General features: G+C 35.5%; 4 protein-coding genes across 4 annotated transcripts in view; all 4 read left to right on the top strand.

The window, feature by feature from the left end:
* Nucleotides 1-32,242, top strand: part of LOC132144290 (deoxynucleoside triphosphate triphosphohydrolase SAMHD1-like) — a 54,155-nt gene extending 21,913 nt beyond the window's left edge. The window contains exons 10-15 of the mRNA XM_059555069.1: nt 4,817-4,908; nt 5,022-5,113; nt 29,192-29,343; nt 29,529-29,609; nt 30,617-30,721; nt 32,186-32,242. Coding sequence (XP_059411052.1) covers nt 4,817-4,908; nt 5,022-5,113; nt 29,192-29,343; nt 29,529-29,609; nt 30,617-30,721; nt 32,186-32,242 — 579 coding nt within the window. The remainder of the gene's footprint in view (nt 1-4,816; nt 4,909-5,021; nt 5,114-29,191; nt 29,344-29,528; nt 29,610-30,616; nt 30,722-32,185) is intronic.
* Nucleotides 32,243-41,240: 8,998 nt separating this feature from the next.
* Nucleotides 41,241-42,131, top strand: LOC132144170 (deoxynucleoside triphosphate triphosphohydrolase SAMHD1-like). Its single transcript, XM_059554933.1, has 4 exons — nt 41,241-41,308; nt 41,394-41,498; nt 41,594-41,762; nt 41,865-42,131. The coding sequence occupies exons 1-4, from the start codon at nt 41,264-41,266 to the stop codon at nt 41,879-41,881; spliced, it is 336 nt and encodes a 111-aa protein (XP_059410916.1). The 5' UTR covers nt 41,241-41,263; the 3' UTR covers nt 41,882-42,131.
* A 10,491-nt stretch (nt 42,132-52,622) lies between these two features.
* Nucleotides 52,623-73,790, top strand: LOC132144289 (deoxynucleoside triphosphate triphosphohydrolase SAMHD1-like). The gene is made up of 14 exons (XM_059555068.1): nt 52,623-52,695; nt 55,599-55,759; nt 55,986-56,101; nt 56,573-56,644; nt 56,831-56,862; nt 56,955-57,098; nt 57,179-57,279; nt 57,715-57,823; nt 64,300-64,391; nt 64,553-64,665; nt 64,855-64,991; nt 65,076-65,168; nt 65,239-65,343; nt 73,525-73,790. Exons 1-14 carry the CDS (start codon nt 52,690-52,692, stop codon nt 73,687-73,689), a joined length of 1,446 nt encoding a protein of 481 aa, XP_059411051.1. The 5' UTR covers nt 52,623-52,689; the 3' UTR covers nt 73,690-73,790.
* Nucleotides 73,791-89,936: 16,146 nt separating this feature from the next.
* LOC132144288 (deoxynucleoside triphosphate triphosphohydrolase SAMHD1-like) lies at nt 89,937-124,152 on the top strand. Its single transcript, XM_059555066.1, has 17 exons — nt 89,937-89,942; nt 91,857-92,017; nt 92,105-92,220; nt 94,699-94,755; nt 96,584-96,597; nt 98,882-99,034; nt 99,103-99,203; nt 99,349-99,457; nt 113,125-113,216; nt 113,338-113,441; nt 113,617-113,756; nt 117,809-117,880; nt 118,919-118,981; nt 119,425-119,547; nt 119,834-120,002; nt 120,192-120,289; nt 123,988-124,152. The coding sequence occupies exons 1-17, from the start codon at nt 89,937-89,939 to the stop codon at nt 124,150-124,152; spliced, it is 1,743 nt and encodes a 580-aa protein (XP_059411049.1).
* The last annotated feature ends 20,027 nt before the right edge of the window (nt 124,153-144,179 follow it).

Genomic DNA, 144,179 nt, shown 5'->3' with positions numbered 1-144,179 from the left:
ATACTTGGTCTCAACAATTTGTATGGATGGACACGCAAAACTGATCACAGTCCTGAAGACTGCTGTGACCTGATTGCTCTCTTTCCGCCCCTGTCTCTAGCCCCAGTTAACCATTTTGAGAGTGCCTTTTCTATGTCTTTCTGGTTCACAGTCTTGGTCACTGGGTTCTTCTTCAGTCCACCTATAAAAACAAAGTTTACACATTTAATCATATAAAATGTCCAGCTTCAAACTTGGCTTACATTTTATTTTACAGTGTAGGTGTACTTATCACTACTTAGTAATGTTAATTAACAACATTTTACTTACTACAGAAGTATTAATTTCTACAATAATCCCCCCCCCCAAAAAAAAAAAAAAATTCAAAGCCTTTGAATGGTATTGCGTATAATGTTCCAAAAGCTTTTTATTTCAGATAAATTCTGATCTTTGAATCTTTATACTCATCAAAGAATCCTGAAAAAAGTATTTATCTATTTTAAATACTGATAATAATAATATTAAATGTTTCTTGAGCAGCAAATCAGCATATTAGAATGATTTCTGAAGGATCGTGTGAAAGTGAAACTAAAGAAAATTCAGCTTTTGATTTCAGCTTTGATTTCACAAATTTCACACCAGGCTGCAACCGTGTGTAGCGTGAACTCTTTAATCCATTAATACACCGCATACTCACTGCAAACAGAGTAATGTAAACCTGGCATTATGATTGTTATTGACACTTGGATGTTTTACCGAATGGTTCAATGTTATATTGAGAACTGTAGTATCTGTAAGTTTGTATTGTGAAAAATTAGTAATTAAACATTAAAAACACATTTACCACACTGTAAAACCCGACAAGTTAACTTAACTCAAACCGTTTGAGTAAACCGATTGCCTTGACTGTAACACCCGACAAGTAAACTTAACTCAAACGGTTTGAGTAAACAGATATCCTTAAGTTATGTTAACTCAAACCGTTTGAGGAAACCGATTGCCTTAAACCGTTTAAGTTGAAAAAACTAACAGTTATGAGTACTCTGAACTTAATTCAGTTGAGTTCACTGAAAGAAGATGTACATTGCAATTAAGTAATTAAGTGATTAACTAAGTGCTGATTGAGCATTAGTGATGAACAGCTGCTGTTAACAAACAGAATCACTGAAGAAAAGAGAAACACAAGAACTACTACACCAGCTCCACTTATTAATACACTGTAAAAAGTGTTTCTCTATATTTATTCAGTAAAATTGTGTCAAAAATTTACGAGCAATATTATTAATTAAATTTAACATCTTTTAATTAAGTAGAAATAATCATTCAAAATTAGTAGAATAACATGAAAAAATTAAGTAAAATTTACATAAAAATATTGATTTCATTGAACAAAAAAAGCCAATGTTATTTGTTTTTGCATCATCATTTGGTCTGAGTTGGGTGTGTCTTATCAATGGCATGTGTCCTGTGGTTGTACAATATAAGTTTAGGTGTTTCCAGCATTATCAGAGAACTTCTTAGAAACTCCTCTGATCAAAACCTTGTTAAAAAAGGAAATTGTTTTCACTTAGGCACACAGACATCAAGAATCAGCCTGAGAACCTCAACTATGGTGACCATCAAAACGCATGTTACACTTCATTCTGGGAGCAACCAATCAAAACTCATTTATGGCTCCCATCATGCTTTGCGGCATGAATAAATTATGAGCAACAGTTCTATAGTAGTTTGTTGTGTGATTCTTACAGTTCGTCTGAATATGCTGATTGTCACCATTCTTGAGATTCATATGCTGGTTCTTGATGTCACTGTCTGCCAAAAGAAAGTCCCCCTCTCTCTGTTTTAAACAGAATCCTTAAACTCTAGATTACACTGAAAATTCCATTTTTTTTGTTGAATCTCAGGGCTTCTATAATGAATGTTATTTTATCTCAGAGATCAGACTCTGAATGAATTCAGATATTCAGGTAAAACAAAGATTATGTAATAGCATAACCAACACTACCTGATCATTTTTATTCTTAGTTTGTCTAGCTGTTACAACTGAGTTACAACAGCAATACAAAATGTAAAATTAAAACATCAAGGGTCAAGAGTACAACTAAAGCAAACACTGACTACTATAATGGTAACCAATAATTTACCCTTTGATTCTGTTTGTGAACTTTAGGTGTCTTCAATAACTCTGTTTTGGGGGCCTTAAGACACAGCCTTTTGAACATGATGCCTGTATCATATTTATGTAAGCAACAAAAATGTGAATTTGTAAAAAGGCTGATGTCATGTGCATGCATATAATGTTTCATGATCGCCAACTACTGGCCTGGCATGCATACCATAGTATTCTTTAGCATAGTGTTTTTTGTTTTTTTGTCCAATGAAATCAATATTTTTGAGTAAATTTTACTTAATTTTTTCATGTTATTCTACTTATTTTTAATGATTATTTCTACTTAATTAAAATGTGTTAAATTTAATTAATAATATTGCTTGTAAATTTTTGACACAATTTTACTGAATAAATATAGAGAAACACTTTTTACAGTGTAACCAGGCTGACTTTATTTCTGTCAGACGTCTACAGAAGATCTTATTGAGAATGAACTAAGGTTTAGATGTTGATTTATTGTTTCATTTGAAGTAACCATGTTAGAGATCAGTGTTTGCTTTAGTTGAGTTCTTGACCCTTGACTTGAGAATCACCTGGCTGAAGTTTGCAGATTGAGGTGGGGCTGCACCTGGGGCAATATTGCATGTGCAGCCCCGCCCGATACCTACTATGATTGGTCCAATTGTGTTTCATAGACTTACATGATAGGTGAGTGTAGTAGTTGGTGTAGGACGGAAAATGCTGTTTAAAAAGTTAAAAACGCTGTACAGTTTTATAAAGCTTTCATAATGCACAAAAGAAGAAAAAAAAACATTTGCCTTTAACTCGCCATGTCCCTGAAATGATTGTTTTGTTAAATTAGGCTGATCTTTAGGCTAACATACGAATATAGCAAATTAATTGGATTGGTTATCCACAGTAAGACGATCAGGTCGTCAGATAGAAGAATGAATTATGAATTAAATAATTTTAGAAAATTTCATTATTTCATATCATCAGAGTATGAGAAAGGAAAATGAAAGGGGTGTATCATTACTGTTTTAATTTATATAGCATGACAAGACAATTATTGTTACATATAATTATCCGTCATGCAGTTGATAAATGACACTGCAATAGTCTAATGTGTCTGCCAATTCAATTTTTATGAAACTTTTAATTTTCTTTACTACATGGCAAAACATAGACTTTTCTCCCCTTTTATTTCAGGAAAATATGCTGCTCCTCGTTATTTGAAAGTGAAGAAATCGATAAACTTTTATTTCTATCGGCCAGTGATGATTCTGAAAGGACATACCTGTAAACGGTTGCTATAGTAACGAACACAATTTCATGATCATGTGCTCTTATCTTAGTCTCACAGCCACTGTCAAAAATTGAGAAAAACTTTATAAAGTATCATCTATTTATATTAAATTGGTATCTTCTCCGATATACATTTTGTGACCATTGAGCTGATTCTTTTCAATCACCTGCAATGATTCGGGACATTTTACGTTTAATGTGGCTTAATGCATTAAAACAGTGTTTTTAAAGACGAAACTCAGTAAACATTTTTAATAACACATTGTATTTACAGACAAGCAGGTTATGGGTGGAAATTAAACACTTTGTGTTCGTATTCTCTGCTCATATCAGCTTGTCTGTGAATAGAATGCTTTATTATTCATTTGTTTACTGAGTTTGGTCTTTTTAAAACACTGTTTTAATGCATAAAGCCATGTACTTTCACGTTAAGCATGCTTTTAGAATGTCCCAATTATTCATTTGTGAATTAATCTGGTCAAGAAGAGTAAACTTGTAGCAGCTAACATCTCTTATCATCGCCTCAATCTGCAGGCTGCAGCCAGGTGTACTTGCTTGACTTTTGTCTCCGTTTATTTTTCTCTGATTGTTGTAACCATGTGTTTATGAGACATGTTTGTTATAACTCAAAATCATAGAGAGAATGTTATCAGATATTGGTTGTTATACAGCATTTTGTTGATGACAATCATGAATTATGGAGTTGTTCAGAGTCAAAAAAAAATCTGACTAAACATAGGTTCTATAATTAGTTCGGAAGACTGCAATGAAAAACATTCAAAGAGACAGTGGTTCTATCATAATCAGTCAAAATGACTTTACAATTATCTTGTGCATATACATCTGTTTTCTATACCAGAAATTAGTCACACACAGACATCAATAATCAGCATATGAACCTCAACAATGGTGACCCTAAAAAAAAAACATGCTTTAATGCATGCTGGGAGCCATGGATGAGTTTTGTACTACAATAGTAACAAGCATGCATTGCAGCATCTTTATATTAACTGATTATCACAGAACCACTGGCTCTTAGAATCACTTTAGCTATAATCAATCCAACTAATTACACAACCCTTGTTTCATCAGAGATTAGACTCCAAGCAGTTCAATAATTGATGATTATCTTCACCAATACATGATATAACAACTAACACCTAGGTACAGGTTAGGAAAAAAAATGTTTGCCTGAAAACGCTATAAGTAGCCTTGGATAAAAGCAGTCTTTGTGTTTTTGTGTAACACTTGATGATACTTTTTCTGGGCTTTTGATTTAGAATAACCAATTTAATCATTATATAAAATTTTACAATAAAACTTATTGTCATTAATGTTTTATTCTTTTCAAATTCTTATCAACATTTTATTTGAACACTTTTTATGAAAGTTCTAGTCCCTGCCTCTCTGTTTCTCTCACAGGTGGCAGATAACATTTATGGCATGTTTCACACCAGATACACTCTTCATCGTCAGGCTCTTCAGCACAAGATCGGCTACATCATTGACGTCAAGTGGGTTTTGTGTGAAAGAGAACATTTATTATATTATATTCAATCTTCTGTGCGCATTATTACATTTCCCCAGATTTTACTGCATTTTGCATGTGTTTTTCTTTGTAAATTAGGATTAAGGATGCTCTGGTACAAGCTAATGACAGTGTATACTGCAAGATCTCAGATGCCATAGATGACATGCTAGAGTACACCAAACTCACAGGTCAGAGAAAGCATGGGTACAGATCAAGATAAATTATTATTTAAATGATTCATACTTTTGTTTTAAATTGCCGGTTAATATTAATGTCATATAATGCTGGGTCTATATACATGTTATGATTTTTTTTTGCTGAAAGGTAAAATTCAATGAGCCATTTCCCCTCTCTTTTAACAGATCACATCTTCGATCGGATCCTGAACCAGTCAGAGTCAAATCCAGATCTGGCTGAAGCCCGAAGCATTCTGCAGGACGTTGTCAACAGACGGCTGCCAAAGTTTGTGGGAGAGGCTCGACTGAATGAAGATAAATTAAAGGTACCCTACTGGCCCAATAAAACAGATTTACTTTGTGCAAAAGTTGATAAAAAAAACTATAAAATTAAATTAAATGCAAGCAGTTAATGTGTTACAACTGACCCCTTGGTGGGGACAATTGTAACAGTGTTTGGGGGCAATTGTAGCAAAGAAAAAAACTCATATTATCTCAAATTAAAATGCCAGGCATCATTTGCATTCAAAAAGCAGAAGTCTAATTCTATTTTTGCAGAAGACTAGGTGACTATTCTAGTGGTAACCATAATAGATTTTGATCATTTAAATATATATTATACTCAAATACATTAATCAGCTGATGAGTCAAGAACTGTCTTTAACCAAACTTTAATGACATTTTACAAGATAGACATATTAACAGAATAACCTAATGAGATCCTGTGGAGATAATATCCATACTTTTTTGTTGTTGTAGTTTTTTTTATTTTTTATTTTAAGATTAAAATGCAACAGTGTTTAATGTTTAACACTAATCATTTTAAAATGTAGTTTTACATTTAAATATGTTTATATTCTAACAGAATAGTATTTCAACACAGACAAACAAGGTACTCAGTTTGCAGCCATGAGAAAATCTCATATACTAGCTTGCCACACTTACATTAGTATACTAATTAGTATATTAGTATAGTTTGTTCATGTTATTTTAATTTTTTATATATATAAATAACCTAGAGATAAAATGTACATTTAAATTCACAGTCATCTTTAAAATAAATAAATAAATATATATATATATATATATATATATATATATATATATATATATATATATATATATATATATATATATATATATATATTACAATGCATAATTGTATTTGTAATAAATGTCATAACGTATCTTACTGGGTAACTCTTTTTCCTTAAAGGAAAAGCTGACAAAGCATTGGGAGGAAAAGGTCAATAACCCTAATCTGGATCCTGAGGACAAAATATTTTGTGTAAGGAATTTAAACAGAATTGTGTAGTTAAGTCAAATTAATATGTGTAAATATGCGATTTCTTACAAGTCATTCACTTTAATGGCGTGTCACTGACACTGTGGAGTGATGATCACTGAAGACTTATAGATTCATGTCAGTTTATTGGCATATGACACACCACACATATAACTGAAGCACATAGTGTTCGTTTGTGCATCATAAAATTAACATTTAATTACAATTTTGTAGTTGGAGCTCCCTGAATGGTGTTTTTATATTATTTAAAGATCATTAAATATCATTCAAATATGTTTGAATTTTTAAAATTGTCTATAGTATTTCATGTATGATTGATATTGTAATTCTTGTTAGAAAAAAATGCTGAAGTGCTTGAAAGACCATCCTGAGGAAGCCTTCAAGAACGCAGTGTATCAGGTACTGATCTCTCTTAGCTCAGAAATGAATGAGACTGAAAGATTAGTTTGATTTAAATGACCGTAAAATTTACTTTATGTTTATATGTGTAATTCATTATTAGTTAAAATATATATTTTTATGTCGTGTCCAGACCGTTTGAGTTGCTTGATATATTATTATTGAATATATATTATAAGAAATGTTATTGAAGTTAAAAAGCCTCAAATATCCTATGATTAATTTATATTACTTTAAGTGTGCTTGCATAAGATTGACTGCTTTTAAACAATTTAGAAAATACTGCTGCTCAGTTTGGGAGATCAGTCTGATGAAGCCTTCAAGATTAAGGTAGTCAATCAATTTCTCATTTGTCTCAGACATTTATGGTTCAAAATAGTCATTTCAATTACACATTTCTTAAGCAATTGTTGGTTATTCAATTATCTACTATCCATACTTGAATAAACAAATGACATTTACTTTAGCTGTAAATTGCTATTTTGTTTTATATTAAGATGTCTTTTTATTTGATATTCACACGCATAATGTGGCAGTTTTTTTTTCAGATTAATATTTAGTTTTTTTACTCATTTCATATTTATTGTGGTATTTGCAAATGACTGATCCTTAATTTCTTTAGGAAATACAAAATGACAGCTTGAAAGCCCAGCCTGTTAAAGCCTTCAAGATTCAAGTGTATAAGGTACTCTTTTTCGTATAGCACATACATTTTATTTGTTCAGGATTCACAGATGAATAGAAAGCTCAAAACAATAGCATTTATTTGAAACATAAATTATTTGTAACATTATAAATGTTTTTACTTTCACTTTTGATCAATTTAATGCTAATGAATGCTTAATAAATGTATTAATTTAAAAATATATCTTGCTGACCTCATACTTTTGAACCCGAGTGTACATTTTCCTTCTCAATGTTTTCTTTCTTTTTTTTTCTCTTTTTTTTTTTTTTGCTTTTCATGTATTGTGATAGAAATTACTGAAGGATCTCTGGGTTAATATGCTGTTGGGAAAAAAACTGAAGGCAACAGACTTTGAAATTTATGTATGTTTAAACAGTTATTATTATTATTTTAAATGTCAGTTTTGTACTGCTCATCTTTTTACAGTTTGTATCTGTCCTGTCTGAAAACGCTTCTCATTCAGGTTCTTGAGATGGGTTTTGGTGAAGTGGGCAAAGAGCCTATTGCTAATGTTCATTTCTACAGCAAGAGTGACCTGAAAACAGCTTTCAAGATGAAGAAGTACCAGGTGAGAAATCTGACTCATCTCCAATATTATCATAATAAACTACAACTAGTATTCATGATTATGATTCTCTTGAGCATTAGATTGTCTGCTTAATTAAGTTGATAGCTAGATACACTGTAAAACCCGACAAGTAAACTTAACTCAAACGGTTTGAGTAAACAGATATCCTTTAAAACCTGACAAGTTATGTTAACTCAAACCGTTTGAGGAAACCGATTGCCTTAAACCGTTTAAGTTGAAAAAAACTCACAGTTATGAGTACTCTGAACTTAATTCAGTTGAGTTCACTGAAAGAAGATATACATTGCAATTAAGTAATTAAGTGATTAATTGAGTGATAATTGAGTTTAGTGATGAACACCTGCTGTTAACAAACAGAATCACTGAAGAAAAGAGAGAAAGGAAATACAGCTGACTTCAGACACAGCCTCACTCAAACCTGACAAGTTATGTTAACTCAAACCGTTTGAGGAAACCGATTGCCTTAAACCATTTAAGTTGAAAAAACTAACAGTTATGAGTACTCTGAACTTAATTCAGTTGAGTTCACTGAAAGAAGATGTACATTGCAATTAAGTAATTAAGTGATTAACTAAGTGCTGATTGTTAATTAGTGATGAACAGCTGCTGTTAACAAACAGAATCACTGAAGAAAAGAGAAACACAAGAACTACTACAACTGACTTCAGACACAGCCTTAGATGAAATCAACTGAAATAAAATACATAAAATCTCTCAAGATCTGATTAAACAACCCCACAAACAGCATAACCAGCTCCACTTATTAATAACCAGACTGACTTTATTTCTGTCAGACGTCTACAGAAGATCTTATTGAGAATGAACTAAGGTTTAGATGTTGATTTATTGTTTCATTTGAAGTAAACATGTTAGAGATCAGTGTTTGCTTTAGTTGGGCTCTTGACCCTTGATTTCTGTCTTTGTGTTGTCTCTGGCTGTTATAACCGTGTGTTTCTAAAACACATTTGTTGTAACTCAAAAGCCCAGAAGAAATACCTTCAGGTGTTAACCTGTACCAACGTGTAGGTTGTTATACTTTACATAGGTGATGATAATTATTCATTATTATTCACAATCATTGATACGTACGGAGTCTAATCTCTGATGAAATAGTTGTTGTGTAATTCATAGACGTGGTTCTAGTAAAAATGACACTAAGAATATAAAAATGACTTTCTAAACATTTTGTAGACATAATTTTTTCTTCTATGCCAGTAGATGATCAAACACAGAGATTAATAATCAGAACATGAACCTCTACAATGGTGATGGAAAAAAACATGCTGCAATGCATGCTGGGTAATATTGAAGTACAGAACTCATCCATGGCTCCCAGCATGCTCTGCAGCATTTTTTTTTATGGTCACCATTGTTGAGGTTCATATTCTGATTATTGATGTCTTTGTGTGACTGTTTGACATTATAGGAGACCACACCAATTGAAAATTTGTTCAGATTAATTGATTATCACAGAACCACTTGCTCTTTGAATCACTATTACTATAATCAATCAAATTACACAACACCTATTTCATCAGAGATTAGACTCTGTACTGTTCAATAATTGATGATTATCATCACCAATATAAAGTATAACAACCTACACCTAGGTACAGGTTAACACCTGATGGCATTTCTTCTGGGCTTTTGAATTATAACAAATGTGTTTTAGAAACACACGGTTATAACAGCCAGAGAAAAGACTAAGACAGATATCAAGGGTCAAGAACCCAACTAAAGCAAACACTGATCTCTAACATGGTTACTTCAAATGAAACAAATCAACATCTAAAACTTAGTTCAATATCAATAAGATCTTCTGTAGACGTCTGACAGAAATAAAGTCAGTCTGGTTATTTATAAGTGCAGCTGGTGATGCTGTTTGTGGGGTTGTTTAATCAGATCTTGAGAGATTTAATGCATTTTATTTCAGTTGATTTCATCTAAGGCTGTGTCTGAAGTCAGTTGTAGTAGTTCTTGTGTTTCTCTTTTCTTCAGTGATTCTGTTTGTTAACAGCAGCTGTTCATCACTTATTCTCAATCAGCACTTAGTAAATCACATAATTACTTGAATGCAAAGTTTTAAAACTTACATGGTTTAAATCAAGGCAATCTGTTTACTCAAACGGTTTGAGTTAAGTTTACTTGTCGGGTTTTACAGTGAAGATAGATAGATAGATAGATAGATAGATATATAGATATATAGATAGATAGATAGATGGATGGATGGATGGATGGATGGATGGATGGATGGATGGATGGATGGATGGATGGATGGATGGATAGATAGATAGATAGATAGATAGATATATAGATAGATAGATACCAGAGTTCATCTCTGGGTAAGTGAAAGCATGATTCCTGGTTTGAGAAAGAATGCTTAACAGGTTGAGTTTAGATTATCTTTTCCTTGCAGGTGTCCAGCCTCAAACCAGAGAAGTTTCACGAATTTCTTGTGAGGGTCTATTATGATCCTGAGGATCAGAAGCATCAGAAGAAGGTCCAGCAGAAAGCTCAGAAGTACTTTCATGAGTGGTGCAAAGACAATGAAAACACATTCATTGATTTCGGGCATGATGCAGGTAATTTAGGAAATTTTGCTGCTACAGTCATGGCCAGTTGGCACCCTTGGTAAATGTGATCAAAGGTGGATGTGAAAATTAATCTGTGTTGTTAATCCTTTTGTTCCTTTATTTGAAAAATCTAACCTTTCATTGGATAATAAGAATTTAAAATGGGGGGAAATATCTTTATGAAATGTTTTTTTTTTTTCAGCCCTCTCGCGGCTGTAGATGGTAATGTTTTCTCTTGGTTTATGTCAAATTAATTTTGATAAATAAGTCACACCTGACTTTTAGTCGCAGGACCAGCCAAACTATGAAAAAAAAGTGTGACTTTTACGGTACTCATTGGACTCGTTACGATACTCGTTGGACACGATTTTTGCCCCCCTCCCCCCCCCCTCCCCTAGAAATTCTTATGAGTAAAATATCTCTGAAGTATATGCCCATGCATGTTCACAATTTTGAGCACTCCAGCGTGATTATAAACATGAATTTATCCAGCCATTGCTACCTGTTTCACAAAATATAAAGAGGAGGGAAAACAAAGCCCAAATTCTCTTAATCATCCATCACAATGAGAAAAACCAAAGAATATATTTCTGATGTGCAGCAAAATATAATTGAGTTTCACAAATTGGTGAAGTGGCTTTAAGAAAAGAGCTAGAGCAGTGAAAATCCCTATTTCCACCATCAGGGCAATAATTAAGAATTTCCAATCACCATAAAATGTTACAAAACTGCCTGGAAGAGGATTAAGAAGCTGGGAATCTGAAGGGTCTGGAGTGATTCTGGATGAAGGAATGGTCTCCGATCTCTTGTCAGATGTTCTCTTTTTTTGTCTGTCACTATTGTTATAGTTTCCCAGATAATACTGATCATTAGTATTATTATTAGTATTGTTGTTGTTGTTGTTGTTGTTTTGTTACTATTGTTATATGCCTTTTCATAGGTGAAGAAGATGATGTTGATGAAGAAGAGGAGTATGAGGAAACTTCTACAAGCAAGGTAACAAATAAAAATGAAACTACCCAGCTAGATTTTTTTTGTTCTAAAAATGTACTAAGAACATTACCATGGATTGTTCTAGCAATGTTTTTAGCAGGTAGTTTTACTTTTGTTCTCATAATGTTCTCTCAAAAGATAGGATAACGTTCTCTAAAAACATTCCACAAATGTTTATTAATAACATTATTAGAACATTATCCCCTTACATTCTTATTAAGATTTTAGCAGATGCCTTGGCTTGTTTAAAAGTAATAGTTTGGTTTGATGTCACCATAATGGTGGTAAGTGTTGGCTTTATTTGTGCAATTTGACACTTGATTTGTAAGTGTTGTTCTTTAGCTGCTGTAATCTTTATTATGGCAAAAACAGTAAGAGAACATGAAGTTAGGCGACACTGATTACTTGTTAATGATTAATACATAGTCACATATGTGGTCTGGATACCTGTTGTCACCCAATCTAATCTATGGTACTAGTTACATACTGTTTGTACTACAAAAGGAAAGTTCTAATATCAGCAAGTAACCAACATCACCTGTGTTTCAAATCACACCCTACACCCTCATTCAGTATTACCTACATGAGTTTACTAATACAGTCAACCTGACAGAGAGAATGAACACTAATGAGTGAATTCAGACACTGATGAACAGCTGCTGTTAACTAGCAGTATCACTGAAGAAAAAAGAAACAAGACACACACAAGAACTACAACTGACTTCAGCCACAGCCTCAGATGAAAATAGCTGTTTCTCTTTGCAATAATTTACTAGACTGACTTCAACTGTTGTGATAATAGCAACTAAATAGTAATTAGATGTAGAAATATGACTGAATCACATTTTCTTTCTTTTAATATTATTAATATTGAACAATAACAAAAAGAGCATAAGTATAGTTTGCTTTGAAATATTGCTTGCTTCAGTATCTGCAACACTCAAAGAGAGAGATGAACAATCAGCATATGAATCTCAACAATGGTGACAATCAAAAGGGTCAGTATGCAATTAATGAAGTGAAGTGACATTCAGCCAAGTATGGTGACCCATACTCAGAATTTGTGCTCTGCATTTAACCCATCCGAAATGCACACACACAGAGCAGTGAACACACACACACACTGTGAGCACACACCCGGAGCAGTGGGCAGCCATTTATGCTGCAGCGCCCGGGGAGCAGTTGGGGGTTCGATGCCTTGCTCAAGGGCACCTAAGTCGTGGTATTGAAGGTGGAGAGAGAACTGTACATGCACTCCCCCCACCCACAATTCCTGCCGGCCCGGGACTCGAACTCACAACCTTTCGATTGGGAGTCCGACTCTCTAACCATTAGGCCACGACTTCCCTGCTGGGTACCAGCACAGGATAAAACTCATCCATGACTCCCAGCATGCATTGCGGCATGAATAAATTATGGCGCTGAATTGTTCACTTATTTTCTTGAATTCTTATGTGCTTATAATTTTGCTTTTGTATTAAGTTTTAGTAGCATGTTTTGCGATGTTCAGAACTGATCTATTTATTTTGTGGATTGTCACCATTGTTGTGATTCATACGCTGATTCTTGATATTGTCTATTGTGCAACCAGTGAAATTAAGCTGATGGTAGTGCCGTAACATCTCTACATTTTTCATTTTTTACTTTAGAGCAGAATGTTTAAACATTAAAGCATTAATAAAACATTTATATGTCTGACCTCATACTGCGTTTGTGAATTGTGACAAGCAACTGTGATACAGCTGTTTTAGAGATGAAAGAAAACCCTGCAGCCTTGATGAAGTTACTGTAGACATTCCATGGCAGGGTATCTGGAAGCTTTAGAAAGTAGATGCTAATACATTTTTTCGGAATTTACATTTACATTTTGCAGCATTTGTTTGTTTGTTTATAAGAAAACATGAGTGGGTGAGAGGGTCAGTCTGTTATTGTAAATAGTCTTTGCTGTGATTCATGCCACTAATCCTCAGATTCTCCTCATTTCCAGTTTAAACTTATTGTCAGGTTTTTTTTACAACGCTGTTGCACAGAAAGTATAATTTTGAAAAATACAAATGATATAACTTTTTTCACATCTCAACAATACATTTATGCTGTGCATTTTTTCGGGATGTTTGGTACTTTTGTTACATATTGTCCATATAATACCTCAACTACACTATCAGTGATCATATGAAACATTACAGTTTTCTTCAAAAAAATCTTCAGTGATTATCTAAATTAAGTATACGTAAGTTGTTCCAGGATATTGATCAAGGTGTGAATGGCAAAATGCTGCTGGTTGGAAAACAAAAGATTTAACTACAGTTTTAGCACTGAAGTGTTTTGATTATATCACTGTAAAACCCGACAAGTAACTTAACTCAAACCATTTGAGTAAACAGATTGCCTTAAACCATTTAAGTAATCTGAACTTAATTCAGTTGAGTTCACTGAAAGAAGATTTACTTTGCAATTAAATAATGAAGTGATTAATTGAGTGATAATTGAGCTTTAGTGATGAACACATGTTAACAAACAGAATAAACAACACAAGAACTACTACAACTGACTTCAGACACAGCCTTAGATGAAATCAACTGAAATAAAATACATGAAATCTCTCAAGATCTGATTAAACAACCCAACAAACAGCATCACCAGCTCCACTTATTAATAACCAGACTGACTTTATTTCTGTCAGACGTCTACAGAAGATCTTATTGAGAATGAACTAAGGTTTAGATGTTGATTTATTGTTTCATTTGAAGTAACCATGTTAGAGATCAGTGTTTGCTTTAGTTGTGCTCTTGATCCTTGACTTCAGTCTTTGTGTTTTCTCTGGTTGTTATAACCATGTGTTTCTAAAACATGTTTGTTAAAACTCAAAATTAATTAAAAAATGTATACCTAATTTAAAAATCTAATTTATCAGGTTTTTAAGGATATCTGTTTACTCAAACGGTTTGAGTTAGGTTTATTTGTTGGGTTTTACAGCTGACTTCAGACACAGCCTCACTAAAACCTGACAAGTTATGTTAACTCAAACCGTTTGAGTAAAGCGATCCTTTAAACCATTTAAGTATTAAAACTAACAGTTATGAGTACTCTGAACTTAAATCAGTTGAGTTCAGAAAAATAAGCTATAAATTGCAATTAAGTAATTAAGTGATTAGATTAGTGATAATTGTGAATTAGTGATGAACAGCTGCTGTTAACAAACAGAATCACAGAAGAAAAGAGAAACACAAGAACAGAGCGCAGGGCCTCTCAGAATTTGCTCACTGGCAAACCGTTGACCCCTTAGCACTGGCCCCTGCACAGGCAGCACTGTTTTATTGAAAATAATCAAGTTTAAAGTCACTATTATTTAATATTTAATGTTTTGCTGGCTGATATAACATTTGCCAGCAAAAGTTGTGAGAAGACAAACTGATCAGATGGTAATGGTAAAGGGCCAGTGCATGTTTGTTTGCACTCAATTTATATGTGATTTATAATCATCTGCACTATTGATAGATTCACCAGAGATTCAGGGCTCTGAAGGACAGAGCTCAGACTCACACTTTGCTTGTAAATGTCAAGGAGCTATTTCTGACTTATTTCTATTTCTGTTTCACTTTTATGATTCATTTGTTGACTGACAAAGATTAAAAACAGATCGAATCAGAGCAACAAATAAACAATATATAAATAAGAAAGAAAGGGCAAATGTGTTTATTTTTGTTAAGTCAGGAGAGAAGGCTGTGAAAAACACAATAGGGTTTTTTTGTGTGCCTTTTAAATCACAATCTCTGGGCTGTAAAAGTGATGGTGAAATTGTTTCCTTTGTCATCTCACGCTGGTTTGTCCTCTGCTAGAAACTGACAGTTATAATGAACAATGAATACACATTTTATCAGTCAGTTATATGTCTGCTGTAGGCCTTGATTCAAATATGTTAGGGTAATAAACTCTATGAACTAGGGCAATGCATTTAATGAACTGACATTTGCCTTTTTTCTGTCGTGCAGATCTTCAACGACCCCATTCATGGTCAGATTGAGCTGCATCCCCTGCTGGTGAAGATCATTGACACTCCTCAGTTTCAGAGACTTAGACACATCAAACAGCTGGGAGGAACATATCTGGTGTATCCTGGAGCCACTCACACTCGCTTCGAACACTCACTGGGGTAAAGTAAAAAAAAAAAAAATAAATAAAAATGTTTGAATGTATATGCAGTATACAAAATAAGTTTTTAGTGCTTTTGTAAACTCTGCTGGTGTGTGGACCTCATCAGACTTGTTGTAGATGATCAATAATACAATAACTGCAGTAAAACTATACATTTTCCTGTACAAGTTAGTGAAACATCCTGACTTAATTCACCTTTAGCTTTTGGAGTCAGCATGCTTTGCACATTGCCTGAAAGTAGTTATGCCATACTATACAGTACAGCTAGTGTATATTTTAATATTGTGCCTTTGCATTTATAGCATAAGTCATTTTCTGTGACACTGAGTCCTAAATATTAGTAGTGGGATCTGTGAAAACACTCATAACACAGATGGACGCTGTTTCAGACGCAATGTCCAGACCCTTTCCTCCATAAAGCTAAAAACACTTTGCAAACAAACATTATCAAACTGCTGATCGTGAAGAGGAAAGGCATATAACTCCCAATTCATATTCATAAACAATGCTTCTGAAAAACAGTAGCTGTAGGATAAGGACAAGCGTTGAAGAAACATCATGAGATGATGTCTTCGTGAAAAAACATAAACATATTCTAACATCTTTGAAAACATTCTCATGAGCTACAGACTGTAATGCTGCTCAATGACACACAGAAAGATGGTGTGCTCAAGTCTTTACAGAAAACGTATGCTATTATAACGATCAACAAGATTAGTATTATGGGGCATACACGCCAAACGCAGGGCATTGCGTCTCTAGACTCGCACGAGGAAGCGTCAAATCCATAGTCTGATCACATCATTGCATTGACTTTGTATGTGATCTTACGTAACTCACGTTTGATATGTATTTAGTTGTAAACCTTCCGTTACTCGGGTCTAATACAATATAATAAAATTATGACATCAAACACAACATTTATAAAACTTTACCTCATCTGTTAAATCCATGATTTATCTTTCCTTCTGATTGATGGCCGTCAGCTGTTGGGTAGAAGACAACAAATCCCATCATTCCATTCTTAGCGTCATCAAACCACGCAATTGTTATTGTTTTGGTAGTGCGCCCTCTAGTGGCAGGTTCTACAACCTGTACCTTTAACAACAGATGCCCTTCTATAATACTCGATCATCACTCAATTACTAAACAAATTATCTTTATTAACTTTAACACTGCTTCAGTGTTACCTTTTTAACACTCTGAGTGTGGATTATATAAACACTGGGAGTGTTAATTTAACACTGGGCATTTGACTGTGTAACATGTTTGCAGTTGTTAAAGTGCTCTTTTTACCCGTGACCCTTTAAAATTACTTATTTTTATTGTATAAGTCATCCGGTTGATTCAAATGTTTGAAACATGATTAGAATAATCTCATAATTCTTGAGTTACTGAAAGCTTAATCTAATTTACCACATTTTGGAATCAGTGAGTCAATTGGTCAAATGATGTAAAAATGATTTATTCTGTTTTGTTTAAAATGATGACTTTTCTGTGTGAAGGATGGCACATTTAGCAGGATCTCTGCTCAAAGTTCTGAGAGAGAAACAAGACCAGTACATCGACAAGATAGAGAGGGATATTAAAAAGCTTGGAGAGAAACAGGAGGAGCTCAAAGAGAAAAAGGAGGAGCTCAAAAAAAAAAAGGAGGAGCTCAAAGAAAAAAAGGAGGAGCTCATTAATGAAAAAGACATGCTATGTGTTCAGATTGCTGCTCTGTGCTATAATTTAGGTGAGTGATAGCAATGCATATGCACAGTTGAGCAGTATAAAAATAATTATTTTGTCTGTAAAGTTCTTTTTTGTTGTTTAATGAAGTACTTATAAAGATATAAACATGTGAGTAAAAATATTTACAATGAATGTTCACAAGAATGATTTCATTCATGCAATTGTTTTAATTGTTTTTGCTAAAAAAGGAGAATGATTTAGTGATTTTTATGATTTAGCAATAAGATGATGTGATGAGATAATGTTCACATAAATTTACCTAAATCTGACCCTGTTTTAAATTTATCTCCGAACACTATGTGGACATGGATACTGCATACTTTACAACCCTTTAATGTCTGACAATAGATGTGATTCTTGTGTTTAATTAAAGGAAGACAGTATGGAATATACTTCACTGTAAAAAAATAAAAAAATAAATGTTATTTTACAGAAAATAACCTTTTTTCAGGTTGTTTTCTTATATTTCGAATTGCAGTCAAAACTCTGTAAAATTATCTTATTTTAAGTATTATGACGTTAATGACAAATTACAGTTATTCACATTTTATATACAGAAAAAAAACTACTGTATTATACAGTATGTTTTCTGTTTTCTTAAATTACAAACTAATGTAGGTAAAATTACAAAAATAATCTCTTAATACATCAAAACCGTTGACTAGCAGCAACAGCTACCAAACAAAAAACATAAAAAAAACTCCTTATTTAAATAAGCTGAAAAGACTGAAAATAATTTTTTAATTTTCACAGGGTGCCAAATAATAACCTTAAAATTAAAGTAAAACCTCCTTATTTAAACAAGCTGACAACAGCGTTATTTTACATGCATTTCCTAAATTATTATAATCAAACATCTTCACTGTAAAATTAACTAATTATTAAATTAAACGTCACATGACTGGCAGCAACAGAACATGAAACACTAACAGATCTCTCTAGCATCTTAACTTAAAAACCAGTCTGACTTTATTTGTTCCATACAAAACTTCTTATTGAGATTAGTTAGTTTAGATGGATGTATTATTGAAAATAATCAAGCTTGAAGTCATAATTGTGGAGATAAACATTTTCTTTAGTTGGGCTTCTGACCCTTGAATTTATAATCTGTGTTTTTTTCTGATTGCTGTAACTGTGTTTCTAAAGCACATTTCTCATAGCAAACATTGCTAAAGAAAAAAATGAATTTAGCATGATCTGCCATTAGACATTTCTGATGAAGTTAGTGAATCAGGTCACTACACGATGACAAAATCATCATTTGTACATATACAATTTCATCTGAAGTTCAATCTGAAGCAGCCAGAGAAAAAATAAAGCAAACACGTATCCCCCTTCAAACTTTATTAATTTTTATAAAACATCCACATCTAAACCTCTGTTAACTCTCAATAAGAAGTTTTGTATGAAAGAAATCATGTCAGACTGGTTTGTAATAAGTGAAGATGCTGAGATCTAGAGAAATCTGTTAGTGTGCAATGTTCTGTTGGGATTTAAAGGGTTAGTTCACCCCAAAAAATGAAAATGATGTCAGTAATTACTCACCCTCATGTCGTTCCAAACCTGTAAGACTTTCGTTCATCTTCAGAACACAGTTTAAGACATTTGTGAGGAAATCGGAGAGCTATCTGACTCTCTATAGTCAACGGAACTGAAATGTTCCAAGTTCCATAAACATAGTACTGTAAATACATCAGTAAATTAGTCCATGTGACAACAGTGACTCAACATCAGTTTTGCGATGTTACGATACTTTTTTTTGAGCAAAGAAAACAAAAATAACATAATTTACTTAACCCTTATGTTATGAAGTTATGTCTTCTTCCCTTTTATGGAGTATTACAATGTATATGTATGCTTTTTGAAAAAAAAATTTTTTTAAGCATTATTTATTTTAATGGTAAACGTTTGGCACCCTCCCAAGCATTTCCCTGTTTAATTTTTTTATGTTTTTACAGTGCTGAGTAACATATGAACCATGAGTTGATCAGTATATTTTATGTCTTTATCTTTAAGGTCATGGTCCATTCTCTCATCTGTTTGACAAATTCACCCGTAAAGCCTTGCCTGGTAAGAGTCTGAGCCTCTCTCTCGACTGATGCCAATGTTTGTGGTCGGTTAATTATTTAACAGTGCTATTTGGAGCTAATATTTATATTAATGTTTTTCACTTTTTTCTCTAGCACCATGTACATATTTAGCTGCATATTTACCTTTACATGAAGAATCTGAAATTGTAATTTTATTTAGTTTTGAATTATCACGTTGTCTTCTTTCCGTTGATGACTTTTTTTGACATTCGAAGAAGGTTGAAATCAAAGTCACCGATAGCCTTTCTTGTTTACATATACTGCATACTTACATAATTATATTCATGTTTAATATTTAGAAGTATGTTGAAGTAATTGGACAGCAGGAATAGTTGTTAGTTTGATTAGTTTTTTTGATGTTTAACATCTGGTGCAGGTGCCAATGGAAATGACCAACAACCAGGTCCATCAGAAGAGAAGACACAGAAAGAAAAAGAACAGAAAGAAAGAGCCTCAGGTATTCCCTGCATGGTAGAATTTGGGGGGACTTTTTTTTTTTTTTTGCTTTTAGTGAAGGTTGTGTTTAGGGTAAGGTTTTAGAGGACAGAAAATACAGTTTGTACTGTATATAAATAATTATGTCTATGGAAAATGCCCATAAAACAGGGACACCTAATGTGTGTGTGTGTGTGTGTGTGTGTGTGTGTGTGTGTGTGTAGAAAAAAACTCTATCATTAATGTAATGTTTGTCACTTCAGTTGCATTTTATATCAGTTCTTGTGAGATCTCAGATAACCATGTCATGTTTAATAAGCCCTGTTTGTTCTCTTTTTAGATGAAAAGTGGAAGGTAAGCACCATGACTCTTCTGTCCAAATATACACGTATTACAAGTAGCATTTTAAACTCTGTGTATTGTATTATGCTTAAATAAATGTGCTATTTACTTATTGCGATGTACTCAGTCATCTGACACAAATACATTATAATACTATATAAAAAAGAAAAAGAAAAGAAATGTGATTTCCGAAACAACACTGTATGAAAAGGAGCTTAAAAAAACAAGAGAGTTTACAGCAAGGCTAGAGAAAACAAGCTGCACTAATTAGGTTTAGTGATTAATGTTTAATGAATAATTTTGGTGAACGGAGTAGACCTTTTGGAGCTTAAATTGCTCAAGCTGTATGAGAGAATTTAATTGGCTAAACAAACTTACTAAACACAGTTCCTTACTGAATATATAAGCCATGCAATCACACATGAACAGTCCATGTAGGTGAATGATAAATTAAAAAAACATGGTTTGATATGCTTTCTTGTTTACAAGACAGCCAAAGACATGCTTATCCTAATAGCACTTATCAGTAGCAATCTAGATAGAATCAGTAAAAAAACCTTAAGCTCTACCTTGAACATCCGATCAACAGAATTCCAAATATTGTCCTTTTTTTAACCAATAAATGGGCTTTTCTCACATTAACTGGATAACCTTGGGTCATTCTTAACCTGCATACACAGCAAAATCCCCAGTGTTAATTTAACACTCTGAGTGTGGACTCATATAAACTCTGAAGCAGTGTTAAAAGTAACACTGAAGCAGAGTTGAAGTTAATGAGATAATTAAGAATTAATTGAGTTATGATTGACCATTATTGAAGACACCTGATGTTAACAAGCAAAATCACCAAATGAGAAAATCACAATTTGTGTGTCACCATTATAGTGGTCAGTGTTTGCTTTAGTTGGGATCTTGGTAATCTTGGTAAAATTAGTGTGTCAAGCCAAGAGCAAAAATCATTGGGTGGTGATAATTATGTTTTAATGTAATCATTGATTGACCTTATTCACTGAACTCATTTACAGTCTCTTCTCTAAGATTATCGGTCTTTATTGATTGTAACAGCTTTGATTCCACAATGAAAGAGTCTGTATTTTCTATACATTTTTAGGCATTTCTTGCAAGCGATTCTGATTTTTTTATTATTAAAGAGTTTTAATTTTAGGCACACACAGATAAAAATAATCAACGTATGAATCTCAACAACAGTGACAAACAGCATATTCGGATAAACAGATCTACTCTGAACATCACAAAACAAGATACAAAAAATTCACATAAAAACAGCAAAAATAAAATATAGTTAGAATAAAAAGTTACAAAGACAATTCAGCTCATAATTTATTCATGCCGCAATGCATGATGGGAGTTTTTATTGGCTACAACATGCTTTTTTGATGGTCACCATTGTTGTGATGCTCACACTGATTCTTGATGTCTGTGTGTCTAAACTAAATATTTTTCTCTTTATGTAGAACTAACTTTTAAAAACATGTCATATTATGGCTAAAATGCTAGATCACTTTTTTATCCACCTAATTTATGTACACAGTAAAGAAACCTGAACTCAGGCATTCAGGTCACTCCATAACAATTTGTCCAAACCACAGTCAATACCATAATCTTGCCTTTGCTCTGGTCTGTCTGTACGAATTCTAAAGTAAATAACTAAAGGGTCAAGATCCCAACTAAAGCAAACACTGACCACTATAATGGTGACACACAAATTGTGATTTTCTCGGTTGGTGATTCTGCTTGTTAACATCAGGTGTCTTCAATAATGGTCAATCATAACTCAGTTAACTTCTTCATTATCTCATTAACTTCAACTCTGCTTCAGTGTTACTTTTAACACTGCTTCAGTGTTTATATGTGTCCACACTCAGAGTGTTAAATTAACACTGGGGATTTTGCTGTGTATATGTGGAGTCAGTGTCATGATGAAATTATGCGATGTTTCTGTGACTGTCCAAATCATGTAAATACAAGGCACACAATTGGTTGTCTGTTGCTAAAAATGTAGCTGTAACATTGGTTTACACTGCACAAGTTTGATGCTGCAATGTGGGTGTAACTTCCTAATTACGGGAAGAAGGTGGCGGGAACCAGCGGACAATCAAATTATATTTTAATAATCAAAATAAACACAAAACAGTGCAACAGCGCCTCGCGGACGACTGTCGCGCACAAATAAAAACCAAAACACAAACTAAAATCCAGGCCTGCTCCTCTCTCGTCCGTCACTGTCGTCACTCCGGTTTTATATCCCTCCATCTCCTCCGTGGGACTCGAGACCGGTGGGTCAAGCAGGTGTTGGCCATTTCCAATCACTCCACCAGCCTCACTCTGGTTCCCATGGCTCTCGGCCCCGCCTCACTCGCCGCAGTGGGGTTAAAACCACAAACGCAGTGCTAAACTTTAGCACAACATTAAATTCTGTGGAAACTGACAAGGAAAGAAATACAGGCCACTTATAAATTGCAAATAACTTCATGAGAAACACTGACTGTTAAATAAAATATTTTAAACAGTATTTACATTTTTTATAAATGTAATTTATAAATATATGCAAATGTATTTACAATAATTATATTCTCTCTCTTTCTCTAGCTGGCCTCAATGTGTATATTTCTGGACATAGTAAGGAGTAAAGGACTTAACACAGAGCTGACAAAGCAGGATCTCACCTTTATTCAGAAATTAATTGAGGGGGATTATGATAAAGTTCCAAAGGTAAAATCCTGTAAACTTCAATATCAAACAAGTTATGCAGAGTTTAAGATGAATTTTAAATATTTTCGAATTATTCTTTATTAGAACAAGTCTTTCCTGTGTGAGGTTGTGGCGAATCATTTGAATGGCATTGACGTGCGAAGATGGGACTATTTTGCACGGTAAATAACATTTTTGAGATTTTTTTTTTATGGACAAAAAAAAGAAAAAAGAAATCTAACTGACCAACAAAAAGTCAAACTTATGTCAAAAACTTGGCATGACGTTGATTTGATATAAAGTGAACATCAAACATAATGGCCTATATATATATATATATAATTTCAGTGTGAGATTAACTTCCTAGTTTGACCCAATTACCACTGGAAGAGATTCCTGTCCAAACTGACCTTAAAATAATTTTACAGCATCGTAATCAAGTCTTTACTAATTTAAAAATTTTTGTTATTCTATTTTATGTCAAATTGATATCAAGGTGCGTGCTGGGTGGTTGATAGTCTGATTTACATTTTGATTCTTATTTTCATAATATATTCATATTATTTGTATAATGAATATAATCTAATGATTTGGTAAGCATTATATAAATTTTGTTAATGATTTATGGAGATTTATTAGAAATACTTAACTTTAATTTAGTCTACTTTAAAATAGGTAATTATTGTATATGCAGATTTCCTTTTTTACTTTTCAATATTAGTATACAAATTTCTCACTGTAAATAAATACAATAACATATATATATATATATATATATATATATATATATATATATATATATATATATATATATATATATATATATATATACAGTACAGACCAAAAGTTTGGAAACATTACTATTTTTAATGTTTCTGAAAGAAGTTTCTTCTGCTCATCAAGCCTGCATTTATTTGATCAAAAATACAGAAAAAACAGTAATATTGTGAAATGTTATTACAACTTAAAATAATAGTTTTCTATTTGAATATACTTAAAAAAATATTCTAATAATATATTTTCTTTACTATCACTTTTTATCAATTTAACACATCCTTGCTGAATAAAAGTATTGATTTTATTTAAGAAAAAGAAAGGAAAAAAAAAATTACTGACCCCAAATTACTGACCAGTAGTGTATATTGATATTACAAAATATTTATATTTAAAAAACATATCTTTTTTATTTATTTATTTTTTTTACTTTTTATTCATCAAAGTATCCAAAAAAGTATAACATGTTCTGAAAAAAATATTAAGCAGCAGAACTGTTTCCAACTTTGATAATGAATCATCATATTAGAATGATTTCTAAAGGATCATGTGATAATGATCCTAAAAATTCAGCTTTGCATCACAGAAATAAATGATAATTTAAAGTATAATAAATTTAAAAATAATTATTTTAAATTGTAATAATATATCACAATATTACATTTTTTTCTGTATTTTTGATCAAATAAATGCAGGCTTGATGAGCAGAAGAAACTTCTTTCAAAAAAATTAAAAATAGTTATGTTTTTCACTTTGTTTTCATTTTATTTTAAATTGTAGCTAAAACTCTATAAAATGACCTCTGAATTCATTTTAGGTGTTATTAAATAAACAATAAATCTTTATACAGAAAAACTACTGTATTTTTTACAGTATTTTTTTACTTTTTCTAAATGACAAGCACATATATGTAAAATTACAAAAATAACATTTAAACCTTTAGATGATAAAATGAACAAATGACTAGCAGCAACAACTACACTGTAAAACCCGACAAGTTAACTTAACTCAAACCGTTTGAGTAAACAGATTGCCTTGATTTAAATCATGTAAGTTTTAAAACTTTGCATTCAAGTAATTAAGTGATTAGCTAAGTGCTGATTGTGAATTAGTGATGAACAGCTGCTGTTAACAAACAGAATCACCGAAGAAAAGAGAAACACAAGAACTACTACAACTGACTTCAGACACAGCCTTAGATGAAATCAACTGAAATAAAATACATGAAATCTCTCAAGATCTGATTAAACAACCCCACAAACAGCATCACCAGGTCCACTTATTAATAACCAGACTGACTTTATTTCTGTCAGACGTCTACAGAAGATCTTATTGAGAATGAACTAAGGTTTAGATGTTGATTTATTGTTTCATTTGAAGTAACCATGTTAGAGATCAGTGTTTGCTTTAGTTGGGCTCTTGACCCGTGACTTCAGTCTTTGTGTTTTCTCTGGCTGTTATAACTGTGTGTTTCTAAAACACATTTGTTGTAATCCAAAAGCCCAGAAGAAATATCATCAGGTGTTAACCTGTACCTAGGTGTAGGTTGTTTACTTAATTACTTAATTGCAATGTATATTCTTTCAGTGAACTCAACTGAATTAAGTTCAGAGTACTCATAACTGTTAGTTTTTTCAACTTAAACGGTTTAAGGTAATCGGTTTCCTCAAACGGTTTGAGTTAACATAACTTGTCAGGTTTGAGTGAGGCTGTGTCTGAAGTCAGCTGTATTTCCTTTCTCTCTTTTCTTCAGTGATTCTGTTTGTTAACAGCAGCTGTTCATCACTAAACTCAATTATCACTCAGTTAATCACTTAATCACTTAATTGCAATGTATATCTTCTTTCAGTGAACTCAACTGAATTAAGTTCAGAGTACTTATAACTGTTAGTTTTTTCAACTTAAATGGTTTAAGGCAATCGGTTTCCTCAAACGGTTTGAGTTAACATAGCTTAAGGATATCTGTTTACTCAAACCGTTTGAGTTAAGATTAATTGTCGGGTTTTAAAGTCAAGGCAATCAGTTCACTCAAACGATTTGAGTTAAGTTAACTTGTCGGGTTTTACAGTGTACCAAACAAAACCATAAAATTAAAATGAAACCTCCTTATTTAAATAAGCTGACAACACTTATTCTACATGTATTTCCTGAATTTTTATGATCGAACACCGTCGACACCTTCATTGCTCTTGCAAATTCAGGGTCTCACCAGCAATCCTGAAGACTTTCTATTCAGGTGCCATAGAAAGTGTATTCACTCTCAGTGTATCTTAATGTGGTATGGGAACGGCTCCAGTCAAGACTGCAAAGTCCTGACTGGAGACTTTACAGTTTTTACAGTTTTTCTACATAAATGAACCAAACTGAGAGACTCAGGAGGAGTTTCTTCCCCCAGGCCATCAGGCTCCTAAACTCAAAACCAGCCTCTTAACATCCATTAGTCTCCACTTAATATTATACTTAATCAGTAATATCATCATCATTCTACTTGGTTAAATATGCTCTGTATAATTGTGTATGTGACAAATAAAAATCTTGAAACTTAAATCTAGGTTGTGCGCTTCAGTCCAGAAGAAGACCAAGAAACATTGATGTTATGCTGCATGTCGCTTTCTTTAAAGGCTGTGACTGTTGCTGATAAAGTAATAGTTATTAGTTTTTGCCTGTGTGCTTTTGTTAGCTGATGGTTAACAGCAAAAAAAAAAAAAAAAAAAAAAAAAGACAAATTGTTTCGAAATAAGAATCCAGACAATACCTGTAAGTAATGTAATACCTGTAAATTAATTTTACAGTTTTTGTTTGGCAGCTGCTTCAGTGACCATTTAAATAAAAAAATAATAATTAATAAATAATAATAAATAAATATTTAAATAAATAACAATTGAGAGCGAAAATGCAAATGTTGTCCTCTCGTGTATCCACCAGTGATATCCGACGTTTTCAACTAACCCGCCAGCAACTCGGACCGCAAAAAAAGTACCCGACCCGCTTCCTCACCCGCATTTTTTAAAAGTAGTACATGCGTCACCCCTTTATATTAATTTTATTACTTAAATAGGCTATAGCCTACAGGAAAATAAGCGTTATGACTGCTCGCACAAAGCTTACCACAAAGAATCGGTAATGATTATGAATGTGTCTGAATTAGCAAGGAGACATTAATTGTTTAGTAATAAACTGGTGTTTTCTGTGTCGCTGCTAAGATGAAGTTGACCATGCGGACTCGCCATGAACGCCAGAGAGAAATGCACATTTCATATGGATTACAACATCAGAGAGTAGCCTATTTATTGAATATTTGATTTGAATATTTTTGTTTAAAAGTAGATATGAATGTGTGTGATGTACGGCACGATAAATGCTCGTCACTTCTGCTTCCGAAACTTGGTCAGCCTGTGGGTTATTTGGTTTATTGAAAACGATTGCACTGATTTGCATGTTTCTTGATTATGTGTTTTTTTTTCTGTGGTACTCACATGCACCATGTCACTTCATGTAGTATTCTCCACCAGAAAAACTGCTTTTGCATAAAATGCAAAAAACTCTCTCTGCTTAGCCATCTACAGGTATTAACCAACAGTATGTTGTGGTCCAATCGCTATTACAAATGCATCTTCTCTTTTTCGTGGCCATGGCTGCTTAACCTGACCATGCAGCATGCGCGCTCTCCAATTTGAGATTGTTGACAACGTTGAGGACGCATTCATGCGCCAGTAAGTTTGATGACGTACGACTCAGCCTATCGACTAGCGCTTTTATTGCTCTCCTCTGAACTATTGGACATAAGTTTACAGTACGGCTATTAAAGTATCCATATATTTATTAGCTAGGCTCGAATTAAAAAGCGGGACAGATGCTCAATTTGCATGAGGCGGGACAAAGGGTAAAATTGCTGTACAGTACAACAAAGCGGTACAGGTGGTCACTCTATTCGCACCAGTTATTCAGCCAATAAAGTGTAGGCAAATGTATTTCAAAATTGTGTCTAGTACTATATAAATTACAAAGGTTTAATTGGCATCTTTATTTCAAATGACCCGATCGACCGCGACCCAAATATCATAAAAAATTTTTTTGGATGACTCGTAACCGCAGGCACCCGCTCATTTCAGATCAACCCGCGCATCACTGATATCCACCATCACATCTATAGCGTCATTAAATCTGATTTACATGGATTACTGTAGGTCTCCTCCTGGTGGCCACCATGATCGGATCACATGAGCAGTCTGGTATTAATAACCCTTTATGTTTGGACACTTTCACTTGTGGAACAAATGAACCATGACTGGATAAAACATTTCTATAATAGTAAAATATAATTGTGAAAATTGTCACTCATGTTTGATGCCGCATGCTATTAGGTGTCAGTATAAAGTCAGAGATCAGTCGTATCAGTCAACAGTACTGTACTGACTCATGTTCTCTCTTTCAGGGACTGTTATTATCTCGGCATCCCAAACAGCTTTGACCATCAGCGTCTGCTGAAATCTGCTCGAGTCTGTAAAGTCGAAGGGTCGAATCACATCTGCTTCAGAGACAAGGTACATGATACACAAGATCCCTCGTCAACCAGTGCTTATTCCATGGCTGATTGTTTTCAGTCTGTTTGAAAGCACTGCAAGTCTCACATGCATATAAAACAACAAAACGCTGACTTTAGTTGCTCTGTGCACTATGACAGTCACCCAGTCTTTAGTCATCTTACAAGTTTCCACTTCAGCTAAATTTAAGAGTGATATTTATGAATGAAAATCGAAACCCTTTATATTTCAATATCTGCAACTTAATGTAAGTTATCATGTAAAACCATTTAATGTTTTCCATTGAATTTTTGTGTCATTCTTTCTCTCACAGGTGGCAGATAATATTTATGACATGTTTCACACCCGCTACACTCTGTATCAGCAGGCCTACCAGCACAAGATCGGCAACATCATCGAAGACAAGTACATTTTTATTGTATTATTATTATTATTATTATTATTATTATTATTATTATTCAGTTAAAAACTTCTTTATAATGCATTCTTTTTTTTTATTTGTTCATTAGAATCATAAAAGCTCTCTTAGAAGCTAAAGACCCGCTTGAGATCTCATCAATTTCAGAAGATGATTTCAAGCAGAAGATCGAAAATATCGAAAAAAGCTCGCAAAAACGCAAAATGAAGACACATGAAGATGAAAAGACTGCAAAGTTCATTAAACTGACAGGTAAGTTGTAAACATGGAAGAACTTTAAAAATTCTACTTCTTGTCATTTGACCAGAAGAGTTTCCTTTAAATTGTTCTCATTCTATCAGATCACATCTTTGAGGAGATCTTGTACTCAAGTGATGTCAGGCTGAAAGATGCCCGAAAAGAGCTTGAGGATGTTGTGATGCGACGCCTGCCAAAGTGTGTGGGAGAGACTCGACTACAAGAAACTGAAAAGAAAGATGAAGAGTCCTTCAAGGTAGAAGAAATTATAGAAAATACAATGTTTTATTTAACTGCCATCTTCAACTTAGATTTTTTCAAACATTGTGGAGGGCACTGAATTTACAATGTTAAATACACAGTGACATACACAGATAATAACACACACTCATATAGATCATTTGTTTTCATTTGCTTGAACTGAAATCCACATTTCTACAGGCTGAGTGGCAAACAGCGGTGGCCGAGTGGAACAAACTTCACCCAGATCTGGTCTTGTATCAGAAGGATTTCAGCACTGAAGTATGCTGTGTTCAAAACAACATTACTACAGTCTTTATATTTTTATTAGTGCTGTCAATCAATACAAATAAATCAATAAACAAATTTCACATTTTTTATTACATTAATCGCAAACCCAAAATGAAAAGGTATCTGCTCAAGAGTCTTTCTGACTAGATACATAATCAACCTATGTTCAAAAAGCTGACACTTCAAAGTTTACTGTTCAAGAATCAGAATTACTTAGACTGTTATTATAATAAAGATATATGAGCTCAAACACAAAAACAAAAATAAAAATATTAAAAACATATTTTTTAAATGTATAAAAAAGATGTTGATACAGGATATGAGTTTAGAAACACAATACAGCTAAAGCCACAAGTCTACCAAAGCTTCAATTGAAATTTCATAATCTAATCTGTAAAACTGTGAATTTTATGAAATATTTTCTAAGGCCATGTCATGTGTGTTTTTAGAGAAGGCAAATCTGATTGATTTATGGTCCTTGTTATCTAAACTCTCATGTAAAGCTCTGCTGTGTGCTGTCTCTATATGTTCGGCTCTAAATACTCCCCCATTCATGATTCTATTGTTTTCATGAAACGAGTCTTTCACACCTCCTTCAGGTATGACACATTATCCACATTATTCTTTTATCATTATTCTTTATTCTTTTTGGTAACTTTATGACTTAACTGACCCCAAAATTGCATGCACATAGGTTATTTTTCAGTTTGATATTAAATGATAAATGCTACAGCGTCTGAAACATCTCCGGTTTGATGTGATCCTAAAGACGTTCTGTGACTGAATAAAAAAAAAGAAAGAGAGAGAGACAGACAGATGCAGCAGTTATGAGTGGAGTGACCTTTCTAGATCCGCCCTGGGTTAATTACATTAAATATTTTTATACTGAAAAAAAAATGCCTACGTTAATGCGTTAATTTTGACAGCATTAAAAAAATTTTTGCACTTTTTTTTATCAACTGTTTAGTAACTGTAACATTGTAAATCTCCTCTCACAGGTGATTAAACTGGATTATAATAAGAAGGCTGAAAACCCTATCAACAGTGTCTATTTCTACAGAAAGAAGCAGCAGAATAAAGGCCGCAAGATTAGGAAATATGAGGTACTCCTACCACTGTGCTGAACTTTCCACTTCAAAAATGATCAACATTTTAGAAAAAACTTTTTGTAGAATTAGTAATTATTTGAGGGCCGCTATTATCAAAGATGATTGACAGTTACACAGCAAAATCCCCAGTGTTAATTTAACACTCTGAGTGTGGACACATATAAACACTAAAGCAGTGTTAAACGTAACACTGAAGCAGAGTTGAGGTTAATGAGATAATTAAGAAGGTAATTGAGTCATGATTGACCAATATTGAAGACACCTAATGTTAACAAGCAGAATCACCAAACGAGAAAAATCGCAATTTGTGTGTCACCATTATAGTGTTCAGTGTTTGCTTTAGTTGGGATCTTGGCTTGTGACGTTTTAAATTTAAAGTTTGTGTGTCAAGCCAAGAGTTAAAATCATTGGGTGTTGATGATTATGTTTTAATGTAATCGTTGCTTGATCTTAATCACTGAACTAATTTACAGTCTCTTTTCTAAGATTATTGATTGTAACAGCTTTGATTCCAAAATGAAAGAGTTTGTATTTTCTATACATTTTGTAAGCATCTCTTGCAAGTGATTCTGATTTTTTTTTTATTTATTAAAGAGTTTTAATTTTAGGCACACACAGATAACAAAAAGCAGCGTATGAATCTCAACAACGGTGACAAACAGCATATTCAGATAAACAGATCTACTCTGAACATCACAAAACTAGATACAAAAAAAAATCACATAAAACAGCAAAAATAAAATATAGTTAGAATAAAAAGTTAAAAAGACAGTTCAGCTCATAATTTTTTCATGCCGCAATGTATGATGGGAGCCATGGATGAGTTTTTATTGGCTACAACATGCTTTTTTGATGGTCACCATTGTTGTGATGCTCAGGATGATTCTTGATGTCTGTGTGTCTAAACTAAATATTTTTTTCATTGTGTAGAACTAACTTTTTTTTAAAAATGTTATATTATGGCAAAAATGCTGGATTACTTTTTTTTCCACATAATTTATGTACACAGTAAAGAAACCTGAACTCAGGCATTCAGGTCACTGCATGACAATTACCCAAACCACAATCAACACCACATGATTGCCTTTGCTCTGGTCTGTCTGTATGTTATAACTCAGTTACCACAGCCACACAACATCTAGAGTTAATAACTGAAGGGTCAAGATCCCAACTAAAGCAAACACTGACCACTATAATGGTGACACACAAATTGTGATTTTTCTCAGTTGGTGATTCTGCTTGTTAACATCAGGTGTCTTCAATAATGGTCAATTATAACTCAATTAACTTCTTAATTATCTCATTAACCTCAACTCTGCTTCAGTGTTACTTTTAACACTGCTTCAGTGTTTATATGTGTCCACACTCAGAGTGTTAAATTAACACTGTGTACCTTTTTATTTTGCTGTGTACCTCACTGTGTGGATTGATGATATGATCATGGTTCTGTTGTGGCAGGCAGAGAGAGCAAACCCCCTGGCAGTAGACAGAACAGAATCAACACCAATGTATTGAAGATATCATTAATGTTATTAGCATCAATTTTAATATAACAACACATGTCTGTGGATGGATCAGGGTAATTAGCTTCTGAGCAAAATAAGCATGCTATGATAGTGTATTCCTAAAGGAATCATGGATCAGATGAGTCTGCTGATACAAGTTTGCTGATTGTGATCTGCATAAACCAACTGTATGCTTGATTTTATTACAACACTTAATGAAGTGATTGCTCAAGCAATAAATAGCAGCTTGCATTCACAGTCAGTTTTTCCATTACACAGCTGCTTGTGAGCTAACAGTTGGCCTAATCTGTCAGACTGTAGGAAAATTATATCTTAAGTGAAACAGCAGCTTGTTTTGTTTATTATATATTTTTCAAAACTGTAAAAAAATTATAAATAAATAACTATTTGTTAGTCAATATTAATTTGTTCCAAAAGTCATTGATAATAGTGAGGTTAAAGGAATAGTTTTCCCAAAAATGAAAATTCTGTCATTAATTACTCACTCTCATGTTGTTTCAAACCCATCTTAAAGCTCTCGGATTTCATCAAAATATCTTAATTTGTGATTTGAAGATGAACAAAGGTCTTACAGGTTTGAAAAGACATGAGGTTGAGTAATCAATGACAGAATTTTCATTTTTGGGTGAACAATCTCTTTAAGTGAGTGGTATTCAAATGGTCATATAACAACTTTTATTTCAATAGTCACAAAAAAAGACATCAGGGAAACTTACTTTGGGTAAAAAGCAAGTTTTCTAGATCTGTAATGACTGATCAACAAGTTGATTTCACTTGTATCTCAGGTATCCAGTCTGCTGCCGAAGAAGTTTAGTGAACATGTTGGTCGAGTTTCCTACACAAAAAACTCTGATGAGGAGGAGAAGGACGCTAAGGAATGCTTTATATGGTGGCGCCTTGGCAAGGTGATTGTTTATGGTTTGTTTGTCATTCCTGCAGATCTGACACACACAGACACAGTGTGTAAGCCACACAAAAAACAGTATAATGAGCACATAAGCTGTGTTTTCATATATAATGCCAGTTTAACATTAAGTGACAATCTTGTTCTCTTTGACTCATTGGAGAGAAAGGTGCTTAATCACAAGTGATATATAAAATGTGCGCATAATTTTTTTTTTTTTTTTCTTGTAACTTTGGATGGAAACCCGGCTATACACAGCAAAATCTCCAGTGTTAATTTTAGTTTTTTTTTTTTTCATTTTTTAATTTGAGTTAATTTTTTAATTTTCTGCTCGTTAACATCAGTTGTCTTCAATAATGCTCAATCATAATTCAATTAACTTCTTAATTATCTCATTAACTTCAACTCTGCTTCAGTGTTACTTTTAACACTGCTTCAGTGTTTATATGTGTCAACACTCAGAGTGTTAAATTAACACTGGGGATTTTGCTGTGTAGTCAAGGTGTTTTGATGTTGTCTCAAAACAGCACAATTACCTGGATTAAAAAAAAAAAAACTCACCCTCTCTCTTCTCTCTCTTTTTCTTCAAGTGTGTAATTGAGCTATACGACCAGAATGAGTTTAAGGGTACCAAGTGTGTGGTCACAGGGAACAGTTCATCATTGGACCGCTGCAGTATAACAGAGGTTCGCTCCTGTAAGGTGATCCGAGGCATCTGGAAGCTCTGGAAGGGTCGTGGCTACAATGGAGATGATTACCTACTGAAGGAGGGACAGTATCCCAATCTTAAGGCATTAAGCGATAGCATATCCACTGCTTCTGCTCCTGCTCCTGCTCCCACTCCCGCTCCCGTTCCTGATCCTGCTTGGTGTCTTGAATGTCTGCCATTTACGATCCAACTCTATGAAAAGGAGAATTTTGAAGGCCCAATCTTTGAAACAACAGTTGACCTTCATTCATTGGACATTCCTGGTATAAAGGAGGTCCGCTCCTGTAAGGTGCTGAGTGGTCTCTGGGATCTCTATGAGGGTCCTGGCTATGCTGAACCCCGTTACCAACTGAAGGTGGGGGAGTATCCCAATCCTGGGTCGTGGGGCAATGGCAACACTGCTCCTGCTCTGTCTGTGAAACGTCTGACATCTTATAAGATCAAGCTTTTTGAAAATGAAGATTTTGAAGAGCCAATGCATGAGACAACAGTTGACCATCATTCATTTCACGGCTGTGGTATAAATGAGGTCCGCTCCTGTAAGGTGCTCAGAGGTCTCTGGGATCTCTATGAGGGTCCTGAATATGCTGAACCCTGTCACCAACTGATGGAGGGGGAAGAGTATCCCAATCCTGGGTCATGGGGCAATGACAACACTGCTCCTGCTCGGTCTGTGAAACGTGTGACAGAGTAAATTCTATAACTGCATCCATCTTTTGCTCTCATTCATCTTTAAAGTAGGACTGTCCATTTAAATCATTAATTTGATGTTTAATTACAATTTCTAAACAAAAAGTCTAATCAGTGATTTACTCTGCTCTCAAAAAATTGTAATATGTTTTACTTTATCTTAATTGTTTTCTCTGCAAATGGCAATATATACTCTGAATTGGGAATAACTTTAATTACGTATCCTGTCATGATAGCATGTCATGCAATTAATTTGATTTCACAGATGCTTTTATCCAAAGTGTATAGAAAAGGAGTAACGCCAGGATTGAATGCTTACAACTGATTGACAGCTACTGAAGCCACATGTGCCTAAATGAGATTATTTTGTGAATAAAGCGTGTGGTAGATGCTGCTGAAAAAGAGCAGTGCAATGAAATATCAGTGATGAGTAAATCAGTTTAAAGAAACAGCTATTAAACTATAGTGGGGAAGATTTTACCTTGATTTTACTTCTTCACGAATGCAGTAGACTGATATTTGGGGCTAATAGCTGATTTATGTTAGTGTTTGAGCAGCTTTCTATATGCATGTTGTTATTATTATTATTATATTCACAATGTGGTGCTGGATGTTGGGTGAACAGATACTAGTTAACAGAAGATAATGGTGAAGGGTTGTGTTATATTAGGACAGGTTTGTTTGGTGATGGATAAATATAGGTAACCGGTGGACCATTTATTTTTTGGTAATTTACTGTATCTGTGTGTGTAGAGTAGAGATCTGGGTACAGTTCTTGCGAGATATTTTGGGGAGTTGTTAATTTTTAGAGATTGAATTTGATATGGAATCAGTCATTTTCTACATCTAATCTTTAATCTTTTAGGATGCAGGAGTTTAGTTATATCTTTTTTGTGTGATTAATGGGAAAACAGGTTATTGGGGGAAAATGTAATGTTTTTCAGTTTGTTATTCTCAAAAACTGACAAAAATAAACTGTAATGCATCAACAACAATGGTGGAGAATTTATTTATTTCTTGTCTAATAAATGTTTGTTTTATTTTATTTTATAACTAATTAATCTGTTTTGATACACTAATTAGAGAGTTTCTAAAGACTAATAAAACCAGCTGGACAGATTTGAACAAAAATCAAAATAAGATAGTGAGAACCAAAATGTGCTGAATATATTTTATTTGTTTTTAATGCACACAGCTGTCATATTTTTACAATATTGCAGCATTTTGATCATATATGAAAATAGAAATTGCTCAAAATAACAGTGGTTTACGCACAAAACAGTCTCAGTAAGTTAATACAGTAGTCGACATTTGAAGTGGATCAAAAAAGTTCATCAAAATTGTCCTAAGACAAGAACACATTTTGATTTAAGAACAACTTTGATGAAAGCTTTTGACCCACTTCAGATGTTGACTATATAGTATATATAGTGTAGATTTTGTACATTCTCCTGATTTTTAAACTATTGTTGGTACAAATGTCCAAAATGTTTACAGTCTGCAGCTTGTTGAGACTGTTTGCCAGTTGATGAATCTGAAAAAGATGATGAAGAAGAACATAAATCTGTGGAGGTAAAAATGGAAGTGTGCAAACTGTTCTGTGTTTTGGCAGGGTTTTGCTCTTTGTGACAAATAGCTTGATGTAAGCTAAATAAAGTAAATGAATAAAAGCTGGAGGATGATTTGTTACTTGTCATTTGAAGGCTATATTGAGATTAAAAATAATACTACTAATAAAATATTTGAATCGGTCTGGATCAATTTGAATATACCTTAATAACCTTTTTATTCTTTTACATCTAAAACGCTTTGTTATTCTTTTACTGATCTGGTCAGTGTTTTACTCTTTTAATTTGTATTGTTGTGCTGGCAGTTACCCAGAAGGTCTTAACTTCTATCTGTGTATTGATAGTTGTGTTGATAAAGCATGTCCTGTTTAAGATCTTGATGTGTGACATTATCATTTATTGAATGTTATGTATAGATATAATGATATAATAAGATGTATGGATAGATTTGGGAACAGTATCTTTACAGGTTTATTTGATGAGGTCATTTCCAGATCCGGTCCCAGCACATTGACAGAGGTCTACAGCTCCTCCTGCAGGAAACATGACGAAACTACACCTTCTGAAGAATCTGTGAAGTGAAAATGAGAACAGAAGCTCACGTGAATAAACTCACTGATGACTGGTAGTATTGGTAGTATTTTCTCCTTTACTTTGTCCTGTATTCTCCAGATTCCAGGTTAAACTCCAGAAAGTGGTTGATATTGTTCTTGACATTAACCTTGCTATGACCGTAGTGGATATGTTGTTCACAACATCCTCTAAAACACCCACTCACCCATCTCAGAGGAACGAAAGTCAAAAACTCCCTTCCCTAGAAACCAGACGACTTATCTACATCTCATCCCCACCCAGGAGTCATACTTGGTCTCAGTTCACTAAACTGTTCTGTCTGTTTTTAGAAATAAATCAAAGGCTAGATAGATAGACAGATTTTTTCTAGATAAGTACGAACAGGAAACCCTTCTTAGAGTACAGCACTTTGTTGAATTCTCGAATGTGAACAGCATCTGTGTGAGTGAAATGGTGGAAGTGAACTTAGTTGCCTTCCAGTACATGATAATGTGTTGTTCTTTTCTAATTGGCAAAAATGAATGAGCAAAAATATATAATGTAGTTGCATGTGAAATTGTCATAAACAGGGCCGGGTGCAGGTTGTACCAGTGGGACCTGTTTGAAGTTGTTTAATTTGTATGTTTGTTCTATTGATTTACTTGTGCTATTTACACAATGTTTAAGTTTTTTCAAGTTTGTAGGTGTCCAGGTACAGAAACTGAATAATCAAATGTAAGATAGCACTGCATAGTCTTCACTGTAAAAATGATATATACAGTCAAAACAGAATTTAATCAGACATCTTCAACATTTCTCACATTATCACAGTTTATTTACTATAGTTTAGAAAATGGTAATAAAATATGACAAGAACTCAGAGTTAAACTGTGTCAGAACAAATTCATCTTGATAATGTCAGATAACTTTGATAGAAAGGTATGTAATAGACACAGTCAACCAAAAATGACAAAATGAATACTTTGTCGACCAATTACTAAGCAATGTTTAGTTCAGTCTGTGGTGTAAAAACGTCGCATTAGCAAGTAAAGAAAAAACACTAGAGCCAAACATGCTCAGGTCAAAGTTTCTGAATAATGTATGGCCCCAATTTTATTTTATTAATTTTTTCAATTTTACTAGTAGTCCACTGTATGAAGAATTTTTGGGTATAACATGTTACAGTTTACTTCATTTTGCTATACTAACTTACATAAATGAACTATAGTGTGGATATCTAGAAGTCTCCCATCTGGATGACAGCACATTTCTATGCATTTCATGTAAATATCAGCTAGAGTGAAGTTATCATATATGATCAGTGTGTGTTTGAGAACTCATCACGTCATGGTTTGATTGATGGCATAGACTCAAGGACCCGGACTGACATGTCTGCAATTTCATTCTCAGTCTAAGTATCTCAAATTTAAGTTATTTGTAATTTGTTTCGTTTACATTGTGTACGTTAGACATAAAAATGCTTTAAGAAGCAAATTTTTTTAGACATTTGACAATACACAAAGATGACAATACAGACATATTTAGATGTTGGCTGGAATATATTCAAATGTTCTGTAAGATCACGGACAGTATAAAAGTGTTCACACATACAGTGATACAAGAGTACAAGCGAAGGGAATGTAGTGATGTGTCTTCAATCTTCTTATTCTTAACAGCATAGAAGCATCTGTCAGTTTACTGCCAAATAGTTTGCTACATAATTTATTGAAATTGTTTAAATTATGTTTTTATTACAATTTATTTTTATTATTTTTTTATCCTGTGAAGCTGCTATTAAAATAAATGAACCTGACAATGCTGCACAAAGTATATCATATTTATGCTGACTTGAGAAAGCAACCATACTGATATTCTATTTAAGATTATTATTATTATTTTGAGACTAAAATTTGTAAATGTATTTCTTCCTAGAGTTTTCAAGCTATAACATCCTAAATAATCTCAGATCTCCAAACCAGTCTGACTTCAGCCTAGAATTGACTACATGATTTTTACCCGTTTTCTATCGATTTTCTCTCTGGAGAAGTCGACGCTAGTTGCCAAAAGTCAGATCCAGTCTGCAGATCTGAGTTGACAGATTTCATAGAAAACGGAGTAGTTTATGATGGTCACAGACTACATTTTTTTAGCTTCAGACTTTAAGTCCATCCAGTTTGAGGAGATCAAACATGTTTGATATTTAAAGATGATTTTAGAACACATATTGATTTAATTTGTCAAGCGTCTCCTAGCAACAAACCACACCTTTCTGCATCAGTTGGTTGTGATCGGAGGGACTTTAAAACACAAGACATCATACATTTACCAAAACTGTGAACAGTCATGAAGGAAAAACTGGTAATCACACAAAAAACTGAGGATCACACACTACCAGACTTTAAAATCTCTTCAGATTTTGTCCTGTGGGTTATCCCAGCCTTTATTGTGCTATATCATTTCTAACCGATTAAACTTACATTCAAAACCAAATACTATAGATATACAAAAGCCATTCACATATCACTTATTAATAGGGAAAACTGCAAAGTGCAATATAACAGATTATTTCCCACCTTCTAAAGGAAAGACCTTCTCGCTGTTATTTTCAGATGTTTTATTGCTTATGAGTTATTGTCTATTAATAAAGCGAAGCCATTACAAATGGTGATGCGTTAAAACTTTATTAAATGAAGAGTCTCTGAGTAATTCAAATACATATAGGTATAACATATTCTTCTGTAACTGAATATAACTATTCAGCCTAAAGAGGCTCGTCCCAGCTGAGCAGTTGTGTTGTTGAGGAGGAATCCAGATCCTGTGGCCATTTAACTGAGTCTCAAAGGTAAGAGCAATTGTTTACAACTGTTATGGGGACATAATATAAGGATTTACCACGACTAACAAATACAACAAAACAAAAGACTCATGTTTATGATTGGTCTAGCCTGGAAAATAAGTTTTTAAATGGTATTTGAGCATAAGGAACAACATTTATAAGGCAGTTCATTTCAGATTTTGTTGCTGATATATGTAATTTAATTGTGAGCTCAGCAACCAGTTTTTCAGATTTGCCCCAGTTATTGATTATTTATGCTGCACTGTAAAACCCGACAAGTTAACTTAACTCAAACCGTTTGAGTAAACAGATTGCCTTGATTTAAATCATGTAAGTTTTGAAACTTTGCATTCAAGTAATTAAGTGATTAACTAAGTGCTGATTGTGAATTAGTGATGAACAGCTGCTGTTAACAAACAGAATCACTGAAGAAAAGAGAAACACAAGAACTACTACAACTGACTTCAGACACAGCCTTAGATGAAATCAACTGAAATAAAATACATGAAATCTCTCAAGATCTGATTAAACAACCCCACAAACAGCATCACCAGCTCCACTTATTAATAACCAGACTGACTTTATTTCTGTCAGACGTCTACAGAAGATCTTATTGAGAATGAACTAAGGTTTAGATGTTGATTTATTGTTTCATTTGAAGTAACCATGTTAGAGATCAGTGTTTGCTTTAGTTGAGCTCTTGACCCTTGATTTCTATTTTAGTCTTTTCTCTGGCTGTTATAACCGTGTGTTTCTAAAACACATTTGTTGTAATTCAAAAGTAAAGTAATTGGTTTGACCAATTACTGGCATAGAAGAAAAATATATGTGTACAAAATGTTTATAAAGTCATTTTTATATTAACTGATTATCACAGAACCACTGGCTCTTAGTGTCACTTTTTACTAGAACCACTTCTACAAATTACACTACACCTACTTCATCAAAGATTAGACTCTGTACGGCTCAATAGTTGTGAACAATAATGAATAATTATCATCACCAATATAGAGTATAACAACCTACACCTAGGTACAGGTTAACAACTGATGACTTTTCTTCTGGGCTTTTGAGTTACAACAAATGTGTTTTAGAAACACACGGTTATAACAGCCAGAGAAAAGACTTAGACGGAAATCAAGGGTCAAGAGCCCAACTAAAGCAAACACTGATCTCTAACATGGTTACTTCAAATGAAACAATAAATCAACATCTAAACCTTCATTCTCAATAAGATCTTCTGTAGACGTCTGACAGAAATAAAGTCAGTCTGGTTATTAATAAGTGGAGCTGGTGATGCTGTTTGTGGGGTTGTTTAATCAGATCTTGAGAGATTTCATGTATTTTATTTCAGTTGATTTCATCTAAGGCTGTGTCTGAAGTCAGTTGTAGTAGTTCTCGTGTTTCTCTTTTCTTCAGTGATTCTGTTTGTTAACAGCAGCTGTTCATCACTACTTTACAATTATCACTTTAATTGTTACTTTAATTACAAAGGTTTAAAACTTACGTGGTTTAAATCAAGGCAATCTGTTTACTCAAACGATTTGAGTTAAGTTACTTGTCGGGTTGTACAGTGTTGATAAAGAATCTACATAATTTACTTTAAACATTTTGCTTTTTATTTTATCTTTTATAAATTAATTTAGCATACTTTATCTTTTCCTTTGTGTTAATATTATGATGTTTAAAATCAACGTGTATTTTTCAATGTGTAAATTTCTTAGAATCATGTGAGGGACAGCTGGAGAAACATGTGCAGGAACAACAACTTGAATGCACAGCACTTCCAAATTTATGTATGTATTAAAAAATGTGTGTAAAAAAAAAAAAAAAAATTCTGCATTTCTTCTTCCTCATCGTTTAAATTGGCTTCTCTTTCAGTTTCTTGAAATGGGTTTTGGGAAAGGAGGAGGAAACCTCCTTGACAATGTCTATTTCTACAACAAGAGGGACAGGAACACAGCATCCAGGATTCAGTCGTATCAGGTACACGTTCATCTGTATGAGCAGCTTTATCACACAGTTTTCATCTCATGATGAGAGATCGTAAATGGATTGTGCTTTTACTCTTCTCCCTGCAGGTGTCCAGTCTGAAGCCAGTGAAGTTTCATGAGAAGCTTGTGAGAGTTTACTGTACAGACATGGATCAGAGGGTTCAGAGGAAAGCCGAGCGACACTTCCATAAATGGTGCACAGACAATAGAGACACCTTCATTGAGTTCGGCCCTGTTTTAGATGATGATGACTCAGGTAACACCTATTGTGCTAACAAGCTAATATAATTATTGGTGCATTCATATTCTCTAGTTTGTGTATTTTAATTCTCATTTTAAACTACTTGTTATATTGCAGGAGAAGGAGCACATTGAACCATCAATACATGCTGAAAACAGAACATAAGAGCCATTTGATATTTTATCTGCTCTTAAAAGCATATAGATCATGTAAGTCTAAACAAAATATCTAGTGCATGTATTTATTTGATTTACATAACATTAAGACAATATTAAAGTAAAGTGAAATTGTGAAGTAGCAGCTTTCTCTCTCTCTCTCTCTCTCGCTATATATCTTGGGTTTTTTAATGGGTTTTATCATTTACAGTTATCATCATTACAATGTGTGTAATCAAATAATAATATGAAAATATAATTGTAAAAGTTTTACAAACTTTATATCAGTTTCAAAGCAAGAAACAAATATATGTATCTTTTTAAAATGTGGACCTTCATTGAGACATTAAAAATTTTAGATGGTTTAGATTGCATCATTAATAAAACTTACATTTTATTCTAACCCTGTGTTATATTATCTGTTTTTCTCTTAATTGGGTTATATATTTTTTTCTTGTCTTGCACCTTATAATGCATTGTACAATCTCATGAACTGTAACCAGTTAAAACATAAAAACACTTATCAATTAATTGCTACACTATGCATTTTAAATGAGTTTATAATTATTTATGACAACGTATAATGTATTACAATGTACATTATGAATAATTATAAAGTTTTATAACTATTATAACTTTAATAACTCTTGATAATGCATATATAATGGCTTTAAGTGTTGCCAAAACATTAATACAATTAATAACTTTACCTTTTTATTTGACTAAATAATTGTTCAAATTTTACTATAACAAATAACATAGAGTACTTTTAAGTCCAATGATTTATTTTTTCTTGTTCTTGCGTTTGTTTTGATTGTCATATGCTTGTTAGACCACTGTGTGGCAGTAGTGTTTTCTTCCCCTCTATTTTCTTCTCCCAAGCAGGGGACATCCCAATCTCAGGAAAAATATATCATCTTACATGTTTAATGTTGAATATTCAGTTAACAGTTGTGTACCTGTAAATGCATATGCTTATACATGTTTGAAATAAAATGCATTTACAAAATGTGTTCAATGATGCAGGCAAGTGTTTATTTTCTTAAAATACCATTTTAACCAACTAGCAGTTGCCAAGGGGTAATCAGTCTTACTTTTCTACAAATTAAACCAATCTACCTTTCATAACTGAATTAAAGAAGTAAAAAACGTTGGGTTGTTTTTTTAACCTAACCGTTGGGTTACACATATTGGGTCAATGTGTTGGGTTATATTAAAATTTGTTGGGTCATTTTTTTTTTCGTTGTTGGGTTATTTTTAGTTATATCCCAACTGTTGGGTTCAATATGTTTCCCGCTTCACTCCGGTTCAAATTTTAACGGTCCAGGCAGCCTGCATGATTATGAAAGGTAAGTAACTGTTAATATAATCGTATGAAGTATGTTACTGTTATAGCATTAAGTAATGTGTCTGACATGTTAATTATTATTTTTTTATACATTAAAAAAGTTTATATTCCCTTTAGTGCGTTTGTTTCCCCCAGAGAATCACTGAACACTGTACAAAAAGTACTGTAGAATTTACAGGATTTTACTGGCAAAAAAGTTGCCAATAAAATCCTGTAAACATGATGTTAACTGCTGTAAAATGGATTACAGGAAATTACTGCAAAGCAAATTACAGTTAATTGCTGTACACTGTAAAAAAAAAAAGTAGTAGTAAAAAAAGAGCAGTGTTCATCATTTACGCTGCGCCCAGGGACCAGCTGGGGGTTCGGTGCCTTGCTCAAGGACACTTAAGCACTTTTTTTTTATTATTGAAAGTTTGTGTCCAAAGCACAAGGACATGTGTCTTGTATATTAACTTCTTTACTCAATGCATTTTACACTGAACTCAACACATGGTACATAATGCATGTTAAATAAATCCAGTGTTATAATTATACCTTCATACGTTAGCAGTCTTGTGGCATGAAGTCACATGTATTTAACATTTTTTTTTTAAAGGAACTATTACGTGAAAATTACTATATTGCGTAATTTAACATCAACCTAATCCACTGGGCAAAGTTACATCTTTTTATGTTTTTGCAGACGTTGAAAAGACGTCCTCTGAGGAGACAGAATGTTTTTATGATGTCTTTTTTTAAAATGTTTTTTATGTCTTCTGTAAGTTTGATATAGACGTTCACAGATCCTCCTTACAAGGTTCTGTGACTTTATTTCTGTCAGACATCTAAAGAAGCTCTTATTGAGAATTAACAGAGGTTTAAATGTTGATATTTGATTCATTTGAAGTCACCATTGTGGTGGACAGTGTTTGGTTTAGTTGGGATCTTGGTCCAGTTGCTTCTTGTGTCAGCTTGTCTCTTGCTGCTATAACGTGTATAAAAACACTGTTTTTGTGGTGAAGAAAGATAAAATTTTAAAAACATATGGTCTTTTACTTATTTAGACTATTTGAGTAATATAAAGTCGTGGCCTAGTGGTTAGAGAGTTTGACTCTTAACCCTAGGGTTGTGGGTTTGAAACCCGGGCCGGCAATAACACGACTGAGGTGTCCTTGGGCACCGCGGCATAAATGAAGAACAATGCTCTTTTTTACTTTTTTTTTTTTACATAGTGTACAGCAATTAACTGTGATTTGCTTTGCAGTAATTTCCTGTAATCCATTTTACATAAATTAACATAATTTTTACAGGATTTTATTGGCGACTCTTTTGCCAGTAAAATCCTGTAAATTGTACAGTACATTTTTTACAGTGAATGCTATTCCAGTTTGTTCGCCAGCATTAATACATTAAAAGATTAGCTGCAAAACTTTTCAGACAAGTATTACTTAAAATTAATAAAAATGTCTGGTGAAATGTGAAAGTTTGACGAAATCATTAGAATTAAGCTAGAAAAGCCGCACGGATCATTTATCGGATCGGACCAGTGAAAGAAGCTGCTCGAGCTGAGCTCACACAGTCATGCGACAGACAGCAGACTCCTTGAGAATCGTTTGAAAGAACCTGCAATTTCCTTTAAAAAAGTTCAAAACCCAGACGAAAGAAAAGCGCGGTCGTGAGGCAATCTGCTCTTTCTGCAGAAATTTATACCTGTGCCCCAAATTTACATAACGTTACTCCTACAACCAACCTTTAAGAGGGGAGCGTAAAACAGAAGCCATATTCTACTTAGCACACCAGCACTAATTAATTATACAGTAAAAGTGTTTTAATGGTTTATTCATATTGAATATTGTTATGCATCTATCAGTTGTTGTTTTTTTTTTACTTATGCTTTCTCTGTACTTTTGTCATTTAAAGGCCTCAGTGCAGAAATTGTCTTTAAAACCCTTCCTGCCATCTGCACCATACCACACAAATGGAAAAATGGTGTGCACATCATACACTGAAATGAAGCGGTCCTTCATTGACATTCAACCTGTAAGTAAAAGCAACACTTAAAATTACAGTGCCGTGTGTAGTCAAGTCACCTTTATTTATTTTGTATAAGACACATTTTTGGGTGAATTATCACTTCAACCAATTTAAATTCGCTATAGCTTTTAACTCATTTAAATTCACTCATTTGTAAAGTGAGTGTATCAATGAAATATCATCACAATGCATGCTAACGGAACTTTTCGTTTTATTCTTTTAAGGTTGGCACTAATAAGTGCTGCACTTGAATCATGAGACAAGCCAGAATCCACATGTCCTGGTGCTTGGTGACAGGGAAAACTCCTCCCAAGATTTGATTATTTTAAACAGGGAGGCGATGGAACAGAAGCTGATACTATAAGCAGTCGATCTGTGTTTCAAACTTTTCTTTTTATATGACATTTACTACCTAAAGCCCTCTGCTCCCATTTGAGAGTTTTTGTAACACACAGTCTTTAATAGTTTCTTCTGCACACTGTCTCCTCCTTAAAAACTTTGTATTTAGTAATCAGTAAAAAAACTTTTTTATTTTGGTGATCATCAGTAGGTCCAGCAGCTGGTATATTTTTTATTATTAATACTTGATTTTATGATTATTTTTTGTTTTATTGTTATATGTTATGTTCATTTTATTTCATTTATTTAATCCATCCAAGTGCACACACACAGCAGTGAGAAGTGAACACACACCCAGAGCAGTGAGCAGCTATAGATCCAGCACCCAGGGAGCAACTGGGGGTTCAGTGCCTTGCTCAAGAGTATTGAGAGTGGGAGAATGTCAGTTGTATTTTTACACATTCTTGTACATTTAAATAAAATATTTTAAAATATATTTGTAAATGTGTTATTTGCATATTAAAATAAGCAGTTTCAAAATATGGTTTTATTAAGTCATTTTTAATAAAAATACTGATGTTAATTAATATAAATAATTAACTCAACTGTTGGGTAACTTTTAACCCAACAGGATTTTAACCCAGTGGGTTGGGTTGAAATAACCCACAGATGGGAAGGTGCTATACCAACCCATAGTTGGATTATAGGTTGGGTTATTTTTAACCCAATTTTTTTTAGTGTGCAGTCTTGAAGAAAAACATTTTCGCCAATATATGTCAGTTTATGTTTACTTTTAAACATAAACATTTCAAGCAGAATGTTCAGTTATGTGTTATATGTATTAGTATAGTCTCTTATTTCCTCTACTTTCACTTTCGTTTTTAGCTCGGTTCATGAGGACACTCTCGCTCCCTCTAGCGGCGCAGAGTAGCAGCACACTCTCCTCTGACACACTTAAGCTGTGCTGTTACACATTTTATATCTGCCTACACACATTTCCAAAACATTGCCTCTTCTTATATATCAAAAGTTCACTCACAAATCAAAGAGCTGCACACACACAATGCAAAATTGCATCTCGTCCAAAATGAATCCCTGCATTTAAAATATTACAAACTTATCTCAGAAGCAAACATCTGTGAAGACCTTTGCCGTAATATTAAAAAAAAAGAAGTTTTTGTTGTTGTTGTTTCTTTTTTTCAACTGCTTACTCACAAATTCTTTACGTGTCACACAGTTTCTGAAAGCTGACACTCAAACAGCAGAAGCACACAAGTCACTAAGTAATGCAAATAGTTACTTTTTTAGGGAGTAACTCATTATTCTAATGTACTACTTTTAAAAGTAAGTTTTCCCAACACAGCTGAAAACACATGACTGAAAATTACATTTAACATGGGAACTAGATATCAGAACCGTTTCATGTGGTTTAATAAGGAAAATAAAAGTTAATGCTGATATTCAGCACTCTGTTTCATGACAAACATTTACTACTCTTCTTTAACAGCATTCATTTACTCCTCTAACTCTCATAAACAATCAACTAACAATGACTGGATTGATGAACTCTCTGAACAAATCCTTCCACAAACAGAGACGGTCCGTATACTCAGTAAATATGAGATCACATGTGTTTTGTTAAGCTTTGCTGTACAATGTAAATCAAATATTTTCCTACCCATAAGAATAAACAGTGTTTCCATTGAAAACACATTGTGCTATTAGGCTTACAAAAGAAAAGCAAAAACATAAACCTGAATGGACATATGTAAGAGTTATAGAAGACAAAAAGAACAAACTACAGCTGAGATAACAGACATATGTCATATACAATGACATTATTAGAAATCAGTGGATATAACAACAAAATATTTAGATCTTTGTATTGCAGTGTATGTTTGAACCAAATAAAATTGCAGTGACTTCTGTCTGATTTGATAGATATTTATATAAGTATACATATCTTATAAGTACTATTTATGAAGAAAATATACTGCAATTTTTACATAGTGTAAGTATCTGTCAATAATTGCTCAAGTGAAAAGATTTTAACAAATGCAACCTAAGTTAAAAAGACTGAAAATACAACTTGTGCTGATTGTAGACAACACAAATGACACTGATGTTCACTCACGCTAGTGTTTTTAGTGCTTGTTTTTCAAATGTCTGTTTTAAATCGTATGATTTTCCATTTTAAAATTACATTTCCATGCATGTAAATGACATATTTATCTACAAATACAGATTGAGCTGTAGATACTGTAAATGTTGTATAAAAGAGTTAATAAAAACCTGTGTGATTTTTCCTGAAACAGAAAGTAACACAGTGGCCTTATCTACTCAATATTCACAACAACTGTATTTAGATCTGGAAGGAATCTTGATTGTTCTGTTCAAAATGGGTCTTTCATGAAATGATAACTGATATAATGATTAATATTAGCAACATTCATAAAGCAGATAACCATGAGAGAGTATTGAAATCACAAACAGTTCAGCTGTATGAAGACGATCGTCTCTGCAGCACAAGATCAAGATGAAAACCTGTATCATTCAAAGACTTTCAGTCATTACATCTGCCTCATAATGTAGGTACCTCAACAGAAAAGTGTTCCTATGAATCACAAGCACACACACATATTTGGCTAGATCGCAGGACATCCATATAAAATGTGCTTGATAAAGAATAAAGTGCACAATCTAATAATACTTTCTTAAAGACAATCATGTAAAACAAAATTTAAGTTTCTAATTAAGGACGTCACTGCAGAGAAGAGACAGGAGCAAATGCGTGACATTAGAGATAGTATTAAGGTTACATTTGTCCAGCAGCTCGTGTTTTAATTTGCATGTATGATCAAACATTTCCATTAAGCAGCACCAAAACAAACACCCGTCATTCATCCAACATTTGATTAATAAATTAAATATTTGCATTGCATGCTATCAGAGGTTTGACTGACAAAACCTCACTCAGAAGGTCACTGTATGGACATGTATGGACATGACGAAATCACAGAGCTTCAGGTTTAGGCCAGGAGAGGAAAGTGCCTCAGGACAAGATATATTTGAATGGATGTCCATCTGTCCACAGTGTCTTTGTTCTCTCTTTCAGTTCTGAACACAAAACAGCTTTGATAAGCAATCAGTACAATGAACCATTTTTACATTTCAAGATATCTATAAAGGTGTGTGATATTCCAGTGTCTAATGCACAGATATGTCCTTTCCTCAAACTGCTCTGACAACAACTCATCTAATAAATAAACTCCTCTAATAAATTACTCATCTAATAAAACACAAGAACAGTTTATAATAGGAGAAAACAAGAACAGAATAGTACACAGAAACTAGTTTACTTGTTAAAAAAGCAAAATAAATATAAACTTTAAAATATAAAGTATTGTACTATATATTTATTTAAAATTGCATAATGTTATTTGGATGCCATCCAATACACTTTAGAAGGTCTGTGGAACTTATATAACACATATAAAATAATTATACTCAATGCATCTTTCTCAACAAAATTTATGGAGGTTAAAAGATGCAAACAGCATTTTTTTTACATTTACATGTATATTTACATTAATCTCTCTGCAGTTTTCATCCAAACTGACTTACAAATGAGAATGAAAGCAAACTGCAGCAATTCATTAAAGAGGACACAAAACATTTCAAGTGCTGCACTGAGATTACAGAAATCACTAAAACTTTACAATGAGGGTCCATTGGTTAATATTAATGTATTTAATGTATATGCAGTTAATGTTCTTAATTATTATTATTTTTGTTATTATTATAGTTTTTGATTAATCAACATATAAACTACTGAATACAATTAAAGAAATAGCTATTAAAGGCAAAAAAAGTAAAACAAAAATAATAACAATGTGTATTATAATTACAGAGAGCATTATAGACGTAAAACAAACTGAAAGTTCACAACGGAAAGCAAACACAGATCAGCTGTTCATCTCTTCAAACAAATCTGTTCTTCACTCATGTAACTGAACCTGTTTCCTCTAATTCTTTAATTCCTGCAAACCACAGAAGGTTTTGTTTATGTGAGCATCAACACACCTTTCCACACCTTACAGTTGAACCTGCTAAACTGTGCAGTTTTATTTTCAGGGGCGTTGGTATGTTTTATGTTTTTATATCATAGATACCTGTTACTTTTACTAACAAGACATACCTGAACATTCAGACAAAGTCATGACACGCAACACATGACAAAAGAAAAGATTTAAAACATGACAAAATACCCCAGCTGTTCACCCATCAAACCTGTTGTGTACTGTACATGTACAGCTTTATGAGATATATTTGGATCTAAAATTAATTTCTGCGGTGCAATTTCTCAAAATAACTTTACCACAGAAGAAAGGAACAATGTAAACCCAGATTTTGATTCAACTCAGGAGATAGAGTTCATATTACCTAAATGTTTCTAATTTATTGACATTAATTGTTAATTCTGAGTAAGCTGAACTTTTTCAAGTCATTTCTTATTGTACTTGTTTTTTTAAGTCCAATCAGTAGTTTCTAATCAAACAAACTGAGATTGTATTACTTAAACATGTGTCATTTCTTTACATTACTTATGAATTCTGAGTAAACTGTACTTTTTAAAGGCCTATCTTATTGTAATTATGTGTTTGAGCTCAAACAAGTCAATATCAAGTATTTCCTGTTACTAACAAGACTGGCTGCAGCCTGGCGCTTCCCATCTCATGCCGAGGCGTGTCCAACGGTTCATAGGGTCAAAAACAAAATACGAAATCGCAAATTATTTTCCAGATGGAGTCACGGAGTCAAGTTCGTGATTTCTGGATGTTATTGTTGTGTCACTGATGTTAATGCACAATTGATGAAACCTCATTTAAAACTACATTAGTGTTGGTTGACATTTGTCAGCGAATAGCTAATTTTTTTTTTTTCATGCCATCACTGAGGAAACTAAACATCTAGAAGTTTATTAGGCCATGGCTTTGTTTCTTTTATTGCTGAAAAAAAGGCATGTTCAATAAAAAAATAAAAAAAATGGATCAGTCTAATGTTGCAGTTGTATGAATGTATTTTACACAGCTCTATTAATTGAAAGACATTTTGAAACAGAGTTTCAGGAACTAAAAGTTAAGTTGGGTCAGATAGAATATACAATTTAGTTGAATTGGTAATGGAGTAAGTAATGCTTCCAAGCTGAGTTAAATAAATGGGTGGCAAATTATTGTTTAAACTAAGTATCTTCAGTTACTATAACACGGTTATTAAAACGTTCAACTTAAATGTTCTATTCCATTATATTATGGGCTTAAGTACATTGAACGTATTACACTTCACTTATTCAACTAATGCTTCATTACTTAAAACTTTTAAGGCAATGAGTTACCTTGTTTTTTTTGTAAAGTAGATTCTACTTATCCAGGTTTACAGTGAAGTCATAGACGCCTGGAATAACATTGGGAGAATAAATTATTCCTAGCCTTTATTATCTAATATTGGAATTACATTAACATATATTTGCTAAACAGACTAACCAATCAAACACAGTAGGACAAATAAATATAAAATAACTATATAGAAAATAATGTTCAGCTGGCAGCTCATAATTGTATTTTCAGCAGTAGTCCACCTAATGTGTCTCATGGCATTGAACAAACTGAACAGTTGTCAGAGACACACCTTCACAATGAACATGTATCTCATGTATTAGCACAAAACATTACCTAGTGAGAAGTCCATTATTAAATTGATTTGCATTTTTGTAGCCTATGATATACTGAATTTGGTTTGTTTTTTATTATTTGTTGAGCACACAATATCAAGCATTGTGTGGCTGATGTGCAGTTTTGTTTAGTAAATGTCTCTGTACAATCACAATATATGCCTCCACACACGTGCTGTTTACATTTATGCATTTAGCAAACATTTTTATTTAAAGTGACTTCAAGCTAACATTATTTTTACCTAACATGTGTTCCCTGGGAATTGAACCCACAACCTTTTGCACTGATATCACAATGCTCTACCACTGAGTCACAGGAACACACTAATACCTGCATCTAAACAATGAAACCAGGCTGGTCTGAGACACACCCTCAAAATGGCACGACTGTCCTGAACGTGTGTTCCTGCGAGTAAGTTGAGCTGCTGGAGCTGTGAAATCTCTAAGCAGATAAACAGACCTTTATTGCTTCACTCGAGTTTTCTAACAACCCACAAGAATAAAATAAAAGAGAAGATGCCTCGATCTGAACAAACCAGGAAAACTCTCTCCGATTACAGGAAAAGTCTCCAGGATCTAAAAAAGTCCTATGAAGCAAGTGAAGGTAAGGGAAGACAGATGTGTTGTGTGTGGATGTAAATGTAAGGTTCATTTGCGTATAGAGTAATTTTCTGTTTTCAAAATAGGCTTCAAGGAATTAGATTACTGAAAAATGAAGCAACACATTATATCCAGTCTTTCAACTCCTGTCATCACATAACCTGTTCTGTAAAGACAGTAAACCCGATAGATTTATCAAGGTAGAAAGACAGCCTACTGTTTTGCAAGAGGAAAATCCACCCACAGGAACTACGTCAGAGGGACATAAACAGAACATCATCTACTCGAACCCCTAAAACTAGTCACACTACTTGAATATCAATTCAGCCTAAATTTTGTATGGGACAATTTTATATATGTGTTATATTATATTAGTGAATGTTAGTGGTATTATTAATGTATTATCCTGTACATATTATATATATATATATATATATATATTTATATATATATATATATAAACTGTGCTACATGTACTGTGTAAGGGTAGCCGAGATTTGCCATAGCAATTGCATACAGCATATATACATATACATACATACATACATATATATATATATATATATATATATATATATATATATATATATATATATATATATATATATATATATATATATATATATATATTATACTGAGTATTTAAAATGTCATTCCTTTCCAGAGCCTGAGAAGCAACAGTTATGGGAGATTATCAAGGATGAATTGCAGGACATCCTGAAGAAATACTCTTTAAACTTCTCAAAAGAACAAATGAAGGTAAAAAAATATTCTGACGATGGTATCATTTTATTCTCACTTCCATGCAGAAACATAACAGTCTATAGTTATGTTGTCAACAGTATTCATTTAGTAGATAATTATTTGTTATCTTTATACTGAAATGCCAAGTCATCACATTATGTCAGTGTGCATATTTAGTGATTTGGGGGCACCAGGCAAAATCTATGGGGCCCTATACATTTGCACACATTTACCTAGATCCACCTTGAGGTGTTTTGTGTGATGCTTGGTGCTGCACAATGGTGCCCAAAAGTTACACCCAATAGTGTCCAATGTTTCTAAATTTTTTATGTATGTGTTATAATGGCTTACTTTCATGTTGTAGACCAAGAAAAATCATTTGATTTACAGTTGAGATATGGGTTTTCACAGAAGCAAAATAAATTCTTAAATGATCAACTTCACAATCGAGGCTTTAAATCATTTTTTAAGAAAGGGATGAGTCAGAAGTATAAATTATCATATAAATTATCAATTTTTCTGAACAAAAACTGCAGATGGGATTAATGAAAATGCACATTCCTCTGCCAGCAGGAGCACTTTTGGAACGTCACAAATAATGTGGTTTTCCTGGTGATAGCTATAAACAAAGCAGTGCTCATAAACACTACTTCATCAGATAAAATGAAAATGCCATTGAAACTTTTCTGGAGACAGTTAATTCCATTCAGAAACTATATATATATATATATATATATATAGAAAAAAAATACCCCACAGATCATTTATCATTTCAAAAAATCCCTATTTTGAGTGAAAGCAGAAACAGAACTTTTTTTTCGTGCCTGTCTCTTTAAATGCAAATGAGCTGCTGATCCCTGCCCTCTTTTGCAGAATAGAACAAAGGGTCCTGGCTGCAGCCTGTCATGATGACATAGCTGGATCAGATCCTATATGTATTGGATGTTTGATGCATCTGTGCAGTATTGGATTTATCATGCATGCGCAAACTGAGACTGTCAGTGAAGCTAGTATTTAATGTAAATAGAGTGGGGGATCTATGATGTCACTCTGGAGGTGGATCGGCTGTTACCTCGACAAAAAGCCTATAGGATTTAAAAAAAATAAGCTCTGTGTTCAACCATAGTTCATGAAACGTACACGTTTTGTCCATCAAGATAATCTTCACGAAGTAATATAACTTTGATGAATTTTGAAGCCTAAATAAAAGCACCAGAATTTAAAAGCTAAACTCAGGCTACAATTGATCTACAGCACCACGGGCGCTCGACTTCAGCGTCACCACCTCCACGCTTCGCAAAACTTTTTCTAACTTATTTTTAATGTGTTCACTGAAAAGGATTTACTCTGTATATGAATTTTAATTCACACTACATGAACCTTTTCATATAAATTTGAATAAATACAAAACTAGATCCAAACTAAAACTGAAATGATACATTAATAATAAACAGTATAGTGAATAAATGAAATAATCATAACTAGAGTGAGCGAGTTTTTGGATATGGTCAGATTAAACTTATTTTAGTGAATAAAGTACCACATTTCAGCTTTGTTAGGCTAGGAAAGTTACACAAAATGTTGATAAACTGAGAGAAATTAACTCTGCTGGGAGTACATGTGAGACCACACTCTAATTAAAATCTGACTTTAAAGTTTTAGGGGTCAAGAGCCCAACTAAAGCAAACACTGACCACTATAATGGTGACACCATTAAAATAGTGATTTTCGTCTTTGTTGATTCTGCATGTTAACATCAGGTCTCGACAATAATGGTCAATCATTCATCAATTAATCACTTAATTATCTCATTAACTTTAACTCAGCTTCAGTGTTAATTTAACACTCCTATTTTAACACTTTCACACTCTTGAGTGTTGTCTCACATGAACTCCCAGCAGAGTTAATTTCACTCTGGATTTTTTGCTGTGTAGGAAATCCTCAATCTATGCTTTCTAACATCTTCATGTGGCCGTAAACATTTACATTTTATGTGGCTTTAAGCGCTATACATAGCTAAAGTTACTTTCACCATGACTAAGCCATTAAATGTGGTGTTTACATGGAAATTCGTAATATGATTTTACCTTACAAAGCCAGATTCTCCGCATCAGTAGGAAAGTGATAAAACGAGCATCTTCCATCTTTAGACTTGTGTTCCATTACAAAAAAAAAAACATTGTCGACCAACAATATAAAATACTGGAAACAATAAATTAGTTATACTACAATTAATTGTATTACAAATTATACTACTACTGGAAAACACTGTAAATTGATCAACTGTTTGGAGTGATGACATTCATGCCTCTGACATCGCCCACAGTCCCATTTAGCAACTTGCTATAAACCATCTTTTAAAGAAACACAACAATTAAAAAAAGTCACGAGTGGGGCGTAAGCAGTCTGTTTTATGTCGTAGAATAGAAATAAAAATCATTTAGTTCAATTTGGAAACGTTCACTACAGTTATAAACTGAAAACCTCCCCTCTGCTCCATACAGGAGTTGACTGACAAAACCATGCTGAAGGATTTGCTGCTCAACAGATCCTGAGCTCATTGACAAACTCATTGACAAATATCTGATTTTGTAAGATGTGCTCCCTTTATGCAGAGTGAGCATGATTGCAAATATGAAAGTGAAAATTGAACAGCAAGGTGTCATTCAAAAGCGATTTCAAAAGCGGAATACATGTGTTGTAGAAGCAGGATTAAAAAACTGACTAGAGCAGATTTCTGTTTCTGAATGAACCAGATCAGCCAATGAATCATTGGAAATCAGTTGAGCGAATGATTAAATGACTCACTCATAAACCCAGCTAACAGGGAATATCCTCAGAACTTCGTACATTGAGTCACAAATTAATTTTAGTGAGATAAACCAGGGATTTTTTTATTTTTTTTTTTAATCCTGTAGATCTTCAATGACCCCATTCATGGACACATGGAGCTGCACCCACTGCTGGTGAAGATCATTGACACTCCTCAGTTTCAGAGACTCAGACACATCAAACAGCTGGGAGGAACATATCTAGTGTATCCGGGTGCTTCTCACAATCGCTTTGAACACTCACTTGGGTGAGACTGAATTCATAATTAAATATTCAAAATAAAAAATTAAATAATATAAAAAAGGTAAGGCATGCTCTTCCATGTGATGAATAACAGTCACATGACATGCAAGCAAAAAAAAAAAAAAAACAATATTAATCTTTTTGTTAGATTCAGTGCTTTCGATTTTGTTAAGGTAAAGTCACGCGGGGGTGTGTGTGTGTGTGTGTGTGTGTGTGTGTTTGTGTTTTAGTGTGGCACATTTAGCAGGACGTCTGGTAAAAGTTCTTCACAACAATCAGCCAGAGCTCAAAATTACCAAACAGGATTTCCTGTGTGTTCAGATCGCTGGTCTGTGTCACGACTTGGGTGAGTAGTGCTAATACTTATTTATGAACTATTTCTACTGGAATCTTCATCTCTTGTTATTTTTAACATTTTGTTATTTTCTCCCAAAGTGTTGTTCAAAAGTTAATTAATACTAAGAATATATTTAATTTAATACTATTTTTGTATTTGTAATGGTGTCCATTTCACCCAAACCTTCGTAAACTTCAGCAGAGATTTATGTTGACCTTAGCTACACAGGACAGTAATAAGTACAGTAATAGTTATTACTGATCGTTTTGTGATATTTGAAACAAAATGGACACAGAGTTTAGTGGCCCAAAACTAGAATCCTGTTTAGTCTATACATTTGATAAACAAGAAGATACGGCAAGTTTCAAACGGTGATTACTTTTAGAGATCATGTGCAAAATGGACATAAAGACACATAAGACAGAAAAAGAAACATAAGACTGTAAAACATGCATTTTCTTTTTCTCTTTCTTTTTTTAGGTCATGGTCCGTTTTCTCATGTATTTGATGGTCTGGTTATTCCAGAAGCCAAAAAAATAAAAAAATTAAGAGGTAAGTGGCTAATCTAATCAGAAGAATCTGTGGACAGGTTTCCTCTCAAATAATTTTTACATTTCGACATGTAGAACTGTTGTAAATGTATGTCTTGTAAATATTACTGGAAAAGTTTGTAATAAACTTAAATCAAATATAATGTAAAATATGACTTTCAACCTGAGAGCTGCTTCTTTTTCTTAGGGCTGCATGATGACATCCCTGAAAACTGGAAGGTAAGCGCAAACACACTGCTCATGCAGCCAAAGCAACTGGTTGTGTACTACATGTATTCATGATGCCATCTATGTTTCTGTATTTACTGCAGCATGAGCAGATGTCAGTCCAGATGTTCGATGACATTGTGAGGAGTCTGAAGGCTGAGAATGAAGACGTGTTGAAAGAACATGGACTGGATAATAGAGACATCACCTTCATTAAAGAGTTAATCGAAGGGGCAAAAACTTCAGAGGTACAGACTGATATTGTTTATGGTGTGTTAATAAAATCGACAGTTCAGTAGAATGAAGTCTGAACCGCTCTTCTTTTCAGTGGAGATACGAGGGCAGAGATGAAGACAAATCCTTCCTGTATGAGATTGTGGCAAATAAACAGAATGGCATCGATGTGGACAAATGGGACTATTTTGCACGGTAAATATTAGACATTTTGCACAGATGCAAGGGCTTTTGATGTCATGTGACTAATGTCTCTGGATCTGCAGGTAAATGGCAATACTGATTGGCTGAATCACTAGTGATTATTCTGAGATGTGACGTCACAAATGCCAGACAAATATAAAACCATTACTCACTTTAAGAGCCTAAAAAAAACCTGAGAAAATATCTTCTATGGTGTAATCATTTTAGTAATGTATATATATTCACAGCTGTACTTCAACCATGTCTTATTGTCTTGTCAATATTGGTCAAGGTAAAATCTTTTTATTTCGTATTTAAAGTTTTTATTTAACCTTTTGTTATTTAATAGGCACCCATGAAATGACAAAAACATAAACAAGCTGTGATAAAGATGATCCTATTATTTATGCATCCACTGTGTTTTCATATTGAATATTTATTTGACAGAGACTGTCATCACCTGGGCATTCGAAACAGTTTTGACCATCAGCGTCTGCTGAAGTTTGCTCGAGTCTGTGAAGTGAACGAAAGAAATCACATCTGCTTCAGAGACAAGGTACCTCATACAATCATCACACATTATTTCAAACCAAACACACCCACTCTGTGTATGGCATATGACGGTAGGGCTGCACGATTATGACAGAAATCATATTTGTTGATTATTCCCTTGAAATAGTAATTGTGATTATTGATTACAATTATCACAATTTACATTGAATGATGAAACTGCATGCCATAATTTTAGATGAAAATAAACAATATGAAAACACTCTAACTGAATTTTTTAGTGCATTTCTATAGTATTAAGCCTCAAATGTCAACTATACATCGGATTCGTTTCTTCTTAAAATTATAAACAAGTAAAAATATTGTAATATTATATATTATAGTGGTATTCTAATGTTATACTAAAACTAAATGGTAAATAATGGGAAAAGCCCTTAAGATAACATGTAGAAAGAAAAAAATGCATCTTAAGCATGCAGAAAAACATAAGTGGGCTTCGAAAGATTAATTGCCGCTTTGACCGATTAATTGCAGATTAAGTACTAACCTGATTCCAAAAAAGTTGGGACACTGTAGAAATTGTGAGTAAAAACAGAATGGAATAATTTACAAATCTCATAAATTTATATTTTATTCACAATAGAATATAGATAACATATAAAATATTGAAAGTGAGACATTTTGAAATATCATGCCAAATATTGGCTCATTTTGGATTACATGAGAGCTACATATTCCAAAAAAGTTGGGACAAGGCCATGTTTACCACTGTGTGGCATCCCCTCTTCTTTTTATAACAGTCTGCAAACGTCTGTGGACCGAGAAGACAAGTTGCTCAAGTTTAGGAATAGGAATGTTGTCCCATTCTTGTCTAATACAGGCTTCTAGTTGCTCATCTGTCTTAGGTCTTCTTTGTTGCATCTTCCTTTTTATGATGTGCTAAATTTTTTCTATGGGTGAAAGATCTGGACTGCAGGCTGGCCATTTCAGTTCCCGGATCCTTCTTCTACGCAGCCATCATGTTGTAATCGATGCAGTATGTAGTCTGACATTGTCATGTTGGAAAATGCAAGGTCTTCCCTGAGAGGGACAATGTCTGTATGGGAGCATATGTGGATCTAGAACTTGGATATACCTTTCAGCATTGTTGGTGCCTTTCCAGATGTGTAAGCTGCCCATGCTACACGCACTCATGCAACCCCATACCATCAGAGATGCAGGCTTCTGAACTGAGCGCTGATAACAAGTTGGTTTGTCATTGTCCTCTTTAGTCCGGATGACATGGCGTCCCAGTATTCCAAAAATAACTTCATTTTTGATTCGTCTGACCACAGAACAGTTTTCCACTTTGCCACAGTCCATTTTAAATATGTTACGTGAAAGATAAGCAGATGAAAGTTGACAGTACCCTCCCCCTTAGGAACGGCTACGCGTTCACAGACGATCCTACCTGTCCATTGTAATCATCGATAAGGGAGTGATCCAGGATGTCCCTAGCAGGTACCCAACTTCTCTCCTCCGGGCCGTAACCTTCCCAGTCCACCAAGTATTTGAATCCACGTCCCCTCCATCTCGAGTACGGAATATGGTTCAGCGAATATGTTGGTTCCCCGTGTGAATGAAACACGGGTTTAATCTTTGATACATGGAAGGCGAGATTAATCTTCCTGTACGTTGGAAGAAGTTTGAGTTGGACTGCCACCAAACTAATGATCTTGGTGACAGGAAAAAGGCCAATACATTTTGGAGCTAACTTGTTAGATATGGAGCGGAGCAGAATGTTTTTGGTAGAAAGCCACACTTTTTGACCCACAACTTATACGGGAGGCTTTGACCGGTGGTAATCGGTCTGGACCTTGGTGTGCTCCACCACCTGAAGAAGAGTCTCACAGGCTCTACTCCAAGTGTGGCGGCACCTCTGGATGAAGGCATGGGCAGAGAGGAACCCGACATCGAATTCCAGACTGGAAAAAATAGGTGGCTGGTAACCTAAGCTACATTCAAACAGAGAAAGGCCCGTGGATTACACTGTTATGAGCGTACTCAACCATAGAGAGTTGCTGACTCCAGGAGGAAGGGTTCTTGGATATCAAACAGCGCAACACTCTCTCCAAATCTTGGTTGGCTCTCTCGGTTTGGCCATTGCTTTGGGGATGGAACCCAGAAAAGATAGACTGATAGTTACACCCAATAACTTACAAAACTCCTGCCAAAATTTGGACACAAATTGGGGTCCTCTGTCGGAAACCATGTCCATCGGGAGGGCATATAGCCGAAAGACGGGATCTACGACAGTTACCGCTGTCTCCTTGGCAGATGGTAATTTGGGCAAGGGAATAAAATTAGCCGCCTTTGAGAACCGGTCCACTACGGTCAAAACAACCATTTTCCAAGCCAAAAACAAAATTATGAATGTCATGAGCCATCAATGGCCACCAGAATAGTTGCTTGACAAAAAACTGGTGCGATTAACTCCTGGATGACACGCAACATTGGAAAAAAGGCCGCCACTGAATGAAGTCAGACCTTAACCCCTCCGGCACAAATAATCTATTCGGTGGCCAACTGGGTGGAGGCGTTACCCCTTCGGCCGTTCTGACCCTCGATTCGACCACCCATGTCAGAGTGGAGACCACTAATGTTCTGGTAAAATACACTCGGGAGTAGATGGGCGTTCGGAAGGATCAAAAATATGTGACAAAGAATCGGTTTGACATTTTTGGAATCCGGGCGGTACGAAAGAGAAAAATCAAATCATCCGAAAAAAAGTGCACACCGAGCCTGCCACTTAAGTCTTTTAGCAGACCTGATATATTCCAGGTTTTTATGATCCGTCCAAATGATAAAAGGTACCCCCGACCCTTCTAACCAATGACAGCATTCTTCCAACACTAATTTGACTACCAACAACTCTCTGTTCCCAATATCATAATTACATTTGGCGGGTGATAAACGATGGGGAAAAAAATGCACAGGGATGCATCTTGTCATCTGTAGAAGAACGTTGAGATAGAACTGCCCCTTCTATACCTCTGACGCATCGACCTCCACCATGAACTGACGTGAAGGATCAGGGGCTATGAGAATGGGGGCTGAAATGAAGCGGCTCTTAAATTTAGCGAATACAGCCTCATCTGTATCAGACCACCTGAACGTCATTCTGGGGGAGGTCAAGGCAGTCAGAGGAGCTGCTAGTTGGCTGAAATTGCGCATGAAACTCAGATAAAAATTGGCAAACCCCAGAAAACTTTTTAGGGCCTTATGGGAATCTGGACTTGGCCAATCTACCACAGCCTTAACCATGTCAGGATCCATATGTACTCCCTCAGACGAGATGATGTATCCTATAAAAGAAACAGACTGTGCATGAAAATCGCATTTCTCCGCCTTGACAAAAATACAAATCTCTAGCAGCCTCTGAAGCACTCGTCTGACATGCTGAAAGTGTTCCTGGAGAGAAGATGAAAAAATCAATATGTCATCCAGGTAGACATATATGAAATGATCTACCATGTCTCTCAACACGTCATTCACGAGTGCCTGGAAAACTGCTGGGGAGTTGGAAAGCCCGAACGGCATAACCAAATATTAAAAATGCCCTCTGGGGGTGTTAAAAGTGGTTTTCCATTCATCCCCCTTCCGAATGTGAACCAAATGATAAGCGTTACGTAAATCCAATTTTATGAAAATGGATGCTCCCTGCAACCCCTCGAAAGCTGAAGACATCAACGGCAAAGGTTAGGTATGCTTTACCGTGATGTTGTCCAGTCCTAGTTAATCAATACAAGGTCGCAAGGAACCATCCTTCTTCCCCACAAAAAAGAACCCCGCCCCCGCTGGAGAAGATGAAGGTCGGAAGAACCCCGCTGCCAGAGAATCAGAAATATATTTCTCTATGGCCTCCCTCTCGGGAGCAGAAAGAGAGTAAAGCTTGCCTTTAAACGGAGACTTACCTGGCAATAAATATATAGCACAGTCATAGGGATGATGCGGAGGGAGAGAAGCAGCACGGGACTGAACACTTCCCTCAGATCCAGGAACTCCACGGCACTTTTGATAAGTCCACTGCCTTCTCCTGAAACACAGAAACAGAAGGACAAGCAGACACAAGATAAGACTCACAACACTGAGTGCTCCATTCTGAGTTTAAGTGCTGGTGCCAATCCACCCTGGGGTTGTGTTGAGTAAGCCAGGGGTGAACGAGAACTATAGGTGCCAGAGGGGAGTCCATGAGGAAAACCGTGATGGTGTCAGTGTGGTTGCCTGACGTGGTAAGGGTTATTGGACAGGTAGTAAGGGAGATACTGGGTAGTTTCTGTCCATTGAGCGCACTAACAGAGACCTGTCTGGTGAGTGGTGTGATGGGGAGTTGGAATTTCTGGGCGAAGTGAGTGTCCATGAAATTACCCTTGGCTCTGGAGTCCAGTAAAGCTTGGCAGGTGTGAGTGTGATTGGCCCATCTCAGTCTTACCGGAAGAAGAGTGGATTGTGAGAACTTCTCGGCGGAGATCCCACCCGATAGTAGACTATTCAATACTATCGGGCCTGCTCTTTTACTGGACATGAATGTAGGAAATGGCCCGTTCCTCCACAGTATAGACAAAGTCTTCCGGATCTCCCTACGTCCATGGGCTCAGGATCGGCGACGGGGCCAACCATGTCTCCCTCGCTGGTTGATTGGCCTTCAGCGCCTCGGATCTGCGGTTAGGATGAGTGCACCGCTCAAGGCGGTTGAGACAAGGATCTACATGCAACACCAGGTTGACAAGTCTGTTGAGACTCTGGGGGAGGTCCAAGATGTATATTTCCCTTTGGATACGGTCAACCAGCCCATACAAGAACATATCCTACTGCGCCTCTTCATTCCGTCTGCACTCTGCCGCCAACGTCCTGAACTAGATGGAATAGTCAGCTACCATATGATCACCTTGTCTTAGATCCGCGATGAGTCTGGCAGGGTCCTTGCCTGCTACCGCACGTTCGAGGACCCTCTTTATCTCGGTGGCGAGTGCCTGGAACGAGGTGCAGCATGGGTCCTTGTTCTCCCACACCGCCGTCCCCCATAGCACCGCCTGACCCGTGAGAAGGGTGAGTACAAACGCCACCATGGACTCTTCTCTCTCAAGGGTCCTGGGATGTAGGGAAAAGTGCATAGCTCTGATGAACGGGTAGGCACGGTTCAGGTTGGTTTCTCGGCTCCAGTAGTGTGGGGGGCGCAGTGGGATGACTCAGGAGTTGGAACTTTTGGGAGTTCGGACACCTGCGTCATAAGCGCTTGCAGAGCATGCCCCGTGGTGGAGATACTCTCCTGCTGCTGATCCATACGAGCAATACTGTGGTTGATGAAGTGAAGCGGAACTTGCTGCATCCATAATGATGGTCAGATCGTTCTGTTACGTGAAACATAAGCGGATGCAAGTCACAAGTAAAATAACTCTTTATTGAGAGAACAGCAAAGGTCTTCCTGTTGCAGCCAGCAGGAGAGTGGTGGCACAGGGACTTCAATGCGCAATCCAGTTGAGATGAGTGACGACAGTGAAGAAATCCCCGGATTGGTGAGTGTTGAGTCAGGTGTAGAATCCACAATGAGACTGGAAAAGGTACAGCTTGACACAACAAACTCAAACAGGAAACAACATGGGGAAACTCCAACAAAGATCTAACAAACATACGAAAGACAAGGCATTAAATAGGCTGGGGAAATTACATGCAGCCCACATCAAGATGCATAATGCCCACATCAAACAATCAGCGTAACGAGACACACACACACAAACACACAAAACTAGGATGAGACAGCGGCCAACTTGACGAAATGAGCCTAGGCCCAGAGAAAATGCCTGCGCTTCTGGATCATGTTTAGATATGGCTTCTTTTTTGACCTATAGAGTTATAGCGGGCAACGGCGAATGGCACGGTGGATTTTGTTCACCGACAATGTTTTCTGGTAGTATTCCTGAGCCCTTGTTGTGATTTCCATTACAGTAGCATTCCTGTATGTGATGCAGTGCCGTCGAAGGGCCCAAAGATCTCTGGCATCCAGTATGGTTTTCCGGCCTTGACCCTTACGCACAGAGATTGTTCCAAATTCTCTGAATCTTTGGATGATATTATTTACTGTAGATGATGATAACTTTACATTATTTGACATTTTTCTCTAAGAAACTCCTTTCTGATATTGCTCCACTATTTTTCTCTGCAGCATTGAGGGAATTGTAATTGCGATTAGAAATTGGATTAATTGTTCAGCCCTAGCAGAAGCTCTATTAATATATACAGAATTTGTTATAGTTAGATATCATGTCAGACATACTAATATGACTTTCAAATGAAGACTTTAAATTAAAGTATGTTTAAGTTAATTACATATCCTCCTGCTTTTCTAAACCTGTGATACCATGTTTCTATTGTTTTTGTCCATGCCATGAGTCAATGAGCTCCAGAATAACCCTTGAGCCCACTGACTTTCTTTTTTATAGACAAAAAACATTTCTGACACTATGATGTTTGTGTGTCTAACAGGAGGCTGATAATGTTTATGACATGTTTCGCACTCGATACACTCTCCATCGCCAGGCCTATCAGCACAAGATCTGCAACATCATTGAAGACATGTGAGTTTCTCTATCTGGACAGTGGTGATATCTGTGCTTCTGATTTAAAAATCTTGCATTTCTAATTTTTCCTTTCCAGGATATTACACAAATTAGTAACTGATTCCGCACCTTATACATGTTTGAAACACTAACTCAGATGTTTTTTTTTTCTGTGTTAGGTTTGCAGAAGCACTTGTACGAGCTGATCGTGATCTTCATGAAGGAAAACCTGAAGATATGCTGAAAATTTCTGAAGCCATAAACACTGCAGAGGACTACAGCAAACTCACAGGTCAGCAAAAACACAAAACACACATATACACACAAATCTATAAATTAAAGAAGTAAATATGTGCCCTATTATACCAACATAAACACATTTCCTCATTTAAAGACTTGTGGTAATGTGTCTCAGGACATACCATATAGGAAATAACAAATTTTATTGATGATAATAATGACTCTTCTGTTCTTCTGTCAGATGAGATTTTTGAGCAGATATCGTCCTCCACTTCTGATAATCTGAAGAAATCCAGAGACATCTTGAACAAGATCATCAGAAGAAAACTGCCAAAGTTTGTTGGAGAAGCTCGACTGACTGAGAACAGCATGTCAAAGGTTAGACAGAAGTGAAAAGCACACTGGCTTACAGTTTGATTAACCCTCTAGAACTGACAAGCCCTCTCGAATCTGAAAATTCAGGGAGAGCTGATGAAAACATGGAAGACAGCATTAGAGAAGTACAGACCTACAGACCTGACTGTTTCTCTAAACGCTGAAGATTTACCAGTTTATGTAAGTTATGTTCCAAACACTTCACATCTGCCTTCATATCTTCACAAACTAGCTATTTTATCTTACTCAGGTGGTTGATCTGGATCATGGAATGAAGGACAAAAACCCAATTGAAAAGGTCTTTTTCTACAGCAAGAGGAAACCCAACGAAGCCTCTCCCATTAAAGATTATCAGGTACTCGTGACACTTTAACTGTTTTATTTCAGAATTTTTAAGGGTGCAGTAGGAGATTTCAGAAAATGCTAACTTTAGCCTGATAGCACTAAAATCCATCATCGCACCCTCCCTGCAATCGCTGCCTAAAGCCACTTCCCCTAAGTGCATGAACACACACATAGACCCGATGACCAGAGAAACATTACAACAATATGTGACGAGAGCGGTATGATTTTTCTTGGTATAACTAAATCAAAAGAGCACAGACTACGCCACCCTGGGAATTGCACCCAAGGAAATATAAAAAGGACCCAGGTTCGGTGGTGCAGAGAAAGGACAGAGTCGCTACATCCAATGAATTAATGGTTTTATTTAAAAGGAAAAATATCCCACTAGCACCATTTGTTTGTAATATAAATAACTGGCAAGTTTATTATAACAATACACAATATATCAAATGTTAAAAGAACATTCCTCCAGACATCGCTGATTTTCAAGCACTGAATAACATTAAACCAAACAAAAATGTATGTACCGTCCCCACAAAATAAAACAAACAAGAAAAATTATTACTACAAATAGAATGTAACGGCAAGGCTTAAGCTCCCGTTAGGGGTGGCAAGCTAGCTGTAAACAATTGTGCTCTCAACCATTTATGTGTGCACGGCAAACTACATATGAAGAGGTGCTCAAACCCTGGTGCTCCAACCTCACAGCAAATGTGTTCACCCAGGTGACTAGCCTCCCCCTCGGCACACTCAGCCTTGACTCGAAACAAAGAAAAAGAAACAAAAAAAAGATTAGTAGGGAAGATACACATACAAGATAATCACATCAATCACAATTATGATGATTGATCAGATCAGGTGGTACACAGGTGATAAATAATCGGTCCAACCTCATTTGCAGTGAGGACCCCAAAATACTCGATGGATGATCGTTAGATAGACGCTAATATAGCACCACACGGCACTACGGCCCAAATCACACTGATCAGTCCAACTCAATTACAGAAATAGCAGTAACCCAAACCATAAAATTAAATCAAAAACACACAGCGACTATTAAAGTCATGAAAAACCTAACAAAATAATTATTCACGAAGGACAAAAGAATAAACTAGTCATAGAAAAACAGCAGCACGACCTGAATGAAATCACGTGGTACGCGGAAGACTGCAAAACAAAACATAACAATCAGACAAGGATCTACTCCAATCGTCAATACAAAACATTACTAAATCATACGTACCCCGCGAGAATCACACACACATCACGGATCACACATCACGATGTCCGGATGCACTCGCGAAATGTTCCTCTAAAACACACAATAACCCCCATTAAACTTGACTAACCCCATACAACCCACATCACAACAGATTGTGATCGCCGTCATACCTCAAAGCTTTCTATGAGTGCTCGACGCAACTCCCAGGGTAGGCAGACGAAACGGTTACAGCAATCCTTCAAAGATAAAAACAGTCTAAACACTTTAAAACCACACGAAACCGTGCATAACCTCCGTCGCTTACCTGGACTATAGTGAAACCGGAAGAGGGGCGGGTGTGACCAAGCCTACATTCTAGGGCTTCTTGTCTAACCATTTAAATACGCTGGCCCTGATTACCTCATCCACCCATTCCCATATAAGGGCAATGACGAACAGAAACAGGAAAGGGGAAATCCTCTGCTGCTACAAATACATCACAGTGTTTTCCATAGACTTGCACTCTATGTGTGGCGGCACTTTCCCTGGGGGAAATATATGTGTATATAATGTGGGGCTGCTCGATTATGGCAAAAATCATAATAACGATTAATTTGGTCAATATTGTAATCACGGTTATTTAACACAGTTATGAGTGGGTCATATGAACAAAAATTTATATGAGTGATTTATTCAAAATTATTGAAAATAATTAAACTGTCAGTAATAAAAAAGCAAAGGGCAAATACAGTAGAATAAATAGATACAAATGAAACAAACTGTTTCTCAATGTTTATTATTATTATTATTCTGTTGTTTTTATGCAAGTCTCAAGCAGTTTACAGCCTAGGCTACTACAGAAATTAATAATCAAATGTAAAATAAAACAGCATAGTTTTCACTGTAAGAACTTTTTTGTTTCTTAAACCTACAAAAACCCTTCACTCAAGAGCAGTGTGTGATTTTGAATGTGTCTTTTGTTGTTTGATAATAAAGCACACTGTCGCAGCAGGAAAATAGCCCGCTGTCACATTAAGAGCCGCACAGATCCAGTTTACCGTTACAAGCATATTTTCATTCTATATACTCAACTCTTTATGTTCAGTTATTTCATGACCGACAAAGGTATACGTGAATAACCATAAAGCGCAGCATTTTGAAAAATGTTTGCGTGTATTTGACCGTTTAGGCACGCACCTTGAGCTAAAAGATGACTTTACATGTCCGTGTTCTGTTCTGTCTCTGAGCGCATATATCTTCCTGAGGAGCAGATTAAATTCTCTTTCACTCTTTTATTAATAAATATACTTCAATAAATCAAGCACGACCCATTTTGCAAAAGTCAGGTTACATGATTTTACTGGTTTGCACGGGAAATTGTGCTTTAATGGAGGAACGAAAACTTTATAGTACAGTAAAAGTAGGGGAGACAGGGTAGGGTTGTAACACTTTTTTCTTCAACACCTAAAACTACCTTTGTTTTAGCTACACGTCTGAAACCTTTAGACAAAGTACCCACATTTGTCTACTACAAATGGCAACAATTTAAATTTCTTCAACTATATCACAGACTTTGTGAGATGATGACACAAGGTGGTCCTCTGTTACAACCTACCCCACCACTGGGGTAAGTTGTAACAGGTAGACAAAATGCACAAAAACTAAGGGTACTCCAAGTGATATACCACAACAACAGTTTTATTTTTAATGAATGGCTGCAATAATAAAATATGTGTGAATATGGGGAGTGTAGAGCATATTGTGCGTTTTTGTGCATGCATACGTGTGCATTTGTGTGCATGTCTCTACGTGCACATTCATATCGGTGTGTGTGTGTGTGTGTGTGTGTGTGAATAAGAGCAAATTAACATGAACATATTTACCCCCACTCCAAAGAATGAACAAATGAAATGCATTCTTTATCAGTCACTATGGTCACAAGAACAAACAAATGAAATGCATTCTTTATCAGTCACTATGGTGACAAAAATAACAAATGAAAGGCATTCTTTAGTCACAATGGTGACAAGAACAAACAAATTAAATCCATTGTTAATTAGAGTCACAATGGTGACAAATGAAATTGGTCAGGCCTGGAGTGCGTGCCTGGTGGGCCCATAAGCTACATAAAACACACTTGACCCAAACTTCTTTGGATCTTGAATTTCTAAATGGTTCCATGCAGACAACACAGAAATCTTCCTCTTCTGAAGAGGAGTTATCAGCCTTCACCCTTTTCCCGGCAGGTTTTTTTTTACCTTCTTGTTTTTGCTTTTGTCCCTCCCAAAGATTTTTTTCTGATGTTTTTCCCTTTTTCGACGCTCCACCTTTTCCAATGCCAGCTTCACTGGTGTATCAGTGAGAATTTCCAAGCGCCTCTTCTTTTACCCCTACCTGTCTCTTTCCTTGGGCCTGCTTTTGGAAATGGCCTAATGAGTTATGGACTGAACAACTGACCTATGATGGACCCCGAGGTGCTCAGCATCTCATCAGAGTGCAGGTGGACAGCATGAGTGGCTGGAGAGGAGCCGGGCGGCAGGTAAAGAGGAGAGGAGCCAGGCGGCAGGTTAGAGGTCTTCACGGGTCCAAAAATTCATGCCCAAACCCAAAAGAGACCATAATGTGCTACACCGAACCAACCCGGACCCGTCTATTATTTCAAAAGCTGGACTTGAACCCGCGCGAGAGATCACATCCGGCACTTTCCGCGCTTGCGCAGACTAAGCCAGAGCACACGTGCACGTCACATCAGGAAGCACTCGCGCCCTCAGATCACTTGCACGTGGTTGTGTACAAGAGGTAAAAACTATTGAAATACTGTTCGTTTTCTTACACAAACCGCTCGTTTCATGTCTTAGGTCATCAATGTGTACTTACGATGGGGAATTGTTTAATTTGGACTCCTCTGTGCATGCTCTTTGAGGTGGTGACCATAGACCTCCATTATATGAGTCACAGACAAGAACGGTTTGACCTTAAAAATATCAAAATGGGAAATACTTTGGAAACAAAGAAACCTACATCTTGGATGCCCTTGAGGTAAGCTAAAACATACCAAAATTTAATTTGAAAGTGAACCATCCCTTTAATCCACTTATTATTTCATCTTCAAACGTCCACTAGATGTCATGGTGACGGATGACAAATGCAACTTAGCACATGTACATTCTGACTCAAGTTAACTCGCATGATAACTTCGACTCTTTGCTCTTTTGAACTATAAAAGCGATTGCTCGTTCAGTGCCATGGCCGCTGACGTTATTTATTTGCTATCATCTCTGTGCTCTGCATGGAGTCTGAATCTGACCACTAAAACTGTAAGATTACAAGAGGGTTTATATATATTATTATGAAAATGGAAGGAAATGTAAAGTGCAGCTTGGCAGTCGAAGTCACTGCAGAAGGTCTGATTGCCATAGAAACATGACACGTGCTTGAGACTGCACATGCTCGCTAGCTGAATTAAACCTAAAATGTGTTTTTTAGCACAATTTGAGCATTAAATAAAACATTTATGTGACAGTTCACCTCAGATTTTGTTGCTGATTTGAAATATATTAAATATGAGTGTGTCAAGTCTGCAAGCTTTTTTAGATTTGAACTTTTATTTACTACTATTGCCGCGTTTCCACCGAAATTACCCGGAACATTTGTACCAGGAACTTTTTTCCCCAGGAACTATTTTCCCCCCAGACCTGTTGCTTTCTGCGTTTTCACCGCGGTGTAAAGTACCGGGAAGATTAAGCAAATAGACTGGTGACGTAGGTCTGCACGTGTTTCTCAATACAAAGTACGCTGATTTTGGAAGTGCATCCTCCGTAGTTCAGACTTTGTGAGTTCAACTCGGGAGTGTGATATCCGTCACGACGCAAATCCGATAATTCTGCAAACAGCATCGTGCTTGATAACATCAGTCAGCTGACTATGGCTACTGCAATTTTCCTCACTGTACATTTACAATAAAACAAAATAGGATATTAAATTCCACTGCTTCCTTTCATTTTCATATAAACATAATAACAGCTGCAGAAATGTACAAGTACAGAAATGACACTTAGCTACATAGTAGAAGCCTACATATATAAATAATAACTGCCAAGAAATACATAAAATAATAATTAGAAATAAAATATACTTCTATATTAAAAAATGATCTGATTCCCTACTGCACACAAAACCATGCATGGCAACAAACCATTTAATGATGGGTATCTGACTTAATTAAACAAACATAAAACATCTTGAAGTGTGCAACTGTGCATTCTGTGCAGTCAACATGCATTCAATTATATTTGCATGCGAGTTCATAATTATATTCAACATAAATGTTGTTGAAACCTTGCCCTAAAAAAATAGAAATTACATTTTAAATGCTAAATATGCAATGCAAAAAAAAACAAAAAAACATCAGCTTCCACTTGCATTAACTCTTAGTCTGCGCGTTCTGCTTCTAATGGCAGAGAGAGAGAAAGCGAGAGCGAGATCACTTTTTTTTTCTAATTGTACAAGTTGCAAGTTACAAAAAAAAAACACAAGCAGTGTCTAATAACGGTCGGTGTTCTCCTAGTCCGATGATTCCGATTGCACGGGTATTACACACAATGTTGAACAGACCCGGGACCTGAAGTAATAGATTCGGACCTGGACCTGGACCTGGACCTGGACCTGGACCTGGACCTGGACCTGGACCTGGACCCAGACCCGGCTGATCATTTAAAATATAGACTCAAACTCGTATGGATCCCGGGTCAATGGGTCTCGGGTGCACTGTGAAGACCTCTACGGCAGGTGAGCTGGAGAGGAGCCAGGCAGCAGGTAAGGAGGAGAGGAGCCAGGTGGCAGGTGAGATAGAGAGGAGCCAGGCGGCAGGTGAGCTGGAGAGGAGCCGGGCAACAGACGAGTTGGAGAGGAGCCGGGTGGCAGGTGAGATGGAGAGGAGTTCTGTTGAAGAGCCCCAGATGGATAAGGACAATCTGTGACTTGTGAAGGTGCAAAGTCACAGTCATGAAAAATGTTACAATTGTAAGGCCATATGCCTGTACAATGGAAGCCCACCTGTATGTTTTTCTGTGTTGCGACTGTAGGCAGGGCAATCCTAACAATGTCTGGAATGTCGTAAATACTGCCAAAATCTGTTCAAGGTGACATTGCAGATTGCGTTTTTTACTTTCTTAATCTAGTCCTGCCATTCCGTCAATTTCACTGGTTAAGGTAAGGTGTGGGGTAGGTTTAGGGGTTAGCATTTTTTTGTTGCATAGTTTAGGAAACACTTTAACTGACACAACCAATAAAAACTTCAGAATCAGTTGTGGGGCGGAGTTTGCACTGAAGTGGATTTGGGGAAAAATTTTGCATGCATGTCATGCACCTGTCTCTCAATGGGAAGAAGCCACGCCCTATTTTGGAGCTCCCACCCCATTTTGGAAATCCCACCCCTATTTGGAGATCTCCAGGCTGCAGTTATACCCTTCTCACCATTCTCGCTCTATCTGCATATCGTATGTGAACGTGCTGATGATATATCGTGTCTGCGCGTACCGGTGCACAGAGGTATGCAAATACATTTGTTGACAGGCAGGTAGGAAATCCAATCAAAATGCTCGGACCGAGCGTTGTGACGAGACTTTCATCTAGCATACATTCAGTCGGCATCTAGTCATAGTTTGGGCCATGGTCTGGTGTGGCGAGGTTGGAGTAGGTGTGGGGGAAAACGCAGCGAACATCGTGTGTTTTTGAATGACAAAAATTTCGTATTGCGAGTCATTGACGCCTACCGACCAGCAATGATACATTGCAAAATGAACTGCAATAGCGTATGATTGCCCTTATTTAATTAAAAACTGGGTCAATGACCCAACCAAATGTCGTTTCCAGACATATTTTGTTATCTGGTTGAATCTCCAGGTAAAAATGATAAGGCTAATTATATATTTATGCCACTTTCTGAAACAAACAAATGAATATTGAATAAGTGTTTCTTAGCAGATGCGTTTTCATGCGAGTAGTTAAGGTTCGACATTAGGCTACATAGTTTTGCTTAAGGTAGAATGATAAGGGTAATTATATATGCATGCCACAACCTTACACAGTTTTGATAACGTTAATAATGAACACAATGTTAACGTAGCCTACCTGTGATGAAATGCCGACTGTACACATACACATGCTTAGTCTTGGGATTTCACATCTTCCCTTGAGCATCCTCATGCCCTATTGCTTGTAGCCATTTTGTCCTTTCTGGTTCTGTATGTTTATTAGGAAGGATGTAGAACTTCAATTCATAATTTGTTCGTTTATTGGCGGTAGAGAAAGCGACACAGCAACTCTTCGGCATGATTGTCACGTGATGTACGGGGTGTTCCGGGGGGCGTTCCCAGACCAACAGTCTGTATGTATAGCAAAAACAAATTCTGAAGACAATCACCTATTGCACCTTTATGTATTTTTCCAAATGAGTGTGATAAGCTATGTTTCCATCCACATGTTTTTTATGCACATTTTGAAATATCACATAAAAAAAAGGAAAAATAAGGCTGGATGGAAATGGCAAGATAAAGTCTAAATATATGCATACAAAACACACATTTAAAAAAATATACATATATAAATAAGAACACATACATAAACTATAAAAGTGATTCAGTATAATGACCTCCAAGAACTGTTTTAATGACTGCGTTCTTAAACAGCAGTCGTCCACCTCCAAAAAGCATTATTTAATTAATTTATTTAAAAAAAATTATAAAAAAACAGTGACTTCTACTTCTGCAGTGAATTAGTCTTTTATTTGTGATGTTAGGCACCAATCTATAAGGAAGTGGCGATTTTGTTTTATGAAATATTAACATTTTGCGATATTCACAACTTTGGATTGAAACATCCCAAAAAAAAAAATAAGTAAATGAATAAACAAATAAATAATTGCAGACAGACTTGAACTTTGTATAAAATATTTTTGAAAACTGATTGTGTTACTTGTCTTATTTTCAGCTCTCCAGTTTCCTGCCAAATAGGTTTAATGAAGAGATGGTCAGAGTTTACTACAAACCATCTGATGATCAGGCAGCTGAAGATAAGAAGGAAGAGAAGAAGAAGTTGGAGGAGGCAGAGAAGTGCTTCCAGATGTGGTGTGGCTCCAATTTTGGAGTCAAATAGGCAGCTGAATAATTGACATATAAATATTTTCTGTTACTGTAACACAAAAATTATTTACTCAAAGAAATCATCTGCACGTTCAGTTAAAATCAGTTTTAAGGTAATGGTTTATAGTTATTGAATAATGCAATAATTTAATCTGAATTAATTTTTTTTTTTTTAACTCTGGTTGCAGACACGTTCATGTTGTTTTTTGTGCGTGTGTTGAGTTATGAGTTTTAAGATTGTGTAGGACTGATGAATGTGGAATTAATAAAAAAGGTTTAATTTATCTGTGTTGCATATTTATTTGCAAAAGGGAGCAGCAAGAAGTTATTAACAGAGAGTAAAACTTGGGTTTTCATATTTTAGGGGTCATATGATGCGATTTCAATTGTTCCTTTCTCTTTGGAGTGTTACATGAGGCGTTTCTCAATGTCAAGGATACTTCCTTGGCAGGACTGGTCCTTCCAAGTCACTTCCTTCAAAGGCTAGGAGAGACTCCTCTTTAGCATTCGGAGAACACGTAAATGGAACAGGCTAGCAAGTGCACATAATTGCGTCATTACGTCAGTGAAAAGGTCAGTTTGAATAATGCTGTGAATGGTATCGTTATATTACTTTGGACAACTTAACTAGTTATTTATAAAAGAAATGCCGATGACGCAACCAAGCTAACAATTGTAAAATGACAGGTCCGGTTCAGTTAACCATTTGTATTTGTATTTGTATAATTTACAATATCAATATGGTAGTAATTTGTACTGGCATTTAAACGTTAAACTTTACTTATATTTACTACAGTTATAACAAATGTTTGGTAACGTAAATAAAAACCGTTAATGCTCCGACTCCGCTAACGTTCGACATTTTTGAACAAGATAGCAAAGCTGCGCGCATAGGATTATGGGTGATTTGAGAGTGCGAAGAGCGCAAAGGATACACATATGCATCCTTTCCTGTGTATGGGATATTTTTCGAACGAAGGACTCAGTCCTTGTTTAAAATTCCGAGGATCCTCGACATTGGAACAGTCCTTCGACGGACGACGATGACGTAGCATCCTCGAAATACTGGCTTCCGAAGATCCTTCCTTGACATTGAGAAACACCTAAGGCCTTGGTGCATGAAGAAGATCTGTAAAGTTGAGTCAACCATGCCTACCTAAAATGGCTCATTCTAACACGCCCCCACATCTCTACATCACTATGTGGGAAGATTTGCATAATACCGCCCAAATGTTCACGCAAAGAAAGAAGGCTTTACTTTTATTCTCGCTGTTGCAGCTGCCATTTTGTGGAGATGCTGTGTGTTTCATTGTGAAAGCGAAACTACTTTGTTTGGTCTTCCAAAAGTGGACACAACTGTAAATCTGTGGTTAAGTTGTGTTTACAACACTGTTCCAGAACAGTTCAACCCAAATATTCAGATGTGTACAGTGCATTTTGCAGATGACAAGGACTGTTTCCTGTGAGATGAGCTATAATGCCAGTGTCTGTGTCTATAAAGTGGGGCAATCCCAACTTTGCAAGGACAATCTGACACTTCTGACTCACAGCCTGTAAGTATGTTTCATATTTAAATAATTAGCCAAATGTGAGTTTTGAGCAGTGAAGAGTAGTGCTTGCTGTTTGTCGTTTCTCTGATCACAAATGCAGACATGGTTTTATTTACACAGCACAATATACAACACAATGCATAAAAAGAAAGTATAAGTCATTAAAATTAGTAATCATGTCTCCACGTGATGCAGCAAATGCCTCCTTTGTAATAGGTTTTGTTGGTTTTGTCTCATCATGAAGTTCTTGTCAGAACACTGGGACACGGCATTACAGTATGGTAAGGGACATAACTTTCCATCACACACTCGAGGAATCAGCCAATTACAACACACTGGATAGCTGGCCAATCAGAGCACACCTTGCTTTACAGAACGATGAGATTTGTAAAAATTGGCATGTTTCAGAAAGGCGGAGCATAGATGAGCAACAATAATGTACAGTACGTGGAAAAATAATGTGTGTTTTTAACCTTAAACCGCATAAACACATTGCATTACACCAAATCCACAAAATAATGTTCTTTTTAGCAACGCCATAAGAACCCTTTAAGTAATCTGCTGCGCCGATTCAAACATTAATTTGCATCTATAATTGAAATGAATGAGTGTGAATTATGACACTAATGTGATTTTTGGTTTGCTATTGACATTGACATGTTTTTATCAGCATTTATCTCACTTCAGCAGTAAAGTGTATTCCTTTTATAGGAAACATGCAGTGAAAAAAAGTGCTCGTCGATACTCTAGAGAACATTTCATACTTGATCTAACTTAATAAATGTACTTTTCTGTCTTGTCATTGAGCTAAATATTATAGTTAATTTAGTTAACTGAAGTAAAATTAAAATTTGTTGGTGAAATTTAAACTCTTTGCTTCAAATCTAATGATAATTTTGCGTTGTGTGGAAAGCATGTGACCACTGACATCATCAGCTTAGAGAAGATGTGGACAAACTTATCAAGGAGTATATGGTATTTTTTTAATTACCGTAATTATTTAACTTTAGATAAGATTAAACATAATTGTAAACATTTACATGTTTCTGGTCTGGATAAAAAAATACTCTGGCTTTTGTTTATTTGCCTAGGTCTATAATTACTCTGAAGTGTCCCTACAGTTTTTTATAATTGAATATGTCTCATACAAAGACAAAGGTTTTTGTTCTGGTTTGTACTTTATATTTTGTAAAACACTGTATACTGTGGCTATACTGCAGTGTAAACTCCTGTGACTGGAACATTGTAAGATATTTTACAGTGTGAACTATTTGTCACTTCAGAGCAGCAGAAGTGTAGATGGAGAAGTGAAAACCTGGACATTAAATGGACATTAAGTCCAAATTAAGCACTGTGGAAAATTTACGTTTGTGGACAGGTTCTGAAATAAATAAATGTACAATAATATAATATAACTGACTCTTAACAGAAGTATATTTAGTGTATTGTACTATTTAATGTTTTTGTATTTTTACAAAGCAGATGTTATACATTTTTGGAGGTTAGCTGTGTTTAATGCTTTACTTGATTTGTTTTGTCAGATCGTTCAGAAGGATGACTCTCAAATAGAGTTTGAGATGAACAAAGGCAGTGTTTGTCTTCAGGGAGGATCCTCTCCAGACACCACGTTATACTGAGGTTGTTGTTGAAGGTGTACAAGTCCTTAATGAATAGCCATCAGTTAAACATGTGTCATGTTATCTGGCCTCATATGCTTTAATTTTAAATAACTGGATGTTAAAATTGTCTAATATCGATTAACGTCAAACATCTTCAATTCTCTGCTTAGTTTTACTTACTTTCAATTTTTTTTTGTTTAATCTCAGTTGCTGTTGCGGTTTTAGTTTCTAAACATCTGACAGAAACGAGATCTTGTCTGTGCTGTCACTACTCTCTATGGTTGAAGCCATGCACATAGATTTCCTTTCTATTACTTCACTAGCACATCTAAAATATTTGTCTCAGATATTCCTTATTAAAGGTACAGGTTGTAGGACCTGCCACTAGAGGGCGCACTACAAAAACAATAACAATCACGTGGTTTGATGACGCTAAGAAGGAGCATGGAATGATGGGATTTGTTGTCTTCTACCCAACCACTTACGGCCATCAATCAGACGGAAAGATAAATCATGGATTTAACGGATGAGGTAAAGTTTTATAAATGTTGTGTTTCATGTCATAATTTTCAAATGTGAGTTCAAAGATTTGCGCGAGTAGATTACATACAAAGTCAATGCAAAGATGTGATCAGACTATGGATCAGACGCGTCCTGGCGCGGGTCTAGAGACGCGATGCCCCGCATTTGGCGTCTATGCCCCATAATACTAATCTTGTTGATCGTTATAATAGTATACTTTTCTGTAAAGATACGAATCAAAACAACTCACCCGTCGAGTAAAACACAAGCGAGATTGGCATCTTTTTTTAGTTGAAGTTTGTTGCGAAGCTCTCTCCATCTAGAAAATGCAACACCGATATTGATCCTCTCTCTTTCTCTCCTCTTGTCCCAAACTCTTCTTGGTTCGTTTGGTTGGCCCATATGCTTATGTTTACGGGAGCTGTCCTTGTCGACAGAACCAGCGGCAGACGGTAAACCGTAATTGTGTTCCATAAATAAGTAACACAATCCATCATAATGTGCAAGAAGAAGTAAATAAGGAACTGCTTGAAGCAAGCTAGTGGTTTGCTGGACGCTAGACACTACTTCCGCATTTGTCCACTACGCTGTTGTCATGTGGTTTCTTCGTCAGTAAAGGCGGTAACAAAGGGTAACTAACGTCATTGACAGGCGACTGCACTACCCCGTGTCACTGTTTAGAATGGGAATTTTCTCATAATTTACAAGTAGTTGAAAACATTAGAGATATTGTTAGTAATCAGCTGGACAAAATATATAACACTAGCCTAATGCTTTTTGTTTATTTTACTGCAAATATCTTACAAATTGTACCTTTAACATATTTTTTGCTAAAAATACCTATAAATATAGATAAAAAATGTAGTCATACACTTTTTTGGCATTATTATTCTTCAACTATTGAAATTTTCTAGCTCATAAGTCTATTGTTCACTTTTTTACTCAATTTTGCATATTTTGTTATCAGTTCACCTGATTCAGTTTCTTGAACTGATGTCTTTCCCTTTCAAAGTGACTTCTTATGAAGAGTCTGGCTCTCTGTTAGCGAGGCATCCCTCTCCTGACAGAAGCACTGTGTCTTTGGCTATTCTAACCTCTCTTAGACCTGAGGTAGGAGATTTTATCTCACCTCTTTATCGGCTAAGTAAACCTTCACAGCCCTCTCAGCTGTTATGGTCTAATTTTCATGCGCACTCAACCCTTTCTGGGTCTTCCCTATGAATTATTCTATTCTCTTTTGGGCCTTACATGATTCATTTGTCCTCAATAATTTCTTATTTCATGTTTTAAACATCAAAACCTACGAACGGGTAAGCCAGCTGTCGAGCAATTGATCATCAGTTCTGGCCAGTAATTGATGATCAATCCGCCCCTATACTATTTACCTTATTTTATTTATTCTCAGCTTAGGTAAAGTAAGTTGAATCTGTCCTGTCGCATAAGCATCTAAGTTCATACTTGCAAAACAGGTCACAGAAGACTTCTTCATGGTCTGTTCTGGCTGAGCTTTAAATCAATGTCAGGGGAAGCAGACTTATGCTATATAAATACAAGTCAATTTATTAATTACAATTTCTAGATAAGCTGTACAAATATTCTACAACTACTGTATATACAGTACGTGGACATCTTGGACGTGGACAAAATTCTTCAAATTGTGAACGGATCATGTAGAGAAACTGTCCAAAAGGCACTTGCAGCTGATTTTATGTTGCTTACACCACTGCACAACTCTTTCTTTTTCTGATTTATATGTACCCATATCTGAATCTTTTGTCAATAATTTAAGCAAGACTGTATTGTCTGAAAATTGTATAATAAACTGCCATACTTATCAACTAATATTTTCAACCTGTTAACAATGTGAGAAGATTCACATTCTAAACTATTTTATGCGAAGACAACTAAAATGAATGTTTCTTAAAATAAAAATTAAACTCAATTAAGAAAAATCATTACAAGTAGAAATGTAAATTGAACTCAGATCTATTGTGGACAACTGCTAGCTAACAACAGCACACATCCCTATGCACATCCCTTAGAACTAGTAAATAATTTTTCACTGCATCAGAAACTCCACAGTTACTGCCTTTAAATAAAACAACATGCAGCAGCAGATCAATGTCTCTCTGATCAACCTTGACTTAGACTTTACTCTTCAGCACAATGTTAACCCACAACAACCAGACAATCAGAACACTTTAAATCCAAAAAGAAGAGAACCCTCTATGATTGTGTGCAAAAACACATCAAATAACCTTTGATTCGGCATTTACTCTATTTTAAGTAAAGTCAGGTCAAGTCACCTCTATTTATATACAGTACTGGTTGTGTCAAAGCAGCTTTTCAGTGTCATACAGGAAAATAGTTAGTTATTAATGCAAGAGGACAATAACAAAGAGTTATTTTCCCAGTTAAAGTCAGTCCATGATTCAGTGATGTCTTCATTCAGTTCAGGTCTCGTCCAATAGAGTCTGTCAATCAGTCAAGCGTCCCCAACTTTATTTGAGTTTACATATTTTTTATAAGTGCAATGTGATTTCACAGTAATTTTACAGTAAACTACTGGCAGCAGCTTTGCCAATATCTCCAAGTGGGTATAACTGCAGACCGGAGACCTCCAAAATGGGGCGGGGTCTCCTTTCGCAAAAAATTTCAGCATTGGCTGTGGCTTCAGCCAATTGTTACTGACTTACATTTCAAAATAAAACTTTATAAATTGAACATTTGTTTCTAGTTCAGCCCAAGAAAAATAATGTTGAAAATTCAGATCAAGTGCCCAACAAAAGTAAAAACTGCTCTCGATAAAGTTGATTTTAAAGCAATCCATTATTTAAAATCTTTTGTTTCTCTTTTTTCTGTTATTGTTGTTTCTTTTTTCCATCAGTGATTCTGCTTGTTAACAGCAGGTGTTCATACTACTATATTAGTAAACTGCAAGGAATATTGAATGAAGGTATAGGGTGTGTTAATTCACAGTTATATTGCAGTCAGCTACTTTATCGAAAACAACAAATATTATCCAGTATTTATTGTTTTGTATTGAATATTACTGTTAAGAAGGATACAGTATGTTCCTGTTAGAATTTGGCAGTTTTTTACATCACAGTTGTACATTGTAGTATTATACAGAGGTGGGAGTTTCAAGTCACAAGCAAGTCTTCAAGTCATATCCAAGTCCTCAAAGGGTTAAAGTTAATAAGATAATTAAGTGACTAATTAAATGATGATTGTGCATTAGTGATGAACATCTGCTGTTATTGAGAACTACAGAGCATCAGATGTTGATGTTTTATTGGTTAAAATGATGCAACCATAATGGAGATCAGTGTTTGCTTTAGTTGGGCTCTTGACCCTTGACTGTTGTGTTAGATCTCTTGTTGTAGCATTTCATGAGGTGCTGTAAATCAGAGGGTAGATAATAACTGTCTGTATGTGATAAGCTAGTAATCGTGACCTGGTCTGGTTACAATCAAGTTAACATTCGTTTTATTTGAGTTTTGCATAATGAACCCAGAAAAACTACAGCATGCAAAAAAATTCCAGTGAGTGAATTTTAAGTTTATTAAGTGCATACAAAATTTGAACTCCACTACACTGTAGACACACACAGACATCAAGAACCAGCATATGACTCTCAAAAGTGGTGACAATCAACAAAATGTTGCATGCTGGGTAAAACCACAGTAAAAACTCCCGTCATGCACTGCAGTATTGTTACCACTGTTGAGGATCGTGTGATAAGTGTGCATGTCTAAAAGCCTGAACTGACAGTTTCCACTTTTGTCTTTCAACGTTGAAGCATTGTGAGGGTATTTATTTTTTTTACTTCAGTTCAGTAATAGCTGAGTGTCAGTCAACGATCCAAAGATAAACACAATTTCATGATGTTCAGTCATCATGAGTTATAAGCAGAAAAAATATAAGATCATCTGTTACTGCAAGGTTTGACTCAGCATTGCATACATGTTTGTTGCAAAAACAAAATTGCAATTGTTTTGAATCAAATACCTTTGAATTAGTAAAAGGGTCAAGAGACTACCTAAAGCAAACCTTGACCACAATTATGGTGGCATAGTGTTTTTTTTTTTCAGTTGAAGGCTGTGGCTAAATTCAGTTGTAGTTCTTGTGTTTCTCTTTACTTCAGTGATGTTGATTGTTAACAGCAGATGTTCATCACTAATGTACAATCATCATTTAATAAGTCACTTAATTAATTCATTAACTTTAACCCTTTGAGGACTTGGATATGACTTGAAGACTTGCTTGTGACTTGAAACTCCCACTTCTGGTATTATAGCATCAGTAAATGATCTGATAATGAGAAACTTATCGAGGAGGGAGTGCTTAAATGAGCAATACAACCCAACAAACTCATAAACAAATTATTATATGTTATGCCTGAAAATGTTATAAGTTCAAATACTTCATTTTCTTTCTTTTATTGGCATTTGCAGATTGTTAATCTCTACAAAGTATTGTTTATTCAGAAAGATTTTGTTTTGCAGTTTTTATTAACATATAAAACAAGTGCTTATTTCATTAATCCACATAAACATGATGGGATAAATTTTTGAATACCTTAAATTATTAAAATTAATTATATGAATTAAATAAATATATATATATATATATATATATATATATATATATATATATATGTATGTATGTATGTATGTATGTATGTATATATATATATATATATATATATATATATATATATATATGTATGTATGTATGTATATATATATATATATATATATATATATATCTCAAAAAGAAAACATTTTATTACAAATGCAATGAGACTGAAATCACTGCATAATCATGTTAAAAACCATAATCGGTATTTTTATGATCTCTGTGTTTATATTTTGATTTCAAAATCATGAGCCTTTAACAGACTAACAAATTATGTTGTCATAACCATAACAAAAAACAATGTCAGCAGACAGAAAGTGATGTGCATCTTGACAACCACTTAGCAAAATGAAACACAGCTTTAATTTCCAGTAAGAGCTGATGCCCCCACCGGGACATTCACAGAAAAACACAGAAGTATAATCAAACTCACCAGTCATTATGACACACCCTCAATATGTAAAGCTATGGTAACATGCCACAATGGGCTGATATAAAATCTCTAGACAGTTCTGCAGATCCTCATTAACATCATCATCGTTTCCAACTACACACAAGAACATCATCAGATACTTGAGAAGAAGAGATGTCTGAATCTGAAGGTGCAAAAGATGGTGAGAAAACAAAACAATATAAATATATATATATATATACATGAACAAAGTGAAGAAGTGCTTTCGCTTGACACTGTTAAAAAAGCTGTAATTACAGTTTTAGAGAAATATCAGAATGCAGTCAAATTAAATGTGATGGAAATAGTTTTCATATATATATATATATATATATATATATATATATATATATATATATATATATATATATATATATGCAAACTATTTCCATTACATTTAATTATGTGATGGAATCAAATTAACATTCGTTTTATTTGAGTTTTGCATAATCAACCCAGTATATATATATATGGATATAGATATATATATACTGGGGATGGAACGGTTAAACTTTTTTATAGTCACAGTTTCGGTACAGTTCGGTATGTGCTATGTTTATGGAAAAACTATACATAATATATATATATATATGGCAAAACTTAAATGCGTTTAGTTTAAACACATATTAACGTGCTCTATTAAGGTCTCACCTGTGCGCGCGATATCATATTTATTCCGTGATGACGCCAGAATGCGCGTCCATCATCAGAAACATACATTAGCCAACCCCTGTTTTTCTTTTACGTGTTATTTATAAGAAACCATAGCCTATTACAGATGCGTTGTCAGATTTAAGTTGAACCACGGTCCTAGCTCGATCGTGCCGGACCGTGTGTGGAGAACCACACGGTTTAATTTAATTTTATTTTATTTATTTCGCGAACCGTCCCTCCCTAATATATAATATATGCGTAATATATTATGTACAGTGATTTTTGTTTTCAATCTGAAACAACTCAGTATATCTCTAACAGGTATAAAATTGCATATACTTTCTCTGCAGTGAAAAGGCGCAAAATCGATGAGGAATTGCAGAAAAACTCCCTAGACTTTTCAAAGGACACCATGAAGGCAAGTGAAGCATTAAGAGGAAGGCAGAAAATCTCCTCTACCTATGGGAAATTATAGCATACGTTGCTCATGACTTGTTTGAAGTTGTCATCAGGACTGCCAACGTGAACATATTTGATAATGTACTATTTTACTATCTTAGACTTGCAGTTTACACTATGACCTAATCAAATAATGTTCAAAAATAAATAAATAAATAAATAAATAAATAAATAAATAAATAAATAAATAAATAATATATATATATATATATATATATATATATATATATATATATCCTCATAAACTATTGTACTTTGATTATATTCAATTTCATAATATTATTGAAATGCCATCCAAGTCACTTTAAAGCAGGCACGGTTAAACTCAGTACTGGAGAACCATTTTCATGCAGAGTTTAGCTTCAATCCTGATTCATTTGAAAAAAAATTAAATAAAAAATGAAAAAAAAAACTCATGTTAAACAGTCAGGAGCCCAACTAAAGCAAATGTTTTATTGAAATTAAGTAAAATTTTGAATTGAGTGAAAATATATATTTATCATCATTAAAGTAAGGAAAATTCTGTCTATTCTAAACTATTGGTTGTGAACATGTGGTGCACCATAAAAGCAACAAGGAATCTGATTGGCAAATGTCACATCATGCTCATCTAAAAGATACATGTACATAGTCATAAATACCTAGACACCTCATTGGCCGCTCGACCGCACATCAGCATCACCACCATATTGGAGCTGGCAGCTTTCCATAACTCTCACATCAGGACAGAGGAAAACACACCTGACTTGTCAGCAGCTTGGGGGTCCACAAACCATCGCACAATAATAAAAACAGATCTCAGGGTATTCTCATTCACAGATAAGAATCAAAAGTTGTTTCTGGTAGTTTTTTATTTTATTTTATTTGTATTTGCTGGTTGTATTAAATTTTCTCAGTTATGGTAAATTATTAACGTTTAAAGATTTTTTTAAGGGAATGGGAATTAACTATGTTCTGGGAATTAACTATGTTCTGACCTGAAGCACTAAATTATCAAATTAAAAAAATAGTCAGAAGGGTTTAGTAACCTTATTTTAAGTGACATTAAATAATTAAGCAAACAGACACGGCTTTATCCACTAAAACATTTATTTAGCTTTCAGTTTCAGTTGTCAATTCAAGAAAAAAGATAAAAAACGACTGCAAGTGTTGTCACTAGCAGAAGCACAAGTGTCTGAGGAGATGCTAGTCTGCAGCCAGACCCTTCTCCATTATATTATAATACAACTGTACTGCTGACTCTGCACTGAGTAACAAATGTACATATGCTTCCTGTGCATGTTTACTAAAAGAATGGAATCACAAAAAAAGGTGCTTTATTGAAATATTTCTTAGAATAAAACTGCAAAATCTTAAGGTATAATTGTAAAATAACTAAAAACTAAATCTCTGTATCAACGACTCCACATTCACTGTTTTATATAAAACTGCAGGACATCAGTTCTTGCGGCTCAGCATGAAATATAATTTAACAGCAATAAACTGTAATTAATTTACAGGAAACAAACTAGAAAAACAGTTATGTACTGGCACTACAAATAACAGTTTTTCTCCAGTGTGTCGCTGTTAAGTAAAAAAAAAAAACAGCAATATACTGTAAAACGTAAAAGTCAGATTATTCAAAAAAAAAAAAAAGTTAATGTAACTAAAATATTTGTGAACATCCATAGAAAAACGTTATGCAAAGTCATACAGTGATAATGAGAGTAAATACTGAACTCAACTGTATTAAAGTGTTTTTGCACAAGAGAGATCTGTTAATGTAGTTTTGTAGTTCACAATGTTTTTTTATTTTTTATTTTATTTGATTAATCTGACATTTTACAGTATATTGCTGTTTTATGCTTGTGACTTGAAACTCCCACTTCTGCTAGTTTGTGACTTGGAAGGAATGACTTGGAATGGTGTTGGTTACTTCCAAGGATCCTCAAATCTGGCCCACAAGATCCACTTTCCTGCAGAGTTTAGCTCTAAACCTAATCAAACACAACCGAGCAAGCTAATCAGTGTCTTTTTTGATCATTAGAAAATCACAGGTGAGTGTGATCAGGGTTGGAGCTGAACTCTGCAGTGCACTGGCCCTCCAGGACAAGATTAGAGGAACCCTGGTTACTTCTATGCCTGCTTCTGATATTTTTTAAGGACCTCCTTGGTTGAAAGCCCTTTAAGAACCAGATTTGGGTAGTCCAGGGGCAAAGAGTAAAAGTCCTGCCATATTTTTGTTCCACCCATGAACTCAGCAGCTGATTTCACCAGAGGAGGAACTAAGTCATTCCTTCCAAGTCAACCTTACAAATCTTCTTTATGCACCAAGCGTTTGTAACACTCCATAGAGAAAGGAACAGTTGAAATTTAAGGTCCAGGCACACGGCCCAAAAAGGTATCTGGTGCTGGCTAAAGGTTTCCTGTGTGTTCAGTCTTTTCAGCGCGAAGAGTTATTCAATTTAAGTTAAACTCATATCTTACTCATTTTAGTATCTAATCTGACTACATTTTATTATTATCTCCAATTTATGTTGGAATACAAATTGGTTTCTAATTAGTATTCTGACATTTGATTATTTTAGTTAAACTCTTTATTTCATATTAACTAATTCTTTCAGGTGCTCTGGTAACTAACAAGTATTCAACGTACAATACGAGTCAATAATTATAGAGTAAAACAGAATAAAATCAAATGTAACAATTTATTATTACTCAGGTAAATATGTATTCTGCCAATCACATACCCAATTCAAACATATCAAATCATATCAATATAAAACATCAAATTCTCAAAGATGAATCTAAAAGTAAGATATGCATACCTGACCTTAGAAAATACATAGTATGAAGTGAAGAGACACTCAACACACTACGGGCTTTCTGGCTACAGAATCGCCCTGATCCTTTTACTGCAATCCTTTAAATGCAAAACCAAGATAAAACATCCCCCAAATGAGGCTTGAACAAACAGTTGTTATTTGCCTTAACCAGAATCAGAAAGAGCTTTATTGCCAAGTATGCTTGCGCATACAAGGAATTTGTTTTAGTGACATAAGCTTCCAGTAAACAGAGACAACAACACACAGACAAAAAAAAAAAAAAAAAAAAAAAAATAATTACAGGATATTTACAAATTGGCAAATAAATAAGTGTATAAACAATTGTGCTATAAATGATAATGGAATAGGATTGAGTGAGATGCAGGAATGTTCTAGGATGGAGGGGTAAAAAATAAATAAGGATATTGCACATTTTTGCATAAGTTTAAGTGGGAAACATTTAACTGTTCATGAGGTAGATTGCCTGGGGGAAGAAACTATTCTTGTGCCTTGCTGTTCTTGTATTTGCGGCTCTGAGGCGCCGGCCAGATGGCAAAAGTTCAAAGATGGGGTGACTTGGATGTGAGGGATCCAGAGTGATTTTCTGAGTCCTTTTCCTCACTCTGGATGTGTACAGTTCTTGGAGGGTGGGCAGGGGAGCACCAATAATCCTTTCAGCAGTCCGAACAGTTCTCTGTAGTCTTCTGATATCTGATTTTGTTGCTGAACCAAACCAGACAGTAATTGAAGTACACAGGACTGACTCAATGACGGCTGAGTAGAACTGTTTCAGCAGCTCCTGTGGCAGGTTAAACTTCCTCAGCTGGCGAAGGAAGTACAACCTTTGTTGGGCTTTTTTCACAATGGAGCCAATGTGATTGTCCCACTTCAGGTCCTGAGAGATGGTGGTTCCCAGGAATCTGAATGACTCCACTGAAGTCACAGTGCTGTTCATGATGGTGAGTGGGGAAAGTGCAGGGGGGTTTCTCCTAAAGTCCACAGTCATCTCCACTGTTTTGAGCGTGTTCAGCTCCAGGTTGTTAAGACTGCACCAGACAGCCAGCTGCTCAACCTCCTGTCTGTAAGCAGACTCGTCACCGTCCTGGATGAGGCCGATGACTGTAGTGTCGTCTGCAAACTTCAGGAGCTTGACAGAGGGGTCTTTAGAGGTGCAGTCGTTGGTGTACAGGGAGAAGAGCAGAGGGGAGAGAACACATCCCTGAGGGGCACCAGTGTTGGTGGAGCAGCTGTTTGACATGAATTTCCCCAGTCTCACTAACTGTTGCCTATCTGTCAGAAAGCTGGTGATCCACTGACAGATAGAGCTAGGAACAGAGAGCTGGGTCAGTTTGGTCTGGAGGGTTGTTGGGATGATGGTGTTGAAAGCCGAACTAAAGTCCACAAACAGGATCCTCACATAAGTCCCTGTTTTGTCCAGATGTTGCAGGATGAAGTGCAATGCCATGTTGATTGCATCATCCACGGACCTGTTTGCTCGGTAAGCAAACTGCAGGGGGTCCAGTAAGGGTCCAGTGATGTCCTTCAGATAAGCCAGAACCAGTTTTTCAAACGACTTCATGACGACAGATGTTAGAGCCACAGGTCTGTAGTCGTTAAGTCCTGTTATCTTGGGTTTCTTTGGAATGGGGATTATGGTTGAGCGTTTGAAGCAGGAAGGCACTTCACACAACTCCAGAGATCTGTCGAAGATCTGTGAAAAGATGGGGGCCAGCTGGTCAGCACAGGTTTTCAGACAGGCTGGTGTAACGCCATCTGGGCCTGGTGCTTTTCTTCTTTTGTTTTTCTTGAAGACCTGGCGCACATCATCTTCACAGATTTGAAGAGCAGGAGGTATGGAGAGGGGGATTGCAGGAGGTGTTAATGGTTGTGTAGGGAGATGGTCAGAGTGGGTGTTGGGGGTTTCAAATCTATAATAAAACTCATTCAGGTCGTTAGCAAGTCGTTGATTAGCCTCAGTGCAAGGGGATGGTGTCTTGTAGTTTGTGATGGCTCTCAGTCCTCTCCAAACTGAAGTAGAGTCGTTGGAAGTAAACTGGTCTTCCAACTTTTTAGCGTAGGTCTTTTTAGCCGCTCTAATCTCTTTGTTCAGTGTGTTCCTGGCCTGATTGTACAAGACCCTGTCCCCATTTCTGTAGGCATCCTCTTTGGCCTGACGAAGGTGTCTGAGTTTTACTGTAAACCATGGCTTATCATTGTTGAATGTTAAATAAGTCCTGGTAGGAATGCATATATCCTCACAGAAACTAATATAGGATGTTACGGTCTCTGTGAGTTCGTCCAGATCAGTGGTAGCAGCTTCAAAAACGCTCCAGTCTGTGATGTCAAAACAAGATTGTAAATCCTGCTCTGTTTCGCTGGTCCATCTCTTCACAGTCTTTACTACAGGTTTAGCAGATTTAAGTTTCTGCTTGTAGGTCGGTATAAGATGAACCAGACAGTGATCAGAACGTCCCAAAGCTGCTCGTGGAACAGAGTGATATGCATCCTTTATTGTGGTGTAACATTGATCCAGTATATTACTGTCTCTGGTGGGACAGGTAACATGCTGTCTGTATTTTGGCAGTTCACGGGAGAGATTGGCTTTATTAAAGTCCCCAAGAATGATTAAAACAGAGTCCGGGTGTTGTTGTTCTGTGTCTGTGATCTGATCAGCGAGTTTCTGTAAAGCCAGACTTACTTGCGCTTGAGGAGGGATGTAAACACTAACCAGAATGAACGAGTGAAACTCCCGCGGCGAATAGAACGGCTTGCAGTTGATAAACTGCGTTTCTAGATCAGGACAGCACATCTTCTTTAATACAGTTACATCTGTACACCACCGTTCATTGATGTAAAAGCATGTCCCGCCGCCGCGCGATTTCCCCGTTGATTCTGCTTCGCGGTCCGCTCTGAACAGCTGAAAGCCCGGCAGATGGAGTGCGCTGTCCGGTATGGCGTCATTCAGCCAGGTTTCCGTGAAACACAGAGCAGCAGAGTGAGAGAAATCCTTATTTGTCCGAGAGAGCAGAAGGAGTTCGTCCGTTTTGTTGGGTAGAGAGTTCGAAATCCGCGCTTCCTGAGTCTGACGAGCGCTCCCGCTCGCTTTCCCCGTCTGCGCGTCCTGAAGCGCTTGATCAGCGCCGCTCCTCCGATAACAATGTTCAGTAAAACGTCTGTATAATAGAAATCCGGAAAAATATCATGTGGTGTGTTCTGCCGAATGTTCAGCAGTTCATCCCTGGTGAAACTGATCGTGTTTGTTAAACAAAAAACAGGAAAAACGAACAAAAACAGTACAAACACTGGAGAGCCAAGCACTGAAGCAGCCATGTGCGGCGCCATCTTGGATCTTCAATTCATCGGACCAAGGTCCGAGACCGGGATAGTTTACACCTCAAAGGAAAAGAAGATAATTTACATGGAGGACCCTGAAAAGGGCACTCCCATTACAGCATAATATACCTTATCTCTTAGGATCTGTATTATCTTTTAGTCTACATTTTTTTAAGATTGGGACCATTGTACCAGTCGCCCCTAAAACATTTCAAATGATACTAGACATGAGTGTTAGTTCACTTGCATTGGCATTTTCATGTAATCGTTTTGAACAGATTGAGTAGAAGGAAGGAAGAATGGGTGACAGGATTTAAAATGAAACAAATGGCCAGAAGGGAAGGAGGTCTCCTGCTCCTCCACTCTGTGGGGTGTCTCGAAGATGCCTGTGTATGTTTGTATTGTCTGTTTCTCAGGAGATCAAAGTATCTCAGGTTCTTTCATCCTTACATGACCCCTTTGAGAAAATATATTCCATATAAATGTACATCCCTATAATATGTAAACCCAAGCTTTACTATCTGTAACTAAACTTCATAGTCCAAGTCTCTGTCCAATTTTTTATTTATTTGTTTGTTTGTTAATTAATTATTTAAATATTAATTTGTTTATTAATTTATTTATATATTTGTAAAGACTGTGAGCTGACAGATAGGAATGTTAATGTTCTAAGAATGTTCAGAGAACATTACATGTTCTGGGAACGTTTTCACCGGCAAGTTCTATTTTAGTTCCAAGAATGTTCTGTTAAAAGGTATTTTACACTTGAGTTTTAAATGTTTTTCTCTGGCTGTTCGGTTTGTTTTCGTGAGTAGATGATGCTGGTTGCTTGCTGATGATTAAAATATCATCAAAAAGCAACCTGATTATCTGATTTGCAATAGTCTGACCCATGATATTAGTTGCTTTTATTTCACTTTTTTATGGCAACTCAATGATTCTACAGACTGAGACACATCAGAATACTAATCTACGGTCACGCATTGCTGCCACACACATATTGTTTTTTCCACTCACTTCTGTCATAATAACGAGATATGTCGTCATTTTAACGTAATCTTTTCTCGTTAAAAAACATATTTTCTCGTAATAATGAGATGTATGCTTGTTAAAACAACATTTTCTCATAATAACGAGCTGTTTCTCATTAAAACAAAATTTTTTCTCGTAATAACGAGATGTTATGTTGTAAAAACAATATAATTATGTTGTTAAAACATTTTTTTGTCATGAGATCTATATGTTTTCCTGTTATTATAGATACATTATGTGAGCAATAAGTGAAGTGACATTCAGCCAAGTATGGTGACCCATACTCAGAATTTGTGCTCTGCCATTAACCCATCCGAAATGCACACACACAGAGCAGTGAACACACACACACACTGTGAGCACACACCCGGAGCAGTGGGCAGCCATTTATGCTGCGGCGCCCGGGGAGCAGTTGGGGGTTCGATGCCTTGCTCAAGGGCACCTAAGTCGTGGTATTGAGGGTGGAGAGAGAACTGTACATGCACTCCCCCCCACCCACAATTCCTGCCGGACCAGGACTCGAACTCACAACCTTTCGATTGGGAGTCCGACTCTCTAACCATTAGGCCACGACTTCCCCCTCTTCCCCCTCTTCCCCCTCAATAAGTCCGGCCTGCTGTCGCCACAGTCTGACATAAAATGAGGATCTGCATTCTGCTGAAATTATTTAAATACTACACTGCTTTGCATTTATTGGTTTTAATTTTAGCAGCATGTTTATTAGTATTAATTTTTAATCTGTCTACAATATAGTTCTAGCCAACTCAGACCCATGACACATTTAGGCTTGATTCAAATCAAAACAATTATTTTTAAAGAAGATATAAGTGGAAAAACAGAGATCAGGAATCAGTGTGTGAATCTCAACAATGGTGACATGCTCAAACAATTGTAGTCTTTTACATTTTAACATCTTGTTTCAAGATGGATATTTTAAATAGCAATTAAAATTATTCTTTAACAATTTAGGCTATAATTAAACTAAGAACTTCACACAAGCCCATAATGAATGTCACATTTAAATGTGTAATTATTTTTTCAAAGTAACTTCAGATTATATCCTTCTGACAGTTTTCTCTAGGTCAGTTTCTATAAACTGTTTTTCTGTCCTGCAGATCTTCAATGACCCCATTCATGGTAACATTGAGCTGCACCCGTTGCTGGTGAAAATGATTGATACTCCTCAGTTTCAGAGACTTCGATACATCAAACAACTGGGAACGAAACATCTAGTGTATCCGGGCGCCACACACACTCGCTTCGAACACTCACTTGGGTACATTTTTCCCTCTTTTTTGGGACTGGACCTTTGCATTTATTTTCCTTGAAATACACTAACACTGTTTGTTTTTGTGTGTGTTAGTGTGGCACATTTAGCAGGATGCCTTCTCAAGACACTGCATGAGAATCAGCCAGAACTCAACATCAACAAAAAGGATTTCCTGTGTGTTCAGATCGCTGCCCTGTGCCATGACATGGGTGAGTACCAAACATTCATGATTTACATAGAACATCTTTAGAGAAATTGTTAAAAGCAAACTGGCGTGTATTCAATTACTATTTGTTTAGTTTAGTTTATTTGTTTAGCACGTTTAGTACAAGTACAAAACTATGCAAGGAGGGAACGAAGCCACTCTACACAGCAAAATCCCCAGTGTTAATTTAACACTCTGAGTGTGGACTCATATAAACACTGAAGCAGTGTTAAAAGTAACACTGAAGCAGAGTTGAAGTTAATGAGATAATTAAGAAGTTAATTGAGTTAAGATTGAGCATAATTGAAGACACCTGATGTTAACAAGCGGACTCACCAAACGAGAAAATCACAATTTGTGTGTCACCATTATAGTGGTCAGTGTTTGCTTTAGTTGTGATCTTGGCTTGTGGCTTTTTACTTTTAAAATTTGTTTTGCAAGTCAAGAGCAAAAGTCGGGTGGTGATGATTATGTTTGAATGTAATCGTTGTTTGACCTGAGTTGCTGAACTCATTTACAGTGTTTTCTCTAAATACTTCTCCATTATTGATTGTAACAGCTTTGATTCCACAATGAAAGCGTCTGCATTTTCTAATCATTTTGTAGCCATCTCTTACAAGTGATTCTGATTTTTTCTTTTTTTTTTAATTAAAGAGTGTTAATTTTAGGCACACACAGATAACAAGAATCAGCGTATGAATCTCAACAACGGTGACAAACAGCATATCCAGTTAAACAGATCTACTCTGAACATCACAAAACTAGATACAAAAAATTCACATAAAAACAGCAAAAATAAAATATTGTTAGAATAAAAAGTTAAAAAGACAGTTCAGCTCATAATTTATTCATGCCACATTGCATAATGGGAGCCATGGATGTGTTTTTATTGGCTACAACATGCTTTTTTGATGGTCACCATTGTTGTGATGCTTACGCTGATACTTGATGTATGTGTTTCTAAACTAAAGAATTATTTTCTTTATGTAGAACTAACTTTTAAAAACATGTCATATTGTGCCAAAAACGCTGGATTGCTATCTTTTTTTTTCACTTAATTTATATATACATTAACAAAAGACTGAACTCACGCATTCAGGTCATTCCATGGCAATTAGTCCAAACCACAATCAATAGCACACATGATTGCCTTTGCTCTGGTCTGTATGTTATAATTCAGTTACCACAGCCTCACAAAGTCTAAAGTAAATAACTGAAGGTTCAAGATCCCAACTAAAGCAAACACTGACCACTATAATGGTGACACACAAATTGTGATTTTCTCGTTTGGTGAGTCTGCTTGTTAACATCAGGTGTCTTCAATAATGGTCAATCATAACTCAATTAACTGCTTAATTATCTCATTAACTTCAACTCTGCTTCAGTGTTAATTTTAACACTGCTTCAGTGTTTATATGAGTCCACACTCAGAGTGTTAAATTGACACTGGGGATTCTGCTGTGTAGGCTTGTACAGAGTTCCGCTCCTGCTCATATTAACTCATGAGACATGCAGACTAAACTCTCAAAAAAAAAACAAAAAAAAACAAAAGACAAACGAAACAAAACAAGAGCATAAACAGAAAAAAACAACAACAAAAAACAATACAAAACAACAGTTCACTAACATAAAAGATGATCAATCTAGATGAAAATGCAAAAAGAGCAAGCAATACCTAGAAAGGACTACATAAAGGCGTCAGGCTAGCAATAGTAGTTTCTTCAAATGCTTTTTGAAAGCAGAATAAGAGGACATTGATCGCAACGATGGGCTTAAATCACTCCAGAGCTTAGGACCTCTAAAATAAATATTAAATTGATGTCTTGTAGATCGTGTGTAAGGTAAGACAAAAGTATTATTGCTATGTCTAGTTTGAAATGAGTGTACATGTGAGATAGGGATAAACAAACTCTGAAAGGAGTCTAGTAGATATTGTTTCCTATATATAAACTTATGCATAAATAAACATGTTTGATAAATATTTACCTTATCAATAGGGAGAACTTTGAATTTATTGTAAAGGGGTGCATATCTATTTGAATGAGAAATAAATCTAAGATATTTCTTCTGTATGATTATTAATTTCTTCAGATAGGTAGCTGCCCAGACAATATTGCAATAATTAATGAATGGTAAACAAAAAGCTATAATATAAGGTTAAAAAAGCTGAAGAATGAACTAAAGGACAAACCCTCCTCAATATACCCAACATTTTAGCTGACCTCTTAGATACGAAGTTGATATGGTTAGACCATTTAAGACCACTATCTATAATGACTAATGATTAAACAGCCCCCCCCCCCCCCCAGAGTTAACATATGGATAGTGGGGTAACAATTTGCCCAGTCAACTCTTATTTTCTTTATTTTTTTTCTTATGGTTCTCTTTTAAGGTTTTAATATGTTTTAGAAGAATGAGATTCATAACTGAACTTATAAAAACAACAATTATGTATAATAAACACGTTACTTTGTCCTTTCAGGTCATGGTCCGTTCTCTCATTTGTTTGATGGCATGTTCATCCCTGAAGTCCTGCCTGGTGAGTGTCTGAGTTTTCTCACTTCAGTGATTTCAGCTTGGCATTTAAGCAATAAATCTGAGAGCAAACTAAATATTTTGCCATTGTTAATAAGCATTGTTGTCTTTATTCAATCAGTGTAGTCATTTGTGTTTGTGTGTGTGTGTGTGTGTGTGTGTGTGTGTGTGTTTGTGTGTGGAGACTGGCAAATGTGTAAATGAGTCCCCAGCTAATTTTGTTATGAAATTGTTCTCCAAATATTGAGTGTTGGTTCAGGGAACATAAAAAAATGTCCAGTTTTCTTGACATTATAGAGCCCACTGGGCAAAGTTACGTCTAATAGATGTCTTTTTATGTCTTTGCTGACGTTGTAAAGACGTTCACTGAGGAGCCAGAATGAAAGTTTTTATGACGTCTTTTTTTGACGTCTTCTGTACGTCCCATTTAGACGTTCACAGAACCTCCTTACAAGGTTAAAAACTAGTTCAAAAGTGGTCAGTGGAAATATTTCAACATCATTTAAGGTTCATTTAGACATAATTTATACTGTTTCTGGACCAAATCAGGATAATGTTCTAACAATGTTATCAAGAGACATTTTTACAAAGTTTTTAGAGAATGTTATCCTACCTTTTAACAGAACACTCTGAAAAGTAAAATAAAACTTTCCTCTGAAAACATTCCCAGAACATGCACAATTTCTAGGTGGGTTGTCTCTGGATGTTGTAATTGTGTGTTATAAAACACTCTCATTGTGGCAAAGATTAACATCTTGCTCTTAATAGTGACAAATTTTTACTCAAAATATTTTGAACACATGCATTTTTTCCATCTTTCCATCATAAAACACAGTTACAACAACCAAAGACAAACTAACACAAGAAGAATGAGGACCAAGATCCCAACTAAACCAAACACTGTCCACCACAATGGTGACTTCAAATGAATCAAATATCAACATTTAAACCTCTGTTAATTCTCAATAAGAGCTTCTCTAGATGTCTGACAGAAATAAAGTCAATCTAATGAGTGAACCTGGTGAAGCTGTTTGTGATGTTTGATCTTCCTCTGCTGAGATCTTCAGAGATTTAATGTCTTTGATTTGCAGATGATTTCACCACATGCTCAATCATCAGTTATTTCATTATTTCATGAAAATTGTTTTACTTTCTTGATTTTAGGACAAACACAGTGTCTGGAAATTACATTGAAATAACATGAGTCTAAATCTAATGCATCCGGAGAGTGTTGATTTGGTCCAGAAACAGTATAAATTATGCCTAAATGAACCTTAAATGTTGAAAATATTTCCTCTGACCACTTTTGAACTAGTTTTGAACCTTGTAAGGAGGTTCTCTGAACGTCTAAATCGGACGTACAGAAGACGTCAAAAAAAGACGTCATAAAAACTTTCATTCTGTCTCCTCAGTGGACGTCCTTTCAACGTCTGCAAAGACATAAAAAGACGTCCACTGGACGTAACTTTGCACAGTGGGAGGAAGGTTTTTAAAAGGTATGATGTCCCTCATATGTTCTTTCTACTTAATTTTGACATAAAAATCAACATTCTAGGAACCTTGATTTGCATCATTCCAAAAACATAAAAAAAAATCCAGTTTCCTTAATGTTAGTAGAATGTTTTTGAAAGGTATGTATGATGAAACATCATGAAATTCAAACATCTGCTGTGAACAAGCACTGGAAAAAAGTTCTTCAGCCACAGCCTTAGATGAACTGTAGATAAAACACTTTAAATGTCTCAAGATCTAAGTCAGATCTGAGTCGGTGTATATATGTACATTGTTAAAACTGCCTTACATGATATCTAAAATTTCTTTTCATTTTTCAGGTGAGCCTTGGGAGGTAAGCATCATAACTCTTCTGTACAGATACAAATATATGATAATATACATGGCAGGCTATTTCAAAGAGAGTGAGCTACATAAAGTATTAAGTCAAAAATGTAATTTCATAAAACATGAATCTGTTTTTTCTTTACTGTAATAGAAAGAAAAATGACTGTGACTGCAATTATTGTAGTACAAAGTGCAAACTGGAAGCAGTAAATGCAGTAATGCAAAACTGTCACAAATTTTTTGACTTACATGCTCTGAACATCAACCTTAAAAATTGCTTTTTCAGAGAGCATTGACAAATAATAATAAAAAAGAATATAAACTACAAAGCAAGGTTATTTAATTAATAAGGCTGGCAGAATTAAAATGTTAATTTTGCAATTAATTTTTTTCAGTTTAACGCATTAATTAAATTAAAGAAAATATTGCAGCATCATATTTTTTCTTTTAGATTATGTGAACATGCTATTAAGTACAATAAAACACAAAAGAGAAGTTAATTCAGGACTGGCGCTCTGTTTGTGAAGCAGCTCTCTGTGAACACAGGCATCCAGCACAAGCACGTGCACAGAAACCCTCTTCAGACAGACTGTCAGTAGTGCTTCAACATACAAAAACACACAGACACAATTATGTCAAAATGTGCAGTTCATAAACAGTCTTAAATGAGTTAAAAAGCCCAAAATGATCGTGAAGAGTTGGGAGAAAGGTATATGTGGGTCAGAGCCTTGTCACGTGCATCTGCTTTCAAAGTGACATCGTTGCTTTTAAAGTGAAACCTGATTCAGTCTGTCATTGATGAAAATCAAAGAACAAAGTAAAAGAGAAATCACTCAACTGCTTTAATCGCTGACAAGCTTTTGTAGCTTGAAAAAAATTAAACTATATACATTTTATAGTCCATTCATATACGATATGTTTATGGTATATTATAGTTTATGTGAAGATTATTTTAAGTTGACTTAAAAGTTATATTTTTCAAAGCCTATTAACAGAGGTGGATAGTCCAGGGGCCAAAGAGTAAAAGTCCTGCCATATTTTTCCTCCACTCATGAACTCAGCTGCTAAGGTACTGGGTTACTCTGCCGCGGTACCTACCCGAAGCAATCTAAAATAGTCAGAATATAAACACTTATTGAAGGTGTACCCTAGTGATTCAGGACAGGCTAAAAACATGGTTTGGAAAATGGATTCATGGTGTACACATACATTACTATATACATTTTGTACATTTTGAACACAAAAAAAAAAGTTTCGGGCCACAGCTCTGAATGGTTGTTTCTTACCGGGAGCTGTGTATTTCTGCAAATGTCAATAGGACCACTGAGAGGAGCCAGAGGAGTCTCATGTTCTACTGTCGGGACATAATGACAGGTTTAACAAATATGTAAAAAATAAATTTTTCAAAAGTTAACTGATACAGCTTTAACTTCTGCATTAGTCGAGTATATGTACTTGATTTAAATATCTTTGATTGCTCAAAGCATTTGATAAAAACAGAGAAACTTTCTTAAGCAAATGCCAACATAATGTTACAGTATTAAGAAAAAAGAAAGCTATTTAGGATTAGGCATTTAACCATGAAAATTTATCATATAATCCTCAAGAGTGGTGAACATAATTATTCACGCTGCAGTGCATTACGGGAGTCTTTCATGCATTGCAACATTAATAATTTTGTTGATTTTCACCATTGTAGAGATTCATATTCTTGTTCTTGATGTCTGTGTGTGACTGGAAAAAGAAAAGAAGTGTTGGAGTTTAAATATCTGTATGTAACGGACAAATTTTAAATAAAATCAATATAAATATTAGAGTAATACTGTGCACCGTAGATCTAAAAGTTTAAAATGCTCAATATGTTATCTTTAGTCCAGTACTCTTATTCTTTGGCTCTTAGACTACACATCTCTGCCTTTTAACTGTCAAAAAATAATAGCTTTTAGTTATACTGTTATGTTGAATGGCTGTAATTAACTAACTGTAATTGACTAAAACTGAGAGAAAAGTGAATTTAATAGAGACATCAGTAGCATTATTGGTATCTTCATTAGCAGGCTAGTTAGTAAAAAGATGGCATTAAACTCATAAAAAAAGGAAAAAAAGCACCTTTATGTTGTCTCTACATTGATTTGGAGATTCAGTGTGAAATTGTGACAATATAATTAATCAAAATTAATTGCAGAAAAATATGTTATTAATTAGTTACTTTTTTTAATTGATTGGCAGTTCTAGTCATTTATGAGTACATGTTAATTGTACTGATGAGTTTTTATGTTGATCTTCTGAAGCATGAGCAGGCATCTGTTCGCATGTTTTGCTGCATGATAGAGAATAATGAACTGGACGAACAGATGAAATTCTATGGACTGGATTTACAGGAAGACATCAAATTCATTAAGGAATTAATTCTGAAAGGACAAAAGGATGGCCAGGTAAAATGTGTTTAAGCTGCTGTTTCAGCTTTTATCCGGATACAGTGTTAAAGTGCAAAATATTTCCCATCTTGCAGTGGTCAATGGAGGGCAGGGCTGAGGACAAATCCTTCCTGTATGAGATTGTGGCAAATAAGGTGAACGGCATTGATGTGGACAAATGGGACTATTTGGCTCGGTTAGTTGTATTTTAAAATTATATTTAAATGGGTTGAGCAGGTATTGGACAGCTGAAGATAAAGAATAAATGTGGCCCATTGTAAGTGTATTCATGTTTTATCAGTTATGGTGTTAGTGTAATTCCTCTCTTATTTTACATGTAGAGATTGTTATTATCTCGGCATTCCATGTGGTTTTGACTCTCAGCGTCTGCTAAAATCTGCTCGAGTGTGTGAGGTGAACAGGAGGAAACACGTCTGCTTCAGAGACAAGGTACCTGTTAATTCACCTGTTCATTTACACCATCAATTAAACACTTTATAACTGGCCACTTTTAAGAAACTTGGCTACACTTTGCAAGCAGTCATAATTTGGAAATAAATGGTTATTTTCTGCCCTGATTTTAGCATCTGATTTGAACACTTTGTTGGAATAGGTGTGTCTGCTATCAGAGATCAATGGAAACACCCACTGCAGTGATTTGCTAAAATCTTTGCATATAACAAGTATTACATGTGGAGCTCTCTCAAACTGCATTTTACTTTTACAGCTGCCCAGATTAACTCATTGTGAAAAGTGATGATTATAGCATTACATGTAGATCTACTCCCATTGCATGAACATTTACAGTGCTGCAGTCATGTCTTCTGAGCACATGGCCTAATGGTTCAGACTTGTAACCGGCAGAGGTGGGAAGTCCAGGGACCAAAGAGTAAAAGTCCTGCCATATTTTTGCTCCACCCATGAACTCAGCAGCTGATTTCAGAATCAGAGAATCAGAATCAGAATGAGCTTTATTGCCAGGTATGTTTACACATACGAGGAATTTGTTTTCGTGACAGAAGCTCCGCAGTACAACAGAATGACAGCGACAGAACATAAAACACATAATAAAAGAATATAAAAATACAAAAAATACAAATAAGTAGATAAGGAATGACAATATACAAATTTACAATTGTAGGCAGGTATATTACAAAAATGCAGTTATGTATGTACATGTATATTATGTGCAAAATGTAAGTGTATACTAAGTATGTGTGTTAGATAAATTAAGTGTATGTGTATATAAATATAAAGTGTAGTGTGTTCAGTGTGTTCAGTGTGTATCAGCTGTTCTTAAGATGGATTGCCTGAGGGCAGAAACTATTCCTGTGTCTGGTCGTTCTGGTGCTCAGTGCTCTGTAGCGTCGACCAGATGGCAACAGTTCAAAGAGGGAGTGTGCTGGATGTGAGGAGTCCAGAGTGATTTTAACAGCCCTTTTGCTCACTCTGGATAAGTACAGTTCTTGAATTGATGGGAGAGTTGAACCGATGATTCGCTCAGCAGTCCGGACTACCCTCTGTAGTCTTCTGAGGTCAGATTTAGAAGCTGAGCTGAACCAGACAGTTACTGAAGTGCAGAGGATGGATTCGATGATGGTGGAGTAGAACTGTTTCAGCAGATCCTGTGGCAGGTTAAACTTCCTCAGCTGGCGAAGGAAGTACAACCTCTGCTGGGCCTTTTTCACTATGGAGTCAATGTGAATGTCCCACTTCAGGTCCTGAGAGATAGTGGTGCCCAGGAACCTGAATGACTCCACTGCAGTCACAGTGCTGTTCCTGATGGTGAGTGGGGGGAGTGCAGGAGGGTTTCTCCTGAAGTCCACGATCATCTCCACTGTTTTGAGCGTGTTAAGCTCCAGGTTGTTGAGAGTGCACCAGACAGCCAGCTCTTTAACCTCCTGCCTGTAAGCAGACTCGTCACCGTCCTGAATGAGGCCGATGAGTGTGGTGTCATCTGCAAACTTCAGGAGCTTGACAGAGGGGTCCTTAGATGTGCAGTCATTAGTGTACAGGGAGAAGAGCAGTGGGGAGAGAACACAGCCCTGGGGAGCTCTGGTGCTGATTGTACGGGTGCTGGATGTGTATTTTCCCAGCCTCACTAGCTGCTGCCTGTCTGTCAGGAAGCTGTTGATCCACTGACAGACGGAGGTGGGCACGGAGAGCTGAGTTAGTTTGGGCATGAGGAGGTTTGGCATGATCGTGTTAAAAGCCGAGCTGAAGTCCACAAACAGGATCCTCACATAGGTCCCCGGTCTGTCTAGGTGTTGCAGAACATAATGCAGTCCAATGTTTACTGCATCGTCCACAGACCTGTTTGCTCTGTAGGCAAACTGAAGAGGATCCAGCAAGGGTCCAGTGATGTCCTTCAGGTGAGCCAGCACCAGTTTTTCAAATGACTTCATGACTACAGACGTTAGAGCCACAGGCCTGTAGTCATTTAGTCCTGTAATTTTGGGTTTCTTGGGGATGGGGATGATGGTGGGGCGTTTGAAGCATGAAGGGACTTCGCACAGCTCCAGCGATCTGTTGAAGATCTTTGTGAAGATGGGGGCCAGCTGGTCAGCACATGATTTCAGACAGGCTGGTGTAACACAATCTGGGCCTGGTGCTTTTTTCCTTTTCTGCTTCCGGAAGACCTGGCGCACCGCATCCTCGCTGATCTGTATTGCAGGTGTGGGGGAGAGGGGGGATGCAGGAGGTGTGAATGGTGAGAGTGCTTGATTGGAGAGGTGTTCAGGATGGGTTGCAGGAGCTGTTAATGGTGTGAACGGTTGTTTGGAGAGGCATTCAGGGTTGGTTGCAGGAGTTGTTATTGGTGTGAATGGTTGTGTGGAGAGGTGTTCAGGGCAGGTGATGGGTGTTCTTTCAAACCTGCAGTAAAACTCGTTCAGATCGTCTGCCAGTCGTTGAATCTCCACAGTGCTGGGGGGTGGTGTCTTGTAATTGGTGATCTTCTTTAGACTTTTCCACAATGATGCTGAGTCGTTCGAGGTGAACTGAGTCCTTATTTTTTCAGAATAATTCCTCTTTGCCACTCTGATCTCCTTTTCCAGTGTGTATTTAGCCTGTTTATACAAGACATTGTCCCCCTTCCTGTAAGCATCTTCTTTGGCCTGACGGAGCTGTCTGATTTTTGCAGTGAACCACGGTTTGTCATTGTTGTAATTTAGTTGAGTCTTGGTAGGAATACACATATCCTCACAGAAACTGATATATGCTGTTACGGTCTCTGTGAGTTCGTCCAGATCGGTGGCAGCAGCTTCAAAAACACTCCAATCAGTGAGGTCAAAACAAGATTCTAAATCCTGCTCTGCTTCATTAGTCCATCTTTTTACAGTCCTTAATACAGGTTTAGCTGATTTTAGTTTCTGCCTGTAGGTCGGTATAAGATGAACCAGAAGGTGATCAGAACGTCCCAAAGCTGCTCGTGGAACAGAGTGAAATGCATCCTTTATTGTTGTGTAACAGTGATCCAATATATTACTGTCTCTTGTGGGACAAGTAACATGCTGTCTGTATTTTGGCAGTTCACGGGAGAGATTGGCTTTATTAAAGTCCCCAAGAATGATTAAAACAGAGTCTGGGTGTTGTTGTTCTATCTCTGTGATGTGCTCAGCGAGTTCCTGTAAAGCTGAGCTCACGTGCGCTTGAGGAGGGATGTAAACACTCACCAGAATGAGCGAGTGAAACTCCCGCGGCGAATAGAACGGCTTGCAGTTAATGAAGAGCGTTTCGAGATTTGAGCAGCACGTCTTCTTTAACACAGTTACATCTGTACACCACCGTTCATTGATGTAAAAGCATGTCCCGCCGCCGCGCGATTTCCCAGTTGATTCTGCGTCGCGATCCGCTCTAAACAGCTGAAAGTCCGGCAGATGGAGCGCGCTGTCCGGTATGGTGTCATTCAGCCAAGTTTCCGTGAAACACAGAGCAGCAGAGTGAGAGAAATCTTTATTTGTCCGAGAGAGCAGAAGCAGTTCGTCCGTTTTGTTGGGAAGAGAGCGGAGATTTGCCAGATGGATGCTAGGCAACGGCGTTCGAAATCTGCGTTTTCTGAGTCTCACGAGCGCTCCCGCTTGCTTTCCCCGCCTGCGCGTCCTCTTGAAGCGTGTGATCAGCGCAGCCGCTCCGCCGACAAGAATGTCTAGCAAAACATCAGAATAGTCGAAAACCGGTGAAATATCGGGAGATGTGTGTAGCCGAATATCCAGCAATTCGTCCCTGGTGAAACTGATTGCAGGAATATAACTAAAGACAGGACAAACTAACAAAAACACAAAAACAACTACAGAGCACGTCACGGAGGCAGCCATCCTGTATCGGCGCCACTCTAGAACATTTCATCAGAGGAGAAACCAAGTCATTCCTTCCAAGTCACAAACTTGTCTCAATTCAAATCCCAAGTCCTCAAAGAGTAAAAGTCAATGAGATAATTAAGAGACTAATTAAATGATGATTGTGCATTAGTGATGAACACCTGCTGTTATTGTCTGTTACAGAGGATCAGATGATGATGTTTTATTGGTTAAAATGATACCACCATCATGGAAATCAGTGTTTGCTTCAGTTGGGCTCTTGACCTTTGGTTTCTTGTGTTAGAGATTTCTCTGTAAAAGTACATGTGCTGTTATAAAGCAGTGTAATCAGTGCTGTGCAGAAAACTGTTACTAACTGGCTTTTCATGAAGTAATTATTAGGCATCAGCCTGTTTTCCAAAACAATTTTATTTCATTCAACATATGTTCAGTTTTTAAATAACCTACTTTGCTGACTGCCACATGCAAATGAACTGTTGCTTTAATAGTTGAAAGGAATTAATTTGTAATCTAATGTATGTAATGAATATACATTTTTGAAACCTTGTTCTAATAAGACACACAGACATCATGACCCAGCATATGAATCTCAACAATAGTGACAATCAACAAAATGCTTCATGCTGAAGTGCATGCTGGGTAACACCATAGTAAAAACTCCCATCTTGCACTGTACACTGTAAAAAGCGATTCTCTATATTTATTCAATAAAATTGTGTCAAATATTTACAAGCAATATTATTAATTAAATTTAACACATTTAATTTAGTAGAATTAACCATTCAAAATTAGTAGAATAACATGAAAAAATTAAGTAAAATGTACACAAAAATATTGATTTCATTGGATAAAAAACAAACAAACAAAAAAAAAACAATATGCTAAAGAATACTTTGTTATGCATGCCAGGCCAGTAGTTGGCGATCATGAAACACCCTTCGGAAACATTATATGCATGCACATGACATCAGCCTTTTTACAAATTCACATTTTTGTTGCTTACATAAATATTATAAAGGCAGCATGTTCAAAAGTTTGTAAGGCCCCCAAAACAAAATTATTGAAGACACCTATAGTTCACGAACAGAATCACTGAAGGAAAAGAAAATAATTAATTTGCTTACCATTGTAGTGGTCAGTGTTTGCTTTAGTTGGAGTCTTGACTCTTAAAATTTTAAACTGATTATTTTTGGTTGCTAGTTGTGATACAGCAGCTAGACAAGCCAAGAAGGAAATGAGATCAGATGGTGTTAATTGTTTTTGCATCATCATTTGATCTGGCTTTCTGAGTTGGGTGTGTCTTATCAATGATAGGTGTCCTGTGGTTGTACAATATAAGTTTAGGTGTTTTCAGCATTATCCGAGAAATTCTTAGAAGCACCTCTGATCAAAACCTTGTTAAAAAAAGGTTTTTCATTTAGGCACACAGACATCAAGAATCGTGACAATCAAAAAGCATGTTACACTGCATTCTGGGTGCCACCAATCAAAACTCATTTATGGCTCCCATCATGCTTTGCGGCATGAATAAATTATGAGCAACAATTCTATAGTAGCTTGTTTTGTGACTCTTACAGTTCGTCTGAATATGCTGTTTGTCACCATTCTTGAGATTCATACGCTGGTTCTTGATGTCACTGTCTGCCAAAAGATAGTTTCCCTCTCTTAATCAGAATTCTTAAACTCTTGATTACACTGAAAACTCCAGGCCTTTTATTGTTGAATCTCAGAGCTGCTATAATGAATGTTAATGTAACTCAGAGATCAGGCTCTGAATGAGTTCAGATATTCAGTTAAAACAAAGATTATATAAAAGCATAACCAACACCACCTGATCATCTTTTTTTCTTAGCTTGGCTAGATGTCATAACTGAGCTACAACAGCAATGCAAAAAGTAACGTTAAAACATCAAGGGTCAAGAACACAACTAAAGCAAACACTGACCACTATAATGGTGACCAATAATTTTCCCTTTGATTCTGTTTGTGAACTTTAGGTGTCTTCAATAACTCTGTTTTGGGGGCCTTAAGACACAGCCTTTTGAACATGATGCCTGTATCATATTTATGTAAGCAACAAAAATGTGAATTTGTAAAAAGGTTGATGTCATGTGCAAGCATGTCATGTTTTCGAAGGGTGTTTCATGATCGCCAACTACTGGCCTGGCATGCATAACATAGTATTCTTTAGCATAGGGTTTTTTTGTCCAATGAAATCAATATTTTTGTGTAAATTTTACTTAATTTTTTCATGTTATTCTACTCATTTTGAATGATTATTTCTACTTAATTAAAATGTGTTAAATTTAATAAAAAATTTTGCTTGTAAATTTTTGACACAATTTTATTGAATAAATATAGAGAATCACTTTTTACAGTGAGCATGAATAATTATTGTCACCACTGTTGAGGATCATATGATAAGTGCTCATGTCTAAAATCCTGAGCCTATGCAATTTTTTCCCCCAAAATATAAGTATTACAGAAATATTTGCTAAATAGAACTTTTTTGTAGTTCAGTAGTAGTTGAACATCATTGAACAAACCAAAGAGAGACACCTTCATGATGTTCATTTACATTTTTTAGAAGACAAAAGGGCAATTTAATTTGCTATTTCAAGCTTTTAATTCAGCAATGTGTTAATGTTTACTAAGTAACAAAAGCGCAAGTGTTTAAAACAAATTACTTTGAATTATTAAAAGGGTCAAGAGCCCAACTAAAGCAAACACTGATCTCCATTATGGTGGCATCATTTTAACCAATAAATCATCCGTTCCTCTGTGATTCTCAATAACAGCAGGTGTTTATCACTAATGCACAATCATCATTTAATTAGTCACTTAATTATCTCACTAACTTTAACTCTTTTAGGACTAGTTTGTGACTTGAAAGGAATGACTTGGTTCCTCCTCTGGTGAATCAGCTGCTGAGTTCATGGGTGGAACAAAAATATGGCAGGACTTTTACTTTCTGACCCCTTGACTATTCACCTCTGTCTGTAATATATCTGATTGTTTTACACTTGTTGGCCACCAGGTGGTATTGTGAGAAAATGAAGTTTACAGAAATTAACCCTTTTGTGAACCACTTGACTGAAAAGCTAAAAGCTTCATGAGGGTTCATCTTGCCATCACTACTTCCAAGTCACAAACAGAGGTGTCAAGTCCAGGGGTCAGAAAGTAAAAGTCCTGCCATATTTTTGTTCCACCCATGAAATCAGCAGCTGATTTCACCAGAGGAGGAACCAAGTCATTCCTTTCAAGTCACAAACGAGTCTCAAGTTAAATCCCAAGTCCCCAAAGAGTTAAAGTTAGTGAGATAATTAAGTGACTAATTAAATGATGGCTGTGCAGTAGTGATAAACACCTGCTGTTATTGAAAATTACAGGGGATCGGATGATTTATTGTTTAAAATGATGCGACCATCATGGAGATCATTGTTTGATTTAGTTGGGCTCTTGACCCTTTTAATAATACAAAGTAATTTGCTTTTAAGCACTTGCGGTTGTGTTACATAGTAAATATTAACACATTGCTGAATTGCTAAATTAAATTGCTCTTTTTTATCTAAAACATTTAATGAACACCATGAGTGTGTCTCTCTTTGGTTTTTTACATGATGTACAGCTATTTCTGAACTACAAAAAATCCTATTAAACAAATATTATTGCAATTCTTAAATATTGGAGGAAAATTATACAGGCTCAGGGTTTTAGACATGAGCACTTATTATATGATCCTCAACAGTGGTGACAAAATTATTCATGCTACAGTCCTTGATGGGAGTTTTACTATGGTGTTACCCAGCATGCACTTCAGCTTGAAGAGTTTTGTTGATTGTCACCATTGTTGAGATTCATATGCTGGGTCATGATGTCTGTGCGTCTTAGTAGGACAAGATTAAAATATATATATATATATATATTCATTACATACTCATTACATACATTAGATTTCAAATTATTTCATTATAACTATTATACCAACAGTTTATTTGCATGTGGCAGTTCCACAAGGTAGGTTATTAAAAAAAAAAAACTGAACATATGGTGAATGAAATAAACTGTTTTTGGAAATAAACAGACTGATGCCTAACAATTACTTTGTCATGTAAAACCAGCTGGTAATGGTTTTCTGCACAGCACTGATCACACTGCTTTATAACAGCACATGTACTTCTACAGGGAAATACCTAACACAAGAAGCCAAAGGTCAAGAGCCCAACTGAAGCAAACACTGATCTCCATGATGGTGGCATCAGTTTAACCAATAAAACATCAGCATCTGATCCTCTGTAACACACAATAATGGCAGGTGTTCATCACTAATGCACAATCATCATTTAATTAGTCTCTTAATTATCTCATTGACTTTAACTCTTTGAGGACTTGGGATTTGACTTGAGACTAGTTTGTGACTTGAAAGGAATGACTTGGTTCCTCCTCTGGTGAAATCAGCTGCTGATTTCATGGGTGGAACAAAAATATGGCAGGACTTTTACTTTCTGACCCCTGGACTTGACACCTCTGGTCACAAATGAGTCTTGAGTCAAATCCCAAGTCCTCAAAGAGTTAAAGTCAATGAGATAATTAAGTGACTAATTAAATGAAGATTGTGCATTACTGATGAATACTGCTGTTAACAATCAACATCACTGAAGAGAAACACAAGAACTACAACTGACTTTAAGCACAGAAATCAACTGTAAGAAAAAAAAAACTGGCACCACAATTTTTTTTAGCAACTTTGATAGATTTGCTTCTAACCAATTGCAATACTGTTTCACAGCAAACATTTGTGCTATGCTAAAACAAGTCTTGAACTAACAGACACTTTAGATAATTGAATATGCTTACTTAAGTTTTCTCAATTGTTCTTTAAAAAAAGAGAGAACCCTCACTACACAAAAGCCACCAAAATACTGAGAAGCACCCGAGACACCCTTCGCTGGAGACTGTAGCGCGGTGACGCCACGTACGTACGTCATGTATGTACGTCACATATGTGTTTACCACGCATGCTCTTGTAATTTGCATTGCGTGATGACGTTAGTTGTTTTCGCATCGTGCGTGCATTAAAACGATGCGCATACGTAAAAGAAAACTCTAATAAAATGTTAAAGTATTAAAGAACATTAAGGTGTAAAAAAGACGGGGAAAACAACCGTGTTTAACCATGTTTCATTTGAGGTAAAATTATACAGAATTAAAGTTTATTAATTATACGGAATTAAAGTAAGTAGTACCTTACTTACAATATATTAATATTCTGTTGCACTTTACTTCACTGTATATTGTAATATTATACTTCAAAGGCACCTTATATTTCTTATTGAGCTAGTCAAAATTACATCAGAGAAGTACAGTCGTCGGCTCTAATAGTGCAGATGGTAAAACGTGTGTTGTTCACAATATGATGCAATCGATCGGTCCGAATCTGCCTTTTTTTTCCTCCCTTTTCAAATTTCACATCAGAAAAGCATTTATTTTAAATAAAAACGAAGGAAATAATCAAACAGTTTTGAGGGAGGGCTTTATTGTCCTAATATGCTGGCATCCATTTAATTATTTGAATTAAAATTATAATTTACACTCAGTCATTATTGCATACTGTTTTATAATGTACTACAATACTGAGGTGCAACTAATTGCCACTATTTGCAATAAGTAATATAAATAGCAGAAAATCCTGCTATTTTAACATAGTGTAAATAGAATCTATAGCCATTTGCACTTAGTGTAAATAGCCACTGCCGTTCTTATTTTAATCTTTCCTTTGCTATGGTTCTTGTTTATCTATTTTTTAACTATAAATTTGGACATTTTTCTTTTGCTTTGGCAATTCTGCATGCGAAACATTTAAGCCAATAAAGTAGTTTTAAGTTCAGTTGACTACATACAGTATATTTTCAGTGTCTGCATCCCATTTTATGCAAGGTGCCTCCAAAGAGAAAAAACTGAAATTCACCTCCATCACTGATAAAACAATAAGTCAAGCAGTAGCCCTCAACTTCTTTGAATGGATAAAACCCACACAGGACTCTCCTCCTGCGATTCCTCACACAGCCAGGTGGACAGTCTTTAAATATCTCACTGCACCGGAGGCACTGGGTCAGAGAACATGACGCCCGGGAACTCAGGTTGTTTTGTTCAGACAATGCACTCCAGTTCACGACACCTAATTTACATAAAATAACAAATACTAAAGCAATATTAAATAATTTTGGAGAAAGGCAGAAGAGCCATACAAGGAAATATTTTAAATGTATTTTTAAATATATTATAGCAAAAAAAAAAAGTTTTATTTGCTTTGTCTGTAAACTACCTAAGATATTTAATTTACCAGCATTAACATCAACTAAATTAATACATTTTGTCATGTCAAAATTTAGGTTGGCTTGGCTTGAGAAAGCATGGCCTGAAAGTTTGAAGTTTTTGTCAATTTGAAAATTTTACAGTTGAGGGCTATACAGTCTGTCAGAGAAAGAAAAACAGATAATTACAGTAATCTAGCCACATGAAGTGAGTCTCTTCTCTGAATTTCTTCTCACTGACAATGTCCCCCAAAAGTCATATTAAGATATATGAAGGTCAATTTAAGAGGTAACACTTTACAATAAGGTGTCATTGGTAAACACTAGTTAATGTATTAATTAACATTAACTAACAATGAATAATACACAGTATCTATTAATCTTTGATAATGTTAATGAAAAAGATTACAAATATGATATTTTTTTTGCAATGCATGCAACCATCAATGGCATTGCTTACATTAATAAAGTATTTCTGCTCTATTTTAATACATCTTTAATGGTTCATTTTAGGCGAAATAAGACTTTGAAAGACCAGCATTCGAATACTATATCATAAAACATGTCATAAGTGTTTGAAATCGCACACATTTGCAATGGCACTCTCTATGATTATGACCAAAGCATTATTACAATTAAAAGCATTTTTAAAAGCAAATTTTTAAGAAAACAAAAGTAATATCTCATATCCACCATACCTTACGAACATCCGGAAGTGAATGAACCTGGATATGCGCAGTAATGACAGTCAGTATGGCGCACAATCGTACACTCTCAGAAAATAAAGTACATAATTGTACCTTTAAGGGTACAATAGCTTGTCACTGGGGCTGTACCCTCAAGGGTACAGCTTTTGTACCCTTGGCATAGGGTACAAATTTGTACCCTTGTGATTAGTACCTTAAGAGACCAGTTTTGTACCTGTGGTGACAATTTTGTACCTTTATTTAACAGTACAAAAATTCACCCTTCAAAAAGGGTACAATCATTGACTATATGTATATTAACTCACACGCTGAATTAAAATCAGAATTCAGTATAGTCTTTTTTTTATCAGCCTTGATAGAAATGTCTCCTACTGTACCCCTATTTCTGACAGTGTATTTACGGTAAATACATATACGTTACTGCGCATGCGTGGTAAACACACGTCACGTACATACGTGACGTACATCCGGACGTCGCCGCGCTACAGTCTGCAGCGAGGAGTACTTGAAGCACCCGGCTGCAGCCTGCAGATTGAGGCGGGGCATACCTACTCTGATTGGTTCGATCGTCTTTCATAGACTTACATGATAGGAAATGTGTGCCTTGTTGGTGTAGGACGGAGAATGCTGTTTAAAAAGCTAAAAACGCTGTACAGATTTACAAAGCCTTTACTATAATGCAGTTTTTTATTGTTAACTTGACTCACTATGTCTGATTTATTGAATCAAGAGATGTTAGCTGCTGCAAGTTTACTCTTCTTGACCAGATTAATTCACAAATGAATAATTGGGACATTCTAAAAGCACGCTTAATGTGAAAGTATGTGGCTTTATGCATTAAAACAGTGTTTTAAGAAGTTCCTCCTCAGCTGCTGAGTTCATGAGTGGAGCAAAAATATGGCAGGACTTTTAATCTTTGGCCCCTGGACTTCCCACCTCTGGTAACCAGGAGGTTGTGGGTTCAAGTCTCAGTAAAGGCATGATTTGCAGGTTGAGGAAATTAATAAATGAATCCATTCCACACATGACTGAGGTGCCCTTGAACAAGGCACCGAATCCTGAATTGTTCCGTAGTGCCACAGATGTTCACGGTATGTGTGTGTGTGTGTTCACTACTCACTGCTGTGTGCAGGGGCGTCATGCAGTCATGATTTTTAAGGGGGCACATTTTTTTTGGGGGGGGGGGGAGGTCGGGGTATAAGTCATTCTACGAAAGCACTGTATAACTGATATAGGCTTATTTTTTTATTATTTTTTTTTTCCTTTTTATTCAAAACAATTCCAAACATGCTTAATATATCAGGAAATATCTTGTTTCTCAAATATGTGTAGGTAAACGCGTTTTGCACCTTTATAGATTGCTATTTGATCAATATATGGAAATGTAGTGTAATCTATTAACTACACATAAAAACCTGACTTTTTACTTAAGTGCCATATCATGCCATAAAATATTTTTAATACACCTGAATTTGCATTTAATGTAAATTTTAATAACAATATTGTAAGATACTTATTTTAACACTTTCATTTTACAGAGAGTAAAGAACATTTACATTATCAAAAAACATTTTCATTCAGTCTAGCCAGAGTTCAGGCACTCTCAAAAACTCCCATTAAAATCACTGAAGCACTTTACATTATGAAACGAATATCTTACTTACATTCGTACGCACATCTGCACTTTTTGTTGTTTCTGATGAGATAATTCGCTAAATAATTCAGTCAGCGAGCAAGTGAACAAAACGTTTCAGTGATGACTCTTCTGGACGTCTCTCATTGGCCATTGCATCCATAATCGCAACAGAATAGTTTCTGATTGGTTATCATGAAGCATTGTACGAACGTGTCTGTCTCTGGCTTAGATTTGAATTTAGCAGCTGATGCTGTGCACTGAACGATCTAATCACACCGCTGTGATTGTATCAAATATATAAAAAATATTATTCTGCAAATTTTATTTTTTCGTTTGGAAGCTGCATTTAAAATCCACTTGGCTCAAAAATCTGAGGGGGCACGTGCCCCCTCACTTCGAATGGGCACGACGCCTCTGGCTGTGTGTGTGTGTGTGTGCACTTGTTTGGGTAAATGCAGATCACAAATTCTGATTATTGGAAACACACCACGTTATAATCACAGTGCTCTTCTTACTGCAGCATGATTTCTGCAATCCCATTAAATGATTTAATCATAGTTAACACAGTGAAAACATGATGTAAATTAAGTCACTGATATCATGAGATTGGCAAAAATGGAGGACTTGAATCACTGAACTCCAGTCATTATAAAGAGATCGATCATTGATCATTTTCTGTGTATAAAATAAAAGCAATTTATTTTTTTTATTTTTTTATTTTTTTTTTGCCAAAAATGTATTTCTTTAACTCACCAGCAGATATGAGTTGTTCAGAGCTCCCTTGATTCCACATGACAGTGACACATGTTAAGGGTGTGTCGAAGGGAATTGTGACATCACAATTCACCTCATTTCAAATCTGGCCATTTCAGAAGGGTAGAAAACAATTATTCATATTTTAAATTGGGAAGTTAGTTTTGAGGCAAAAATGTGCAGTTTGTTTTTATTGTACATTAACATCTCATATGTGTAAACATCAATACAATTGTATTCTCCTTTTCATAATCAATTTAATCATTATTTAAAATTTTACAATAAATCTTAGTCATTAATGTTTTATTCTTTTCAAATTCTTATCAACATTTTATTTGTTCACTTTTATATAAAAGTTCTAGTCCCTGTCTCTCTGTTTCTCTCACAGGTGGCAGATAACATTTATGGCATGTTTCACACCAGATACACTCTTCATCGCCAGGCTCTTCAGCACAAGATCGGCTACATCATTGACGTCAAGTGGGTTTTGTGTGAAAGAGAACATTTATTATATTATATTCAATCTTCTGCGTGCATTATGACATTTCCCCAGATTGTACTACTTTTCACATGTGTATGTGTGTTTCTCTTTGTACATTAGGATTAAGGATGCTCTTGTAAAAGCTAATAACGAGCTAATAACGAGTCCACCATCCAAGATCTCAGATGTCATATATGATATGCCAGAGTACACCAAACTCACAGGTCAGAAAAAGCATGGGTACAGATCAAGATAAATTATTATTTAAATGATTTAGACTTTTGTTTTAAATTACTGGTCAATTTTGACATCATATTATGCTGGGTCCATAAACATAATAATGATATTTGTTTGCTGAAAGGTCAAATTAAATGAGCCATCTCCCCTGTCCTTTAACAGATCACATCTTTGATCAGATCCTGAACCAGTCAGACTCAAATCCAGATCTGGCTGAAGCCCGAAGCATTCTGCAGGACGTTGTCAACAGAAGGCTGCCAAAGTTTGTGGGAGAGGCTCGACTGAATGAAAACAAATTAAAGGTACACTGTTAAAAATGTATTGTATTTTTACAGGAAACTCTGGCAACTAATTGCAGTGAATTCACAGCAAGTAATATACAAAAAACACACTGTTGATTTAATAAAACAAAATTCTGTGTTTATACAGCAGAGTTGCTGTGATTACAGTAGCATTAATACATTAAAGTGTTGTATTTTGTATTGTTGTCGTACAATCCTCAACAGTGGTGACAATCCCGAAAAACAGAATTGCAGCAATGCATGCTGGGAACCATGAACATGTTTTGTATGCTGGCATGAAACATGTCACCATTGTTGTGTTTCATACGCCAAATGTTGATGTCTCTGAGTTTAAAAATAACCTGAAACCTGTTTTAAACAAAAAGTTAGCAAAGACAATATTTATACACTGTTAAACAGCAGGGTACGAACCACGACAGTGTTTCAAATTACTTATTTTTATATCTGTTGGTTCACTTAATCCATTTTAGTGCAGTCAGTAGGTTGCTATTAAAGCAGACTTGTTGATCTGCTTTATATATTCAGAAATGTTTTCTGAAAACAACTGCAACTGCTGCAGAAAAAAGTATTGTAGCAAAAGTTGAGGGTCAAGAGCACAGCTGAAGCAAACTCTGATCTCTATGATGGTGATCTCAAAAAACATTTTCAATAAGACATCAACATCTTAACCTCTGTGAATTCTCAGTAAGACCTTCTGTAGATGCATGACAGAAATAAAATCATTCTGCTTAGTATTACTATAAGTGAAGCTGGTAATGCTGTTTGTGGAGTTGTTTCTGAAGAAAGTTGTAGTTTGTGTTCATATTTCTCTTTCTTTCTTGCTTGTTCAAAGCAGGTGTTTGAATGACTGAGAGAATGTTGCAGGAACATTTTACTAACCTTAAAATAACATTATACTAATATGGAAACTGGAAGTTTTTATGTATCTAATTTAAACTATAGATAATATCGCCACAGGATCTCATTATGTTATTCTGTTAATATGTCTATCTTGTAAAATGTCATTAAAGTTTGGTTAAAGCAGCGGTTCTCAATTCCAGTCCTCGCGCCCCACTGCTCTGCATATTTTGCACGTTTCTCTTTGTTAACACACCTGATTCAGATAATCAGCTCGTTAGAAATGAACTCCGTGCATGAACTGTGTTCTAATTGTTCATTGCTCCCTACTCTCTGAGCAGGGGAAATCTGTTGAAGTTTACCTCACATCGAAACATTCATTCACTGATTTGTGCTGTGCAGCGTCTTTAAACATGGACAACTGTGACATCATATACCTCTGTAAATCAATACAATTTAAATTCACGTCTTGCACACTTCAATGCACTTTGATTGGAACATATAGCTACGTTCACTTCAAACTGGAATCATGGCTGAATATCCTGTGATGACCACTTCGCAGGGCACTTATGTTCGAATAGAACAAATGTCTAAAGCGCTAAGAGAAACGTTCAAAATGTGCAGAGCAGTGGGGCGCGAGGACTGCAATTGAGAACCGCTGGGTTAAAGACAGTTCTTGACTCATCAGCTGATTAATGTATTTGAGTATAATATATATTTAAATGATTAAAATATATTATCGATGCCACTAGAATAGTCGCCTAGTCTTCTGCAAAAATAGAATTAGACTTCTGCTTTTTGAATGCAAATGATGCCTGGCATCTAAAAGAATTTCAGAGGTGTCAAGTCCAGGGGTCAGAAAGTAAAAGTCCTGCCATATTTTTATTCCACCCATGAACTCAGCAGCTGATTTCACCAGAGGAGGAACCAAGTCATTCCTTTCAAGTCACAAACGAGTCTCAAGTTAAATCCCAAGTCCCCAAAGAGTTAAAGTTAGTGAGATAATTAAGTGACTAATTAAATGATGACTGTGCAGTAGTGATAAACACCTGCTGTTATTGAAAATTACAGAGGATCGGATGATTTATTGTTTAAAATGATGCGACCATCATGGAGATCAGTGTTTGATTTAGTTGGGCTCTTGACCCTTTTAATAATACAAAGTAATTTGCTTTTAAGCACTTGCGGTTGTGTTACATAGTAAACATTAACAAATTGCTGAATTGCTAAATTAAATTGCTCTTTTTTTATCTAAAACATTTAATGAACACCATGAGGGTGTCTCTCTTTGGTTTGTTACATGATGTACAGCTCTGAACTACAAAAAAGTCCTATTAAACAAATATTATTGCAATTCTTAAATATTGGGGGAAAATTATACAGGCTCAGGATTTTAGACATGAGCACTTATCATATGATCCTCAACAGTGGTGACAAAATTATTCATGCTACAGTCCTTGATGGGAGTTTTACTATGGTGTTACCCAGCATGCACTTCAGCTTGAAGAGTTTTGTTGATTGTCACCATTGTTGAGATTCATATGCTGGGTCATGATGTCTGTGCGTCTTAGTAGGACAAGATTAAAATATATATATATATTCGTTACATGCATTAGATTTCAAATTATTTCATTATAACTATTATACCAACGGTTTATTTGCATGTGGCAGTTCCACAAGGTAGGTTATTAAAAAAAACTGAACATATGTTAAATGAAATAAACTTTTTTTGGAAATAAACAGACTGATGCCTCACAATTACTTTGTCATGTAAAACCAGCTAGTAATGGTTTTCTGCACAGCACTGATCACACTGCTTTATAACAGCACATGTACTTCAACAGGGAAATACCTAACACAAGAAGCCAAAGGTCAAGAGCCAAACTGAAGCAAACACTGATCTCCATGATGGTGGCATCAGTTTAACCAATAAAACATCAGCATCTGATCCTCTGTAACACACAATAATGGCAGGTGTTCATCACTAATGCACAATCATCATTTAATTAGTATCTTAATTATCTCATTGACTTCAACTCTTTGAGGACTTGGGATTTGACTTGAGACTAGTTTGTGACTTGAAAGGAATGACTTGGTTCCTCCTCTGGTGAAATCAGCTGCTGAGTTCATGGGTGGAACAAAAATATGGCAGGACGTTTACTTTCTGACCCCTGGACTTGACACCTCTGAAGAATTTAAACCATTAACAAAACAAATCTTAGGTAACATTATTATATACTTCAGCAGTAAAGTTACATTTATTAATTATTAAGTACATTTAAAATCACAGTCATCTAAACTTTAATAAAAAAAAATACTTCCAAAACATAACTTTTCATACCTCATGAAATGATTTGAAATTATTCGTAAACAATTATCTCATTAACTTTAACTCTTTGAGGGCTTGGGATTTGACTCAAGACTAGTTTGTGACGGAAGGAATGACTTGGTTCCTCCTCTGGTGAAATCAGCTGCTGAGTTCATGGGTGGAACAAAAATATGGCAGGACTTTTACTCTTTGTCCCCTGGATTACCCACCTCTGGATCTTACAGGGCTTTCAACCAAGGAGGTCCTTCAAAAAATATCAGAAGCAGGCATAGAAGTAACCAATGTCGAGATATACTGCATTCTGAGTCTATTCCATTGTTTTGGCAAACCAAGTAACTCTTTAACATAGACACCATGTGGATCCTTTGTTGAAAAATTTTGAATCTTTTGTCATATGAGCGTCACTTTCATGCATGCAGTGTCAAGGCTGATAAAAAAGGACTATACTGAAACCAGGAGATGAAATGGATTTTCAGGCAAATTACACTCACTCAGTAGATGATCATTTCTATGTTATAATTAGGCATTGTTTTTAAAATGAAAAGGATTTAGTAAATTCTGATTTTAATTCAGCGTGTGTGTGTGTGTGTGTGTGTGTGTGTGTGTGTGTGTTAATATATATAAAATCATATCTCATTATAGTCAACGATTGTACCTTTTTGAAGGGTGAATTTTTGTACTGTTAGATAAAGGTACAAAATTGTCACCACAGGTACAAAACTGGTCTCTTAAGGTACAAATCAATGCCAAGGGTACAGCATGTATATATATATATATATATATATATATATATATATATATATATATATATATATATTACAATGCATAATTGTATTTGTAATAAATGTCATAACGTATCTTACTGGGTAACTCTTTTTCCTTAAAGGAAAAGCTGACAAACCATTGGGAGGAAAAGGTCAATAACCATAGTCTGGATCCTGAGGACAAAATATTTTGTGTAAGGAATTTAATTTAAACAGAATTGTGTAGTTAAGTCAGATTAATGTGTGTAAATATGTGATCCCTTACAAGTCATTCACTTTAATGGCGTGTCACTGACACTGTGGAGTGATGATCACTGAAGACTTATAGATTCATGTCAGTTTATTGGCATATGACACACCACACATATAACTGAAGCACATAGTGTTCGTTTGTGCATCATAAAATTAACATTTAATTACAATTTTGTAGTTGGAGCTCCCTGAATGATGTGTTTTTATAATATTTAAAGATCATTAAATATCATGCAAATATGTTTGAATTTTTAAAATTTTCTATAGTACTTCATTTATGATTGATATTGTAATTCTTGTTAGAAAAAAATGCTGAAGTGCTTGAAAGACCATCCTGAGGAAGCCTTCAAGAACGCAGTGTATCGGGTACTGATCTCTCTTAGCTCAGAAATGAATGAGACTGAAAGATTATGAGAAAATGTACTTTATTTTTATATGTGTAATTCATTATTAGTTAAAATTTATATTTTTATGTCGTGTCCACACCGTTTGCATTGCTTGATATATTATTATTGAATATATATTATAAGAAATGTTATTGAAGTAAAAAAGCCTCAAATATCCTATGATTAATTTATATTACTTTAATTAAGTGTGCTTGCATAAGATTGACTGCTTTTAAACAATTTAGAAAATACTGCTGCTCAGTTTGGGAGATCAGTCTGATGAAGCCTTCAAGATTAAGGTAGTCAATCAATTTCTCATTTGTCTCAGACATTTATGGTTCAAAAAAGTAATTTCATAATTACAGAATTCTTAAGCAATTGTTGGTTATTCAATTATCTACTATCCATACATGAATAAACAAATGACATTTACTTTAGCTGTAAATTGCTATTTTGTTTTATATTAAGATGTGTATTTTTATTTGATATTCACACGCATAATGTGGCAGGTTTTTTTCAGATTAATATTTAGTTTTTTTACTCATTTTATATTTAATGTGGTATTTGCATATGACTGATCCTTAATTTCTTTAGAAAATACAAAATGACAGCTTAAAAGCCCAGCCTGTTAAAGCCTTCAAGATTCAAGTGTATAAGGTACTCTTTTTCTTATAGCACATACATTTTATTTGTTCAGGATTCACATATGAATAGAAAGCTCAAAACAATGGCAATTGTTTGAAACATAAATCTTTTGTAACATTATGAATGTTTTTACTTCCACTTTTGATCAATTAAATGCTAATGAATGCTTAATAAAAGCATCAATTTAAGAATATATCTTACTGACCTCATATTTTTGAACCAGAGTGTACATTTTCCTTCTCAATGTTTTTTTTTTTTTGGCTTTTTTTTTTTGGCTTTTCATGCATTGTGATAGAAATTACTGAAGGATCTCTGGGATGATATGCTGTTGGAAAACAAACAGAAGGCAACAGACATTGAAATTTATGTATGTTTAAACAGTTATTATTATATATATTTTTTAAATGTCAGTTTTGTACTGCTCATCTTTTTACAGTTTGTATCTGTCCTGTCAGAAAACGCTTCTCATTCAGGTTCTTGAGATGGGTTTTGGTGAAGTGGGCAAAGAGCCTATTGCTAATGTTCATTTCTACAGCAAGAGTGACCTGAAAACAGCTTTCAAGATGAAGAAGTACCAGGTGAGAAATCTGACTCATCTCCAATATTATCATAATAAACTACAACTAGTATTCATGATTATTATTCTCGAGCATTAGATTGTCTGTTTAATTAAGTTGATAGATAGATAGATAGATAGATAGATAGATAGATAGATAGATAGATAGATAGATAGATAGATAGATAGATAGATAGATAGATAGATAGATAGATAGATAGATAGATAGATAGATAGATAGATAGATTGATTCTTGGTTTAAGAAAGAATGGTTAACAGGCTGTGTTTGGTTTCTCTTTCCCTTGCAGGTGTCCAGCCTCAAACCAGAGAAGTTTCACGAATTTCTTCTGAGGGTCTATCATGATCCAGAGGATCAGAAGCATCAGAAGGAGGTCCAGCAGAAAGCTCAGAAGTACTTTCATGAGTGGTGCAAAAATCCCCAAAACGAATTCATTGATTGCAGTTATTCTCATTCAGGTAATTTAGGAAATTGTGCTGCTATCTCTGTATTTGTGTATCTATATTAATGGAGCTGGGCTGTAAATTGTTTTACTTTCTGCTTTTTATTTATTTGCATATGTTATCGAATGCTTTTATTCAGAGTAATTTATACTTCAAAGCAGGTATAATGTGATAAAGAGTCATGAATAGCTTGATTTGACTTAGGATGGTCAGACAGCCCTGACAAACACATTTTCAAAGGCAAACATGATGATAAGGATGCTGATGAAGAGGAGGAGAATCAGGAAACCTCTTCAAGCAAGGTAACAAATAAAAATGAAACTAAGCTAACTATTAAAGGCTCAGAAAAATGAAACAAATTAACTCTGTCTATTCTGTAAACAGTGAAGTTTAGCTGATGGTATTGCAATAACATCTACATTTTCCAGTCAAGATTTATGTTTTTCACGTCATTTCATTTTTCACTTTAGAGCAGAAAGTTTAAGCATTTATAAAGCATTTAAACATTTGGCCTCATACAGTGTTTGTGAATTGTGAGAAATGACTGGGGCAGTGGTGTCCTAATGGTTAGAGATAGTGATGGCAAGATGAAGCCTCATGTAGCATTAAGATTTTCAGCCAAGTGGTACACAAAAGGGTTCATTTATGGAAACCTAATTTGCTCACAATACCACCTTGTGGCCAACATGTGTAAAACAAGCAGATATATTATAGACAGAGGTGTAAAGTCCAGGGGTCAGAAAATAAAAGTCCTGCCATATTTTTGTTCCACTCATGAACTCAGCAGCTGAGTCATTCCTTCCAAATCACAAACGAGTCTCAAGTTAAACTCTTTCAAGTCCTCAAAGAGTTAAAGGTAATGAGATAATTAAGTGACTCATTAAATGATGATTGTGCATTAATGATAAACACCTGCTGTTATTGAGAATTACAGAGGATCGGAAGATTTATTGGTAAAAATGATGCCACCATCATGGAGGTCAGTGTTTTCTTTAGTTGGGCTCTTCACCCTTTTAATAATAATTCAAAGTAATTTCCTTTTAAACACTTGCTGTTGCGTTACATAGTAAACATTAACACAAATAGCAAATTAAACTGCTCTTTTTTTTCTTCTTGGCAGAGAAGTCTCTCTTTGGTTTGTTAAATGATGTTCAGCTATTGCTGAAAAGTCATATTAAACAAATATTGTTGTAATGCTTAAATATTGGGGAGAATTTTTTTTTTTTGTTGATTGTCACCATTGTTGAGATTCATATGCTGGGTCATGATGTCTGTGCGTCTTATTAGGACAAGTTTTCAAAAATTTACATTCGTTAGATTTCAAATTAATTCATTATAACTATTAAACCAACAGTTATTTGCATGTGGTAGTTCCACAAGGTAGGCTATTTAAAAACTGAACATATGTTAAGTGAAATAAAATTATTTTGGAAGTAAACAGGCTGATGCCTAATAACTTCATCATCTAAAACCAGCTAGTAGTAGTTTTTTTCTGCACAGCACTGATTGCACTGCTTTATAACAGCACATATACTTTTACAGAAAAATCTCTAACACAAAAAGCCAAAGGTCAAAAGCCCAACTGAAGCAAACACTGATCTGCATGATGGTGGCATCATTTTAACCAATAAAACATCATCATCTGATCCTCTGTAATGCACAATAACGGCAGGGTTTCATCACTATACACAAACATCATTTAATTAGTCTCTTAATTATCTCATTGACTTTAACTCTTTGAGGACTTGGGATTTGACTAGACTAGTTTGTGACTTGAAAGGAATGACTTGGTTCCTCCTCTAGTGAAATCAGCTGCTGAGTTCATGGGTGGAACAAAAATATGGCAGGACTTTTACTTTCTGACCCATGGACTTTACACTTCTGTCTGTAATATATCTGATTGTTTTACACTTGTTGGCCACCAGGTGGTAATGTGAGCAAATTAAGTTTCCAGAAATTAACCTTTTTGTGATCCACTTGGCTGAAAATCTTAATGCTTCACGAGGCTTCATCTTGCCATCACTACTAGTTAGAGACTCAGACTTGTAACCCGAAGATCATTGGTTTGAGTCTCAGGTTTGGCAGGGATTGTAGGTGGGGGGAGTGAAAAACCAATGCTTCTTCCACCTTCATTACCACGACTGAGGTAAGACCCTCGAGCAAAATACGACGACTCAAAACACCGGACTGCTGCCTGAGCATGTGATACGCAAACTATAGTTCTCTGCTGGATAACTCAACCCAGTGTCATGCTGGTGGGGTTTTGCTAGATGACTATTGTAATTAAAGTAACGATGATTGCAGTGGCATACAAGGGTTGTACATTAAACATGCATACATCTGTTATTATTATATAAAATTAATATTTAGTAGTAGTTTATCAGTGGTGACTGTCAGTTATTATACATATCTAATATATGTATGTCACTAATGTTTGTGCATAGAGCCCATAACTATACTGTTCTGATAAAGGGGACATAACACTTAAAGATTTGGATAATCTCATGTTAATAGTACTACATCCTTCATATATCCGAAGAGTCTTTTTCTATCAGATTTATAAAAGAAAGATACAGTCCCCTTTTTCACACAACCAGCAATCAAGTCTTGAAACAGACAGTATGCCATGCACACGTGGCATTTGTGTGTTCTGTGAACTATAGCCCTATTCGCACATGACTAGTATTACATGGTGACCTCCAGTCATTTGTAATAATTTCCGAGGTTGTCTGTGATCTTAATCCCATGCAAATCTTCCATGACTGTAATTTGTAAAGTAAAAATTCCTCCGCAAATGAACTACCATATTTTGCCGAACACCGAGGTCCTGTGATAATATGAGTCCCGTGTGAATTGGCATCTCTGTGATTTGCCCATTATTTGGCAGAGTCGTTTATAATTTATTCCAAAGTTTTTGTTTCCTGTGCACCTTTTTTCCATCTTTCATGAAGAATGGAGGCTGTGTTGGAGTGTTTTGATTACTAATAATTACTAATAACATTAAATAATTACCGTATTTTTCTGACTTTAAGTCGCACCTGAGTATAAGTCGCATCAGTCCAAAAATACGTCATGATGAGGGAAAAAACATATATAAGTCGCACTGGACTATAAGTCGCATGTATTTAGAACCAAGAACCAAGAGAAAACATTACCATCTACAGCCGCGAGAGGGCGCTCTATGCTGCTTAGTGTAGACTACAGGAGCAGTGAGCAGTATAGAGCCCCTTCTCACGGCTGGAGACGGTAATGTTTTCTCTTGGTTCATTTCTCTTAGTTCATTTCTCTCGGTTCATGTCAAATTTACTTTGATAAGTCGCACCTGACTATAAGTCGCAGGATCAGCCAAACTATGAAAAAAAGTGCGCCTTATAATCCGGAAAATATGCTACTAATAATACTAATCCTGCAAACTTTAAACACTAACTAGTTAGTAGAACTTTTTTTAAGTTAATAAACTTCAAGTTTTAAGTAATTATTAGACCTTTAGATTTTGTACTACAAAAGCATGTTTATTGCATTTAACTTGAAATATTGAGTATGCTTTGGGTGTCCAACTCAAAATTTGTTGATAGCTTTCTCATCTCTCGTGGTTAACACTTTTTAAATTTTGATTTAAAATTTCTACTCCTGTGTGAAACTAATTTCTTTGAGTTTGAAGTGTACTCCCAGATGTTTTTAGAAACTGAATTAAATCCAGTAGCCAGTATGAATGTTTTACAGTAGATAAATGTTTTGTAGCTAGACCTTCTAACCCTTTGAAGTAGATGAAAATACAAAACCTTTTCAACTTTGGTATTTAGATTTTTTGTTTAGTGGAAGAAGTGAGAATAATTGTTTTGATGTTGATTAAAATAAATAAATAAATAATTAAATAAATACAAATAAAATGTAAATATCAGTGACATCATTTGCAGTTACATTCTAGACATTTAATAAGATTCATGACATGACACTGAAGAATGAACTGCACTGATATTTGCCATTTTCTGTCTTGTAGATCTTCAATGACCCCATTCATGGTCAGATTAAGCTGCACCCCCTGCTGGTGAAGATCATTGACACTCCTCAGTTTCAGAGACTCAGACACATCAAACAGCTGGGAGGAACATATCTGGTGTATCCTGGAGCCACTCACACTCGCTTCGAACACTCAGTTGGGTAAGGCTTGTTTTTAGTTTGATTTTTCTTGTGCACACACACACACACACACACACACACACACACACACACACACACACACACACACACACACACACACTCACACACACACACACACACACACACACACACACACACACACAGTGCTTCCTATTCTTTCCAGTAAGGTTTTTATTAACTACATTAGTTAACATTAACTAATAATGAACATTACTTCAGAATTTATTAGTCAATTTCTATTATTAAAAAAAGTTAATAAATTCTTTATAAATATAATAGCTCTAATTAGATGAGTAGAGCTACTGATACACTAGTTACATTTGCACAAACAATATGTTACACAAAATGTTGTTTTTAACTGACAAAACATATATAAAACTCTTGGGTTAAACCACGTTCAAATAACACAACCAAAATTCAGGTATACTGTTATTCTTCTGCATTTATTCTTTTAAGGAACACCACTCACAATTACAAGTGGCAGTGCCACTCGCAGGCACAATGGTGAATAACGATATTACATACATGACATTTGATCTCCTCTTAATCAAGAAACAAAAGAAAACAAAGCATTCTCAGCTACTCAAAAATTATTATTCTTTTTTTTATCTAGAGGTAGAGGGTAGTCTGCATATTGCCTCGAGCCAGTTTGGGGATTATTCTGCCCCTTGTCAGAACTCACTAACATAACTAATTTCATTTCAGTCCAGCAGGAGTTTCTCATGGCCTTATAATGTCAGAGTTAGCTTGGCCAGTGTGTGTTGTGATTGGTTAGCTGGGCCATTGTGTGCTGTGATTGGTTAGCTGGGCCAGTGTGTGCTGTGATTGGTTCATCTAAAATATGCATTGTAGTCCAAACGAGTTGTTCATTGCATTATTTGAAAAGTGATTTCTGTTCAATAAAATATCTCCTTTTGAAGTGTACTTTGAGCTTTGTAACTTTGCAGAATTCTTTTTTTTTTTTTTTGCTCAGCAACATTACATACTAACTAAAGTTGTAAAAGTTAAAAAGCATAATAGGACCTCTTTAAATAAAGTCAAAATATATGAGACAGCATAGTACCAACAAACATTACCAGCACACTAAGAACAAACATTACTAAACCACTCAGCAGTGAACAAAAAGGAACTTAAAGAGTCCATGGTGATGAACAAATTATAGACAGGTGTGATTATTAATGAATGTCCATGGTAACTGACCCTGCGTCTCAAAGTTCATACTATCCATCCTAAGCAGTATGTAAGATCAGCGGTGGGTAATCCAGGGGCCAAAGAGTAAAAGTCCTGCCATATTTTGGTCCACCCATAAAGTCAGCAGCTGATTTCACCAGAGGAGGAAGAAAAGTCATTAATTTCAAGTCACAAACTAGTCTTGAGTCAAATCTCAAGACTTGAGTTCATGGGTGGAACAAAAATATGGCAGGACTTTTACTCTTTTATGGAAGCATATGGGTAGCAATATTCAATTTGGAATGTAATATGCAAAATGACAATGCAATATGTAAAATGGCAATGCATTTCTGTATTTACATTTACATTTTCCAATACATGTGTGCATCGTATGGTGCTAAATGAAAATTAAACTACATAATTTTCATTTGCCATTTCACACATTAGTTTTAATATGTAAAATGAATACTAATTTTAACGCTTTATAAGTTGCAAAATTAAAATGAAAATATATTACATAAATGATTAGATATGTATAACATGTTCAAGCAAAAACTGTGGCAAAATAATCATTCAAATGCTATTGCTATATATATGCTATATGGAAAATGTAAATGCAAATACAGAAATGCATTGTCATTTTACATATTGCATTGTCATTTTGCATATTACATTCCAAATTGAATATTGCTACCCATATGCTTCCATACTCTTTGGCCCCTGGATTACCCACCTCTGTGTAAGATTCGAATAAGTGTGTCCCAAAGCATAGTATGTTGAAAAGAGTATGCCAAAAGTCCCCGGATGGTCAACTATTTCAGGTTGATTTTTGAAGTGTAGATCTGTGAAAACTCTAATGGCTAAAATTTCCCACAATCCATTCCACTTCCGGTCCAGCACTACAAACACAAATAAAACGTGTTAGAAAAACTGCAAACATGGCGGATGCTCATGATCAACGGTTAGGTAGAGAAGTTTACAAAAATGGGTTTGAGTTAGTAATAATTAACATTTTACCTGGTAACAAATATTTATTTATTGCTATCTGTGTTATATTTCATTTGCAACAGCAATGTGAACTTTTATAAACATCCATTAGGCTCATTAAGATGAAGGGTTAGGCCACAGAAAGGAACTGTGACAGCTATATTTATATTCTCTAGTAATTTAAAACATAGAAGAAGACAATAGTCTAAAATCCCTATATGGCTTTGTCTCTGCTAAAATGAACATGCAAAAACTGTCTTCCACTATGTGCAATATGCTAACACGTTAAAACATTTTCAGGAGATACAAGCTGAAATGTTGCAGGATGATTTACTCTAATAGATGCTTTTTAAAAGTGGAAAGATAAAACAGATATTTTGTACTTCTGCCTTTTCTTTTTTAAATGATGTCAGGGAAGCTCTTTCAGTTCTGTTACTTACAGTTTTTTATGATTGCTTATTTAATTTTTTTGTTAAATCAAGGCTCATTTTGTTAGAACACTACACACAATTCACACATCCACACACACAAGTAGCAGAACACCCCAGATCATGTGCAAATCAAAACTTCACACAAAAAAGGCACTGTATGGCACAGACATGGTTCACACAATCTGTTTCTGTTTGAACATCTTAAACACCTGTAACATTTCCACTTCTTATTAGAGTCTGGGTTTGAAAAAAAAATAAAAATACATATGTATATGTATACACACACATACATACATCAGTCAATAAATCCACACATTTAACACTTTGCACTGAAAATCTGAACATATTATAAAAAAAAAAAAAAAAACAGCTTAAGCATCATCCCTTCGTCTAGCTGGATCTAGTCGAATCGTCTAAGTCACAGGCTATGTCCTCTCTTGCAAGACATCAATGGAAGACTCTTTTGGAATGGCACAAACATAATTACAATTCACAATTTACATGAGTTGTAGAAAATGCAAAATACATGATAGAGAATGCTTGCAATACAGTGACCTGCTTATGAAAAAAAAATCTGATTAGATTGTAGGTTCAGTTGGTGGAGTTGGGGTTGGAGGAGGGAGTTGATCTGCAAATAGTGATGTTATAGAAGAGATGCTGGAGAATGGGAATTTAAATTGACCGCTGTGATAATTGTCAGAACTGGATTGGTACACGTCAGGAACAGCTGACTCTCAGCTGATGAGAGCTCGACTGATGTGGCCTGACTGAACTAATGCTCATCACCACAGAGTTCAATATAGAGAATCTGATTCTAAACTAACGAATCAATCAACTGATCAAATTATGTAAAAGCTGGATTTTATCCTGTGTTGTGTGTAAAATTATTTCTTGTCTGTTTGTGTAAGGGCTGCATATTTAGCAGGATGTCTGGCAGAAGTTCTGAGAGAGGAACAACTGAAGGAGTTTGAAAAGAACCAAGAGGACTTTAAGGAAAATGATAAGTTTGAAGAGGAACAGAGAAAATTAATTGATGAGAAAGACATCCTTTGTGTCCAAATTGCAGCTCTGTGCTATAATTTAGGTGAGTGCCAGAAACAAGCACACTTGAGCAGAAATAAAAAGTATGTCTATATAGACCTCTGATTTCTCTTTTTTTGTGGAACATCCTTCAAAAGAGGGGAACAATGTAAAGGGAATTAAAACAAAAATTAACAACAAATAAATGATATAAATTAATATAAAACCGATTTGTTATGTATATTTATTTGCAGAATTGGAATTTATTTATTAGAGTTTTAAGAAAATGTATATTTGAAATGTTAAAAGTTTGTTCGATGTAAAGGTAAAATTTAAATAATGGTTGCAAACAAATTTTTGTAGTATTCTAAAATGAGGTAAAGCAAAATATTTATACTGTCTTTGTACTTCAGTAATTTAATATATTTAGGAGTAAGATGGTTGAAGCTCTTTTATTCTTTTAACTGGTCACAATTTTTATAGCAAATGTGATGAAAATAATATAGAATTGTTATCATGCAAAATATGAAAAATGCAGTATATGTTACTATGTTTTTTGTTTTTGTTTTTTAAGGTCATGGTCCATTCTCTTACCTGTTTAAGGACAGGTTCAGCCCTAAAGTCTGTCGTAGTAAGTGCCTGATCACTTTACTGATGTCAATGTATCTGGTCAAAATCAGAAGCAGAATCAGAATCAGAAAGAGCTTTATTGCCAAGTACGCTTGCGCATACAAGGAATTTGTTTTAGTGACATAAGCTTCCAGTAAACAGAGACAACAACACACAGACAAAAAAAAAAAATACATAAATAAATAGGCAAATAAATAAGTGTATAAATAATTGTGCTATAAATGATAATGGAATAGGATTGAGTAAGATGCAGGGATGTACTAGGATGGAGGTATAAACAAATAAATATAAGGATATTGCAAATTTTTATTGTATAAGCATAAATGGGGAACATTTAACTGTTCATGAGGTAGATTGCCTGGGGGAAGAAACTATTCTTGTGCCTTGCTGTTCTTGTATTTGCGGCTCTGAGGCGCCGGCCAGATGGCAAAAGTTCAAAGATGGGGTGACTTGGATTTGAGGGATCCAGAGTGATTTTCTGAGTCCTTTTCCTCACTCTGGATGTGTCGCAGTTCTTGGAGGGTGGGCAGGGGAGCACCAATAATCCTTTCAGCAGTCTGAACAGTTCTCTGTAGTCTTCTGATATCTGATTTTGTAGCTGAACCAAACCAGACAGTAATTGAAGTACACAGGACTGACTCAATGACGGCTGAGTAGAACTGTTTCAGCAGCTCCTGTGGCAGGTTAAACTTCCTCAGCTGGCGAAGGAAGTACAACCTTTGTTTGGCTTTTTTCACAATGGAGTCAATGTGAATGTCCCACTTCAGGTCCTGAGAGATGGTGGTTCCCAGGAATCTGAATGACTCCACTGCAGCCACAGTGCTGTTCATGATGGTGAGTGGGGAAAGTGCAGGGGGGTTTCTCCTAAAGTCCACGATCATCTCCACTGTTTTGAGCGTGTTCAGCTCCAGGTTGTTGAGACTGCACCAGACAGACAGCTGCACAACCTCTTGTCCGTGAGCAGACTCGTCACCGTCCTGGTTGAGGCCGATGAGTGTGGTGGCATCTGAGAGGTATTTAGAGGTGCAGTATTTGGTGTACAGGGAGAAGAGCAGAGGGGAGAGAACACATCCCTGAGGGGCACCAGTGTTGGTGGAGCAGCTGTTTGACATGAATTTTCCCAGTCTCACTAACTGTTGCCTATCTGTCAGAAAGCTGGTGATCCACTGACAGATAGAGCTAGGAACAGAGAGCTGTGCCAGTTTGGTCTGGAGGGTTGTTGGGATTGTGGTGTTGAAAGCCGAACTAAAGTCCACAAACAGGATCCTCACATTAGTCCCTGTTTTTTCTAGATGTTGCAGGATGAAGTGCATGGTCAGTTGAGTGTTGTCATTTAATTTTAAGCTAACAATTTAATAATGCAATTTTTGTTTATAGATTTCTAAATAAAATAAAGCAAAACTGAAAGAACTGAAAGAACAAAACTAAAGAACACATTTCTATTATTAGACTCTACAGCTCATGAATATTTTTTTAATTACCTATGTGCCCACGTGAAAAACAAGGTGGATAAGTACAGTATAAAATCATTATGCCAAAAAAAAAAAAAGAATGTGTGTGTGTATGTGTGAAAGAGATTATTTCAGTAATGTGTACAGTATAACTGTGACTTCAGTTCAGTTCTTTAGAGATCATTTAAGAAAAATATATAATAACCTTTTTTGTTTGTTTTCTTAGGTGATCAGTGGAAGGTAAGCAGAAAAAAACTCTTCTATATAAAATGCAAACTGTTTTTACATTTAGCATGTATATTTCACAATTCATAATTTTCACAATTTTCATAATTCATAATTCAAAGTTTTCTATGATATGATAAAAGTGCTTTATTTACAAATACAAACAAATGCTAATTGAATAAACCTATAGTGAGCTAAATGACACATTGAAATGTTGAAAGAAGCACGTCTTAGGGGGAGAAAAAACAATCACAACAAATGTGTACAGTAACACACTACAAAATTATTTTGAGTAAGCGTGCTGGAGGGATTCATATCAGAAATTTGTCAAATTATGCTTTACATTTTTAATACAGCACTTACATTAATGCAATAAAATGATCATTCTGTAATCATTTTCTCACCCTTTTGTCTTCTCAGACCTGTATGACTTTCTCTTCTACATTAGATTACAAAAGTCCAACTCCAAAAGGACACAAAAACACAATTATAGTTTCATAAACATTGTTCTGAAAAAGTTTTGAAAGACAAACTTGTTTTATGTGGCTATCCACAGGAATAGAAAAACCAGTAGTCTAGGAAATGATAGATCACAGTTCAATTGTAGATACTGTTGTACATGTAGGAAGGCAGACAAGTAACAAGACACTCTGATGTGTAGCGTTCCTGTTTTTAAATATAATAATTTACTGTAGATGCCCAGCTTAATGTAGAATTATGTATTTATAGTTGTATACAGCTTACATTGTTTATTTCTAAAAGTTATGACAATGTGGCAATGCATACATATTAGTGTTTGTGTGTTTTATTCTCAGCATGATGATGCCTCAATTTGGCTGTTTCTGGATATAGTAGAGGACAATATGGAAAAACTGAAAACTGAGCTGAATTTAAATGACTTCACCTTTATTAGAGATTTGATTAAGGGCAATGGAAGTACAGATGAAACGGTATAAAATCGTGTAAACTGCAATTTCAGCCAATATTCTTTGTTATACAGTGTTTCATTTGAGTATTGAGTTATTTTCATTCTTACAGTGGCCAGATGACAGTGAGAGGTGTGAGAAAAAGTCTTTCCTGTATGAGATTGTGGTAAATCAATGGAATGGCGTTGATGTGCGCAAATGGGACTATTTTGCACGGTAAAAATGCCGGCTTTTAAAGGGATGCTCATTGTAATAATGGTTGTTAATCTTAACAAGAATTATTACGTTGTAAAATACTTAAATAGTCATTACTTTAGATATCATGTAAAACCTCTGATATATTATAACCTTTAATATATTCTCATAAATATTTTGGTGTATGATTAGCTTTTATGGCTGAATAAAGCATTTGTACAATTGATGAAATCTATTGTTTCTGTGTGATGCAGCACACTGTCGATTGTCTGTATAAAGTCAGAGGTTTCTGTCAAAGCAGTCTGCAAAACATTAGCAAGAAACCATGTTGAATGTATCTTTTTGTCCTCACTTTCAGAGACTGTCATTACCTCGGCATCCCAAACAGCTTTGATCCTCAGCGTCTGCTGAAATCAGCTCGAGTGTGTGAGGTGAAGGGGGAAAAACACATCTGCTACAGAGACAAGGTACCTCATACACAAGATCACTTATTATTCATTACATCTCATAAGATCATTTATTACCTACACCACAAAAAGAGGACTTTATTGAGAGATGACTTTTATTGCATAAAACATTGTCACCTGTAAAATAATGAATGATCAATCATTGCTAAGCATGTAAGAAATGATTGTAGAAACAATGCTTCAGTCAAGTGAGTTAAAATGGAAACTTACAAGACAACATCCTCCATTACATAATTATAATTGAATTCAGTTTATATCAATAAGATGAACATAAAAGCAATGTTCAGATTTGAGGAAGATGTTTATAAATTAAGTTAAATAAATTAAGAAAACATTTACATTTCAATATTTAAGACAACCCCACTATGTAAAGTTAATGTACACTATTAGATGAGGCCTTGATTAAAATAAAATAAATTAAAGGTACAGTTCATCTAATCAGGCAATGTGTCATTTAGTATTGCGAGAGTAAGATTTTACTGTTCATGGCTGTTCTACTTCCACCTGATATAAAGATGTATCTGGGGGGATCTGATCACTGGTGGTCAGCGTTTTGTTACTAGAGCACAGAAATCACATACAGTAGTCATTCTGCGCTCTAAACCATCAATCTCTGTCTCTCGCAGGTGGCTGATGATATTTATGACATGTTTCACACCAGATACACTCTGTACAACCAGGCCTACCAGCACAAGATCGTCAACATCATTGAAGAAAAGTATGTTTACTATGATTGCACTCCAGTGTAAAAATATGTTTTTGCTCTTCTAGGTCACTGTTGCTTAAGTTGTTTATTGGTTAATACTTTTTTGATTTGTTCATTAGAATCTCTGAAGCCCTCATAGCAGCAAAAGACAAGATCACAAAGCTCTCACCAATTCCTGAAGCTGAATTACAAAAAGATATCAAGAGGAAGATCTTAAATATTCAAAACAATGAAAAAGGTGGTGAGAAACTAACAGCAATGAAAGAATTCATCAAACTGACCGGTCAGTTAAAAACATGATAATTCAATTAAATTGTCATTCTTTCTGCTTAGTAGTTTTCATTTGGCCCAAGAAGACTTGTATTTATACATGTCTGTTGCAAATGTTCTTCTTCTATCAGATCACATCTTTGAGGAGATCTTGTACTCCAGTGATGTCAACCTGAAAGATGCCAAGATGATGCTTGAGGATGTTGTGATGCGACGTCTGCCGAAGTGTGTGGGAGAGACTCGACTACAAGAAACTGGAAGGATCTTCGAGGTAGAAGAAAACTGAGAAAACACAATGTTTTATTTAACTGCCATCTTTAAGTTAGATTTCTTCCAAACATTGTGGAGGGCACTGAATTTACAATGTTAAAATATCATCTTTGACTGCTGACTTGTGAGTTTTTCACTAGTGCAAATAAAATTATAGTGAAGCATATAATTAAAACTTAATTCAGAAATAAATTCTAATCTTGCCCTTCTGAACTGTACTTTAGGTTTAGAAATTGTGATTTTAAATTGGTAAATAAAATTTGTATTATCACTCCATTGAACTAACATGTTCTTGTTTGTATCCCAGTTTGCTGGTGGATGGTTGGCAAACTGGGACAGTGTCAAGATCACAGAAATAATTAAAATACAGATTTTTTAAGGAAAATTACAACCCAATATTGTGTTCCTTATCAGAATCATGTCCCCTTTTAATTATTGTTTTTAACCTCAATTACATTAACTTTCATATAACAGTACTCTAGTATGCTCTATGAATGATATGTCCCATTATTTAGTGTCAGTAAATGCATTAACAAGCATTAAATAACAATGACCAATATATTTGTTACAGCATTTAATAATCTTTGTTAACGTTAATTTATTGTTTATCATTTGTTCAGGTCAGCTCAGTAAATTCTATGAAAAGATACACTTTATTTGTATACTGAATGTTCAAGTCAACATTAATAAACATGAATAATATGCTAAATGAATATGCTTTAGAAGTATATTTCATTGTTAGTTCATGTTAGTTTTAACAAATGTACTTACTGTCCACCGACAAACCATCCCTTTCATTTTCTCATCATTTCAAACATTACAGTCAATAGAAATGTGCAGTTAAATAGCAATCATATATATATATATATATATATATATATATATATATATATATATATATATATATATATATATATATATATGTATGTATGTATGTATGTATATGTTTATTGGGGAGTGACATACACAGATAAAAACACACATTCTCATATAGATAATTTGTTTTCATTTATTGAACTGAAATCCAAATTTCTACAGGTTGAGTGGAAAACAGCGGTGGACGAGTGGAAAAAACTTCACCCAGATCTGGTCTTGCATAAGAAGGATTTCAGCACTGAAGTATGCTGTGTTAAAAACAACACTTACAGTCTTTATATTTTTTATTAGAGCTGTCAATCAAAAACAAAAAAGTCACAATTAATCCCACCTAACATTCAAGTTTTTAAATATACTTTTATATCGCAATAATTTTGCATACAATTTTTAACATAAGGAAAAAAACTTAAGGAGAGGATATTTTTTTATATCTGTTTAATGGCATCTTTTTATATATAAATGAAGGCCAGTATCACTGATACCAGTTCTACAGATGTCTCTATAAAATAGTTTTCCCCCTAATATTTATTCATTGACAATAGCCATTCAACTTTACAGTATAATTGAGAGCCATCAATTTGAACATTTATTAGACTTAAAAAAATGACTTCTAATTTAAGTGAAATTAAAACATTCTGAACATAAACTAATTATACATAAACTAATTATAATAAATGTCATATTTACCAGTGTCTGTCAGCAGAAATATAGTCATCAAACAATATTTTAAATTAAATAAAGATGAATATTTAAAGCTATAAAAGTTCTTTTTTTTCTTTTTATTTCTCTTTGTCCTTTGATTAATGGACATCACAGCTGCTGTTATTAGGCTATTTTGGCTGTTATTTCTTTAAAATCTGCTGCTGCCATTTCTGACCCACTTCAAGTATCAGTGTCTCTACTAATGAGCAGATGAGTTAAACTGAGTGTGTTAGATGAGTGAGACAGTGCTGGGCTTCAGAGACATGTTCTTAAATGTGACTCATATATTATATATTACATGGATGCACAGTTTTAAGGCAACTTTAATCGCCTTTTGGTAACGTCATGACTTAAAGGGATAGTGCACTTTCAAATTAAATTTTGGTATGTTTTAGCTTACCTCAAGGGCATCCAAGATGTAGGTGTCTTTGTTTCAGCAGTAGTTTACACTTTGATATTTTTAGGTCAAACCGTTCTTGTCTGTGACTCATATAATGCAGGTCTAAGGTCACCACCTCAAAGAGCAGGCACAGAGAAGTCAAAATTAAACAATTCCCCATCGTAAGTACACATTGATGACCTGAGACACGAAACGAGCAGTTTGTGTGAGAAAACAAACAGTATTTATATAGTTTGTATCTCTTATACTGTGCTCACACCAAATAGGAATAGAGCGTCTGGCGCGAATGATTTCAATGTTAAGTCAATGTAAAGACACGTTTACGCGCATCTGTAGGTCTCGCGGCGCGAATGAGGCGTTTAATGCATTCGCCCCAATGACGCGAATTGAGCGTCTGTTGCGATACGCATTTAGCATTTGACGCGAATTTGCGTCTGCCGCCAAGTTAAAAAATAGGAAATATGGCTTCAATTCGCACCGCGTTAATCAATCAGGAGCCTGCTCAGGAATTACTCATTCAACATGGAGGAACGACTGATGTTGCCAGTGAACAGTCAACCAGAGCTATATGACACAAGTATCACAAACAAGTTCATATTTCAGGAATAAAAAGGTCCTCGCTTGGAAGAGTATGTTGTAAATACACATTTAACTTTTGAGTCACATAAACGTTTATCGACCCGCTGCCTTCCCGCCGTTTTTCACAACTATTTTCCCCCTAATATAACCTACAGCTTCTATTTGCTAACAAGATAATGTGTTTATTCAGAAGAAATGTGCAGGAAAAAGTGGAAAAGACCCGAGTGCTCTATCAACATCAGCCATCTTGCAAACAGACAACCGCTAGCACTTGCCCCTCCCAGAAGAAGTGGATTTCACCTCGGACGCGCATCAATTTTGCTTCGTCTATTGCGCTCTAGACGCACGAATGCATTCAAAATGTTGAAGCGCTATTCGCGTTTGGTGTGAACGCAGCATTATACACAACCATGTCCAAGTGATCTGAGGGCGCGCATGCTTCCTGGTGTGTGACGTGTGTGCGCGTTCTGGCTTAGTCTGCACAAGCGCAGGAAGTGATCTCTCGCGCGTGTACATCACTCATTGTTTACCACACGATACGCCACGATCTGCACTGTCTGAAATATAATACAGTAATTGTAATTAATTAATTGGTCGCCTCCAGTTTATACGTGGTAAACTAAACACAACATGCAAAACGCTGCGGCTCAACAGCAAAGAAAACTCAGATTCTTCCATCAGGCAGGTGTGTGATGGGATACTGTTAATGTCCTCGTCGTCGTCTTCTAGTTGTGGCATTGCTATGTTCCATTCGTGACAACATATGCTCTCCACTTCTGATGGCATCTCATAACACTTGCTACTAAAACACCACCAATTTTGAAGAGATCTCTGTCTCTGAGGCTTGAAGACGTGCTGCTGCAGCGGATCGCTCCTGATTACTTGATCTGTGTAATCTGGTTCAAATAAATATGGTTGTGAAAAACATTAAACGTTGTCTGTTGATATCAAAATCGTCTTCCATTGCGATTCCCTGTACTTCTAAATATGTTTCGATCTTCACAGTGAAAGGTAACACTTCCGAAATCTCTGTGTAAATAATGAGTGACGTACACGCGTGAGAGATCACTTCCGGGGCTTGCGCAGACTAAGTCAGAACGCGCACACAAGTCACACAACAGGAAGCACGCGTGCCCTCAGATCAGTTGGACATGGTTGTGTAAAAGAGGTAAAAAACAATATAAATACTGTTCGTTTTCTTACACAAACCGCTCGTTTTGTGTCTTAGGCCATCAATGTGTACTTACGATGGGGAATTGTTTAATTGTTTAATTGACTTCTCTGTGCCTGCTCTTTGAGGTGGAGACCATAGACCTGCATTATATGAGTCACAGACAAGAACGGTTTGACCTAAAAATATCAAAATGGTTATCAAAAAACGCTAATTTTGACAGCACAAATTTTTTTTTTCACTTTTTGTTTGTTTTTCAATCAACAATGTTTAGTAACTTTAACATTGTAAATCTCCTCTCACAGGTGATTAAACTGGATTATAATAAGGAGGATACAAACCCTATCAACAGTGTCTATTTCTACAGAAAGAAGCAGCAGAAGAAAGGCTGCAAGATTAGGAAATATGAGGTACTCATACCACTGTGCTGCTCAAGTAACTTGCCACTTCAAAAATGATCAACATTTTAGAAAAACTTTTTGTAGAATAAGTAATTCTGAGATGATTGACTGTGTGGATTGGTGGTATGGTCATGGTTCTGTTGTGGCAGTCTAGCAGAATGTTGACCACTGAATAAACCTTATATAAGCACGCTATGATAGTGTGTTCCTGAAGGTGTCGTGGATCAGATGAGTCTGCTGATACAAGCTTGCTTGACATGATCTGCCAAAACTAACTGTGTGCTTGATTTCTTACGACACGTAATCTAGTGATTGCTCAAGCAATAAATAGCAGCTTGTATTCACAGTAAAGTTTTTATTAAACAACTGTTTGTGAGCTAACAGTTGGCCAACACTGTCAGACAAAATGTAGAAACTTTGTATCTTTAGTGATATAGCAGCTTGTAGGTTTTTTTTTTAAGGTCCTGTGAGGATTTTAAGCATCCTGGTCAGACAGGGAATGGTGTCCAGTGATGTCGAAACTGTAAAAAAAAAAATATATATTTGTTAGTCACTATTAATTTGTTCCAAAAGTGATTGATAATAGTGAGATTAAAGGAATATTTTTCCCAAAAGTGAAAATTGTCATTAATTATTCACCCTCATGTTGTTTTCAAACCCGTAAGATCTTCATTCTTTGTTTTCTTTGTGCACAAAAAATATCTATATAGCTTCATAAAATTAAAGTTGAACCACTTATGTCACATGGACTATTTTAACGATGTTCTTGCTACGTTTCTGGGCCTGGGAATGTTGCAGTTGTTTTGCTGTCTGTGGAGGGTCAGAAAGCTCTTGGATTTCATAAAAAATATCTTAATTTGTTATTTGAAGATGAACAAATGTCTTTCAGGTTTGAAAAGACATGAGGGTGAGTAATTAATAACATAATTTAGATTTTTGGGTGAACTATCTCTTTAAGGTGAGTGGTATTCAGATGGTCATATAACAACTTTTATTTCAATAGTCACAAAAAAGACAACCCAGGGTGCAGGGAAACTTACTTTGGGTAAAAAGCAAGTTTCTTAGATCTGTAATGACTGATCAACAAGTTGATTTCACTTGTATCTCAGGTATCCAGTCTGCTGCCGAAGAAGTTTAGAGAACAAGTTGGTCGAGTTTACTACACAAAAAACTCTGATGAGGAGGAAAAGGATGCTAAGGAATGCTTTATATGGTGGTGCCTTGGCAAGGTGAGTGTTTATGGTTTTATTTGTCATCCCTGCAGAACTGACACACATAGAAACAGTGGCTACGTTTACATGCAGGGTCGTCGCTAGTGGGGTGAAAGGTGGTGACAATTATAGGGGCCCAGGGCTGAGGGGGGGCCCCTGGCGATCTCAACTGATGGCTGAGTCCAGCCTAAAAGACACTTGGACAACTGACGCGCCACTGCTGCGTGTCGTCAGGAAAGCTCATAATTTTCACCTGTTTTTAAATCTTGCCAATTTAAACATTCAAAAGAGTTTAAAGCATTCAAACACAAGACCAGGGAAAGCTGAACTGAGTAGCTGGTTACTCGCGCGCTGTGTTCGGTGCGCACGAGAGAGCCGCGTCTCGCGGACAGCAACACTGAACCGAGCTCTCTTCTGCTAAGATTTCCTCTTAGTCCCTCCTGCACCTGAACGAACAAATACAAATCGCAGTTTAAACAAAGAGAAAAGGATGTGAAAGAGCCCAATTCAGCAGCCGCGGTGTTCTGGTGTTCAGGATTCACGCAGAGACGCGTCTCAGAGCGCTTCAACAACGAATCTGCCTCATCTTGCTCTTGTACCGACAAATACATACAAAATATGTTAAAATACCCGTCTTGGAAAGTGTGTTCGATCTCATGTACGTGTGGTTATGTCTTAAGTGAAAGTAAAGAGTTAAGAAAGAAATCGGATGTATTTCATTATAATGATGCATTGTCTCTTAAAGTAACCGTTCCTAATTTACTAGCTCTGCTGTCAGTGTCTTTAATGTTAATCCAAGAAAATGAAAGTAAATCACTCACTGCTCTTGACTGAATAACTTTGTAGTTTTATTAATAATTTATCCACAATCCGAATCAACATTATTCAGACACCAGATATAATTGATTATATTGTTTTACTAGTAGGTGCAGAACACTATAGTTCATTTATGTGAGGATAGCAAAATAAAACGAACTGTCATATATTATACCCAAAACATATTCATACTGTACCAGTGAAAATAAAAATAAATAAATTTGGAATCAAAAAAGATTCAGACACTTTGACCTGACCATGTTTTTCTGTAATTGCTAATGCAACCTTTTCACACCACAGACTGAACAAAATTAAGCATTTAGTGGTAATTGTTCAACAAAGTATTGATAGTTGTGTAAATATTGTCATACTAACAGTTGTCTGACGTTTTGGTTGATTGTAATCCATTACATATCTTTCTATCAAAGTTATTTGACATTATTAAGATAAATTTGTGAGTTCTTGTAATATTTTATTACCAATTTCTAAACTACAACAAATAAACTGTAATAATGTGAGAAATGTTGAAGGTGTCTGAATACAGTGCTATTTTAAATTTAATTATTCGGTTTCTGTACCTGGACACCTACAAACTTGAAAAACTTAAACATTGTGTAAATAGCACAAATAAATAAATAGAACGAACATACAAATTAAACTATTTCAAACTGTATACAACCTGAAACGGGGCCCCGCTAACCCCAGCTACGGCCCTGTTTACATGCACACTGTTTGGTTAAATCGGACTGAATTCATTACGATTCATGAATCTGATTGTAGTGTTTACATGAACGCTAAATAAAGTGATGCGGTTGATGTGCGGGTTTACATGTCACAAGCTTCAAATCAGAATAGAGTTTTTTAGACATGCGCACACTGATAGTGAAAGTGAAAAGTGAAAGTGACATATAGATAATATAGAGTTTCTCGCTGTTTGCACATAATAACCACTCTCCTACATGGTTTCTTTATTTATTTTTAAAAGCATAATTATTATATACACGTTTATGGATAAATAAAATGCCGTGCTGTGCTGCTCATATTTATCACACGAAAACAAAAAGCCCCAACCCATGCCCAAAATGGGTTGCCTGTGGATGAGTATTCAAAACAAGGCTGCCTTGCTCCACTTCACAGTTGCCGAGTAAAATTAGAGTTTTATAATGACAGGACACGCATTTATACAACACTTTATTCAAAAGGAGGAGCCGCTTGTTCTGTGCGCCATACGTCGTTACGTTATTTCTGTGCATGCGCAGTCCTTTCAGTTTCATGGTTCAATCCGATCGAGTGTTTACATGCTCACTCAATCATAATAGAAAAGGAATAAACCACCCCCTTCAATCGGATCGAAATTTGGAGCTCAATTGGATCGATTAAAGTGTTTATATGAAAGTTTTCCAATCCGATTGAGCCGTCATCCAATTATGTCTATGCAGACGTTGAAAAGACGTCCACTGAGGAGCCAGAATGAAAGTTTTTTTGACGTCTTCTGCACGTCTGATTTAGACGTTCACAGAACCTCCTTACAAGGTTAAAAACTAGTTCAAAAGTGGTCAGTGGAAATATTTTCAACATCATTTAAGGTTCATTTAGACATCATTTATACTGTTTCTGGACCGAATCAACACTCTCAGGATGCGTTAGATTTAGACTCGTGTTATTTCAATGTAATTTCCAGATACTGTGTTTGTCCTAAAATCAAGAAAATAAAATAATCTTCATGAAATAATGAAATAACTGAAGATTGAGCTTGTGGTAAAATCAACTGCAAATCAAAGACAATAAATCTCTGAAGATCTCAGCAGAGGAGGATCAAACATCTCCACAAACATCAGAATCATTAGATTGACTTTATTTCTGTCAGACATCTAGAGAAGCTCTTATTGAGAATTAACAGAGGTTTAAATGTTGATATTTGATTCATTTGAAGTCACCATTGTGGTGGACAGTGTTTGGTTTAGTTGGGATCTTGGTCCAGCTACTTCTTGTGTTAGTTTGTCTCTTGCTGCTATAACTGTGTTTTAATAAACACTCTTGGTGTGGTAGAGAGCACTGAAATCAAGTGTTAACATCTTGCATTTAATGGGGACAAAATTATAGCAAACAATATATTTATGTTTTATTGCAGCTATGGACTTATTTTCGTGGATAAAAACCTTGTACTTTTTTTTTTGAAAATGCATCAGGTTATCACACACAGACAGTCAAGATTGTGGATATGCATCACATCAATGTTGACAATCAAAACAAGAAAGTCTGGAAAATAAGGATGAGTTTGTGCTATAAAGCTGTTTTGATTGTCACTGTTTTTGTGATGCATATGCTAAATCATGATGTCTGTGTGTGTGTAAATGATATTTTTACTCAAAATATTTCAAACACACATTTTATCCATCTTCAAAATAAGCAAGTGTTTTGCTCTTGGTGTCCTTACTGTAGAGTCAAAAGGTTTGGGGGGATATAAATGAAAAAATTAATAAACAAAACTAATTTCATGACCTCAGATACTAAATCAGACATACAGAAGACGACAAGTTGGATAAAGGGCCAATGTGAATAGTGGGAGATGGAAACACATTTGTGTTTGTCATGTGACTTTGCGCTATGGTACCGCAAATCCTAATCAGCCGATTGAGCTCGTTCCTCAGCATCTAAATTTTGTTTTGGTCATTCTAAAAAAAATGCCTTTGCAAAGTCTATCATCAAAGCATTTATGTATAATTGTCTCACATGACTGCATTCTCAAACAGCAGCATCCAACCCCGAAAGCATTGACAGCATTTATTGTGTCTCGCTCTGAGATGCAAGTAATTTATTGCATATGAAAATTATTATATTCAGTGGCTTCTCACATGGAACTTTGTATGGAAACCCGGCTATAGTCAAGTTTTTTTTTTTAATGTTGGCATAAAAACAGCACAATTACCAGGATTCAAAGGGAAAAAAACTCACCCTCTCTTTTCTCTCTCTTTTTCTTCAAGTGTGTTATTGAGCTATACGACCAGAATGAGTTTAAAGGCACCAAGTGTGTGGTCACAGGGAACTGTTCATCATTGGACCGCTACAGTATAACAGAGGTTCGCTCCTGTAAGGTGATCCGAGGCGTCTGGAAGCTCTGGAAGGGTCGTGGCTACAATGGAGATGATTACCTACTGAAGGATGGACAGTATCCCAATCTTAAGGCATTGAGTGATAGCATATCCAATGCTTCTGCTCCTGCTCCCGCTCCCGTTCCTGATCCTGCTTGGTGTCTTGAATGTCTGCCATTTACGATCCACCTCTATGAAAAGGAGAATTTTGAAGGCCCAATCTTTGAAACAACAGTTGACCTTCATTCATTGGACGGCTGTGGTATAAAGGAGGTCCGCTCCTGTAAGGTGCTCAGTGGTCTCTGGGATCTCTATGAGAGTCCTGGCTATGCTGTACCCCGTTACCAACTGAAGGTGGGGGAGTATCCCAATCCTGGGTCATGGGGCAATGGCAACACTGCTCCTGCTCTGTCTGTGAAACGTCTGACATCTTATAAGATCCGGCTTTTTGAAAAGGAAGATTTTGAAGAGCCAATGCATGAGACAACAGTTGACCGTCGTTCATTGGACGGCTGTGGTATAAAGGAGGTCCGCTCCTGTAAGGTGCTCAGTGGTCTCTGGGATCTCTCTGAGGGTCGTGACTATGCTGAACCCAGTTACCAACTGATGGAGGGGGAAGAGTATCCCAATCCTGGGTCGTGGTGTGCCAGTGACCCCACTGCTCCTGCTCGGTCTGTTAAACGTGTGACAGAGTAAATTCTATGACTAATTTCCCTCATTCATCTTTAAAGTAGGACTGTCAGGATTGAATGCTTACAACTGATTGACAGCTACTGAAGCCACATGTGCCTAAATGAGATTATTTTGTGAATAAAGCGTGTGGTAGATGCTGCTGAAAAAGAGCAGTGCAATGAAATATCAGTGATGAGTAAATCAGTTTAAAGAAACAGCTATTAAACTATAGTGGGGAAGATTTTACCTTGATTTTACTTCTTCACGAATGCAGTAGACTGATATTTGGGGCTAATAGCTGATTTATGTTAGTGTTTGAGCAGCTTTCTATATGCATGTTGTTATTATTATTATTATATTCACAATGTGGTGCTGGATGTTGGGTGAACAGATACTAGTTAACAGAAGATAATGGTGAAAGGTTGTGTTATATTAGGACAGGTTTGTTTGGTGATGGATAAATATAGGTAACTGATGGACCATTTATTTTTTGGTAATTTACTGTGTGTGTGTGTAGAGTAGAGATCTGGTACAGCTCTTGTGAGATATTTTGGGGAGGTGCTATTTTTTAGAGATTGAATTTGATATGGAAACAGTCATTTTCTACATCTAATCTTTAATCTTTTAGGATGCAGGAGTTTAGTTATATATTTTTTGTGTGATTAATGGGAAAACAGGTTATTGGGTGAAAATGTAATGCATTTCAGCTTGTTATTCTCAAAAACTGACAAAAATAAACTGTAATGCATCAACAACAATGGAGCAAGTATTTATTTCTTGTCTAATAAATGTTTGTTTTATTTTATTTTATAACTAATTAATCTGTTTTGATACACTAATTAGAGAGTTTCTAAAGACTAATAAAACCAGCTGTACAGATTTGAACAAAAATCAAAATAAGATAGTGAGAACCAAAATGTGCTGAATATATTTTATTTGTTTTTAATGCACACAGCTGTCATATTTTTACAATATTGCAGCATTTTGATCAGATATGAAAATAGAAATTGCTCAAAATAACAGCAGTTTACGCACAAAACTCTCTTAACTTCTCTGTAAGTTAAAACAGTAGTCAACATTTGAAGTGGATCAAGAAAGTTATGACAAGAACACATTTTGAGTTTAAGGAAAACTTTGATGAAAGCTTTTGATCCACTTCAGATGTTGACTATATAGTATATATAGTGTAGATTTTGTAAATTCTCCTGATTTTTAAACTACTGTATGTACAAATGTCCGAAATGTTTACAGTCTGCAGCTTGAGACCTGTTTGCCAGTTGATGAATCTGAAAAAGATGATGAAGAAGAACATAAATCTGTGGAGGTAAAAATGGAAGTGTGCAAACTCTGTAATAACTTTTGC

The sequence above is a fragment of the Carassius carassius genome, chromosome 7, assembly GCF_963082965.1.
Source record: "Carassius carassius chromosome 7, fCarCar2.1, whole genome shotgun sequence".
Lineage (NCBI taxonomy): Eukaryota > Metazoa > Chordata > Actinopteri > Cypriniformes > Cyprinidae > Carassius > Carassius carassius.
The sequence above is the reverse complement of the archived record's forward strand: the minus strand, read 5'-3'. Positions and strand labels throughout refer to the sequence as shown.

Bases quoted from the DNA above. Each gene is read 5' to 3' on its own strand.
- LOC132144289 (XM_059555068.1), top strand. The intron at 56,102-56,572 runs GTGAGTAGTGCT...TTCTTTTTTTAG, and splicing joins TGGTCTGTGTCACGACTTGG to GTCATGGTCCGTTTTCTCAT. The intron at 64,992-65,075 runs GTTAGACAGAAG...CTGAAAATTCAG, and splicing joins CTGAGAACAGCATGTCAAAG to GGAGAGCTGATGAAAACATG.
- LOC132144288 (XM_059555066.1), top strand. The intron at 113,217-113,337 runs GTGGGTTTTGTG...TTTGTACATTAG, and splicing joins GGCTACATCATTGACGTCAA to GATTAAGGATGCTCTTGTAA. The intron at 120,003-120,191 runs GTAATTTAGGAA...GATTTGACTTAG, and splicing joins TTGCAGTTATTCTCATTCAG to GATGGTCAGACAGCCCTGAC.
- LOC132144170 (XM_059554933.1), top strand. From the start codon at position 41,264: ATGTGCAGGAACAACAACTTGAATGCACAGCACTTCCAAATTTAT. The intron at 41,309-41,393 runs GTATGTATTAAA...CTTCTCTTTCAG, and splicing joins CACAGCACTTCCAAATTTAT to TTTCTTGAAATGGGTTTTGG. The intron at 41,499-41,593 runs GTACACGTTCAT...TTCTCCCTGCAG, and splicing joins CCAGGATTCAGTCGTATCAG to GTGTCCAGTCTGAAGCCAGT.